We start from the raw sequence: 144179 nt of genomic DNA, 5'->3' as shown, positions 1-144179 counted from the left end.
TGGAGAAACTAGGAGAATTGAAGGAAGAAACAGACAATAAAACCATACTAGTGGGAGACTTAAACCAACCATTATCAAATTTAGATAAATCAAATAAAAAAATAAATAAGAAAGAGGTAAAAGAAGTGAATGAAATCTTAGGAAAATTAGAATTAATAGACATATGGAGAAAAATAAATAGGGATAAAAAGGAATACACCTTCTTCTCAGCACCACATGGCACATTCACAAAAATTGACCATACATTAGGTCACAGAAACATAGCACACAAATGCAAAAGAGCAGAAATAATGAATGCAGCCTTCTCAGATCACAAGGCAATAAAAATAATGATTAGTAATGGTACATGGAAAACCAAATCTAAAACCAATTGGAAATTAAACAATATGATACTCCAAAACCGTTTAGTTAAAGAAGAAATCATAGAAACAATTAATAATTTCATCGAGGAAAATGACAATGGCGAAACATCCTTTCAAACCTATTGGGATGCAGCCAAAGCGGTAATCAGAGGTAAATTTATATCCCTGAATGCTTATATTAACAAACAAGGGAGAGCAGAGATCAATCAATTGGAAATGCAAATGAAAAAACTGGAAAGCGATCAAATTAAAAACCCCCAGCAGAAAACCAAATTACAAATCCTAAAAATTAAGGGAGATATTAATAAAATCGAAAGTGATAGAACTATTGATTTAATAAATAAGACAAGAAGCTGGTACTTTGAAAAAACAAACAAAATAGACAAAGTACTGGTCAATCTAATTAAAAAAAGGAAGGAAGAAAAGCAAATTCACAGCATTAAAGATGAAAAGGGGGACAGCACCTCCGATGAAGATGAAATTAAGGCAATCATTAGAAATTACTTTGCCCAATTATATGGCAATAAATACACCAATTTAGGAGAAATGGATGAATATATACAAAAATACAAACTGCCTATACTAACAGAAGAGGAAATAGAATTCTTAAATAATCCCATATCAGAAATTGAAATCCAACAAGCCATCAAAGAACTTCCAAAGAAAAAATCCCCAGGGCCTGATGGATTCACCTGTGAATTCTATCAAACATTCAGAGAACAGTTAATCCCAATACTATACAAACTATTTGACATAATAAGCAAAGAGGGAGTTCTACCAAACTCCTTTAATGACACAAACATGGTACTGATTCCAAAACCAGGCAGGTCAAAAACAGAGAAAGAAAACTATAGGCCAATCTCCCTAATGAATATAGATGCAAAAATCTTAAATAGGATACTAGCAAAAAGACTCCAGCAAGTGATCAGAAGGATCATTCACCATGATCAAGTAGGATCCATACCAGGGATGCAGGGCTGGTTCAACATTAGGAAAACCATCCACATAATTGACCACATCAATAAGCAAACTAGCAAGAACCACATGATTATCTCAATAGATGCAGAAAAAGCCTTTGATAAAATACAACACCCATTCCTATTAAAAACACTAGAAAGCATAGGAATAGAAGGGTCATTCCTAAAAATAATAAACAGTATATATCTAAAACCAACAGCTAATATCATCTGCAATGGGGATAAACTAGATGCATTCCCAATAAGATCAGGAGTGAAACAAGGATGCCCATTATCACCTCTACTATTTGACATTGTACTAGAAACACTAGCAGTAGCAATTAGAGAAGATAAAGGAATTGAAGGCATCAAAATAGGCAAGGAGGAGACCAAGTTATCATTCTTTGCGGATGACATGATGGTCTACTTAAAGAATCCTAGAGATTCAACCAAAAAGCTAATTGAAATAATCAACAACTTTAGCAAAGTTGCAGGATACAAAATAAACCCACATAAATCATCAACTTTTCTATATATCTCCAACACAGCTCAGCAGGAAGGACTAGAAAGAGGAATCCCATTCAAAATCACCTTAGACAAAATAAAATACCTAGGAATCTACCTCCCAAGACAAACACAGGAACTATATGAACACAACTACAAAACACTCGCCACACAACTAAAATTAGACTTGAACAAATGGAAAAACATACCAAAATTAGACTTGAACAAATGGAAAAACATTAACTGCTCATGGATAGGAAGAGCCAATATAATAAAAATGATCATCCTACCCAAACTTATTTATCTATTTAGTGCCATACCCATTGAACTACCAAAATACTACTTCACTGATTTAGAAAAAAACATAACAAAGTTCATTTGGAAGAACAAAAGATCAAGGATATCCAGGGAAATAATGAAAAAAAAAACACATATGATGGAGGCCTTGCAGTCCCTGACCTAAAACTATATTACAAAGCAGCAGTCATCAAAACAATTTGGTACTGGCTAAGAAACAGAAAGGAAAATCAGTGGAATAGACTGGGGGAAAGGGACCTCAGCAAAACAGTATACAATAACCCAAAGATCCCAGCTTTTGGGACAAAAATCCACTATTCGATAAAAACTGCTGGGAAAATTGGAAGACAGTGTGGGAGAGATTAGGAATAGATCAACACCTCACACCCTACACCAAGATAAATTCAAAATGGGTGAGTGACTTAAACATAAAGAAGGAAACCATAAGTAAATTGGGTAAACACAGAATAGTATACATGTCAGACCTTTGGGAGGGGAAAGGCTTTAAAACCAAGCAAGATATAGAAAGAATCACAAAATGTAAAATAAATAATTTTGACTACATCAAACTAAAAAGCTTTTGTACAAACAAAACCAATGTAACTAAAATCAGAAGGGAAACAACAAATTGGGAAAAAATCTTCATAGAAACCTCTGACAATGGTTTAATTACTCATATTTATAATGAGCTAAATCAATTGTACAAAAAATCAAGCCATTCTCTAATTGATAAATGGGCAAGGGAAATGGATAGGCAGTTCTCAAGTAAAGAAATCAAAACTATTAACAAGCACATGAAGAAGTGTTCTAAATCTCTTATAATCAGAGAGATGCAAATCAAAACAACTCTGAAGTATCACCTCACACCTAGCAGATTGGCTAACATAACAGCAAAGGAAAGTAATGAATGCTGGAGGGGATGTGGCAAAGTTGGGACATTAATGCATTGCTGTTGGAGTTGTGAATTGAAACAGCCATTCTGGGTGGCAATTTGGAACTATGTCCAAAGGGCGATAAAAGACTGACTGCCCTTTGATCCAGCCATAGCACTGCTGGGCTTGTACCCCAAAGAGATAATAAGGAAAAAGACTTGTACAAGAATATTCATAGCTGCGCTCTTTGTGGTGGCCCAAAACTGGAAAACGAGGGGATCCCCAGCAATTGGGGAATGGCTGAACAAACTGTGGTATATGTTGGTGATGGAATACTATTGTGCTAAAAGGAATAATAAAGTGGAGGACTTCCATGGAGACTGGAACAACCTCCAGGAAGTGATGCAGAGTGAGAGGAGCAGAACCAGGAGAACATTTTACACAGAGACTAATACACTGTGGTATAATCGAACGTAATGGACTTCTCCATTAGTGGCAGTGTAATGTCCCTGAACAACTTACAGGGATCCAGGAGAAAAAAACACCATTCATAAGCAAAGGATAAACTATGGGAGTGGAAAAACCGAGAAAAAGCAACTGCCAGAATAGAGGTTGAGGGGACATGACAAAGGATGGACTCTAAATGAACACTCTAATGCAAATACTATCAACAAAGCAATGGGTTCAAATCAAGAAAACATCTAATGCCCAGTGGACTTACGCATTGGCTATGGGGGGTGGGGGGGAGGAAAAGAAAATGATCTATGTCTTTAACGAAAAATGCTTGGAAATGATCAAATAAAATATATTTTAAAAAAAATCAAGCCATTCCCCAATTGATAGATGGGCAAGGGACATGAATAGGCAATTTTCAGCTAAAGAAATCAAAACTATAAATAAGCACATGAAAAAGTGTTCTATATCCCTTATAATTACATAAATACAGATCAAAACAATTCTGAGATATCACTTCACCCCGAGGAGATTGGCTAATATAACAGCAAAGTAATAAATGTTGAAGGGGATGTGGCCAAATTGTGATATTATTGCACTGCTGGTGGAGTTGTGAATTGATACAATTGATCTAACAATTTTGTATGTGGTATGAAGCTCTGAGGCTCTGAAGACTCCTGGAAGGATGGGCCACCCAGGCTCTCTCCAGTTTTCTCCAGCTGATTCTCTGCTGTCCACAAGTGCCTTTGCCTACCTCCCTAAACTCTGAGGAGTTCTGATGGGATTAGGTTTAACTGGATTGGTCTGGATGTGCCCCGAGGCAACGGTGAGACTGGAGCTTGATGGAAGGACCCAATCACTGCCCTTTTCTCCCTGGCTTCCTACCCGCTGTCCAAGTTGGATGCTCCAAGCCCGGTGCCCCACTGCTCACAAGGAAGACCCTCCAAACCAGCACCTTTGCCCACTCAGAGGTTACTGCTGCTGTTGGGGGCTCAGCCCTCTGGGTTGTGGGGGAGGGGTCCTGGGACCTACCCTCTGCCTTCCTCTTAGCCCTGAGTATTCTCGGATTCCGGCTTTTGGGGGGGTGTACCATTTGAGTTGAGTCCAGAAGGAGGGTTCCCCGCTTCTGTCCTGTTGTTCAGATTGAATTTCGGTGCCCTTGGAGCATTCAGTCTGTATTGGTTAAGGAAGGGTCTTCCATGAGGTCTGAACTTTTGCTGCTTCCTAATCTGCCATCTTGACCCCCCTGATCTAACAATTCTGGATGGCAATTTGGAACTATGCCCAAAGGAATTTATTTATTTTTTTATTAACTAGTAAATCTTTAATTAATTAATTAATTAAGAATATTTTCCCATCATTACAAGATTCATGTTCTTTCCCTTCCCTCTCCCACCTCCCTCTCATAGCCTATGTGCAATTCCACTGGGTTAAGTCTGTGTCATTGTTCAAGACCTATTTCTTTATTATTATTTTTTTAAACCCTTACCTTCCGTCTTGGAGTCAATACTGTGCATTGGCTCCAAGGCAGAAGAGTGGTAAGGGCTAGGCAATGGGGGTCAAGTGACTTGCCCAGGGTCACACATCTAGGAAGTGGCTGAGGCCAGATTTGAACCGAGGACCTCCCGTCTCTAGGCCAGGCTCTCAATCCACTGAGCTACCCAGCTGCTCCCTTTCTTTATTATTGATATTTGCACCTGGGTGATTTAATTTAGAGTCTATATCCCCATTAACCCATGTGGTCAAGCAGTTGTTTTTCTTCTATGCTTCTATTCCCACAGTACTTCTACTTCTTTTTTTTTAAACATTATTTTATTTGTTCATTTTCATACATTATTCACTGGAAACAGAGATCATTTTCTTTTCTTCCTCCCACTCCCACCCCTCATCTAGCTGAAGTGCGATTCCACTGGGTATCACATGTGTCCTTGTTCTGAACCCATTTCCTTGTTGTTGGTATTTGCTTTAGGGTGCTCATTTAGTGTCTCTCCTCAGTCATATCCCCTCAACCCCTGTAGTCAAGCAATTGTCTTTCCTCGGTGTTTTTACTCCCGCAGTTTGTCCTCTGCTTAAGGATAGTGTTTTTTCTTATAGGTCCCTGCAGATTGTTCAGGGACATTGCATTGCCATTAATGGAGAAGTCCATTACATTCGATTGTACCGCAGTGTCTCAGTCTCTATATACAGTGTTCTCCTGGCTCTGCTCCTTCCACTCTGCATCACCTTTGTTCTAGTCTCCATGGAATTCCTCCACTTTATTATTCCTTTGAGCATAGTAGTATTCCATCACCAACATATACCACAATTTGTTCAGCCATTCCCCAATTGAAGGGCATCTCCTCATTTTCCAATTTTTGGCTACCACAAAGAGCGCAGCTATGAATATTTTTGTACAAGCCTTTTTCCTTATTATCTCTTTGAGGTACAAACCCAGCAGTGCTATGGCTGGATCAAAAGGCAGACAGTCTTTTATCACCTTTTGGGCATAGTTCCAAATTGCCCTCCAGAATGGTTGGATCAGTTCACAGCTCCACCAGCAATGAATTAGTGTCCCTACTTTGCCACATCCCCTCCAGCATTCATTACTTTCCTTTGCTGTTATGTTAGCCAATCTGCTAGGTGTGAGATGATACCTCAGAGTTGTATTTATTTGCATCTCTCTGATTATAAGAGATTTAGAACAATTTTTCATGTGCTTATTAATAGTTTTGATTTCTTTGGTTGAAAACTGCCTATCCATGTCCCTTGCCCATTTTTCAATTGGAGAATGACTTAATTTTTGTACAACTGGTTTAGCTTTTTATAAATTTGAGTAATAAGACCTTTGTTGGAGATTTTTGTTATGAAGATTGTTTCCCAATTTGTTGCTTCCCTTCTAATTTTAATTACATTGGGTTTGTTTGTATAAAAACTTTTGAATTTGATGTAGTAAAAATTATTTTACATTTTGTGACTCTTTCTAAGTCTTCCTTGGTTTCAAAATTTTTCCCTTCCCAAAGGTCTGACATGTATACTATTCTGTGTTCATCTAATTTACTTATAGTTTCCATCTTTATATTCAAGTCATTCACCCATTCTGAGTTTATCTTGGTATATGGTATGAGGTCTTGTTCCAAACCTAATCTCTCCCACACCGTCTTCCAGTTTTCCCAGCAGTTTTTATCAAAGAGTGGATTTTTGTCCCCAAAGCTGGGGTCTTTAGGTTTGTCATAGACTGTCTTGCTGAGGTCATTTACCCCAAGTGTATTCCATTGATCCTCCTTTTTGTCTCTTAGCCAGTAACAAATTGTTTTGATGACCACTGCTTTGTAGTATAGTTTGAGATCTGGGACTGCAAGGCCACCTTCCTTTGTATTTTTTTTTCATTATTTCCCTGGATATTCTTGATCCTTTGTTCTTCCAAATGAACTTCATTATGGTTTTCTCTAATTCCTTAAAAAACTTTTTTGGAAGTTCAATGGGTTTGGCACTAAATATATATATAAGTTTGTGTAGGATGGTCATTTTTATTATGTTGGCTTGTCCCACACATGAGCAATCAATGCTTTTCCAATTGTTAAATCTAGTTTTAATTGTGTGGAGAGTGTTTTGTAGTTATGTTCATATAGTTCTTGTGTTTGTCTCGGCAGATAGATTCCTAAGTATTTTATATTGTCTAGGGGGATTTTAAATGGTATTTCACTTTCTAATTCTTGCTACTAAACTGGGTTGGAGATATATAGAAATGCTGATGACTTATGCGGGTTTATTTTGTATCCTGCAACTTTGTTAAAGTTGTTGATTATTTACAAAAAGTAACCATATATCAGGGCAGAAAAATATAGTTAAATGTAGAAAAGCAGAAATGATAAATGTGTCCTTTTGAGAACACAATACATTAAAATATATATAATATGAGAGCATAAAAAAGCAATGATCTTGGAAAATTCTGAGGGACTTATGACAAAGAATTCTATCCACCTCCAGAGAAAGAACTTTTGGAGTAGGAGTGCAAATGATATAAGATTTTTCATTTGCTTATTTGGATATGTGTTTTGGGGATTTGTTTTTATACAATTATTCACTTACAAAAATGAACAATGTAGAAACATATTTCATGTGATATTACATGTGTAACCCAGAAAAAGTTAAAAAAGCCTAGATATCATATTATAAGACATTATCAAAAAAACTATACTAATATCCTTTTTTTTTTAACCCTTAACTTCCATCTTGGAGTCAATACTATGTATTGGCTGCAAGTCAGAAGAGTGGTAAGGCTTAGGCAAAGGGGGTCAAGTGACTTGCCTAGGGTCACACATCTGGGAAGTGTCTGAGGCCAGATTTGAACCTAGGACCTCCTGACTCTAGGCCTCGTTCTCAGTCTACTGAGCTATCTAGCTGCCCCATACACTAATATTCTTGAATAAGAGGGTAAAAAATACAAATTGAAAGAATTCACTTATCACCCCCTAAAACAAATCCCTAAATTATACCTTCCAGGAATATTATAGCCAAATTCAAGAGCTCCCAGGTCAAGGAGAAATTTCTGGAAGCTGCCAGATAGAAACAATTCAAATATCATGGAGCAACAGTCAGGATTACACAGGAATGAGCAGCTTCTATATTAAAGGAATAGAAAGGTTGGAATATGATATTCTGGAAGGCAAAGATACTAGGTTTACAACCAAAAAATCTTCAACTAGAATAACCGAATATATTCTTCCAGGGGAAAAAATAAGCCATTTAACAAAATTGAAGCTACCCAAGTATTTCTGATTAAAAGACCAGACCTAAACAGAGAATTTGATTTTCAAGTGAAATATTCAAGAGAAGCATAAAAAGGTAAACAAGTTAGAGAATAAAGAGTTCAATAAGGAGAAGCTGTCTATATTCCTATTTCAAAAGATGATTTTTTTAAATTCTTAAAACTTTTTATCATTATTAGGGCAGTTAAAAGGAATATACATAGAGTATATGGGAATTAATTGACTAGTATGACATGATATCCAAAAAAAATCAATGGATGAAAAAGATTACAATCTGAGAAAAGAGAGGGAATAACAGCAATAGTGAATCAATGGAATAGGTTAGGTAATCATCACACATTAATAAATGATCATAGCAATCTAGTGTTTGACAAATTCAAAGATCCCAGCTTGAACATTTGTTCATAGTACAAGCTTTCCAGGTTGTTCATGAGAATTAAATAAGAGGGTGCTTGAAAATGCTGAGAGCACTCCATGATACATAGTAGGCACTTAAAGGATTATTTTTTTCCTTTTTACCTTCCTTTTTCTCTCCATGCTTTTCTTCATTTCTTCATTTTCTTCTTTCAGTTTCCTTTTTTTCTGTTTCCTCCAATTGAATTCTAGAATATATTAATGTTTTGATTAATTGCTTTCAACTTCCACTTTTTCTGTGAAATTTTGCTACTATTAAATATAAGTTTTTGAGTTATGATAATGTTTAATTCCAGTTCCCTTTTTACTTTAGGGGTGGGGAGCCATTCTTAGGTGACAGTGAGCTGAGACCCTCACAGAGTAGTTTACATCTATCCATTTACCCAGGGCCTTAAAGTAAATTGAATTTAATCACATTTATAGATAGTTTTGCAATAACATTTGTTGGACATTACTCCTAAGTACTCTATAAAATGTTCCTAAATGTAGTTGAATTAAAGCAACAAGAAGAATGGCAGATAATCAGTCAAACCCTAACCAACTGAGAAAGACTGCACTGAAATTAAAACAATGCATCAGTTTTAGCTGTGTCTGTAAATGGCACATTTCTCAAGAATATTTAATACTTGATTAAATAGAAGAATCCAGATTTAATACTCAGTTTTGTCTCAAGACACCAATTAACTGTTAAGGTTACATTATATATTGTTTGTGATTCTTTGTGGAGATTTTCAGAAGCAATCACTGAAATGGCATTGCAGCCTAAGGCTGGAGGGAGGCAGTAGGAAATGAAGATAGCAGAGTTCAATTTTATTTTCTTCTGTATGAATGCTGGGATCTTTTAATGTGTCAGGATGAATATTCTTGAAATTAATACAGTAGGAATTCATTGTGTCACTGGAATTAAGCAGTAAGAATGGAAGAGTCTAATTTTTAAGGTTGATTTTCTTGGTTTCTCTCCATTTGGAATACAAGCCTTTTCCCTTCCATTTTTATTTGCACTTTTATTGTGCAGCCCAATGTTGGGGATATGTTGGGTCATTTTTCAGTCATGTCTGACTCTAAATGATCCCATATGGTGTTTTTTTTTTTTTTTGGCAGAGTTCTGGAGCAGTTTTGCCATTTCCTTCTCCAGCTCATTTTACATATGAGGAAACTGAGGTAAACAGAGTTAAGTGGCTTATCTGCAGTACACAGCAAATAAATATATGAAACTGGATTTGAATTTAGGCAGAGGAGCCCAAATCCAAGCCCAGAGCTTAATCCATTGTACCACAGAGCAGAGACATAATAGAGGCTTAACAATTGCTTATATAGAGTTAGGTGACAGAATAGACTGGTAGGTTTGGAGTCAGAAATAGAAAAGTTCTTCAGACACCACCTCATTATGTAGTCCTGGCTAAGTAACTTTACCTCCTCATGCTCAATTAACACATCTATAAAATAGGAATCACATTATCAGCAACCTTATAGAGATTTTGTCACAATCAACAAGATAATATAAACAAAAGTACATTTTATAAATTAAATGTTAGCTCTTACTGCTTGAACATTATTATTGAATAGAACTGGATAAATTTTTCATGGATCAATGATATTGGATTATTTACATATTATTTTGCCCAGGTTCTAACTAATAAATATGGGAAAATATTATATGAGAGACGAGAAAAGTGAGGCTTATCAGAAAGATAAACAAGAGCAGGTGGCATTCTCCAGTCTTGGGCTAGTGAATATGGCCACAGCAGGCTCTGAATCAGCAGCTCAATCACCCATGCATCAGCCCAGACCTCAGATTGCTGAGAATTGAGAACATGATGAGAACTCCATCAACAAAACCACTGAGAAATGCACAGGCACCACTTGGGACTGATCTTCCATATGTTGAGTGAATAAATGCCCCTTGGAATGGAGAAGCTTTTTCATACCAAAGGAGGTTAGATGGAAAAATATTGGCTATATATACCCTTGTGGTTTATCTTGGAACTGGCATACATGTAAAATATAGCACAAAGGATGCAGGGTCAGTCTTGCAAGCAAATATAAAATGAAAGATATAATGGATTATTTATTGGAGGAAGCTTCAAAACTAGCTGATAGAAATCTTTAGTAAATGACTGAAACAGAACAGCAGAAATTCAGATTATGGGTATATGACAATGAAGTTTCTTTACAAGTAAAGTTACTGTCTTTACTTTTGAAAGCTAAACTGCCATTAAAATTCTACTTATTAAGTTTTCACAAAAAGTAGTTATGTGCTAAAATCAAGATAAAAAATTCAGCTTCACCCTAGAGGCATATAAAGTTGCTTCCATATATGTTTTTGTATTAGACTAAAAAAAGAAAAACATCTGAACATCATAGTTAAGCATTTAAAAAGTTCCTTAAATTTGCCAAGTGAATTCAGAATTGTTTGTTATGCTATTTTTGTTTTGAAAATTAATTTATTATATTTCAGTAATTTGAATAAATGTTATTCTGATAAAATTTCAACTTCTATAGTCTTTTGTCAAAGACTGACATGACAAGGTCCATTTAAGTTGATACCAAATGTATATGAATTATATATAAAGATGTGATATGTTTATATATATACACACATATAATATATATATATATATATATATATAATGGGTACAGTTTTGAACATGCTTAGATAGATAGAAAGATAGACAGATAGACAAATAGACAGACAGATAGATAGATAGATAGATAGATAGATAGATAGATAGATAGATAGATAGATAGATTACCTCCAACTCTCTAGAGTTACCTTGACTACCCTGAGGAAAGCATAAATAAGCCACCCATGAAATTTGCCAGAGTGAGTGGGGTTCAGCAGACTGAATGCAGAAAAATTTGGGATGATATGGGAACACTGCCATAATGGTGGTGAGAATTCCTAAAAGTTTACAAGTCAATCTTCTATTCAAGGTTCATAAGGACAAAAACTCTATTTGCTTAATGTACTAAGCAATGCTATCTTGGGGACTTGGTTGAACTCACTCTACCCCTCAATAACCTGCTAGTCAAATACCTACATTCTACAAGGAATAGCTTTTTTACTCAAGCTTTATAGGTTTGGACCAAATCTCCTTAACTAACCTCTAGGGCTTTCCTGTATGATTATAATTTGCTTGCATCCAGTGGTTCAAAAACATTTCATCAATTCTTTGATTGATTACATTTAATTTGTGAGTCTGCTTGATTGATTCACTGTAGGGTTCTAACTCTTGTTCACACGTAGATTATACCTGTAATTGATCTTTTCAACTTAGAAATGTAGTTCCTCTATAATTATTGAGATAAGGAATACAACCACGATTACAAAAGTCACAATGCAAAGTTTCCAGGACACAAACAAACAAACAGAAAATCTAATTAGAAGTGAAACTATGTATAAAACCTGACCACCTGTCAATTTAATGGCATTAGTGAGCTAAAGTCAAAGGCAGGACATAATAGGTCTGCCATGGAGGCTAATAAAGCAAGATGAGGGCTATGAAAGGACAATGAAACAGATAATGAGAGAAGCAGAAGAAAGAAAGGTTTCTTGAAATGCAAGGGAGTACAAGGACAAATATATTCTACAATGTCAAAAACTTCAGATATGGAGTAGAATGAAGTCTGAGGAGAGATCTAGGACTTTACACTCAAGAAATTCTATTAAATTTGAAATTTAACATGTTAGTAGAGTTTTTGGGAGGAAAAGGAGACAAGAAGGGGCTAGGAATTGGATTTGTGTTAAGGAAGTGGAGGCAATGCATGAATGAATGAACAAGTCATGAATATGAAGAGATATACTGGTTTAAGGAACTTTATGGTCAAGAGAAGTTTCATTTAAAACTGGGCAGATAGGTCTCAGCATTATATATATATATATATATATATATATATATATATATATATATACACATACATAATTTTTACTTAATTGGACCTTGTCATTTTAATGCTTGAATGTCAAAAACTGCAGAAGCCAATATTATTTCTTACTAGCATTTTCAAATTAATTTGAAATGAATAATAGAAATAAGTCTGTCTCATAACCGAAGGAGTAGACAGAAACCCTATAGATAGGAAAATTTTAGTAGTGAATATGTTGTGAATAGTAGTGAATATGGCAAGCAGAATGTATTCTAGAATCTTAAATCATCACTAGTTGTCATTGTATGGTTCCTAGGAAACTTATTTGGCCTATATTCTTGAATAATTTGCACCCATTCTTTGCCCATCACCAAATTTAATTCTCTATTGAATCAATAAAATTGTGTTCATTCATTTTCCTTGTTATTCATTATTAAATATATTCCTTGTGTGGATGAAATTGTTGAAATATCTCCAATGCTTAATCCTTTCTGAATTTATCTCTCATCTATCTCTGATGACAAAAATTGGATATAAATTCTAGTTACCTTAAAAAATGGTCAAAAATAATACTATGACAATAAGGAGACTTCATTTTTAAACTATTTTATATCCAAAATCTTGTTTAATATAACAGTTATTTTGCTAAATTAACCTCAAATGTTAGAGCACTAATTATGAGTAAAAGATTGCTTCTTGTCTCAAATAGAATAAGATTTTTAAATTTCAGCTGTGGAACATTCAAGATATGATATCCCCATATGCATTTATTTATTTATTTATTTTTTAATTTTTATTTGGTCATTTCCAAACATTATTTATTTGAAACAAAGATCATTTTCTTTTCTTCCTTCCCCCCCTCTCCCACCACCTCTCCCATAGCCCACGCGCAATTCCACTGGTTATCACATGTGTTCTTGATTCAAACCCATTTCCATGTTGTTGGTATTTGCATTAGAGTGTTCATTTAGAGTCTCTCCTCAGTCATATCCCCTCCACCCCTGTAGTCAAGCAGTTGCTTTTCATTGGTGTTTTTACTCCCACAATTTATCTTCTGCTTATGGATAGTATTTTTTAGATCCCTGCAGATTGTTCAGGGACATTGCATTGCCACTAATGGAGAAGTCCATCACATTCGATTGTACCACAGTGTATCAGTCTCTGTGTACATTGTTCTCCTGGTTCTGCTCCTTTCGCTCTGCATCACTACCTGGAGGCTGTTCCAGTCTCCATGGAATTCCTCCACTTCATTATTCCTTTTAGCACAATAGTATTCCATCACCAACATATACCACAATTTGTTCTGCCATTCCCCAACTGATGGGCATCCCCTTGTTTTCCAATTTTTGGCCACCACAAAGAGTGCAGCTATGAATATTCTTGTACAAGTCTTTTTCCTTATTATCTCTTTGGGGTACAAGCCCAGCAGTGCTATGGCTGGATCAAAGGGCAGACAGTCTTTTATCCCCCTTTGGACATAGTTCCAAATTGCCACCCAGAATGGCTGGATCAATTCACAACTCCAACAGCAATGCATTAATGTCCCAACTTTGCCACATCCCCTCCAGCATTCATTACTTTCCTTTGCTTTCATGTTGACCTATCTGCTAGGTGTGAGGTGATACCTCAGAGTTGTTTTGATTTGGATCTCTCTGATAATAAGAGATGTAGAGCACTTTTTCATGTGCTTATTAATAGTTTTGATTTCTTTGGCTGAGAACTGCCTGTTCCTGTCCCTTGCCCATTTATCAATTGGAGAATGGCTTGATTTTTTGTACAATTGATTTAGCTCTTTGTAAATTTTAGTAATTAAACCTTTGTCAGAGGTTTTTATGAAGATTGTTTCCCAATTTGTTGCTACCCTTCTGATTTTAGTTACATTGGTTTTGTTTGTACAAAACCTTTTTAATTTGATGTAGTCAAAATTATTTATTTTACATTTTGTGACTCTTTCTAAGTCTTATTTGGATTTAAAGTCTTTCCCTTCCAAAAGGTCTGACATGTATACTATTCTGTGTTCACCTAATTTACTTATAGTTTCCTTCTTTATGTTCAAGTCATTCACCCATTCTGAATTTATCGTGGTGTAGGGTGTGAGATGTTGATCCAAACCTAATCTCTCCCACACTGTCTTCCAATTTTCCCAACAGTTTTTATCAAATAATGGATTTTTGTCCCAAAAGCTGGGGTCTTTGGGTTTGTCATAAACTGTCTTGCTGAGATCATTTACGCCAAGTCTATTCCACTGATCCTCCTTTCTGTCTCTTAGCCAGTACCAAATTGTTTTGATAACCACTGCTTTATAGTATAGTTTGAGATCTGGGACTGCAAGTCCTCCTTCCTTTGCATTTTTTTTTCATGATTTTCCTGGATATCCTTGATCTTTTGTTCTTCCAAATGAACTTAGTTATGTTTTTTTTCTAATTCAGTAAAGAAGTTTTTTGGTAGTTCAATGGGTATGACACTAAATAAGTAAATTAATTTGGGCAGGATTATCATTTTTATTATGTTAGCTCATCCCACCCATGAGCAATCAATGTTTTTCCAATTGTTTAGCTCTAGTTTTAGCTGTGTGGAAAGTGTTTTGTAGTTGTATCATATAGTTCCTGTGTTTGTTTCCGCAGATAGGTTCCTAAGTATTTTTTATTGTCTAGGGTGATTTTAAATGGTATTTCACTTTCTAATCCTTGCTCCTGAAATGGGTTAGAGATATATAGAAATGCTGATGACTTCTGTGGGTTTATTTTGTATCCTGCAACTTTGCTAAAGTTGTTGATTATTTCAAGTAACTTTTTGTTTGATTCTCTAGGATTCCTTAAGTAAACCATCATATCGTCTGCAAAGTTTCAATAAGACTAGAAGCTGGTGCTTTGAAAAAACAAATAAAATAGACAATGTACTAGTCATTCTAATTAAAAAAAGGAAAGAAATAAACCAAATTGACAGTATCCAAGATGAAAAAGGAGACCTCACCTCTAATGAAGAGGAAATTAAGACAATCATTAAAAACTACTTTGGTTGATAGCTTGGTCTCCTCATTGCCAATTTTAATACCTTCAATTTCTTTTTCTTCTCTAATTGCTACTGCTAGTGTTACTAATACAATGTTAAGTAATAGAAGTGATAATGGGTATTCTTATTTCACTCCTGATCTTATTGGGAAGGCTTCTAGTTTATCCAAATTGCAGATGATGTTTGCTGATGTTTTTAAATATATACTGCTTATTATTTTTGGGAAAGGCCCTTCTATTCCTATACTTTCTAGTGTTTTCAATAGGAATGGGTGTTGTATTTTATCAATGGCTTTTTCTGCATCTATTGAGATAATCGTGTGATTTTTGTCAGTTTGCTTGTTAATATGGTCAAATATGTGAATGGTTTTCCTAATATTGAACCATCCTTGCATTCCTGGTATGAATCCTGCCTGGTCATAGTGGATGATTTTGCTAGTATCCCATTTAAGATTTTTGCATCTATATTCTTTAGGGAGATTGGTCTATAGTTTTCTTTCTCTGTTTTTTACCTGCCTGGAGTTGGAATCAGTACCATATTTTTGTCATAGAATGAATTTGGTAGAACTCCTTCTTGGTCTATTCTGTCAAATAGTTTGTTTAATATTGGGATTAGTTGTTCTTTGAATGTTTGATGGAATTCATTTGTGAATCCATCTGGACCTGGGGATTTTTTCTTAGGGAGTTCTTTGATGGCTTGTTCAATTTCTTTTACTGGTATGGGGTTATTTTAGGTTATCTATTTCTTCCTCCATTAGTCTAGGCAATTTATATTTTTGTAAGTATTCATCCATATCATCTAGATTGCCATATTTGTTGCCATATATTTGGGCATAGTAGTTTTTAATGATTGCCTTAATTTCCTCTTCATTAGAGGTGAGGTCTCCTTTTTCATTATGGATACTGTCATTTTGGTTTATTTCTTTCCTTTTTTTAATTAGACTGACTAGTATGTTATTTATTTTATTTGTTTTTTCAAAGCGCAGCTTCTAGTCTTATTTATTAAATCAGTAGTGCTTTGACTTTCAATTTTATTAATTTCTCCTTTGAGTTTTAGGATCTCTAATTTAGTCTTCATGTGAGGATTTTTAATTTGTTCACTTTCTAATTTTTTAATTTGCATGCTCAATTCATTGTCGTCTGCCCTTCTTAATTTGTTAATATATGAAATCAAGGATATAAATTACCCCTGAGTACTGCTTTGGCTGCATCCCATAGGTTTTGAAAGGATGTCTTATCATTGCCATTTTCTTCAACGAAGTTATTAATTGTTTCTATGATTTGTTCTTTAACTAACTGGTTTTGGAGAATCACGTTGTTTAATTTCCAATTAATTTTCTATTTACCTCTCCATGTTCCCTTACTAATTATTATTTTCATTGCATTATGATCTAAGAAAGTTGCATTTATTATTTCTGCCCTTTTGCACTTGTTTGCAATGTTTTTATGCCCTAATACATGTTCAATTTTTGTGAATGTATCATGTGGTGCAGAAAAGAAGGTATATCCCTTTTTGTCCCTATTTATTTTTCTCCATGTGTCTACTAACTCTAATTTTTCTAAGATTTCATTCACTTCTCTTACCTCTTATTTATTTTTTGGTTTGATTTATCTAGTTCGGATAGAGGAAGGTTCAGGTCTCCCACTAGTATAGTTTTTCTATCTATTTCATCCTTGAGTTCCTCTAGTTTCTCCTTTAGAAATTTGGATGCTATGCCATTTGATGCATACATGTTGAATACAGATATTTCCTCACTGTCTATACTGCCTTTTATCAGGATGTAATTACCTTCCCTATCTCTTTTAACTAGATTTATTTTTACTTTGGCTTTGTTGGATATCATGATTGTGACTCTGGCCTTCTTTTTGTCAGTTGATGCCCAATAGATTTGGCTCCACCCTCTTACTTTCACCCTATGTGTATCTACCTTTCTTATGTGTGTTTCTGTAAACCTCAAATTTCCTTAGACTTATAATTGTTGAAAATTTCACCATTGGGATATTTCATACTTGGAAAATTTCTTACTGATAGTCTATTGGAATGGGAACTCCATTGGCATGGGAGGTTCCTTCTCTTCCCTTCTTAAGATTACTTTAGGACAGAAACCCTTTGCTGAACAATGGAAAGGACTTTGACCTATGCTTGAGCATAGAACAGGAATTTCTTTGAGTCTTGATTGATTTTAGAATTGATACAATGGAGATACTTGGAATAAATCTCCACCCTATTCAGTCCTAATAGGATTGAGTAAGGGCTGCAGCCTAGATCAAAATTTAATTATTCCAATCTCTACCATACTCAAGTTAACAGGATTTAGAAAGGGCTGTAACAAAAGAGTAAAGATTTAATCATTTGAAAAATATGACCTTCAACAGACATGTGCAAAAGCCAGAAACCTCTGGGCGGTCCTGGGTTAAGCGAGAGCCTCCATTGACAGGGAAATTGATGAAGAGTGATTGGTAGATGTGAGGACTGAGGGGAGGCAACTTGGATGGTGTCCTTAAAGATAGGAGGGTCTGGAGAGGGAGGGATTTGAGTTTTTGGTCGGTGTGGTTCCTGGGCTCTGGGGAAGCTTGCTCTGAAGGAAGCTGAAGGTGGGGGCCTCTGAGACTGTTTCTCCATTTTGGACACGTGAGTGAAAGGGACTGATCTCTTTTCTTTGCCCCAGCTATCTAAGGGCTTGGGCCTTTTGGCCCAGCCTAAACAGAAGGGGTATTTAAGCCCTATTCCCTTCTCTCCCCTTTCTCTCTCCATATATATCTCTAATTCCTTTCTTGCTCCTATTGTAATTAAACTCCAAAAAAGGCTGATGGCTGACTTGAGTTTTTCATTTAGGAATTACATAGCTGATTCCTTGGCGACCTTAAATTAATATATATCAGTCTTTTAAAGTGATTCCCTTGTAACATTGTGGCTGACCACACGGGAGTCTAAAGAATCCTCTCAATAAAACTTTTTCCTTGCCTTTTTACTATACTGTTTCACCACTTAGTCCTTTTTAAAAAAAAAAAAACTTGGCTTAAAGACACAGCTGCTAGAACACGTGAGTATAAAAAACTTTTTCTCTTTTCTCCTTAAGTTAAATTGGAATCAGCAGTTTTTTTTCTTTTTCTTCCCTTTAATCTTAAGGGACAGCTGGGTAGCTCAGCGGATTGAGAGCCAGCCCTAGAGGCAGAAGGTCCTGGGTTCAAATTGGACCTCAGATACTTCCCAGCTGTGTGACTCTGATAGACAGAAAACAGCTGTTTTTAAATCTCAGCAACAGGACTCTAAAGTCCTGGCTGGAAGAACTGTTTCTAAATATCCTTTCCCTTAAGGAACACCTTCCTGGATTAAAAAAAAAAAAAACCCTGTGGAAAGTTTGTTGCTTTGCCCTGCTCCCCACGTGTTTTGTGAAATTACAAAATATACATATAAAAATGAGTACTACATTCTTTGACAATTATATGGCAGCTGAAGAAGTAGGGGCATTGAGGAATGAAGGATACCTCCAAATTTTTATATTAATAGGTACTGTCATTTTTGTACTCCTCAATACTATATTTAGAGATGAAAAAATAAAAAATATTGAGGATAAAATAAAACAAAATGAGGATAAAATAAAACAAAATGAGGATAAAATAAAACAAAATGAGGATAAAATAAAACAAAATGAGGATAAAATAGAAAATATTGAGGATAAAATAGAAAATGTTGAGGATAAAATAGAAAAAAATGAGGATAAAATAGAAAATATTGAGGATAAAATAGAAAATATTGAGGATAAAATAGAAAAAATTGAGGATACAATAGAAAAAATTGAGGATACAATAGAAAAAATTGAGGATAAAATAGGAAATATTGAGAATAAAATAGAAAAACTTGAGGATAAAATAGGAAATATTGAGAATAAAATAGGAAATATTGAGGATAAAATGGGAGATATGGAAGATAAAATAGGAAAAATTGAGGAAAAAATGCAAGCCCAATTAGAAGATCTAAAATGTTTCTTACAGGATCAATGGGCAAACACCCACTCTACCAGAAACAGACCTGTTTCTGAACCTTTGAATGAGGAAATTTCCTTCCCTGAAATAGAGATGGAAAACACCTTCCCTATAGCCCAGTTAACAGACTGCTTCTCTCGTGCAGTGCAAATCTTGTCTGAATTTAATCCCCAAAACCCTTCCCCTGCAATCCCAGCTTCTCATGTTCCTTCTCCTACAGAAAACCAAATTCCAATGCAAGGGAGATCTTGTCCTCCTAGAGAAACCTGTCCTTGTCAAACTGACCCACAGGTGCAAAATTCAACTAGAGGCCTGTTTCCTCTAAGAGAAGTACCTGAAATAGGACGAAATGGGGATGTGGTGACTTTAAGACATAGGATACCGTTTACTCCCCAAGAAATAAATGAATTTACACGAAATATCCCCACATATGAACAAGATCCTTTTCTAGTAACAAAAAAGATGGGAGACATATTTTTTCAATATAATCCGTCTTACAAGGACGTTGAGAGCTTACTACAGGCTTTTTTAAGTGAACGTGAAAAAAATAAAATAATTGCTCATGTCAACAAAACCCGGGGGCGTAATGCAGCACATTGGCCATCTCAGGATCCCGAATGGGACTATAATAATCCTGAGGACTATCTACAACTATACCGTTGTAGAGAGGCCATCCTCACGGCCATGAAGGAATGTGCGGACAGTACAGATAAGTGGATGGAACTGGAAAAAATTAAGCAAAAGGAAAACGAAACACCCTCCAGATTTATGGACAGAATTATCGAGTTTGGGGACAGATACTTAGATTGGGACTTAAATAAAGAGAATAGTTTAAGACAAGTTAGAAGAATCTTTGTAAATAATTCTTGCAAAGTAATTAAAAATTATTTTAAAACACAATGCCCAAGATGGTCAGATATGGACCTTGAAGAATTGCGAAAAACAGCTATATATGTTTTTAAGGGAAACGAAGAAAAGGAGAAAGAGAATAATGATGACATGGAGGAAATGAAGAAAAAAATGAGATGTGTAATAGATAGGATAACTAAATTAGAAAGTGGGCATGATAATGAACCAACGACAATTGCCCCTCTCCAGAAATCCAATTATCAATCCATTACTTGCCACTTCTGTGAGAAGAAGGGCCACAAAATGATGGAATGTAGAACCTTTCTTAAGATGTTTGGAAGGAATACACACTTTAATAATGGTTTTAGAAATAATAACTATAGAAATTATGATAATGGTTATAGAAACCAGAATTCTAGAAATTATAATAATGACTATGGAAATAACTATAATGAATATAGAAATAAGAACTTTAGAAACCAGAATTATAGAAATAGGAATTGGGAATTTAATGACAATGCTCAAATTGAAGAAAATTTTAATGATAATACTCAACAATATATGAGAAATGGCGCTCGTCCAAAAAATACTCAAGGTGCTAATGACCCTCAGAGAGGTGTTAACTCAAGTTAACAGGATTTAGAAAGGGCTGTAACAAAAGAGTAAAGATTTAATCATTTGAAAAATATGACCTTCAACAGACATGTGCAAAAGCCAGAAACCTCTGGGCGGTCCTGGGTTAAGCGAGAGCCTCCATTGACAGGGAAATTGATGAAGAGTGATTGGTAGATGTGAGGACTGAGGGGAGGCAACTTGGATGGTGTCCTTAAAGATAGGAGGGTCTGGAGAGGGAGGGATTTGAGTTTTTGGTCGGTGTGGTTCCTGGGCTCTGGGGAAGCTTGCTCTGAAGGAAGCTGAAGGTGGGGGCCTCTGAGACTGTTTCTCCATTTTGGACACGTGAGTGAAAGGGACTGATCTCTTTTCTTTGCCCCAGCTATCTAAGGGCTTGGGCCTTTTGGCCCAGCCTAAACAGAAGGGGTATTTAAGCCCTATTCCCTTCTCTCCCCTTTCTCTCTCCATATATATCTCTAATTCCTTTCTTGCTCCTATTGTAATTAAACTCCAAAAAAGGCTGATGGCTGACTTGAGTTTTTCATTTAGGAATTACATAGCTGATTCCTTGGCGACCTTAAATTAATATATATCAGTCTTTTAAAGTGATTCCCTTGTAACATTTCTTATAGCCAGCATATGGTAGGGTTTTGGACTCTAATCCACTATGCTATTTGCTTGCATTTTATGGCTGAGTTCATTCCATTCACATTCAGAGTTATGATTACTAGCTGTGTATTTCCTAGCATTTGGATTTCTGCTCCTTTTCCTGCCTTTTCTTCTTTCACTCTTTCCTTCTACACCAATGTTTGCTTTTGAACAGTCCCCCTAATTCCCACCCTTATTTAACTTCCCTTTCTACACCCCTCCCTCTTTAACCCCCACTTTATTTTCCCTGTAGTCTTTCTAAAGTTAATCCCCCACTCCCTCCCTCTCTTGTACTGCTTCCCTCCCCACCAGACCATTTGTTACCCTTCTACTCCCCTATAGGGTGCAAATCTATTCTCTGCCCCCAATGGATTGGATTATTTTTCCCTCTTTGAGTCACTTTCAAAGCACGTAAAAGTTGAGTATTTCCTGTCTCCGACCTCTTTACCCTTCCAGTGTATTGATGTTTTCCCCCCTCCGACCACGAGCTTCTTTATGACATATAAATTTACCCCCATTTGTTTCTTTTCCCATTTCTTTTAATATTAACCTATTTTAAGCTCTAGTTATATATATATATATATATATATATATATATATATATGTATACTCATGCATATGTATTTTTGCATGCATATATCTATATACCTATTTATGTCTTGTCCTTTCATCCTATACAGTTTTTTTGCTGTTCCCTCTAAGTATATAATTTTTTGCTGCCCAGGTAATAACAACAGTTTTTAAGAGTTAGCAATGACCTCTTTTCTTATAGGGATACATATCATTTTAACTTATTGAGTCTCTTAAAAGTTTTTGTTTGTTTTTCTTTTCCCCCCTCTTTTTTAATTACCTTTTGATGATTCTCTTGAGTTGTGTGCTTGGACATCAAATTTTCTGTTCAGGTCTGGTCTTTTCTTTACGAATTCTTGGAATTCTTCTATTTTGTTGAATGACCATACTTTCCCCTGTAAGAATATAGTCAGTTTTGCTGGGTAGTTGATTCTTGGTTGTAGACCTAGTTCCCTTGCTTTCCGGAATATCGTATTCCATGCCTTTCTTTTTTTCAGTGTGGATGCAGCCAGATACTGAGTTATCCTCGCTGTGGTTCCTTGGTATCTGAATGACTTCTTTTTGGCAGCTTGTAATATCTTTTCTTTGGTCAGATAGTGCTTGAATTTGGCTATAACATTCCTGGGTGTTGTCAGTTGAGGATTAAGTACAGGAGGTGATCTGTGAATTCTATCAATCTCCACTTTTCCCTCTTGTTCAAGGATTTCGGGGCAGTTTTCCTTAATAATTTCCTGTAATATAATGTCCAGTCTTTTTCTTTTGTCATGGTCTTCTGGTAAGCCAATAATTCTTAAATTGTCTCTCCTTGAATGATTTTCTAAATCCTCTGTTTTGTGAATGAGATGCTTCATATTTTTCTCAATTTTTTCATTCTTTTGGTTTTTTTTTAATAGTGTCCTGCTGCCTTGTGAGGTCACTTGATTATAGTTATTGTATTCTGGTTCTTAAAGACTGGATTTCATCCTTAGTTTTTTGGTTGACCTTTTCCTTTTGGTTGTATTTTCTTTGGAGGTCATCTTTCATCTTCTTCACCTCATCTTTCATCTGCTTTGCCTCATCTTTCATCTCCTTCGCCTCATTTTCCAGCTGGTTTATTTTGGCTTTCAAGACACTATTTTCTGTTTCCAGATGACTTTTCTTGGTTTTTAAGTTCTTTTCCCAATTGTCTTCAGCCTGTCTTAATTATGTTTTGAATTGCATTTTGAATTCTTCCAAAGCCTGTATCCAATTCGCTGGGATTTCTGATTTTTCCTTTGCTGATCCCTCCCCCTCTGTTTCGTTTGCTCTTTGCTCATTACCTGTGCAGAAGCTGTCTATTATAATTTCTTTCTTCTTTTTCTGTTGTTTGCTCGAGTTTACCCCTTTTTTGCTCCCCGTATTTGGCTGTGCTCTTGCTCCTCTCATTTTGTTTTGGTTTTGGGGCTGTCAGTCTCCCCTCTTGGAGCTTTGTCAGATCTCTTGGTACATTCTCTAGGGGAGGAATGTTAGCTTCCATGACCTCTGGAGGCTTTTGATTGGATTGAGTTCAACTGGGTTGGGCTGTATGTGGTATGAAGCTCTGAGGCTCTGAAAATTCCTGGAAGGCTGGGCCGCCCAGGCTCTCTCCAGTTCTCTCCAAGTGCTTCTCCGTTGTCCACAAGTGATTTGCCTGCCTCCCTAAACTCTGAGGAGTTCTGATGGGATTAGGTTCAACTGGATTGGTCTGGATATGCCCTGAGGCAATGGTGAGACTGGAGCCCAATGGAGGGACCCAGCCCTGTCTCTTCCTGGCTTCCTTCCCGCTGTTACAAGGGAATCACTTTAAAAGACTGATATATATTAATTTAAGGTCGCCAAGGAATCAGCTATGTAATTCCTAAATGAAAAACTCAAGTCAGCCGTCAGCCTTTTTTGGAGTTTAATTACAATAGGAGCAAGAAAGGAATTAGAGATATATAGAGAGAGAGAAAGGGGAGAGAAGGGAATAGGGCTTAAATACCCCTTCTGTTTAGGCTGGGCCAAAAGGCCTAAGCCCTTAGATAGCTGGGGCAAAGAAAAGAGATCAGTCCCTTTCACTCACGTGTCCAAAATGGAGAAACAGTCTCAGAGGCCCCCACCTTCAGCTTCCTTCCGAGCAAGCTTCCTCCGAGCCCAGGAACCACACCGCTCCAAACTCAACCTCCCTCCAGTCTCCAGACCCTCCTATCTTTAAGGACACCATCCAAGTTGCCTCCCCTCAGTCCTCACATCTACCAATCACTCTTCATCAATTTCCCTGTCAATGGAGGCTCTCGCTTAACCCAGGACCGCCCAGAGGTTTCTGGCTTTTTGCACATGTCTGTTGAAGGTCATATTTTCCAATGATTAAATCTATACTCCTTTGCTACAGCCCTTTCTAAATCCTGTTAACTTGAGTATGGTAGAGATTGGAATAATTAAATTTTGATCTAGGCTGCAGCCCTTACTCAATCCTATTAGGACTGAATAGGGTGGAGATTTATTCCAAGTATCTCCATTGTATCAATTCTAAATCAATCAAGACTCAAAGAAATTCCTGTTCTATGCTTAAGCATAGGTCAAAGTCCTTTCCATTGTTCAGCAAAGGGTTTCTGTCCTAAAGTAATCTTAAGAAGGGAAGAGAAGGAACCTCCCATGCCAATGGAGTTCCCATTCCAATAGACTATCAGTAAGAAATTTTCCAAGTATGAAATATCCCAATGGTGAAATTTCCAACATTTATAAGTCTAAGGAATTTTGAGGTTTACAATCCCCCCTGATGATCATTGGGAGACTAGTCTCCCCATTGATCATTTAACATAATCATTTTGTAGTTCTAAATTCACTTCTAACTAAAGATATACACAATATTCAATTTTCTAGGAGAAATTAGAGTAGTGAGAGAGGAAATAGAAAAGAAAAGAAAGCAAAACCAATGTTTGCTAGGCGCATTGACAGAAAACCAAATTAGGGGCAGTCCCTTTTGGCATAAATGTTACAATAAATGTTCAATCAAAAGTTCAGTCCAATCAATCACATCCAAAGTTCATTCTTGATCTTCTTGATGAAGTGTAGGTTTTTGGCATCTTTCTGCAACAGTTCATTCTCTGGATATAAAAGTTTCAAGCTTCTTTCTTGAAGATCTTTTCTTGAACAAAATCAAAATCTTTGAAATTTTTATAAAAGTAAAATCTTAAACAAAAGTCTTGGATTTTTATAAAAATAAAATCTCAAACAAAAAAAATTCAAAAATTCTTAGATTTTAAATTAAAATACAATCCCCCCTGAAGTAAGTATTAAAAAAAAAATATCAAGTTAAGCTCAGAATGCAATGTTCAGGTATGGGGTTGTATGTGTCAATTATCAAAAAAATAGAAAAATAATCAAAAACATAAGAAAATTTCAAAATAGACCTTGTATAGGTCCAGTTTAAAGTAATTTCTATCCCACAAGTATGTAGGACAGAATGCAGTAATATTTCACTTAGCCATTTGTAGCCAAGACTACAGGAAGTTGCCATAATATAAGAAGAAAAGAATTAGAATTCTATTTTGATGGGGAAATGTCATTCCCTTGTCTGATTTTTTTTTCCTTCAGAGATATAGGGAGCCAGCATGATAGTCAAGCTTTGTACTTGTTTGAGTACTTCGAAAGGAGTGTAGATACAAGGAAGTCCTACGACTTAAACATAAGTTAAGCGTCGCAACCTTGAGTCTCACTTTAATATTTCATGTGTGCTCTATTGGCACTATTCAGGTTTATTCTGTGCTCCTTGTTTTTATCCCTTTTCCTGGAATCAGACACAAACATTAATCACAGTCCTATAATATTTTATCAATAAATGGCAGGTTCCCATAGTTTAAAGCTTTTAGGCATATATTGATATTATAGCAAGAGTATATATATTAACTTGTATTACTGCAGGGAAAAAAATAATATTAATATTAATTATGTGTACCTTCAGTACAAAAAATGAGAAAAAAATCAAATATTCTGATCAAAAAATAAAAAGAAATAAGAAAAAATAAGGAAAAAAAATCAGTAATTCAATATATTCTTGAAAAAAAAACATCCATTTGTCTATGGATTATTATCTCCAATTCATATGATAAGATAGAGTCACAATTCATATGATAGGATAGAGTCAATCAGTCTCAGCAGAAGATGCTTTCTTCACATGTGAGCAGTGAATCCAAGAGTCTCTTTCTCCAATCTTTATAGATGTTGGAGTAGTTAATAATATTTGGAATGGTCCTTCCCATGAAGGTTCAGTTGCTCCAGTTCGCTTGAAATTCTTGATATAAACTTTATCTCCTGGGTTCAGGTCATGCAGAGAAAAGTCTAATGGTCCAGCTTGTACTGCAGCTCCGGATTCATGAAGTTCACGTAGTTTGTGCTGTAACTCCTGTATATAGGAAGCAATAGTAATATCTCCCCCTAATAGCGATGTATAAGCCGGGGAGAAAGGCTTAGCCTGTATAGGCGGATGTCCAAAAAGCATCTCAAATGGTGAAATATGTAAGTCTCCTCTAGGCCTGCTTCTAAGATAAAATAGGGCCAGAGGGAGAATTTCAGGCCATTTTAAATGGGTCTCAGTGCATAATTTGCCAATCATAGTCTTAAGTTCTTTATTCATCCTCTCCACTTGGCCTGAGCTCTGGGGGTGATATGGAACATGGAATTTTGGAGTTATCCCCAAGCAAGAATATATTTGATTTAAGACAGAATCGGTAAAATGACTCCCTCTATCGGAGTCAATACGTGCTGGTAGGCCAAAACGAGGGATAATTTCTTTTAAAAGTATCTTTGCAACAAAATCTGCTGTGGCTCGGGTTGTAGGAAATGCTTCCGGCCATCTGGTTAGTTGATCTACAATTACTAGACAAAATTTATAACGTCCAGCCTTTGGCATTGTTATGAAATCTATCTGTAGATGTTCAAAAGGTGTGTAAGCCAGAGGACGTCCCCCAAAGGCTTTTCCACGATATGCATGTTGGTTATATGCCTGGCAAATAGGGCAGGCTGAACATACTTTAGAGGCTACAGTAGTTATACCAGGGGCTATCCATACTCTCTTGACAGAGTCCACGATGCCCTGGGTGCCAAAATGACCATTTTTATGAATAGATTGGCAAATTTGGTTATAGAAACTTCTAGGGAGCAGGGGTTTTCCTTCAGGTGACACCCATACTCCATTAATTTGTTTTGCTTTAAATTTTTGTTTCCATTTTTCCACTTCCTTTTCATTATAGGAGAATGATAAATTTAAATTATCAGTGGTTGTTAATGTTAAAATTAATCCAGGTCCTTCTATGGCTGCTAGTTTTGCAGCGGCATCTGCTCGGTCATTTCCTCTAGAGACAGGGTCAGAGCCACCTGTATGGGCAGAGCAATGAACTACAGCTAGGGCTTTAGGCAGTTTGAGAGCAGAAAGAACTTCATTAATAATTTCTGCATTAGCTATGGATTTTCCAGCTGAGGTTAAAAATCCTCTTTTGAGCCATAGCATCCCGACTGAGTGACAAATGCCGAAAGCATATCTAGAATCCGTATAAATTGTTGCCTTTTTATCCTTGGCAATTATACAAGCTTGTTTTAGAGCTATGAGTTCTGCTCCTTGAGCGCTAATGTTAGAAGGTAGTGAAGCTGACCATTCAGTGGCAAATTCTGAGACTACGGCAGCTCCAGTGTAACGTATGCCATCCCTCATAAAAGAGGAACCATCAGTAAATAAAATCAGATCTGCATTTTCTAAGGGAGTGTCCAAGAGATTATCTCGAGGCTTTTCTGCCATGGACACTAATGTTTCACAGTTATGTAGTGGTTCTCCTGAAGTGGGTAAATCTGGAAGCAAGGTGGCAGGGTTAAGAGTTGAACAGCGTTTCAAGGTAATATTTTCACTATTTAATAAGGTTATTTCATACCTTGTAATTCTCTGATCCGAGAATGCCTGTGTTCTATGTTTTACCAATAATGCTTCAATCTCATGTGGGCACATTATTGTTAATGGACATCCCAATACTAAATCAACGGTTTTTGTTACTAGTAAGGCTGTAGCAGCTACTCCTCTAAGGCATGGTGGTGCTCCTGCTGCTACTGGGTCTAGTTGGGCAGAATAATAAGCAATTGGGCGCTGAGAAGGTCCCAAAGTCTGAGTTAACACACCAGAGGCTACTCCTCTTCGCTCATGCACATATAAGGTAAATGGCTTGTTGTAATCTGGGATGCCTAGAGCAGGGGCAGACATGATAGCCTTTTTCAGATCTGTTAGAGCTGACAAGTGTTCAGGCTCTAATTTGAGGGGTTCAGGAACTGAATCCTTTGTTAATGCTATAAGGGGTTTAGTGATTTCCCCATAGCAAGGAATCCATTGTCTACAAAACCCTGTTGCTCCTAAAATTGCTCTCAGCTGTTTCTTAGTGGTAGGAGCACTCAATTTTTGAATGTTCTCAATTCGTTTTGGAGAAATATAACGAGCACCCGCAGTCAAGATGAATCCCAAATATTCTACTTTTTGGAGACACCATTGAACTTTATCCTTAGAGATTTTATGTCCTCTTTTGTGCAATTCCAAAAGAAGGTGTTTGCTATCTTCTTGACATGTTTCTGCATCTGTTGAAGCCAAGAGTAGATCATCTACATATTTGATTAATTTGCTATTTTTAAATGTTATATTGTCTGTGTCTTGGCTCAAAATTTGCTCAAATAAGCTCGGACTTTCGACATAACCCTGTGGCAGCCGACACCAGGTATATTGTGAGCCCTTCCAGGTGAAAGCAAAAATATGCCTGGAGTTTTCATGTATTGGTATGGAAAAGAAAGCTGAACACAAGTCTACTACTGTAAAGTATGTAGCTGTGCTAGGAATAGATGAAATAATAGTATGTATGTTAGAAACTACGGAGTGTCTCTTTATAACGTGATTATTCACTGCCCTTAGATCCTGTACGAATCTATAGATGTGTTTGCCATCGGGTCCTTTTTTTGGTTTTTTAATTGGCAGGATGGGCGTGTTGTATTCAGATTTGCAAGGGATTATTATTCCCTGTTCTATTAATGAGTTAATAACTGGTGTAATACCCTCAATTGCCTCCTTTGAGAGGGGATACTGAGGGATAGAAGGAGGTGGGCTAGATTTAGTTTTTATCTGCACAGGAACAGCAGATTTAAGTAAGCCTACATCAGAAGAAGATGTGGCCCAAAGAGACTCTGGTATATCTTTAGGTATTTCAAAAATGGAAGGTTCTTTTGCCTCCTGGTTTTCCGAGAGAAGTACAGGGAGTAATTTTAAAGATTCCTCTGGTACTTCTAATGATAATGAGCCATCTGGGGAGCAGGTTATTGTGGCTCTGAGTTTGCATAGAAGGTCCCTCCCCAGCAAATTTAAAGGGGAGTCAGGCATCAAAAGGAAGGAGTGTTGTACCTCCAGGGGTCCTACAGACACCATTCTAGGAGGAAGTCTTTTAACTCTTTGGGTTATTCCTGATACTCCCATTACATTCTCTGAGCCAATAGAATAACATTGTAAATCAGGTGTTCTCTTTAATACAGACCAGGAAGCTCCGGTGTCTAATAGACAATCATAATAAGTGTTACCCACTTTTAAGGTAACATGGGGTTCATTAGTATGGGGAGGGCAGTGGATAGGGACAACGGGTAGTAGGACATCAGGGTCTGGGAAATCAAAGGTTGTATCCTCTGATTCCTGTGCCCCAGCCCCCCCCGGGCACCATCATTGTGTTTGGGATATTCCTTGGGCACCCCCCTGAAGGGCACCTCTCTGAGGGTCATTAGTACCTCGAGTAATTTTTGGACGAGCGCCATTTCTCATATATTGTTGAGTATTATCATTAAAATTTTCTTCAATTTGAGCATTGTCATTAAATTCCCAATTCCTATTTCTATAATTCTGGTTTCTAAAGTTCTTATTTCTATATTCATTATAGTTATTTCCATAGTCATTATTATAATTTCTAGAATTCTGGTTTCTATAACCATTATCATAATTTCTATAGTTATTATTTCTAAAACCATTATTAAACTGTGTATTCCTTCCAAACATCTTAAGAAAGGTTCTACATTCCATCATTTTGTGGCCCTTCTTCTCACAGAAGTGGCAAGTAATGGATTGATAATTGGATTTCTGGAGAGGGGCAATTGTCGTTGGTTCATTATCATGCCCACTTTCTAATTTAGTTATCCTATCTATTACACATCTCATTTTTTTCTTCATTTCCTCCATGTCATCATTATTCTCTTTCTCCTTTTCTTCGTTTCCCTTAAAAACATATATAGCTGTTTTTCGCAATTCTTCAAGGTCCATATCTGACCATCTTGGGCATTGTGTTTTAAAATAATTTTTAATTACTTTGCATGAATTATTTACAAAGATTCTTCTAACTTGTCTTAAACTATTCTCTTTATTTAAGTCCCAATCTAAGTATCTGTCCCCAAACTCGATAATTCTGTCCATAAATCTGGAGGGTGTTTCGTTTTCCTTTTGCTTAATTTTTTCCAGTTCCATCCACTTATCTGTACTGTCCGCACATTCCTTCATGGCCGTGAGGATGGCCTCTCTACAACGGTATAGTTGTAGATAGTCCTCAGGATTATTATAGTCCCATTCGGGATCCTGAGATGGCCAATGTGCTGCATTACGCCCCCGGGTTTTGTTGACATGAGCAATTATTTTATTTTTTTCACGTTCACTTAAAAAAGCCTGTAGTAAGCTCTCAACGTCCTTGTAAGACGGGTTATACTGAAAAAATATGTCTCCCATCTTTTTTGTTACTAGAAAAGGATCTTGTTCATATGTGGGGATATTTCGTGTAAATTCATTTATTTCTTGGGGAGTAAACGGTATCCTATGTCTTAAAGTCACCACATCCCCATTTCGTCCTATTTCAGGTACTTCTCTTAGAGGAAACAGGCCTCTAGTTGAATTTTGCACCTGTGGGTCAGTTTGACAAGGACAGGTTTCTCTAGGAGGACAAGATCTCCCTTGCATTGGAATTTGGTTTTCTGTAGGAGAAGGAACATGAGAAGCTGGGATTGCAGGGGAAGGGTTTTGGGGATTAAATTCAGACAAGATTTGCACTGCACGAGAGAAGCAGTCTGTTAACTGGGCTATAGGGAAGGTATTTTCCATCTCTATTTCAGGGAAGGAAATTTCCTCATTCAAAGGTTCAGAAACAGGTCTGTTTCTGGTAGAGTGGGTGTTTGCCCATTGATCCTGTAAGAAACATTTTAGATCTTCTAATTGGGCTTGCATTTTATCCTCAATTTTTCCTATTTTATCTTCCATATCTCCCATTTTATCCTCAATATTTCCTATTTTATTCTCAATATTTCCTATTTTATCCTCAAGTTTTTCTATTTTATTCTCAATATTTCCTATTTTATCCTCAATTTTTTCTATTGTATCCTCAATTTTTTCTATTGTATCCTCAATTTTTTCTATTTTATCCTCAATATTTTCTATTTTTTCATCTCTAAATATAGTATTGAGGAGTACAAAAATGACAGTACCTATTAATATAAAAATTTGGAGGTATCCTTCATTCCTCAATGCCCCTACTTCTTCAGCTGCCATATAATTGTCAAAGAATGTAGTACTCATTTTTATATGTATATTTTGTAATTTCACAAAACACGTGGGGAGCAGGGCAAAGCAACAAACTTTCCACAGGGTTTTTTTTTTTTTTTAATCCAGGAAGTTGTTCCTTAAGGGAAAGGATATTTAGAAACAGTTCTTCCAGCCAGGACTTTAGAGTCCTGTTGCTGAGATTTAAAAACAGCTGTTTTCTGTCTATCAGAGTCACACAGCTGGGAAGTATCTGAGGTCCGATTTGAACCCAGGACCTTCTGCCTCTAGGGCTGGCTCCCAATCCGCTGAGCTACCCAGCTGTCCCTTAAGATTAAAGGGAAGAAAAAGAAAAAACTGCTGATTCCAATTTAACTTAAGGAGAAAAGAGAAAAAGTTTTTTATACTCACGTGTTCTAGCAGCTGTGTCTTTAAGCCAAGTTTTTTTTTTTTTTTAAAAAAAAAGGACTAAGTGGTGAAACAGTATAGTAAAAAGGCAAGGAAAAAGTTTTATTGAGAGGATTCTTTAGACTCCCGTGTGGTCAGCCACAATGTTACAAGGGAATCACTTTAAAAGACTGATATATATTAATTTAAGGTCGCCAAGGAATCAGCTATGTAATTCCTAAATGAAAAACTCAAGTCAGCCGTCAGCCTTTTTTGGAGTTTAATTACAATAGGAGCAAGAAAGGAATTAGAGATATATAGAGAGAGAGAAAGGGGAGAGAAGGGAATAGGGCTTAAATACCCCTTCTGTTTAGGCTGGGCCAAAAGGCCTAAGCCCTTAGATAGCTGGGGCAAAGAAAAGAGATCAGTCCCTTTCACTCACGTGTCCAAAATGGAGAAACAGTCTCAGAGGCCCCCACCTTCAGCTTCCTTCCGAGCAAGCTTCCTCCGAGCCCAGGAACCACACCGCTCCAAACTCAACCTCCCTCCAGTCTCCAGACCCTCCTATCTTTAAGGACACCATCCAAGTTGCCTCCCCTCAGTCCTCACATCTACCAATCACTCTTCATCAATTTCCCTGTCAATGGAGGCTCTCGCTTAACCCAGGACCGCCCAGAGGTTTCTGGCTTTTTGCACATGTCTGTTGAAGGTCATATTTTCCAATGATTAAATCTATACTCCTTTGCTACAGCCCTTTCTAAATCCTGTTAACTTGAGTATGGTAGAGATTGGAATAATTAAATTTTGATCTAGGCTGCAGCCCTTACTCAATCCTATTAGGACTGAATAGGGTGGAGATTTATTCCAAGTATCTCCATTGTATCAATTCTAAATCAATCAAGACTCAAAGAAATTCCTGTTCTATGCTTAAGCATAGGTCAAAGTCCTTTCCATTGTTCAGCAAAGGGTTTCTGTCCTAAAGTAATCTTAAGAAGGGAAGAGAAGGAACCTCCCATGCCAATGGAGTTCCCATTCCAATAGACTATCAGTAAGAAATTTTCCAAGTATGAAATATCCCAATGGTGAAATTTCCAACATTTATAAGTCTAAGGAATTTTGAGGTTTACACCGCTGTCCAAGCTGGATGCTCCGACCGCGGCTCCCCGCTGCTCACAAGGTAGACCCTCCAAACCAGCACCTTTGCCCACTCAGAGGTTCCCGCTGCTGCTGGGGGCTCAGCCCTCTGGGTTGTGGGGATCCTGGGACCTACACTCTGCCTTCCCCTCAGCCCTTAGTATTCTTGGATTCCTGCTTTTGGGGGGTGTACCTTTTGATTTGAGTCCAGAAGGAGGGTTCCCCGCTTCCGTCCTGTTGTTTAGCTTGAATTTCAGTGCCCTAGGAACATTCAGTCTGTATCGGTTAAGGAAGGGTCTTCCATGAGGTCTGAACTTTTGCTGCTTGCTAAGCCGACATCTTGACTCCGGCCCCTCCCTATATGTATTTATAGACAAATAAGAAAGCTCTAAAAGGCTTTATGGGCATTATATATTAAGAAGTTTAAGGTGGATACATTAATCTGTGAAAATCTCTTTATTTTTATTTCTCAGAATAAGCATGGTACAATATAAATATTATTGTAATTAAATAAAGGACTAACCTGGGGTCAAAGATTTTCTAATGACTAGCTTTAAAATATAAGCAAATCCTTTAAGCTGTACCTTTTTTTAATTTTTAAAAGCATGCTTATAATATCAACCCTAACTGTCTCAAGAAGTTGTTGAAATGATAAAAAATATAATAAAAATGCAAAAATTACTTTGTAAATGGGAAATATTATGAAAAGGTAAATTGTTTCTATCTGTTTGATTCTGGTTTTTATTCTTTTTTTTGGAGTAGTGGATTGTTTCAAGGTGTGTATATGCTTATTTCTCTGTCATTATCTGCATCTTTTTCTCTTTTAGTATCTTTCTCTTCTTTTTGCGCATTTGCTTCTGTTTCTCTGATTTTATATTTGTTTCCCTCCTGTCTCTTCTGTGTCTCTTCCTTAACTGATGCCAACATTAAATTGATGTCCTTTTTATTTTTTTTTTCCATTCTTTACTTAAGGTCAAATCTTTCTATATTGTTTATTTTTAATTAATTTATTGTTTTCAATTCCAAATTACCTTCTTTTATCAACCCTTCCCTCACTCATAGAAAAAGACAAGAAATAAAATACCCATTAAACTTATGTGGCTATGAAAAACATATTTCCACATTAGCTATATTCTGAAAGGGAAAAAAGTCCTAAAAAAGAAAAAAAAACTATTGATGTTCTTTTTAAATAAGATGTTATTAGATAGCATTCTATATAATTTATTAATTTCAGTTTATTAATTATTCAGCAAGAGTTTCTTAACCATTTATTATATTCTGATATTGTAGTAAGCACTAGAAATACAAATTCACAAGCAAAAGGATGGTCCATGACTCTGATAGCAAAATAGGAAATAGATAAATCATATATGTGAAAGTATATATCTAGCAATATGACATGAATGACCTCTCCTATTGAAAGTGAGATAATTCAGCTCAATCAAAAGATTCTCAGTTCTTAGTGGTGAAATTCAGTGAAGTTCCTAAAATCTCCAGATCTGAAGTTGACATAAATAACATATAAATACTTTTCTCAGCTACCACTGACCTAAGGTCATGAGAATAATTCCTGAAGATGATTCTTATTTTTGGGGAATTGATTTTCTGTTATCTCCAGAGCCAAAGTCTGTAATATAGTGGTGCTTATTTGCCCTCTGTGCACTTTGAACTCACCAGGTAGGAAGTTGTGATCCTTTCACTAAATGTAAGCAAAGAAGTCAGGAAGTTCCCCGAAGAATAGAAAGGCAGAAAGGAAGTGACTAGAGTTGTCCAGTCTTTTTGAATGTCTCTAGTCATTTAAAACAAACAAACAAACAAACAAACAAACAAACAAACAAACAAACAAGCAAACAAACAACAGCTTCCTATTCACTCCAAGCTTCTGCTATAACTACAAAAAATATCCAGACATCTTTCAGGTTTATCAGTTTCTTTTTCTAGAAAAGTCACTGGAATCACATAAATCTAAAGTTCTAGCAAAACACTGGGTTGATGGGAAGGCAACAAGGAATAATATAATGAATATTCATAAAAATATTAAGGAATTTTGGAGGATTCATCAACTGAGGCTTTTTAAAAATTAATTTATCTCATGAATTTTCAGTAACAAAAAGGAAGATAAGAAACATAAGGAAATAAGTAAACTTCCAAATACTTGGTATTTATTTTGCATTTTATAATTTATATGTGTTTTCTCCTGCATTAAAATATAAGCTTTTTGAAGATAGGACTTTTTTTTTCCCTTTTGTTTTGATTATTTCTTACTCTGCTTAGCTGAATATTCTGAACATCATAAGTTTTTAATAAATTATTGCTAATGGATTGAATGATGTAAAAGCAAATATTGATTCTTAATGCTAAAGGAATTGGCAACAAGTAAGAGATGAGCTATAAGAAGTCAGATCACCTAACTTTTTATGTAATTATCTAAAATATTTAATTAGTGAGGGAAACAGAACAACAGATTATAATGATAAATCTCTATTTTTATTGGCACAATGTACAAAAACAATAAAGTTTCTGTTTTGTATACAATTTAGAATTATTCTATGAAATTTCATAATTAAATCATACTTGTTGATGTCATTGTGTCTATAAGAACACAAAACCAGGTAGCTTAATCCATTGTGCTACAATCACTTTAGCATTAGAATACTCAGAACTTCTTAGAGGAAGATCAAATGTTTTTACCTTTAAAATATATTAATATTTGTGGATTTCCAAGGAAAAAGAAATTTGGAATTTGGGATAAAATAATTCTGTATTTTTTATGGAAGTTATAGCAGAAGGAATGGTAGTGGTAAATTTGTTATTGTATTATATTATTGTTATTGTTATGCTTTGTTGTCCTAAGATATGTTGATGTGTTACCCAAAAGCATCTATAATCTACTTTTTATTCATGTATATCTGCAAGTACATACCTTCTAATATGAAAATGAGTATCAGAATGTGCTAAATTGAGCATAAAGCCCAAGTTGGCTTAATTGGGTATGAAAATGAATTTTTGAACTAAAATTAACAGCAAACAACAAACTTCATATATTTATTCTCAGGATGGATGACTAGTATTCATATGGACTGCTACATATGATAGATTAATTATCTTATTGAAAGATCTTTAGTCTAGTCCTATGATCACTAAGTCATTTTATAGATGAGCCTTATGGCAATGAATTAGGCTGAAATAAAACCAGATATAGTAACAATAGAGGGGTAATTTTTATTCATTCATTATCCAAAACATTTCTGTACCCATCACTGTTTATGATATTGAAGTTACAAAGACATAAATCAAATAGCTCCTGTCCTGATGGAGATTATTGAGGAGAAATTTAACCTCAAGAATCTATTAGTCTATTGCTATGGGTGCTTCTTTCATTAATGCCAATAAATGGTTTTCAGGAGTTTCTGTGACTGAGAAATTCAGAACGATTGGGTACACAAGGGACTGAGACTCTTTAGACATATATAGATTGGCATCTAGAAAACAGATTTGTGGTCCATTGACAGGACTATAGAGCCTCATTCAATTAAACTGAGATAGCTTGGAAAATGGGACTTCTTTTTCAATAATTAAAATAAAGTCTGAGAATTACAATTAAGAATAAATCAGACTAAAAAAGAGATGTGGGGAAAAATTCACACCTGGCATCAGAAATACTTATACAATGATAGATTCTGACCCCCAGTCCCTGGAAGGTCCTTCTAGTGTAAATGCTCACTAAGCAAATGGCTTCACACATTGCAACCAATAAAACAAACAATACTAATAAGATTATAGAAGTCATTTATCCTACTTTCAGCAGAGTCATAGCAACTGATTTGGTACAATTTGAAATTCCATGCACTATCTCAAATGAGGAATAAGAACTCCCATATAAATGTAAAGGACTAAGTAACATCTATTTAATAGAATTGCTCTAGGTTGTAGGCAATACTGAATACAAATTGCCTATAGAAAAGACTTTTCCTGACTAAAGAAACTTCCTGGTTACTTTGTGGATTAAATTAAGCAAGTTTTTGCTGGTCTGACAAGGGCTGTGATAACACTGGAAGAAATCAATTCACCAGTATGGCTGTGTTGAACAAATCAGTCTTTTCTGAACTAGAGCAAAAGTTGACCACCAAACTAATTAAGATGTGTCAACATGGAAATCTAGAAGTCACCAGTTTATTTAGTTTGAGTATAGAAACCCCAGGTTTTGACCTTGTCACAGGAGAGGTTTCCCCCTGAGGGAAGGTCCCTCTTCACCAGACAATAGATGTCCACTTCAGGTGGGGAGGTAAACCCCATCTGAAGTCTAGTAGCTCTTTTGTCTCCAGAAGCCTTTCCCAGTATATCACACCCTCCTCCTGAGGATCAAACTAGGGACCTTCAGCTTGGGAGACTAATGCACTACCTACTGCACCAAAGCTATGAAAAAGAATTGCTTTATAGCAATACTAGAAACACAAGGATCTCATTGAAAAGAAGGGGATTGTATATAAATTAAATGACAATTGTTTGTAAATTCTCCTCTTTACCAATGATGCAGCAATTTTGGACAGAGTAAAACATCTGAAGAGATATTAAGGGGTTTTTGAACTAAGTGAAGTGAGTGTTTGACTGGGAATCAGGAAGATTTAAATTCAAATCCTACCTCAGATATTTATTAGCTGTGGGAACTTAGGTAAGTATCTTAATCAGTATCAGCCTCAGTTCCCTCATTTGTGAAATGAGTGTAGTAATATCATGAATCTCATAGTTTTGTTGTGAGGATCAACTTACATAATATTCAAAAAGGATTTTGCCAATCTTAAAACTTAATATATACATATATGTTACATGAAATTATGTATTAAATAAAAATCTATATCAGACTATTCATTGCCTCAGAGAGGACAGGTAAGGGAGAGGAGAAATCTAAAATAATAAATAAAAAAAACGGAATATTTTTTTCTACATGTAACTGAAAATAAAAAAAAAAGAAATGTATCAAAGGGATGGAGATACATATGATTCATAAATTAGTGAGGTTAGAAGAAGGACAGGAAAGTTGGGGTTATATGTCTGAGAATGGTCTGAGAATTTCTTCTACTGAGTGGAAGAACCACAGCATCAACTCAAGGGGTGGGGGTTGTGGGGGAGGGGAGGCATGATCTTTTTTTATTGTGACAAATGAAAGATTTTTATAGAGAGTAGAATATTAAGCATTACAACATTCTTGGGGAAAGTGTTACCTTCCCACAGGATAATGTTTATAAAAATGACTTCATACAAGAATGTTATCCGGGTTGCTACTACTCAACATGTAAGCATGTTGAGCTAATCTATTCTATGTAACTTAAGAAAAAGAAAGTTTGGTACTTTCAGTCATGATATTTTTTAATATTTTTAAAAAAATTTTTTTTCCATCTGTGAATATAAATCTTTTCAGGTTTTTTGGATCTCATCTTGTTCATTGTTCCTTATGGCACAATAGTATTTCTTTACAACCATTTATCAGAACTTGTTCAACCATTCTCCAAGTAACAGGCATTGCCTCAGTTTCTAGGCTTTGCTGCTGAGAAAAAAACAAACAAACAAACAAACAAACAAACTGCTAAAATATTTTTGATACGGGTAGGACCTTTTCTATCTCTCTTCTTTTGGAATACAGACAGACCAAGTAGTGGTATTGCTGGGTCAAAGAGTATATACACTTTTGTGATCCTCTGAGCCTGGTTTCATACTGCTGCCAATAATGTTGTATGAGTTCATAGTTCCAGCAACAATGTATTAGTGTCCCAATTTCCCCATAACCCTTCCAACATTTATTATTTTCCTTTTTGGCAATTTTAGCCAATCAGGTAGTTGTGAGGTGGTATTTCAGAGTTGTTTTAATTTGCTTTACTCTAATCAATAGTGTTTTGGAGCATTTTTAATATGACTAAATAGTTTTACTTTCTTCCTTTAAGAACTTACCTGTTCATAGACTTGACAAAGGGAATGTTTTGTATTTTTATAAATTTGATATAGTGCTCTATATATTTGATAGATGAATTGTTCAGCAGAGATACTTGCTACAAGATTTCCACAACCAAGTTTGTTGTTTCCCTTCTAATCTTAGTTTCATTGGTTTTATTTATATGAAACCTTTTGATTTTAAAGAATTCAAAATTATCTATTTCATTTTTTGTAATATTTTCTGTCTTCTTTGGTCATAAATTCTTCCCATATCTGTAAATCTGACAGGCAAACTTTTCTATGTTCCCCTAATTTGCTTATGGTGTCATTCTTTATTTCTAGAGCAAGTATTCACTTTCACTTTATCATAGTGTATGATGTGAGATGTTAGTTAATGTCTAGTCTACAACCAGCTGCTTTCCATTTTCCCCAACAGTTTTTCCTCATATATTGAGTTCTTCCCCAAAAGCTTGGATTTTGAGGTTTATCAAATATTAAATTGCTTTGTACATTAACTGCAATATTTTGACTGCCTAATCTATTTTATTAATATACCACTCTTTCTTAAGTAGTATGAGATTATTTTTATGATTACTACTTTATAGTGTAGTTTGAGTACTGGTACAACCAGGTCTCCTTCAATGTCTTTTCATTAATTCTCATGATAATCTGGCCCTCTTTTTCTTTCAGATGAAGTTTGTTGTTTTTTTCTAGTTCTATGAAAAAAAAATTGGATGCTTTGATTAGTATGATGTAAATTAATTTATGTAGATTGACATGTTCACTATATTGTCTGATTACCTGATCATGGTGTAAAATACTTCTGATATAATATTGTAGTCCCCTTGCTAGTATTTTATTTAAAAATTTTGCATAGATGCTCATTAGAGAGATTGGTTTATAGTCTTTGTGTTATTTCTTCCTATGTTATGTAACAACATCATATTTGTGTTATAAAAAGTGTGTGAAAATATTCCTTCTTCTCCTGGTTATCCAAATAGTTCATGTTGTATTGGAGTTGATTTTTCTTTGAATGTTTGGTGGTATTCACTTGTAAATCTATCTGGCCCTGGAATCTTTTTCTTAGTGAGTTCTTTGATGATTTGTTCAATTTATTTTTCTAAATTGGGTTATTTAAGTATTTTTTCTTCCTTTTTTTAGTCAAGTAATTTATGTTTTTGTAAATATTTATCTATTTCACTTGGATTGTCAGATTTATTGACATATAGTTCGTACAAATAACTTGTAGTCATCATTTTAATTTCTTGTTTGTGATTTGAACTTTTTATTAGTTCAAAATTGGTTTTCTTTAATTTTCAATCAAGCCAACCCAAATTCATCTTTTTAATATGTTTTTCATAATGCAACTCCTTTTCTTATTTATTAATTCAATGGTTTTCTTGCTTTCAATTTTACTAAGCTCTCCCTTGATTTTTAGAAGTTCCAATTTGGTATTTAATTGGACATTTTTATTTGATTTTTTTCTAGATTTTTAAAAATTGCATTTATACTTCATTGATGTATTCTTTTTCTAATTTATTGATATAAACAAAAAGAGATATGAAATTTTCCCTACATACCACTTTGGCTACATCCCATCTATATGTTATCTCTTCATGGGCATTGTCTTTAATGAAATTGTTGATTGTTTCTATGATTTGGTGTTTGACCTATTCATTCTTTTGAATAAGACAACATAGTTTCCCATGAACTTTTATTCTTTCTGCTGCCTTTGGTTGAGTATAGTTTTTATTGCATTGTGGTCTTAAATGTATTCATTTAGTACCTCTACTTTTCTGTATTTGAATGTGCAACTTTTATGCCCTACTATGTGCTTAATTTTTGTTAAAGTACCATATATAACTGAAAAAATGCATTCCTTTCTATTCTTATTCAATTTTTCCATAGGTTTATTATATCTAGCTTTTATGAAGATGTCTTTACCACCTTATCTTCTTTCTTATTTATTTTTGGTTGAATTTATATTCTTTAAGAGATTGATATTTCTCAATTGTAGTGTTTACAATGTTTTATCTATTTCTTCCTGTCACTAATATGGCATTTCCTTTAGGAATCTGTAACTATGCAATTTGGTATACATATATTTATTATTGATATTGTTTCCTTCTGTATTGTGCTTTTTATCATGATATAATTTTCTTCCTTTTTCTTTTGACTAGATTGATTTTTGCTTTTGCTTTTTTCTGAGATCATCATTGCTACCCCTGCTTTTTTATATTTTTTTTCCAATAGTTACAGCATTGTAGTTTCATTTGGTGTTTGGCTCCCTGTTTTAAATAAGAGGGCAAATTCTGGGATTCTGATTTTTAATGCAGTCTGCTATCATTTTTCATTTTATAGGTACATTTATCCCATTTACTTTCAGTTATGATTACTAATTTTGTGTTTTACTCTATCATTTTTCCCACCTGTTTACTCTTCTCTCTCTTCTTTTAGGTTTTTCCCAGTCCCATCTTTACTCCACTACAAATTGTCATTTATGTGTCTCTTAATGAGAGATTATTTATCCCATTTCTTCTTTTCTTTTCTCTTCTTTCTTTGTATTTCTCTTTTCCATTCCTATTTTTGTTTGGTGTGGAGGGATATCAGCCCATCTTATTTAGATACCTCCTTTCTATTTATACTCCTTTTCATTGCACTAATAGTCATATAGTCTTTAAGCATCTTAGGTACTTTTGGTATCTTATATAATTTATTCCTTTCTCAATTATCATAGCTATGTAAGTATTTCAGTTAACACTTTCCTAGGTATGAATGTACATAATTCAACTTTATTGAACCTCTTAAGTTTTCACTTAACATTTTTATGCTTCTCTCTTTTTAATTTTTTTTTCAATTTAAATTTTATTTCATCAATTTAGAACATTAAACTTTGGTTACAAGAATCACATTCTTTCCCTCCCTCCCCTCCATCTACCCTTCCTGTAGCCAACATGCAATTCTACTGGGTATTACATGTGTCCTTGATCAGAACCTATTTCCATGGTGTTGATGTTTCCACTAGGATGATCATTTAGAGTCTGTATCCCCAATCCTATCCCTCCTTGATCCATGTAATCCAGCAGTTGTTTTTCTTCTGTGTTTCTACTCCCACAGTTTTTCCTCTGAATGTGGATAGTGTTCTTTCTTGTAGATCCCTCAGAGTTGTTCCAGATCACTGTGTAGCCAGTAATGGAGAAGTCCATAATATTCGACTGTAGCACAGTGTATCAGAATCTGTGTACAATGTTCTCCTGGTTCTGTTCCTTTTACTTTGAATCAATTCCTGGAGGTCATTCCAGTTCACCTGGAATTCCTCCAGTTTATTATTCCTTTGAGCACAATAGTAATCCATCACCAACATATACCACAATTTGTTCAGCCATTTCCCAATTGAAGGGCATCTCCTCATTTTCTAGTGTTTTCAATAGGAATGATTGTTGTATTTTGTCAAAGGCTTTTTTTGCATCTTTTGAGATAATAAAGACATTTTTGTTGGTTTTCTTGTTGATATGGTCAATTATGTGGATGGCTTTCCAAATATTGAACTGTCCTTGCATTTCTGGTATGAATCCCACCTGATCATAGTGAATAAGCCTCATGATGACTTGCTGGAGTCTTTTTGATAGTATTTTATTTAAGATTTTTGCATCTATGTTCATTAAAGAGATTGGTCTATAGTTTTCTTTCTCTGTTTTTGACCTCCCTGGCTTTGGAATCAGTACCATATTTGTGTAATAAAAGGAATGTGGTAGAACTCCTTCTTTGCTTATTATGTCAAATAGCTTATATAACATTGGGATTAGTTGTTCTTTGAATATTTGATAGAATTCACTTGCATCAGGGCCTGGGGATGCCTGGGGATGGCCTTAGGGAGTTCTTTGATGGCTTGTTCAAATTCTTTTTCTGATATGGGGTTGCTTAGGTATTCTAGTTCTTCCTCTGTTAATCTAGGCAATTTATATTTTTGTAAATATTCATCTATATCATGTAGATGACCATATTTGTGGCCATATATTTGGGCAAAATAGTTTTTAATGATTGTCTTAATTTCTTCTTCATTAGAGGTGAGGTCTCCCTTTCATCTGTAATACTGTTAATTTGTTTTTCTTCTTTCCTTTTTTAAATTAGATTGACCAATATATTGTCTATTTTGTTTGTTTTTTTCAAAATACCAGCTTCTATACTTATTTATTAATTCAATAGCTCTTTCACTTTCATTAATTTATCCCTTAATTTTTAGGATCTCTAATTTAGTTTTAATTTGGATGTTTTTAATTTATTTTCTTTCAAGTTTTTTTTTTTTCAATTGCAGGTCTAATTCATTGACGCCTACTTTCCCTAATTTGTTAATATATGAACTCAAGGATATAAATTTCTCCCTGAGTAGTGTTTTGGCTGTATCCCATAGATTTTGAAAGGATGTTTCATCATTGTATTTTTCTTCAATGAAATTATTAATTGTTTCTATGACTTGTTCTCTAACGAATTTTGTAGAATCATATTATTTAATTTCCAGTTAATTTTTGAATTGTATCCATGTATCCTTACTCCATGTATCCTTACTGATTATTGTTTTTATTGCATTATTATCTGAAAAGGTTGCATTTATTATTTCTGCTTTTCTGCATTTGTTTGCAATATTTTCATGCCCTAGTACATGGTCAATCTTTGTGAATGTACCATATGCTTCTGTAAAGAAGGTGTATTCCTTTTAGTCCCATTTTATTTTTCTCCATATGTCTATTAAATCTAATTTTTCTAAGATTTCATTCACATCTCTTATTTCTTTCTTATTTGATTTATCTAGATTTGATAGTAGTAAGTTCAGGTCTCCCACTAGTACACTTTTACTATCTATTTTCTCCTTCATCTCCACTAATTTTTCCTTTAGAAATTTGGATGCTATCCTATTTGGTGCATACATGTTAATTACTGATATTTCCTCATTGTTTATACTTCCTTTTATCAGGATGTAGTTACCTTCCTTATCCCTTTTAATCATATCTGTTTTTACTTTAACTTTGTCAGATATCATGCTTGCAACTCCTGCCTTCTTTCTATTAGTTGAGTCCCAATAGATTTTACTCCAACCTTGTGTGTGTCTACCTGCCTCATATGTGTATCTTGTAGACATATGGTAAGATTTTGGTTTCTATTCCCCTCTGCTCTTTGATTTTGTTTTATGGGTGAGTTCATCCCATTCACATCCAGAGTTATGATAGCCACTTGTGTATTTCCCATCATTTTGATATCCTCTCCTAGTTCTGTCCTTTCTTCTTTTGCTATATCCTTTTAAACCAGTGCTTTACTTTTAATCAACCCCCCTAAACCCCATCCATAATATGCTTCCCTTTCTGCCCTGTCCCTTTTTGTTCCCTTCTTATTTTTTTAGGGTCTGTTAAATTATCTCCCCCCCTCTTTCCCTCCTTTTTTCTATTCCCTCCACCCTCCTCCCCTTAGTTTTCCCTTCTCACTTTCCCTGTAGCGTAAGATAGAATTCAATACCCCAATGGGTCTAGATGCTCTTCCCTCTCAGAACTGGTTTCACTGAGAGGAAGGTTTAGGTATTATCTATTAGCACTCCCTTCCTCTTCTTCTTATAAAGTATTCTTCCCCTCCCCTTCCTATGTGCCTCTTTGTGTGGTATAGTTTATCCTATTTATCTCATTTCTTCAAGTTTCTCTTGGTACCATCTTCAATTCCCCATCCCTTTTCCTTTTTTTTTTTAACATCTTATACCACTTATTATCCCAAACTGTTCCTGTGAATTATCCTTCTAATTACTATAATAATAAATACAATTTTTGAGTTACAAATAACATTTTCCCATATATTGATATAAACAATTTGATCTTATTGAAGCCCTTAAAAAAGAAAGTTTGAATTAAAAAAAAAACATTTTTCTCCTTTCCCCTCTCTTTCTCTTTTACCTTTTCATGTTTCTCTTGATTTTTGTGTTTGGATATCAAACCTTCCACTTAGTTCTGGTCTTTTCTTTACAAATACTTGGAAATCTTATATTGAATGCCCATACTTTCCCCTGGAAGTATATAGTCAGTTTTGATGGGGAGGTTGAATCCTTGGATGAAGACCCAATTCTCTTGCCTTTCTGAATATCTAGGAAATTTTGAGGTTTACACTTAACACACCTTTTAATGCCAGCCTATATATATCAAATTAGTTTTCCTAAGTTCCATTGATAATTAAAGTAAAATTTGAAATCAGTAGCATTATGAAAGTCCTTCAAATTTAACAATAGTTGATTAATATAGTAAGAACTCTACCTAAATCCTTTTGGCTTTCCACCTATGTTTGATAAAGAATATGGTAAAGGATAAAGAGGAGAATCAGAAGTAATAGTTAAGATCTGACAGTTCTGACAAGCAAAACCACTGTAGTACCTTTGTGTTCACAGCCCTCTAGAGAGGAGTTGAAAAATGCCTTAATTATATGAGGTGCTCAGGTAAGGCAGGATTCAAACCATGAAGATTTGATTATTTTTACTCTCTTTTTTCTGACTTGCACCATAAGGAGTTACATAATCTCCAGCTGGTGAAGGACAACATTGCCAGGTTCTTTGTGAAAAGGGCACAATTCACCAAATTGCATTTTGCCTGGTCTAAAATATCTTCCTTGATTGAATGTTAAATCTTATGAATAACAATAAGGCAATGTTCTCATGTGAAAATGACTCTTTGAATTCAAGAGACTTCAATTGGCTCAATCTCAATACATTGTCCACTCTCCAATGGATTACTGACCAACTATATTATTTTATTTTAGTAAATCATCTGCATTTCCAAGAACATATTCAGAAACCTATGGATCAAGAACCTTGGGTTGTTAAATATCCTGTAGTGTTTACTTTTCTCCACAATCCCAGAGGAATCCCAGGGCATTTTTTCATCAAAGTTTACAAACCATTTTATTGCCCACAGTGATCTTTGGAAAAATTGTGAGTTTATTTATCATTAGCCCCCCTCTCCCATTGCCCAAGAGCCAGATGTTACAACTATTTCCCAGAATTCCTTTATATCCTCAAGAGAGCTTGGAGGTGGTATTTAGTCTATGTGCCATTGGCCATACCTCCTAATAAGAGTATTCCCTATTTAAAGAAGTCTATTGTCCTGTTTAACTTATATTACAATTACAAATACTTAGATTATATTTTATTAAGGAAAATATACTTCACACATATAGCAAGAACAAATATGTGCCCTTTCCAATATCATTCCCCCATTATTCCCTCTCTATATTTGTGAATGAAAGGGTGATTATGTTAACAGTTTAGATCAGTTACTATATAATATAGTTTCACCAACTTCAAAGTAAGAAGCCAGATCTCATATCATGGATTCCCTTGCTTTTCAGGGCTTCCTTGTTGGATTAATTATAACATTTGATCAAGAATCTTGCTTCTAATGTCACCATATCTTATTTCTGATTTTAGTAATTCTGTTATCTATTCTTAGAATCAAAATGACAAATTAAGCAGACTAGCCCCAAACTCCAAATTCATTTCTTAAAACAGTAGGATCTAATAAAGGGGGAAAGATAGCCCTTAACCCAACTTAGTTACTTTATTTGTGCTTATGCTATGGGTAAACAAAATTTTCACACAATTTCCTGCATGACACTGGAAAGAGAATGAGGCTGTTTTAGTTTGGTGGTTTTAAAAATGCAATATGTTCCAGCTCTGCAACCAATCATAAAAAGTTACTTCTACCCACAGAATATGGAAGCCCAGAATAGCTTCTTCAAGAAGTATGTCCCTTCATCTTAAGTGATCTGGGAATATCATGTTACATTATATTTAGAACCTGAAAGGAATTAATAAAATGCAAGCTTTACCTTCATATAGGTTGTACATATCTACCTAGATATAGATAGATAACAGAAAAACAAAAGTATCCATTATACCAGGTCCTGGATTTAGAAGAGAAATATTTTGTAATTAAAAAATCAAAAGGGCCAATCCTCTTTTTTTATGGAAATCAAAGGAAGTTAATAAAAGCAAAAAGACATTTTAATTATGCCAAAAGAATAAAGACATTTGAGATATAGATTAATCAGAACTGAGTGTACAGTACAATTAAGCAATATGGAACTATAAAAATTATGAATGACGTGTTGTACTTCTGATAGAAAGGATACTACACATTACTTACCAGTCACACACTTAGCCTCTTTTTGATTAACATTGTCAAATAATCAGCACATCTTTGTGTCCTTACTTTGTACTAAACAGTAAGCTAAGAATAGAGGACAAAGAAAAAAGGTAAAAACAGTCTCTTCCCTAAAGGAATTTTTTATATTCTAATCTTGGAGACAATATGTACATACATAAAGATAGACAAATATATGATATAGACGTTTCTGAAGGGTAAAAACTTTGCAGAAGACTTGTGTTACAATAGCATCATAGTAGAATTTGTTGCACAGGTATGTTTTCCTAAAGAAGAATTTGGAAAATATTAGAAAGACCTTTCCTTTAGAGGTGATATTTCTTAATCAAATTTTTATAACAATTTCTTCTCTTCAGTCAATGTCAAATACAATGGTTCCAGGCTAAAAGACCAAAAATCACTCTAATAGTTATAACTAAAGATATTATTTTAGGTAAAGGAAATTTTTCTCTTGGTGATGTAAACAGAAATTGTTGCTTTTGTTTATTAAATTTAAATCCTATGTGGCCTCCTTGGAGAAGCCATTTCTTAACATCTCTGTCTCACCTTCATTTTTCATGACATTTTATACTTCTTTTATACTCCTATGGACTAATTAGAATTAAAGCTATTTCTACTTCCATTAGATATGTAAAATCCAGAAGGGCCACAATAGTGTCTTTATGTCAATCAAGCAAGGAAGCAAGCAAATATTAAATTCTGATTATTTGTCAAACTCTGTATTAGAAACTGGTAATAAAAAGTGAAAAGAAACTATTCTTGTTTTCAAAGAACTTAAATTGGAAAGTCAATCTATATTCACATGAGGATGCATACATATACACAAAAAACACACAGAGGCAAATATATAAAAATAGACATGTGATGTAGATAAATTATTTGAAGGGAAAGTTATTAGAAGTAAGAGGGACCAAGAAAGGCCTCTTGTAGAAAATAAAAAGAATTGTGCTATTTTAAAAAGAAAAAAATAAAGCAAATAATGAGGATACCAAAAAGTAGAAGCAAATGAAGTAATATGAATGGAAATGAGAAGAGATGGAGTATCTCCTGTTATTAACAATAAAGTGGTGAACATCATACAGTAGATTGCTCTATATTTGAAGATTATAAAGGTAGGAAGGGGTGAGATGTGAAGATTGTTAAATGAGAAGAGAAGAGTTTATATTAGATGCTAAAGAAAATAGGGAGTCAATAGATTCCATTGAATAGGGAGGAGGTGTGAACTTTAAGAAAATCAATTTGACATCTGATAGAAGATTTGAAAGACTTGAGGCCAAGAGACCAACTAGGAGTCTATTGCACAAGATGACCACAAAAAAAATCTTTAAAGACATATAAAGCAATACAAAGTGAAGTGAGAACCAAATGAACATTATACACGATAATAATAGTGTATGAGGATCAACTTTGACCGATTTAACTATTATCAACAAGGCAAGGATCCATTTTTAACTCCAAAGGACTCACAACAAAATTGGCTATCCATTCCCATAGAAAGAATTGACAGTCTGAATGTAGACCGAAGCATACCATTCTTCACTTTATTTCCTCAATTAATTTTTCTCTATTGTAAGCAATTTTATCTTGTTTCACAACATTATGAACATGGAAATATATGTTATATGATAGCATGTAAACAACTTATAATATATTAACTGACTTCTTGATGAGAGAAAAGAAGAGGGAAGGAGGGAGAGAACATGGATTGTATGATGTTAGAAAATGACAATTTAAAATTTTTATCATGAAATCTGAAAATAAAATTGAAGGAGTCTGTTGAAACAGTCCAGTTGAAATGTAAAAAGAGCCTGAATAAAGATGTGGGTAGGGAGAAAGACAAAATGTAAAATATTGTATAGACACAAAAATAATTTAAGTTTGGACAACAGATTGGATATGCGGAGTGGATATGCGGAAGGAAGAATAAGGATGACACTAAGGGTAAGAATCTGGGGGATATTGTTGCCCTTGACAACTATCATAATAATAATTTATAAGAAGTGAGAGGAAAAGATGATGTTTTCCTTTTTGAACACATTTTAAAATCAATCATAAAGCATATATTAATTGATTACTATGTTCCTAGTGAAATATAAAATGGCCTGTTCAACAGTTTTAAAAAATGCTCTGTTTTTATGGTTTTAAATCATAACCCCCCCAATATTGTATATTAGGAGTTTCTAATGGTTCTTGTTTAGAGTGTTTAAGCTTTGTCAATAATAAAAATATTGTAAGAGTAGCTATAAATTATTAAATACATTTTTCTATCAATGGAAGTTGGTGAAAGCCTTTTGTGTTTGTATGGGATAAGTCCCATACCTACTTTACTTTATATAGAAAGAATATTTCTGCTAGCCAATTTGGGGTGGGGGAAAACCTTGCACATGAGACAAAACATGAGTTATAACTGAATCTTCCACAGAGTGACAGACTGTTCCTCTAAAGAATCTAAGAGTTCAAGAAAAGAAATGTAACTTCTCTCATTATTGTCCAGATTTATCCTGGACTAAATAATTTATCAATAATGTGCATTGTTTAAGAGTAGATAAATCTCTTAAGTGAGAGGCAAAGGACAATGTGCCTTACTTCTCTTGAGGGAGGTTATAATTTTTAACATTTAGTTAATCCCAGAATGGATATTATATTCATCAGTATAAAGAATGACAGAGATGGAGGAGGTGAAGAAGAATTGTAGGATATAAAGGGATAAAAGAAAGAGAAGAAGGGAAATTAAAGGTAAGAAGAGAGAAAAATGTGGGAAGTGAGCAACATATACAGAGAGGGAAAAATTTCTTTTGGTTATATTACCTTGAGGTAACCATCTGACACAATTAATTCTGGGCATAAGTAGAGCATGAGACCCCTACATTATTCTCCTAAGAGACTTATCAAATCTGCCTAGCACTTCCAAGGTCAGGATATACAGCTAATTTCAGATTTGTTTCCCTCATGGAGGAGACATTTTGTTCCATTAATTTTAATGAAATGTAAATCACCATAAATGCCAGATTAGCAAAAGCCTTTAAACTTGCTCTAGTGAAAAACACAACATCCATTTTCAATCCTCTATATTTTTCCCATTTTCCAAAATATGTTATGAAGACTTATAAAATAGTATTAATGGGATGGTTTTTTATTGTTATAATTTCCCCTGGATTTGTTGAAATTAACCTTACATTGATTAACCATGACTAATAATCAGTATGAGCCTCCTAATTTAGTATTGCTTAAAGTTCACTTTTTCTCCCTCCCTTATCTGCCCCCAATAACAAGTTGTGTTCCCTGCTGCAGAAAATAAATAGATTTTCAATAAGCATTAATTAAGTTCCTATTGTAAGGCTTGGAATTCTAAGAAAGGCAAATGGCAGTCCTTATTCTCAAGGAACTCACAATCTAAAGGAGGAAAGACCATAGCAAATGACTACCCAAAACAAGATGTATATGGCATAATTAAGAAATAATCTCAAAAGGAGGGAACTAGAATTAAGAAAAATTGTGAATGACAGAGTAGACTTTAGGCGAGACTTGAAGGATATCAGAGCAACTAGGAGGTAGAGATGAGGGAGACCATTCTAGACATAAAATATAGCTAGTAAAAATAACCAATGTAAGGAGACAGAATTTCTTGTTTAAGCAATAGAAAAGATCCCAGTCGTTGAATGTCAGTGTACATGAGGCAGAGCCTGGAACTATATGAGTAAGTGTAGAAAGGGATTTTATGAATGGCTGAATGCCCCCCAAAAGATTTTATATTTAATACTAAAAGTAAATCCTTGCATTTTATTGAGTAAAGGTAAAATATACATATATGCGTACTTTATATTATGTAGATAATATATTTTACCTTAAGAAATGAGGTAGAGTGAAGTAGATTTTATATAAATATAATTATTTTTACAAAAATTAATTCAAATTCTAAATAAAATTAAAAATAAATTAAAATAAAAATTATTTAAAATTTTGTGCAAAATATATTTGTATTCTACTTTTTCATTGTATATATAATTTATATAGTCTTATTCTATTTTATTTACTTTGTTCACTTTCATTTAGTAAGGAACAATAAATGTAATACTTATAGAATAAAATGTATGAAAAATCTTAGTTTTGAAAAGATCAGGATACATAACTTTTTTTTCCTTTCCTAAGAGTAAAGGAAGTAAGTTCTAAGTAATTTATTTAGTCATATTTGATTCTTTGTGATCCCATTTGGGGTTTTTGGCAAAAATGCTAGATTGATATACCTTTTCTTCTCCATCTCATTTTATAGCTGAGGAAACTGAGACCACAAGGGATATGTGACTTGTTCAGAGTTAAATAGTAAATGTCTGAGACCAGATTTGAGTTCACAAAGAAGAGTCTAACTGACGCTAGACCTTGCACTCCACTATTATAATACCTAGTTGCCCCTGAATTAAGAAATGAGGGACAATGAGCACAAAGCATTGCCCCTGCTATTAGAAGGATTCTTGTTAGGCTAGACTTGTTTTTATGTGCTTTTTTATTGTTACAAGAGAAGGCATAAGGAATGGTTGAGGTATTGGTAGTATGTGCTTGTATGTTTTTTAAAAAAATATATATCTAACTATAAGAGTACAACCATAATTTATTTTTTTTAATTCTTTAGTGTAACAAAACAAGGAATAAGGATGGAAACTAGACTTCTGAATTTCAAGTTCTGCCTCAGAAGTATCTTGCAGTGTGACTAATAAATCACTTAAATTAGAGGAAGTCATTTAACCTTTTCTGGTGCAGTTACATAACCTTTTAAATAGTAATATTACACCCTACTTTTCACAATTGCAAGGATAAAAGGATATATAATCTATTCAAAATGCTTGGCAAAAATAAAGAATTATATAAATGCTAACTATAAAATCATCATTACTATAACCCATATACTTTCTCTGCTATTTATGCTCTTACAGAATAGCTTAGAGTACCAAGAAGTTAAGTGACTTGACCAGCAGTAAGCAGTTAATGTTAAAAGTGAGGCTTGAACCGAGTTCTTCTGATTTGGAGTTTTGACTGTCTTATTAATCATTATATGCTGCTTATTTAATAGTAAAACAAGCAAAAAATCAAAACAAAACAAACAGAAAAAGTCAAGGCTGCTTTTGGAAGGGGTGTGTGTGTGTGTGTGTGTGTGTGTGTGTGTGTGTGTGTGTGTGTGTGTGTGTGTGTGATTTTTGTGGAAAGACACAATGTTGACAGGTTTCCAAATGAACTTAGATATTGCTGTTTTGCTTACCCATTTGACCAAGTATGGTCACATTAATTCACATGAAGATTGATGGTTTTTGTCCCTACTGGAAAACTCAAGTTCCCAAAGCCATTTTCAGAACTTCTTAGAATTCCATTTGAGGAGGTGGAACAATATATTCTTGCATGGATATACATATATGGAAAATAATAAAATATTATATACTCAATTGTTGGATTTACATTAATCATACTCCCTAAAAACGTCATGTTGACAATTTTTTAACGAATCTAATGACAAACAAAATCCATTGTGCAATTAAAAAAAAAGCCTTCACTGGCTTCATGGTTTCTGAAGGAAAAAAAGGAGAAATAATTCTATATTCTTAAGATTTTGTTTTATTTTAATTTTATTTAGTCAATTTAGAACACTATTCCATGGTTATAAGAATCATATTTTTCCCTCCCCCCCTCCCCCCACCCTTCCTGTAGGCGACATTCAATTCCACTGGGTATTACTTGTGGCCTTGATCAGAACCTATTTCCATGTTGTTGGTGTTTGCACTAGGATGGTCATTTAGAGTCTACATCCCCAACCATATGCCCCTCAAACCATGTAATCAAGCAGTTCTTTTTCTTCCATGTTTCTACTCCCACAGTTTTTCTTCTGAATGTGGATCATATTCTTTCTCGTAGATACCTCAGAGTTGTTCCAGAACACTGCTAGCCACTAATGGAGAAGTCCATTAAATTTGATTGTACCACAATGTATTGGTCACTGTGTCCATTGTTCTCTTAGTTCTGCTCCTCTTACTCTGAATCAATTCCTGGAGGTCATTCCAGTCCACATGGAATCCTTCCAGGTTATTATTCCTTTGAGCATAATAGTAATCCATCACCAACATATACCACAATTTCTTCTGCCATTCCCCAATTGAAGGGCATCCCCTCATTTTCCAATTTTTGGCCACCACAAAGAGTGCAGCTATGACTAGTCTTGTACAAGTCTTTTTCCTTATTATCTCTTTGGGGTACAAACCCGGCAGTACTATGGCTGGATCAAAGGGCAGAAAAAGTATTTTAGTGCCCTTTGGGCATAGTTCCAAATTGCCATCCAGAATGTTTGGATCAATTCACAATTCCACCAGCAGTGCAATAATGTCCTTACTTTGCCACATCCCTTCCAGCATTCTTTTCCTTAGCTGTAATATTAGCCATATTAGTCAATCTGCTAGATGTGAGTTGATACCTCAGAGTTGTATTTATTTGCATCTCTCTGATTATAAGAGATTTAGAACACTTTTTCATGTTCTTATTAATAGTTTTGACTTCTTCAACTGAAAATTGCCTATTCATGTCCCTTGCCCATTTATCAATTGGAGAATGGCTTGATTTTTTGTACAACTGGTTTTGCTTTTTATAAATTTGAGTAATTATACCTTTGTCAGAGGTTTTTGTTATGAATGTTGTTTCCTGATTTGTTACTTCCCTTCCAATTTTGGTTTCATTGGTTTTGTTTGTACAAAAAAGTTTTGATTTGATGTAATCAAAATTATTTATTTTACATTTTGTGTTTTTTCTAACTCTTGCTTGGTTTTAAAATTTTTCCTTTCCCAAAGATCTTACATGTATACTATTCTGTGTTCACCAAATTTACTTATAATTACCTTCTTTATATTCAAGTCATTCACCCATTCTGAGTTGACTTGGTATAGGGTGTGAGATGTTGATCCAAACCTAATCTCTGCCACAATGTCTTCCAATTTTCCCAGCAGTTGATATAAAATAGTGGATTTTGGTCCCAAATGCTGGGATCTTTGGACTTTTCATAGACTGTCTTGCAGAGGTCACTTACCCCAAGTCTATTCTCCTGATCCTCCTTTCTGTTTCTTAGTTAGTACCATATTATTTTAAGGACCACTGCTTTATAGTATAATTTGAGATCTGGGACTGCAAAGCCACCTTCCTTCACATTTTTTCCCAAGATTTCCCTAGATATCCTTGATCTTTTTTTCTTCCAAATGAACTTTGTTATAGCTTTTTCTAATTCATTAAAAAAGTTTTTTTTGGTAGTTCAATGGGTATTGCACTAAATAAGTAAATTAATTTGAGTAGGATCTTCATTTTTATTATGTTACCTCATCCCACCCATAAGTAATCAATGTTTTTCCAATTGTTTAGATCTAGTTTTAATTGTGTGGAGAGCATTTTGTAGTTGTATCCATATAGTTCCTGTGTTTGTCTCAGCAGATAGATTCCTAAGTATTTTATATTGTTTAGGGTGATTTTAAATGGAATTTCTCTTCCTAATTCTTGCTGCTGAGATGTGTGGGAGATATTTAGAAATGCTGATGACTTCTGTGGGTTTATTTTGTATCCTGCAACTTTGCTGAAGTTGTTGATTATTTCGACTAGATTTTTAGTTGATTCTCTAGGATTCTTTAAGTAGACCATCATATTATCCATGAAGAGTGATAGCTTGATCTCCTCATTGTCCATTTTAATACCTTCAATTTCTTTTTCTTCTCTAATTGCTACTACTAGTGTTTCTAGTACAATGTTAAATAATAGAGGTGATAATGGGTATTCTTATTTCACTCCTGATCTTATTGGGAAGGTTTCTAGTTTATCCAAATTGTAGATGATGTTTGCTGATGGTTTTAAATACATACTGCTTATTATTTTTTGTAAAGGCCCTTCTATTCCTATACTTTCTAGTGTTTTCAATAGGAATGAGTGTTGTATTTTTTTCAAAGGCTTTTCCTGCATCTATTGAGAAAATCATGTGATTTTTGTTGGTTTGATTTTTAATATGGTGAATTATGTTAATGGTTTTCATAATATTGACCCATCCTTTCATTCCTGGTATAAATCCTACTTAGTCATAATGAATAACCCTCCTTATCACTTGCTGGAGTCTTTTTGCTAGCATCCTATTTAAGACTTTTGCATCTATGTTCATTAAGGAGATTGTTCTATAATTTTCTTTCTCTGTTTTTTTTTACCTGCCTGGAGTTGGAATCAGTACCATATTTGTGTAATAAAAGGAATTTGGTAGAATTCCTTCTTTGCTTATTCTGTCATATAGTTTGTATAATATTGGGATTAGTTTTTCTTTGAATATTTGATAGATTTTATTTATGACATCATCTGGTTCTGGGGATTTTTTCTTAGGGAGTTCTTTGATGGCTTGTTCAATTTCTTTTTCTGATATGGGTTTGTTTAGATATTCTATTTCTTTCTCTGTTACTCTAGGCACTTAATATTTTTGTAAATATGCATCCAAGTCACCCAGATTACCATATTTATTGCTGAATAATTGGGCATAATAATTGTTAATGATTGTTTTAATTTCCTCTTCATTAGAGGTGAGGCCTCACTTTTCATCTTGGATAGTGTCAATTTGGTTTTCTTCTTTCCTTTTTTAAATTAGATTTAATTAGATTGACCAATACTCTGTCCATTTTATTTGTTGTTTTTTTTCAAAGTACCAGCTTCTAGTCTCATTTATTAAATCAATAGTTCTTTGACTTTCAATTTTATTAATTTATCATTTGATTTTTAGGATCTCTAATTTAGTCTTTGTCTGAGGGTTTTTAATTTGTTCTTTTGACCTTTGTCCTCCCTAATTTGTTAATATATGAACTCAAGGATATAAATTTCCCCCTGAGTACTGCTTTGGTTGCATCCCATAGAGTTTACAAGGATGTCTCATGATTGTCATTTTCTTCAAAGAAATTATTAATTGTTCCTATGATTTGTTCTTTAACTAACTGATTTTGGAGAATCTCATTGTTTAATTTCCAATTAATTTTTTATTTGCCTCTCCATTGTAATATTTATTGGGTAAGGAAAAGGGATTTGAAAAAACACGGAATAAATGGGGAATAAGTGGGAGGTTTGTATAGGGGTAATGAGGCGTTAAGGGGAGAGAGGGTATATTGCTTGGTGAGGCAAGGGAGGGAGATGCCCCCTGCTGAGAGGAAACAGCAGGGGTCCAATAAAGACTATTTGTCCTGGAATGATTTAGCTGAAGTTCAACTCCCTCTATGACCAGAAATGATAGTCCACTTATCTGATTGCGAATTCAAATAACATAAAGTTTAATAACTAGTTGGGATTGGAGGTTTTCTCAGCTTCAGACCTAAGGCCAGGCCCCAGAGGCTGGCGGAGAGTTTGTCTCACTCCCGTCTACTCTCGTTGTTCTAATTCAGAATCCTAGCAGTACACAGAAAGCAAACAAGAACAATTCTAACCTTTAGAAGCCTGTGTCTTTGGGCTGAACCAAGAGGAGCATGCCACTCCAGACTGGGCTGAACAAGCTCCTCTCTCCTCCAATACCCAGAAGCAAGTCCCACCTGGCAGGAAGGAAGTGCTAGTCACAAGACCCAACTGCCACTCCCAGTTGGCCCTTCCCCCACACAAACTATTAGTCTAGTTTCCTTTCCACACCATGTACCCTTAGTAGTTATTATTTTCATTGCATTTTGATCTGAGAAGGATGCATTTATTATTTCTGCACATTTGTACTTGTTTGCAATGTTTTTATACCCTAGAATATGGTCAATCTTTGCGAATGTACTGTGTGCTACTGAAAAGAAGTTATATTCCTTTTTGTACCAATTTATTTTTCTCCACATATTTACTAACTCTAATTTTTCTAAGATTTCATTCACTTTTCTTACCTCTTTCTTATTTATTTCTTGGTTTTATTTATCTAGTTCTGATAGAGTAAGGTTCAGGTCTCCCTCTAGTATAGTGTTTCTTTCTATTTCATCCTTTAGCTCCACTAGTTTATGCTAGGAGCCATCAGGCCATGATGCCTTGACAGAGTCAGGAGTGATAGCTAAGAATGCCACAGCGTGGCCCTTGGCAAGATATGATTGCCCACTCCTTCCCCTTACATGACCTCTCTCATCAATTTCCCTTACATATGAAATTGGCAGGATTATTAAGTCCCCTAGTCTCAGAAGGAATAATGCAAGACCAAAATACCTGTACCCTAATTCTCTAAAACATCACCAAAAAGATCAGACCCTCAAACCCTATCCCAAAAGACTATCATGGGTTAACTTTTACTTAGGTACATAATCCCCAATGAAACCACAGCTACAGTCCAAGGCCAAAACTTTCCCACTCAAAGAAACCTATTCTCATGAAGCCAGCACACAAATCAATCATAAAGGCCCATACAAGACGTACAGGTGCTCCAAGCTTCAATATGCCTTGGCCACTCGACTTCAGAAACCAGTAACTCAGTAACTCCCTAATAAAACCCTGAGAAATGACTAGTCTAATATTAAATTTGAATTGTGTTCCCAGTACCCCTCAACTTCAATGATACAATTGTTAAATTGTCTTTTAAGAACTGTTGATTAATTATTCTATTTTATTAAAAGCAATAAGTAATTTTTCTTGATTGTATGTAAGTTCAAAACTTTTCACTGGGTAATGAGAAAATTAAGCCACCCTTATTTAACTTCCCTTTCTACTCCCCCTCCCTTCTTGTTCCCCTCTTATTTTCTATATAGTCTTTTTAAACTAACCCTCACCATCTCCCTCCCTTGTATTTCTTCCTTCCACACCAGTCCATTTGTTATCCTTCTACTTCCTTATAAGGTGCAAATCACTTCTCTGCTCCAATGTAATTGATTGTTCTTGCCTCTGAGTCAAAATTTCATTGCAGGTAACAATTGAGTATTTCCTATCTCCATCCTCTTTACTCTTCCAGTATTGATGTTCTCCTTCCCTCCCACCATATGATTCTTTGTGACATAAATTTATCCCATTTTGTTTCTTTTCCTATTTCTCTTAGCATTAACCTCTTTTTTTAAAAACTCTAATTGTATGTATATATGTATATACATATATATTCATGCATATATATACTTATATACATATTTATGTCTTAGCATTTCATCCTATATAGTTTGTCACTGTTCCCTCTAAGTATAATTTTTTCTGGCTACCAAGGTTATAGTAACAATTTTTTTTTAATTTAAACATTATTTTATTTGGTCGTTTTCATACATTGTTCATTGGAAACAAAGATCGTTTTCTTTTCCTCCCCTCCCCCCCCTTTCCCTCTCCCATAGCCGACGCATGATTCCACTGGTTATCACATGTGTTCTTGACTCGAACCCATTTCCCTGTTGTTGGAATTTGCATTATAGTGTTCATTTAGAGTCTCTCCTCAGTCTTATCTCCTCCAACCTGTAGTCAAGCAGTTGTTTTTCATTGGTGTTTTTACTCCCACAGTTTATCCTCTGCTTGTGGGTAGTATTTTTTTTTAGATCCCTGTAGATTGTTCAGGGAAATTGCATTGATACTAATGGAGAAGTCTATCACTTTCAATTGTACCACAATGTATCAGTCTCTGTGTACAATGTTTTCCTGGTTCTGCTCCTTTCGCTCTGCATCACTTCGTGGAGGTTGTTCCAGTCTCCATGGAATTCCTTCACTTTATTACCAATATCTTGTTTTCTTATAGGGATACACATCATTTTAACTTATTGGGTCCTTAAGAAAGTTTATTTGTTTTCTGTTTTGTTTGTTTTTGTTTTTTCCCCCTTTCTTAATTACCTTTTGATGATTCTCTTGAGGTCTGTTTGCTCATAAAATTTTCTGTTCAGGTCTGGTATTTTCTATACGAATGCTTGGAAGTCTTCTGTTTTATTAAATGACCATACTTTCCCTTGTAAGAATATAGTCAGTTTTGCTGGGTAGTTGATTCTAGGCTTCAGACCTAGTTCCCTTGGTTTCCAGAATATCATATTCCATGCCTTCTAGTCCTTCAGTGTAGATGCTTCCAGGTCCTGTGTTATCCTCACTTTAGTTCCATGGTATCTGAATTACTTCTTCTTAGCAGCTTGTAATATTTTTAACTTGGTCTGGTATTTTTTGAATTTTGCTACAACATTCCTTGGTGTTGTCAGTTGGGGATTAAGAACAGGAGGCGAACTGCGGATTCTTTCTATCTATACTTTCCCCTCTTGTTCTAGAATGTTGGGCGGTTCTTAAGATATTTTTTAGTATTATGTCTGCATTTAAAAATAGAGGTAAATAGCATTGAGGAAGGAAGAATTAAATGATAGTAGAGGCCTCTTGATAGCAGTTTTTATTTGTAGATTCAGATTCTTCTAGTTGTAGTGTACCTGTGACAACCAGAAGGTAAGAGCCATAAGAATGACAAGAATAGCCATTGCTAGAAAAAGTTTAAAGTAGAATAGTTCCCTGACACTGACAGTCAGAAAGGAGTATGTTGAGAGTTAAAAGGACTAACTATCATTTTATTCTAATAAATAGCTGATTAGTATCAACTGAAAACATGCTAAATATACAGGAGTAGTGACTGAATCCTGGGGTGACCTAAAAGTGTGGACCTTATTGTTGATTTGTGAAGTTTTGCTAATAGTTGAACTTACTAAGAAGTTTACGTAACTGTATTGCTGAAGATCTTTAAATGCAGTTATTAAATGTTTCCAGAGGAACATTGGATATTAATTAAAATAATAATTCAATAAAACACTTAAAATTAAATTTGTGCTATTGTAAGTTTGTTTTTAATCCTGTAATTAGAATTTCCTATGTCATACTGCCTAAACCTTGGTGTTACATGAATACTTTCAAACATAAGGGAAAGAGTTTTCTGGAGCCTATTTTAAATAGCTTAAGGGAAATTATTATTAAATGTGTATAGTGAGTATTTATGTTCTGAAATCAGCAGTCACTAGAAATAAGGGTTTGTTTTATACTTCTGTGGAATGTCTATTTTTATAAAGTTTTAAAAATGCAAATATAAAGCTTTCTGAGTATATCTCTTTTTCTGGAATTAACTTTTAAAATTTCTTCATAACACAATTTCTATATCCACATGGTAACATGTGGATATAATTTTAATAAATGTTTTATAAAATTTTGTTATCCATTTTCTTTCTTCTCTTTCCACTGTTCCCTCTTTTCAGTGTGACAGATAATATGCTATAGGTCATATATGTGTTATAATCCAAATATATTTCCATTTTTCTCATATTCTGAAAGATGACTCATGACTTACTCTAGAGAAAAACTTATGAAGGAAATAAAATGAAGAATAGTATATTTTAACTTATATTAATTCTCTATATCTTTAAGATATAGACTTGTTCTAAAGCGTCTCTCCCCCAGTTTATAGTTTCCTTTCTAATCTCAGTTGCATTGACTTTGTGAAGAATCTTTTTAATTCACTACAGTAAAATCTATTTTCTATCTCATAATGTTTGTTTCCATTTTACCTAACTTATCCATAGATCTGCCACTTTATAATAAAGTTTGACATCCAGTGTAGCTAAATCATCTTCCTTCATATTTTTCATCAATTCCTTTAATATTGATGGACTTTATTCTTCAAGATGAATTTTTATTTTATCTAGCTCTATGAAATAATTTTGGATAGTTTTATTGGTATGAAATTAATAGGTAGACTTCCGGGTTCATGTCTGCAATCTAGACGCCACACACTTGCTCTCCCCAGCACCGAACGAAATAGACTACATCAAAGGAGCATAAAAATCACCTTTGGAGGAACAGAAGGACACCCTAGTACTCCCTGTACTCCACAGAGGCGAAGGTACGTGGGGTTTGAACATTTCCACACTATAATAAGGAGGAAAAGCTTGCACAGAAAAGTGAACTGAGCCGCCCTTCCCCACCCCACCTCCCCCACTAAACCAGAGTGAGCTACCTGAGCACTCACCGGGCCAGCGAGTGAGTGGGGAACGTCTCTGTCTGGGGGGCACTCCAGGGTCCTTGGGATCTGGGGACTGCCAGGAAAAATCGTCTCAGGGAGGTTTCACAGGAGAATCCAGTGCTTCAGCGGAGCTGTACTTGGGGCGGCTGAGCTGAACATCTCTGCGGAGCTAAACACCAGGGGAAGACCACATGCTGATTATTTGGGCAGAGCTGAACACCTGGGCAGTGTAGCTGAGATCAGGGACCCAGCGCTATAAGAAACCTCGGAGGCTGGGAAGAACTAGTCTGAAGCAACCTAAATTCACAGAAAAACTGCCCATATAACCCAGATCCCAGACCAAAAAGGAAAGGGGAATAAAACCACCAAAGGGATGGCTCACATGGCCCAAAATCAAGCCTCCAGGAAGTAAGGGAAAAAAGTGACTATTGAAAACTTTTATGGTGGAAGTACCCAAGGAAAAGAGGAGAATGAGGAGGAAATCCAAAAAAATTCAGAACACGCCTCCCAAAATGGAAACTATCAACAAGCTCTGGAATATCTCAAACTGGAACTTATCCAAAAGATGGAAACCTGGAAAGAAAAATGGGAAAAAGAGATCAGCTGTCTGACAAATAAGAATGCTCAATTGGAAAAAGAACTCGAAGCATCCAATAGAAGGGCAGAAAAGGCTGAAAATCAAAACCAGTCCCTAACGACCAGAATTAAGCACCTCGAAGAAAGTGAGATGATAAAACAGCAAGAATCAATAAAGCAAACCCAAAAAATTAATGAATTAGAAGAAAACATAAAATATCTCACTGAGAAGGTCACAGATCTGGAAAACAGAGGGAGAAGAGAAAATCTTCGAATTATTGGTCTCCCAGAAAAACCAGAGATAAACAATAAACTCGATATTATTCTATAGGAGATTATAAAAGAAAATTGCCCTCACGTTCTGGAGCAAGGGGGCAAAATAGAAATAGAAAGGATTCATAGAATACCTTCTATACTAAATCCCCAAAAGACAACCCCTAGGAATGTAATTACCAAATTCAAGAGCTTCCAAGTAAAGGAGAAAATCCTACAAGAAGCCAAGAAGAAGAGCTTCAGATATAAGGGGGCTCCCATAAGGATCACACACGACTTAGCGGCTAACACACTAAGAGACCGCAAAGCATGGAACACGATATTTAGAAAGGCAAGAGAGCTGGGTCTCCAACCAAGAATCAACTACCCAGCAAAACTGACTATATACTTCCAGGGGAAAGTATGGGCTTTCAACAAAATAGAAGATTTCCAAGCATTTGCTAAGAAAAGACCAGAGCTCTGTGGAAAGTTCGATATCCAAGCACAGAAAGCAAGAGAAACATGAAAAGGTAAATATGAAAGAAAGGGAAAAGGAGATAAATCTTATCTTTTTCTTTAAGTCAAACTCTCTTCTATAAGGACTACATTTACATCAAATTATATATATATTAATATGTGGGGAAAACGTTTTGTGTAACTCTCATAAATTGTATCATCATAAGAGTAGTTAGAAGAAACATGCATAGGGAAAGATTGGGGCATTAAGAAGATTTGAGGAAAGTGGAGGCAAAGAAAGGAAAAGGGAGGGGGGGAACTGTAGATAATATAAGATTAACTTCAAGAAATAGGGGGGGAATCAATAGAATAATATTTCCCATATAAAGATACACATGGGAAGGGGAGGGAAAGAACTCTCATATGAGAAGGAGAGGAAGAGAGCATGAAGTAGAATTACTTAAACCTTACACTCAGTGAAATCAAATCTGAGAGGGAAGAAAATCTAGATCCAGTGGGATCCTGAATTCTATCTTATCCATTAGGGCAAGAAAGAAAGGAAAATCAAGGAAGGGGAGGAGAGAGGGAGTACAAAAAGGGAGGGAAGGAGAGGGGGGAGGGGAAGGGAGCATAAAAAGGGAGGGGCTAGAAAGGAAGCATCTCAAGGGAGGGGACTAGGGGGACTGACCTAAAGTAAATCACTGGTTCAAAAGAAGAAAGCTAAAGAAGAAAGGTCAGAACTAGGGGAAGATATCAAAATGCCAGCTAATCCACAAATGACAATCATAACTTTGAACGTGAATGGGATGAACTCACCCATAAAACTTAGACAAATAGCAGATTGGATTAGAACCCAAAACCCTACCATATGTTGTCTTCAAGAAACACATATGAGATGGGTTGACACTCACAATGTTAGAATTAAAGGTTGGAGTCCTTTTGGGCCTCAACTGATAGAAAGAAGGCAGGAGTTGCAATCATGATATCTGACAAAGCCAAAGCACAAATAGACCTGATCAAAAGGGATAGGGAAGGTAAATATATTCTTCTAAAAGGGAGTATAGACAATGAGGAAATATCACTAATCAACATATATGCACCAAATGGTATAGCATCCAAATTTTAATAGAGAAACTAGGAGAATTGAAGGAGGAAATAGACAGTAAAACCATATTAGTGGGAGATTTGAACCAACCACTATCAAATTTAGATAAATCAAACCAAAAAATAAACAAGAAAGAGGTAAAAGAGGTGAATGAAATCTTAGAAAAATTAGAGTTAATAGACATATGGAGAAAAATAAATAGGGACAAAAAAGAATACACCTTCTTTTCAGCATCACATGACACATTCACAAAAATAGATCATACACTAGGTCATAGAAACATGGCACTCAATTGCAGAAAAGCAGAAATAATAACTGCAGCCTTTTCAGATCACAAGGCAATTAAAATATTGATCGGCAAGGGTACATGGAGACCCAAATCAAAAATCAATTGGAAATTAAATAACATGATACTCCAAAATCGGATAGTTAGAGAAGAAATCATAGAAACAATTAATAATTTCATTGAAGAAAATGACAATGGCGAAACATCCTTTCAAACCTTATGGGATGCAGCCAAGGCAGAACTTAGAGGAAAATTCATATCCCTGAGTGCATATATTAACAAATTAGGGAGGACAGAGACCAAGGAATTGGAAATGCAAATCAAAAAACTTGAGAACAAACAAATTAAAAACCCCCAGAAGATAACCATACTAGAGATCCTAAAAATTAAGGGAGAAATTAATAAAATGGAAAGTGACAGAACTATTAAGCTAATAAACAAGACTAGAAGCTGGTACTTTGAAAAAACAGACAAAATAGACAAAGTACTGGTTAATCTAATTAAAAAAAGGAAAGAAGAAAGGCAAATTATCAGCATCAAGGATGAAAAGGGGGATCTCACCTCCATTGAAGTGGAAATTAAGGCAATCATTAAAAACTACTTTGCCCAACTATATGGCAATAAATATAACAACCTAGGTGATATGGATGAATATTTACAAAAATATAAATTGCCTAGACTAACAGAAGAAGAAATAGTTTTCTTAAATAATCCGATATCAGAAAAAGAAATCCAACAGGCCATCAAAGAACTTCCTAAGAAAAAATCCCCAGGGCCTGATGGATTCACCAGTGAATTCTATCAAACATTCAGAGAACAGTTAATCCCTATACTATACAAACTATTTGACATAATAATCAAAGAGGGAGTTCTACCAAACTCCTTTTACGACACAAACATGGTACTGATTCCAAAACCAGGCAGGTCAAAAACAGAGAAAGCAAACTATAGACCAATCTCCCTAATGAATATAGATGCAAAAATCTTAAATAGGATACTAGCAAAAAGACTCCAGCAAGTGATCAGAAGGATCATTCACCATGATCAAGTAGGATTTATACCAGGGATGCAGGGCTGGTTCAACATTAGGAAAACCATCCACATAATTGACCACATCAACAAGCAAATCAGCAAGAACCACATGATTATCTCAATAGATGCAGAAAAAGCAGTTGATAAAATACAACACCCATTCCTACTAAAAACACTAGAAAGCATAGGAATAGAAGGGTCATTCTTAAAAATAATAAACAGTATATATCTAAAACCATCAGCTAATATCATCTGCAATGGGGATAAACTAAATCCATTCCCATTAAGATCAGGAGTGAAACAAGGATGCCCATTATCACCTCTATTATTTGACATTGTATTAGAAACACTAGCAGTAGCAATTAGAGAAGAAAAAGAAATTGAAGGCATCAAAATAGGCAAGGAGGAGACCAAATTATCATTCTTTGCAGATGACATGATGGTGTACTTAAAGAATCCTAGAGATTCAACCAAAAAGCTAATCAAAATAATCAACAATTTTAGCAAAGTTGCAGGATACAAAATAAACCCACATAAGTCATCAGCATTTCTATATAATTCCAACACAGCTCAGCAGCAAGAACTAGAAAGAGAATTCCCATTCAAAATTACCCTAGACAAAATAAAATACCAAGGAATCTATCTCCTGAAACAAACACAGGATCTATATGAACACAACTACAAAACACTTTCCACACAACTAAAACTAGATTTGAAAAATTGGAAGAACATTAACTGCTCATGGGTAGGACAAGACAATATAATAAAAATGACCATGCTACCCAAACTCATCTATCTATTTAGTGCCATACGCATGGAACTTCCAAAAATTTTTTTACTGATTTAGAAAAAACCATAACAAAGTTCATTTGGAAGAACAAAAGATCAAGGATATCCAGGGAAATAATGAAAAAAAAATACAAAGGAAGGGGGTCTTGCAGTCCCAGATCTCAGACTATATTATAAAGTAGTGGTCATCAAAACAATTTGGTACTGGCTAAGAGACAGAAAGGAGGATCAGTGGAATAGACTGGGGGCAAGCAACCTCAGCAAGACAGTATATGACAAACCCAAAGATCCCAGCTTTTGGGACAAAAATCCACTATTTCATAAAAACTGCTGGGAAAACTGGAGGACAGTGTGGGAAAGATTAGGCTTAGATCAACACCTCACACCCTACACCAAGATAAATTCAAAATGGGTGAATGACTTGAACATAAAGAAGGAAACTATAAGGAAATTAGGCGAACACAGAATAGTATACATGTCAGACCTTTGGGAAGGGAAATACTTCAAAACCAAGCAAGAATTAGAAAGAGTTACAAAATGCAAAATAAATAATCTGGATTACATCAAATTAAAAAGTTTTTGTACAAACAAAACCAATGTAACCAAAATCAGAAGGGTAGCAACAAATTGGGAAACAATCTTCATAAAAACCTCTGACAAAGGTTTAATTACTCATATTTATAAAGATCTAAATCAATTGTACAAAAAATCAAGCCATTCTCCAATTGATAAATGGGCAAGGGACATGGATAGGCTGTTCTCAGATAAAGAAATCAAAACTATTAATAAACACATGAAGAAGTGTTCTAAATCTCTTATAATCAGAGAGATGCAAATCAAAACAACTCTGAGGTATCACCTCACACCTAGCAGATTGGCTAACATAACAGCAAAGGAAAGTAATGAATGCTGGAGGGGATGTGGCAAAGTAGGGACATTAATTCATTGCTGATGGAGTTGTGAACTGATCCAACCATTCTGGAGGGCAATTTGGAACTATGCCCAAATGGCAACAAAAAAATGTCTACCCTTTGATCCAGCCATAGCACTGCTGGGTCTGTACCCCAAAGAGATAATGGGCAAAAAGACTTGTACAAAAATATTCATAGCTGCGGTCTTTGTGGTGGCCAAAAACTGGAAGACGAGGGGATGCCCATCAATTGGGGAATGGCTGAGCAAATTGTGGTATATGTTGGTGATGGAATACTATTGTACTAAAAGGAATAATAAAGTAGAGGAGTTCCATGGAGACTGGAACGACCTCCAGGAAGTGATTCGGAGCGAGAGGGGCAGAATCAGGAGAACATTGTACACAGAGACTAATACACTGTGGTATAATCGAACGTAATGGACTTCTCCATTAGGGGTAATGCAATGTCCCTGAACAATCTGCAGGGATCTAAAAAAAATACTACTCTCAAGCAGAGGATAAACTGTGCGAGTAAAAACACCGATGAAAAACAACTGCTTGACTACAGGGTTGGAGTAGATAAGACTGAGGAGAGACTCTAAATGAACACTATAATGCAAATTCCAACAACAGGGAAATGGGTTCGAGTCAAGAACACATGTAATAACCAGTGGAATCATGTGTCGGCTATGGGAGAGGGAAAGGAGGGAGGAGAGGGGAGGAAAAGAAAATGATCTTTGTTTCCAGTGAATAATGTATGAAAACAACCAAATAAAATAATGTTTAAAAAAAAAGAAATTAATAGGTAAATTAATTTAGGTAGTATTTCCATTTTAATTATATTGGTTCAGTTTACTCATAAATAATTAATGTTTTTCTTTGAAGTCAAAGGCTCAGAGGATAAAGTAATCACTAGATTAGAGTACTGGTCACTGTGGGCTAATAATAAAATGACTAAGATTTATGTACAATTTTTTTATTTAAGCCTCAGTATCTTTGAATGTTGGTGTTTACTAAACATATTTAGATCACAAACCAGTCATTTTTTCTCATTTCAAATGATTTGTGACATAAATATTGTATTAACAATCTACTCAAAACAAGTGAAACCTTTTATTCTCTTTTTTCCCCATTTCAATGATATATTTTATAAATATAACAATGAAAACTAGTGGAAAGCAATAGCTTACTTTATAATAACTTCTTGGAAAACTGATACACAGTTGGTAGAAAATAGTTTTACACCTTAAAAAATCTGAGGTATTATCTTACTTCTATCCAATTTGCAAAGAAGGAAAATATCAATGTTGGTGGGGATATAAGAATACAGGAATGATAATCCGTTGCTAAGACAACTATCAGTTCATCTGAATGTTCTCAGATCAATATGGAATTGTGTAAGAAGTTACTTGTTCCTAGTCTTACAACTCAAGATCATAATTGTATATTTGTTATACCTGGAAAATGAGGAATTCTTAAAATGACATATATAGAAATATAGATAAATATTGTTAATCACAAAAATCTGGAAAAATGGTTTCCCATTTGTTGGTAATTGATACATTTTTTATTATTTCCATTTCAATGAAATGACTTCATAAGCTGAAACTCATAACTACTGAGATTTCTGAGACACAGGAAGAGTGGTATCAATTGATATAGACTGACAAAATTATAATGTAAAGAAAAAAATTACAAAATGATTCATATAATCATGGGATCTATGTTAGACAAAACCACAGAGAACATAGTATTTAAGCTATATTTGAACAATAATCTCTGGCACAAAAAACAACAACAACAAAACTATTAAATGACTTTATAGTCAATTTTTTTTTGCATTTTCTATGACATTTACTTTGTTATGTTTTGGGGGGCCTAAACTAGATAAATTTATTCCCTTTCCCTCATGACTATTTTCAAGTTCTTCAAGATAGTTATCACACCCATCTCATTGCCATTAAGTCCTCTACTTTCTAAGGTAATATTATTATCAACATCTTCAGAGTGTATTCTTAAGACACATTTTTGAGAACCTTCTATTGCTAAGACTCTTCAATTTATCATTGTTCTTGCTAAAATATAGCTCACAGAACTGAATGCAATGCTTCAAATGTGGGCACATTAGGGCAGAGTACATCAAATCAATAGTATCATCTCTGTAGTTCATGATACTATGCCTGGCTTAATATGCTAATGTGATTTAAGATCTCTTTTGTGTTTGTGCTTATGTAGGTATATTAAGGAGGCACATAAGTTGAATTTCACACTTCTGTAATATAATGATAATGCAATGCATAACAGCATCCTATTTGTTTTCAGATGAATTCCTATCTAGTCATCTATTTTATCTTGATGAGCAGATTTCTTTGAATTCATTTTTAAGATTTTATATATTTTCCTGTTAACTGTCATTTTAGAACATTGAACCCAGCATTTTATACTTTCAAGATGTTTTTTGGAGTCTAAATGATTACATGAGGAATTTATCATCTCTGAAAGGAAGGGAGGAGGAAGTATAATTATTAATATAATATATTTTAAATATATAATATATTTATATCATACATTTATAACTACATACACATATGGGTCTACATACATTCATGCATGATCATCCAACCAATAGCTCTCCCTCCTTCTCACTGCCCATCACAAATGAAACAATAGTAAATATAAATGCACACAGAAATACCCTCCTAACATTTATGTAGTTCAATGTATATATATATATATATATATATATATATATGTGTGTGTGTGTGTGTGTGTGTGTGTGTGTGTGTGTGTGTGTGTGTGTACATATGCACACAAATGTATAGACACAGACACAGGCACAAACACAAATACACTCTTCTATATCTACATACGTATACATTTACACACATATATTACACATACATTTACATATAAATATAAGCACCAAAAGAAACTCTTACACTGGCCTTATAAAAAATGTGTCTTACTCAAAATTTTCATTCCGTCCTAAATCTTGCAGCCTATAAATCATATATTTCATTTTAAGTTCTCTGGATTCAAGGTATATCATTGCATTTATAAATCCTTAAATCTTTCAAACTTTCTTTTGCCCTATAATGTGGTCCAAAACACATTTATTAAATATCTGCATCTGAAGACTGTAACAGGATTTGATGATATGAAGTCAAAAAATAAAATTGACCCAGTTTTCTTTAAGTTTTCATGCAATAGAGAAAAAAAAGTATGAGAGCAGATGTGTATACATGCATATATGTCACATAAATACATACATATGTACATGCACAAACATATATGTGGAGAGTGTGGGTGTGTATATATGTGTGTATAGCAGTTAGGAAACAATTTCTGATGACTGGAGTACATAGTACTTTCAGAGAAAGTACTAGCAATTTTGTTGATCAGGAAAAGTGTGTATTATAGATGGAATTAGAAGGGAGATAAAAATTTGAAGTGTGGAGATTTCTGCATCTAAGGAGTTCTGTATTTTAGAGAAAAGAATATCATTAAATTTCAGTGAAGCCCTTGCCAAGTTATCAAAATTAGAAAAAGAAAGTGATATATAGAGAAAAACAGGACAGTTTGAAAATCAACAATCATTTATTAATCATTCATGTTCTAGATATGGAAAGATATGAGGAAGAATAACATGAGATTATTCTATAAAGATATGTTGATGTTGAATTGCAAGAAAGTTTAAATATCAAAATAGTGTATTTATAAAAAGGATAAGATGTCATCAGTGTCATATTAAAGAAGGTTGATACTGAAAATTATGATTAAAACGTCTCTGTTAACCTTAAGGGAATATTTAGTATACAGTTTGTGAATGTATTTGTGTGAGAAGCTATATTGTAAGAAAAAAAGTTTACAAGAAAAAGCTTTTGATGGAGTAGAGGAATTTAGTGTTCTCAGTTTCCCTATTAAAAACTTAAGATCTTTCACACTAAACCATGAATGAAAATTATAGCTTAAAATGTCATTAACCCTTAAAGTATGTCAATTTTAACATTAATAAAAATTTTATCATTTACATGGATAAGGCTCCTAAATAGAATTTCATGACATCTAGTATCTAGGGAAAATCTTTTTTGAATATTAGGGTTTGTTCATTTATTAATGAGGACAAAATTCTCTTCCTACTTATTGTCATTTTTTCTCTTACTGTAAACTTGTTTTACGTTGTTATGGAATTCTAGTGACAACTTTATATGAGGACACATAAATAGTTACTTATTAACCAAATAATAAATGGGTAGATCAACTTAGAAAAAGTTCAAAGTTGTCACCCTCCTGTGAAAGTGTGACAAAACAGCCAAAATTTAGTAAAGAAATGATGATCATTAAGTAAAATTTAAAAATAGGAATTAAGTTAAGCAATAAAATTACATATCATAATTAATGTGTAAGGTCAATTTTGTATTTAAATGTAGTGTTACATGTGTGGAAAGTAAGTTATGTTAACTGATAGCACATAGAAAGAAAACCTTCTCCACCAGCATCTTTAGCTGATCTTGAAGTAAATAACACTTCATAAGCAATTTTATTTCTTTACATTCTAACTTATTATCTATAAATATATTTGAAATTTATAAAGTATATTTTTTGTATTTAAAAGCATATACAACTCCTGTGTTAAGATGGCTCCAGAGTAGAAGCAGAACTCTTCTTTTCCTCTCCTCTGATGCAGATAGGGTGCCTCAAAACGAGAAAACCAAAGTCAAAAGAGTGAAGGAGTTCCACAGTAGGGTTGGTAGCATGGAAGGTAGGCAAATTTAGGGCATTTCCATGCTGAAAGGGGGTGAAATTATTCCGAGCAATGGGCGAATGCATCACCTGACCCCCCACTTCATCTACCTTGCCAGAGTCTGAGTGACCATGGGAAAAACTTCTAAGTTCTAGGAGGGAGGCTGGATGAGGTCAACACAAACTTACCCCTACAAGAAACAGTACTTGGGACAACAGGAGGCTGAGGAAATGTGGAGATAGGGCACGCAGATGGGGTAGAGAGTGGCACAATAGACCCCACAGAGACCCAAAAATATCCTTTGGGCAAAAACCCCTCCAGTGCTTAATACACAGACTTACCTACACCCTAAAACCAGACCTCTTCACGTAATCTTTAATTTCTCAGGGTCTGGAGCTGCCCATAAGTGCAACAGGACTCAGGATCCCAGGAGGCTGAGAAAATGTGGAGATAGAATGCGGAGCTTGAGCGTAGAGGGGTGGCTCACAACAGACCCTACAGAGACCCAAAAAATAGCCTTCAGGCAAAAAACCGCTCAAGAGCTCAATACACAGATTTGCCTACACTCCACATCTAGACATCTGTGCAGCAATCTTTAAATTCTCAGAGATTGGACCTGCCCCTAAAAGCAGCTAGACACTATTGAGGACTGGAAAAATATCCTCATGGTAAGAACCTCTCTGGAGCCCAATACAAAGATTGCCCACATTCCTCACTTAAACTCCTGACCAGGAATGAAGAAGGCAATGGTTACCAACTCATAGGAACTACAATCCACAACCACACACACACACATACACAAAGAAAACCTTAATCCTTCATAATTTTTATTTTATTTTATTTGATCATTTCCAAGCATTATTCATTAAATACATAGATCATTTTCTTTACCTCCCCCCAACCCCCATAGCTGCCGCGTAAATTCACTGGGCATTACATGTTTTCTTGATTTGAACCCATTGCTATGTTGATAATATTTGCATTAGAGTGCTCATTTAGAGTGTCTCCTCTGTCATGTCCCCTCAACTGCTGTATTCAGGCAGTTGCTTTTCATCGGTGTTTCCACTCCCACAGTTTGTCCTCTGATTATGAATAGTGTTTTTTTCTCCTAGATCCCTGCAAGTTGTTCAGGGACATTGCATTACCCCTAATGGAGAAGTCCATTACGTTCGATTATACCACAGTGTATTAGTCTCTGTGTACAATGTTCTCCTGATTCTGCCCCTCTCGCTCTGAATCACTTCCTGGAGGTCGTTCCAGTCTCCATGGAACTCCTCTACTTTATTATTCCTTTTAGCACAATAGTATTCCATCACCAACATATACCACAATTTGCTCAGCCATTCCCCAATTGATGGGCATCCCCTCGTCTTCCAGTTTTTGGCCACCACAAAGACCGCAGCTATGAATATTTTTGTACAAGTCTTTTTGCCCATTATCTCTTTGGGGTACAGACCCAGCAGTGCTATGGCTGGATCAAAGGGTAGACATTCTTTTGTTGCCCTTTGGGCATAGTTCCAAATTGCCCTCCAGAATGGTTGGATCAGTTCACAACTCCATCAGCAATGAATTAATGTCCCTACTTTGCCACATCCCCTCCAGTATTCATTACTTTCCTTTGCTGTTATGTTAGCCAATCTGCTAGGTGTGAGGTGATACCTCAGAGTTGTTTTGATTTGCATCTCTCTGATTATAAGAGATTTAGAACACTTCTTCATGTGCTTATTAATAGTTTTGATTTCTTTATCTGAGAACAGCCTATCCATGTCCCTTGCCCATTTATCAATTGGAGAATGGCTTGATTTTTTGTACAATTGATTTAGATCTTTATAAATATGAGTAATTAAACCTTTGTCAGAGATTTCTATGAAGATTTTTTCCCAATTGTTGCTTACCTTCTGATTTTAGTTACATTGGTTTTCTTTGTACGAAAGCTTTTTAGTTTGATGTAGTCAAAATTATTTATTTTACATTTTGTGATTCTTTCTATGTCTTGCTTGGTTTTAAAGCCTTTCCCCTCCCAAAGATCTGACATGTATACTATTCTGTGTTTACCCAATTTACTTATGGTTTCCTTCTTTATGTTTAAGTCACTCACCCATTTTGAATTTATCTTGGTGTAGGGTGTGAGGTGTTGATCTAGTCCTAGTCTCTCCCACACTGTCTTCCAATTTTCCCAGCAGTTTTTTTCGAATAGTGGATTTTTGTCCGAAAAGCTGGGATCTTTGGGTTTGTCATATACTGTCTTGCTGAGGTTGCTTGCCCCCAGTCTATTCCACTGATCTTCCTTTCTGTTTCTTAGCCAGTACCAAATTGTTTTGATGACTGCTGCTTTGTAATATAGTTTAAGGTCAGGGACTGCAAGGCCCCCATCACATGTTTTTTTTTTTCATTATTTCCCTGGATATCCTTGATCTTTTGTTCTTCCAAATGAACTTTGTTATGGTTTTTTCTAAATCCGTGAAGAAGTATTTTGGTAGTTCAATGGGTATGGCACTAAATAGATAAATAAGTTTGGGTAGGATGGTCATTTTTATTATATTGGCTCATCCTATCCATGAGCAGTTAATGTTTTTCCAATTGCTCAAGTCTAGTTTTAGTTGTGTGGAGAGTGTTTTGTAGTTGTGTTCATATAGTTCCTGTGTTTGTCTCAGGAGGTAGATTCCTAGGTATTTTATTTTGTCTAAGGTGATTTTGAATGGGATTTCTCTTTCTAGTTCTTGCTGCTGAGCTGTGTTGCAGATATATAGAAAAGCTGATGATTTATGTGGGTTTATTTTGTATCCTGCAACTTTGCTAAAGTTGTTGATTATTTTGATTAGCTTTTTGGTTGAATCTCTAGGATTCTTTAAGTAGACCATCATGTCATCCGCAAAGAGTGATAACTTGGTCTCCTCCTTGCCTATTTTGATGCCTTCAATTTCTTTTTCTTCTCTAATTGCTACTGCTAGTGTTTCTAGTACAATGTCAAATAGTAGAGGTGGTAATTGGCATCCTTGTTTCACTCCTGATCTTATTGGGAATGTGTCTAGTTTATCCCCATTGCAGATGATATTAGCTGATGGTTTTAGATATATACAGTTTATTATTTTTAGGAATGACCCTTCTATTCCTATGCTTTCTAGTGTTTTTAATAGGAATGGGTGTTGTATTTTATCAAATGCTTTTTCTGCATCTATTGAGATAATCATGTGGTTCTTGCTGATTTGCTTGTTGATGTGGTCAATTATGTGGATGGTTTTCCTAATGTTGAACCAGCCCTGCATCCCTGGTATAAATCCTACTTGATCATGGTGAATGATCCTTCTGATCACTTGCTGGAGTCTTTTTGCTAGTATCCTATTTAAGATTTTTGCATCTATATTCATTAGGGAGATTGGTCTATAGTTTGCTTTCTCTGTTTTTGACCTGCCTGGTTTTGGAATCAGTACCATGTTTGTGTCGTAAAAGGAGTTTGGTAGAACTCCCTCTTTGATTATTATGTCAAATAGTTTGTATAGTATAGGGATTAACTGTTCTCTGAATGTTTGATAGAATTCACTGGTGAATCCATCAGGCCCTGGGGATTTTTTCGTAGTAAGTTCTTTGATGGCTTGTGGGATTTCATTTTCTGATATGGTAGTATTTAAGAATTCTATTTCCTCTTCTGTTATTCTAGGCAGTTTGTATTTTTGTATATATTCATCCACATCACCTAAATTGGTGTATTTATTGCCATATAATTGGGCAAAGTAATTTCTAATGATTGCCTTAATTTCCTCTTCATTGCAGGTGCTGTCCCCCTTTTCATCTTTAATGCTGTGAATTTGCTTTTCTTCCTTCCTTTTTTTAATTAGATTGACCAGTACTTTGTCTATTTTGTTTGTTTTTTCAAAGTACCAGCTTCTTGTCTTATTTATTAAATCAATAGTTCTATCACTTTCGATTTTATTAATTTCTCCCTTAATTTTTAGGATTTCTAGTTTGGTTTTCTGCTGAGGGGTTTTAATTTGATCGCTTTCGAGTTTTTTCATTTGAATTTCCAATTGATTGATCTCTGCTCTCCCTAGTTTGTTAATATAAGCATTCAGGGATATGAATTTACCTCTGATTACCTCTTTGGCTGCATCCCAAAAGGTTTGAAAGGATGTCTCGCCATTGTCATTTTTCTCGATGAAATTATTAATTGTTTCTATGATTTCTTCTTTAACTAAACGATTTTGGAGTATCATATTGTTTAATTTCCAATTGGTTTTAGATTTGGTTTTCCATGTACCATTACTGATCATTATTTTTATTGCCTTGTGATCTGAGAAGGCTGCATTCATTATTTCTGCTTTTCTGCATTTGTGTGCTATGTTTCTGTGACCTAATATATGGTCAATTTTTGTGAATGTGCCATGTGGTACTGAGAAGAAGGTGTATTCCTTTTTATCCCTATTTATTTTTCTCCATATGTCTATTAATTCTAATTTTTCTAAGATTTAATTCACTTCTTTTACCTCTTTCTTATTTATTTTTTGATTTGATTTATCTAAATTTGATAATTGTTGGTTTAAGTCTCCTACTAATATGGTTTTACTATCTATTTCTTCCTTCAATTCTCCTAGTTTGGTGTTTATTTCTGGCTTTTCTGGAAGTCCAATTATTCTTAAATTATCTCTTCTCCCTCTATTTTCCAGATCTGTCACCTTGTCTGTGAGATATTTTATATTCTCTTCTAATTTCTTGGTATTTTGGCTTTGCTTTATTTATTCTTGCTCTTTTACTCTATCGTTGTCTTCTAGCTGCCTGATTCTGGCCTTTAAAGCCTGATTTTCCTTTTCAGTTTGGTCACACCGGTTTTGTAGATGCGTGAATTTCTTTTGCATTATTTCCCACTTTTCCTCCCAGAGGGCTTCCATCTTTTTGGGCATTTCTGATTCAAATTCTTCATGGGTTTGTGGAGAGTTTCCATTTCCTTTGGAAGATTTTGGAACATTTTCTTGTATATCTTCTTCTATCTCCTCTGTATTTTGTATTTTGGTTCCATAGAATGTGTCCAAAGTTGCCCCTTTCTTCTTATTTTTCTTGGTATTTTGGGGCTTCTGTGCTTCTGTGGAGTTTGCCACCTCTGAATGGGGAGGATTAGCTTTTCTTATCTCTGTCTGGTGTTCAGAGGCTTTAGTCCTGGGCAGATTGTCGGTTCCATGAGCTTTCCCTGGGTTAAACTGAGTATGCCTTCAGGCAATGACTTTCACTGGAACTGGAATGGAAGGGTCGGACCAGGGAACCACACTCTCCCCCGGTTCTCTCTTTCCCTGCTGCTAAGGTTCCCCCTCGACTGGGTCAGGTTGTTTTCTGGAAGTTTCCTTCAGAATAGCTGGCCATGAGGCTGTTTTGTCAGCCCTGAGGGTTGCTGTTGTTTCAGAGGACCCTGCTCTCTCCGGGGGAAGGGGCCGCGGCTTCCAGGAGCTCTGAGGGCCTTGACTTTCACTGAGACTTGGATCGCAGGGTCAGCTGGTGAGGCTGTCTTGTCTGCCCTGAGGGTTGCTGTTGTTTCAGAAGACCCTGCTCTCTGAGGGGAGCGGGGCTGCGGCTTCCCGGAGCCTTGGACTCTGAGCTCCTACCCCTTAGGTCCGAGTGATCTCAGGTTCTGGCTTTTGAGGGGGGCCGTACCTTTTGATCCAGGTCCAGGTCTAGGAGGAGGATTCCCAGGGTCTATGCTGTTGATCGTTTTGAATTTCGGTGCCTTAGGAGCTTATAGTTTGAGATAGGTCGGGAAGGGTTTTCCGGAGTTCTGAACTTTAGCTTTCTCTAAGCTGCCATCTTGACCGGCAATCCTTCATAATTTTTATGCAAAAAAATCCAGACCAAAATGGAGACAGCAGAAGATGAAAAACAAGTAAACACACCCAAAACTTCAAAAAAAAATGGAAATTGGTCACAAATTCTTTAGGACTTCAAATCTGATATGAGAAAGATGGAAGTGATTTGGCAAGAAAAGTGGGAAAGTTCAAAAAGAAAATAACAGTTTAAAAGACAGGATCTCCCACTTGGAAACAGAAGCCCAGAAATCAAAGGAAATAATAAGCAAATTGAAGACCAAAATTGACTCTCTGGAAGCCATGAAAAGCAGGATAGATCAAACTGAAAATGAAAATCAAAAGATTTTCGTTGAAAACCAGTTATTAAAAACTAGAATTAACAAGTAGAAGCCAATGATCTCACAAGACAGCAAGAAATAATAAAGCAAAGTCTTAAGAACCACCTAAAGGAATTGATGCAGAATGAAAGGAGCAGAACCAGGAGAACATTGTACACAGAGACTGATACACTGTGGTAAAATAAAATATAATGAACTTCTCTATTAGTAGCAATGCAAGGATCCAGAACAATATGGAGGTACTTATGAGAAAGAATGCTAGCCACATTCAGAGGAAAAACTGTGGGAATAGAAACACAGAAGAAGAACAACTGCTTGATCATATGGTTTGTTTGATGGTGATATGATTGGAGATATAGACTCTAAATGATCACCCTAGTGCAAATATTAATAATATAAAAATAGGTCTTGATCCATAACACATGTAAAACCCAGTGGAATTTTCACATCAGCTATGGGAGGCGGTTTGGAGGAGAGGAGGGAAAGAACATAAATCTTGTCACCATGGAAAAATATTCTAAATTAACTAGTAAAAAATAAAAGCAGATAAAACAAAAAAAATGCATTTTTTTTTTGAATCCTGAACAGATTACTTGCATTTCCATTAAGTTAAATGGGGAAATTTGATTTGACACACAAGCAAATAGAGATAAGACCTTGGCCACTGATCAAATTAAACTGATGTGTCAAAGTACCACTGTACTTGAATCTGACCTACATGACAAAAGTACTCAAATGAGGTTAATTCATCATTATATTTGTCACAAAATAATTTTAGAAACTTTATGTATTTTTAGCTTTATATCTCATACTTCAAAGCACTGGTGGTCTAGCTGGAATCTTTTAATTTTAATATATGAAGTAACATATAAGCTTGGATCTGTTTGCATTTCTAGTGAACTTTATTTGTTGTTAATTAAAACTTTGTTGGTTCCTATTCCATAAGGGAGAACAGTTCATTTGATTCAGCAAGTATGCATGTATTGAGAGTCAATCCTATCCCAAAGTACCAGAAATGACCCAATAAACAGATGGTCTTCAATCTTTACTAAAGCTAAAAACAAATCTGAATCTAAATGTAAATCCAAATGAAGAAATGCTATCAAATTCATAAATTAGGAATCTTTTTCTATTACTTTTTAAATACTTTTCTCAAATAGAATCAACCTGCACAATCCTATACAAAATGTATATGAGAATATCAGCTGAGCTTGGGTTCTGAGAAGAAGTATGGCACAGAAAGAACGGATACTAGGTATGGAATAAGATGATCTAATTCAGATCCCAGGTCTGCTACTTGCTCGCTCTGTGACTCTGGGAAAATCATTTAACTTCTCTTGACCTCAGGTTGTCCTTCTAGAAACTGAAGGCATTAAGTTAAAGTTCCTTGGAATCTTAAATGCATGCTCCTGTGATCACTTGAATACTGTGACTGTAGTTGTTGAGCCAATTATCATATAAACATTAACAGTATAAAATATTAAGTACATAAGAAACTTAAAAATTTAGTTAATCTATTGGAAATATTAATAATATGGAAATAGGTTCTGAACAAAGATAAATGGATAAACTAGTGTAATCGTGTGTCAGCTCCTGATGTGGAGACGGAAGAAGGGAGGGAAAGAACATGAATCATAAAACCATGAAAAAATACTCTAAATTAATTCATTAAAAAAATAAAGACTATGAAACAAAAAATTTGAATATGTAAATTTAAATAAGCAATAATAAATGAATTTTAAGTTATATAATACTGAAAACATATTAGCCATACATATTATATATGTACATGTATATCTATCTATCTATATATATATGAAAGGTAATCATGCTGCTTTTCCTTGCTAAATAAAAAGAAATTAATGGAAGAAAATATTTAAAGAAATGGCATTTCAATATTACAGAAGGCAAGGAAAAATCTTATGTGCATCTGAATTCATTTTTGATGCTGCACTGGCTGTTGTGATGTGTCTTTAGGGATGTTTGTCTTCCTCAGGCAAAATTTCAGGAAAACAAAGGCATTTCTAAACAGCTGGCAGATTCTGGACTGCTGCTGACCAATATTAGGAAAAAGCTGTTGTTCCTAATCAGAACAGACACTAGTATCTTTCTCATGCAAATAATTACTTCTAACTAGCTCTGAATTATTCCATTTCAGTAAAGGGTTCTCAATAATTATATGGGATTGTTAAGAAACACCCATCTGTGAGTATGAATAAGAACATGATTTATATTCACATTACAGATTTAATAGATTAATAGGTATTTAATTTTGTCGAATGTTTGAATTAAATATTATTTTAAAATGAAGACAAAAGTCTATGTGTGCTTAGAAGACATGTTTCTGTCATGAGAACTGAGTTTAAGTTTTAATCTAAATTGTCAGCTTTTTTAACACAGACAAAATTTCCTCTGCAGTGCTATGTCTCTGATGTGCACCTACAAGTATCAGAGGATATTAATTAGCATGTTGTTAGGGCATACAGGATTTTAATGACATAACTGGAAGGTCGCCCACACATCCCTAGAAATTTATAAGCAGAGACGCAATAGCTTTAATTGATAACCAGATGGATAAGTATGAAGCTAATGTTATTTCTTCTGGGGCCAGAGTGTCAAAATGAATATCTAATTATGTTCCCAAACAACCTGCAGGAACTACAGAGCACAAATAAACCAAGTAGCACTTTAAAGGAAAAATTTAAAAAAAGTAATAAACTATGCTAATGTTAGAAAATGAGGTGGATAGAGTGAATCTTTGGAAATTGAGGAAATAGGAATAATAAAGCACAAATATTATTTTCCTTTGAAAATGAAATACGAAGTGAATTGACTTTTTCTTACAATTGAGTGTTATATTACTTTATAAATTGGAGAAGTGAATGTCAACTTTACAATGTGCACATAGACAAATTAATTTAATCAGAATTAAAACATGGCTGGGCATAAGACACTTATTTGTTATTAAGAAAAATGTTGTCCAATATGGTATGGATACTATTTTGTTCAAATGATGTATATTTCATTTGTCTCAAATTGAAACTGTCTTGTAGATTTAAAATCTATGTGCTTAAAATTATAGTAATTATTTACTGAGAAGCATTTGTAAAGGCAAGATGGTTTCCAGATAATTAAAAACACATTACTGCCCATGTGTGATATAATGGAAAAATAACCACAACAATAACACAAACTTTTGGATTTAGATGCATAGAACCAGAGATAAAATCTTGGCTCTAACTCTTACTACTTATGTGATTTTGTACAATTTTATTTTGTTTTTCTCATCTAAAATATGAGGGGTTGAATCTACATAAAGAGGAATCAAGATGGGATAGTATAGACTGGGACCAAGTTGAACTCTTATGAATATTTTCTACCAACAACATTAAAATGATACCAACAAAAAGCCAGGTAGAAATATTTTTCTACCCTAAGGCTGGTTAGGTCTCCAGAAATCTTAATATACACATATAGATAAAGGCCTGGAGCTCAGCATGAGTACCCACTTTTGTCTTAAAAGTGACCTCTATAATAGCAACAGTAGCTTTGGGAGCTCCTGATGTGAAACTAGAAAGGAGGGTCAAAAAACTTGTCAGAAAGAGAATACAGGATGCTTTCCTGGTGCTAGGTATAGCTGGTGCAAATTGAAAACTTTATTGCCCTTATGTGGTTCTAGATTAAAGTCCCACAGCAGAGAAGAGTGTTTGTAATCAGCATGAAGAGAGTGGTGGTCCTGGTCAGAGTTCTTAGATTAAGAAGTACTCTAGCACTTGAGGTTCCAGGTGTGAATTTTAAAACTATTCCACCCTAATCAGACCATTCTTTAGAAGATATGATTTAGCTATTTCCTGATCAATAATAATAGAGATACTTAGAATAACAGAATCAGGTCTTGGAAACTACATTTCTCCTCCCTTCTTAGTATAACAAGATTAGGATGGTCTGCATTAAACTCAAGATTTAATTATCTGAGAAAATGGCCTTCAACAGACATGTGCAAGAAAAAGGACAGACCCCTGGGCTGTCCTAAGTCAAGCTTGAGCCACCATTGGCACATGTGAGATGCAGGAAATGAGGTAGAGAACAGCCTCTGGAGTTCTCGTGACTTCCTGTGGAGAGGGCTAGAGTTCAGTTTGATCCTGTAGCTTGAGTTTGGAGGAGCCCCGCAGACTGCTTTCCTTCAGAACAGTCACATAAGTGATAAGGACTGACCCCTTTCTCTGCCTTGGCTTTCCAAGGCCTAAGACCCATTTTGGCTCAGCCTGAGCCAGAGTTGTTCTGAATTAAACTCCTTTCCTTCTCTCCCTCTTTCCTTCTCTCCCTCTCACTACTCCTTTTAATATTTTCTTCCTCCTGTTGTAATTAAATCACCATAAAAATTTGGCAGCAGACTTGAGTGTTTTATTATTTGGGATTTCTCTTGGAAACCATTTAAATTTAGATTTTTTCAGTCTCAAACATAATATTCACCCTTTATACAGGAGATCATGGAAACTGGTCATGGTTCTTTGGCCAAGAGGACCAGTATTACTTTTGGCTGCAGATGAGCAAAGACCTTGTTGTGTAAAGACTAGAGCACAGAACAGGAGACCAGTGACTATACCTCACCCAGGATAACACCAATTTGGAAACACCAAAAACTTCCAGACTTGCAGAACTAACTCTAAAAATAGCAGCATGAAAACTCCTGAAGCATTCTTCACAATCAGGAGAGCAGAGTCTAATTTTAACATGAAGTTAGAAGTCAAGAAGTAACCTGGGGAAAGTGAGTAAACAAGAAAAAGATGACTTGATCATAAAAAAATGTGCTATTGTCAAGTAAGAACAAGATAAACTTAGAACACAACAATGTAAAGGCAAGGTCTCAGAAACTGTTAATTGGATTCAAGGTTAGCAAGAATTCCTCCAAGAATTAAAGAAAGAGATGATTGATGGAGAAAAATTGGGAAAAGGAAGGAGAGTGATACAAAAAAAAATATGAAAGAATTAACAGCTTGGTAAAAGAAGCACAAATATATAGAAGAAAATAATACTAACCAAAAAAGTATTGACCTAATGGTAAAAGAGGTATAATTATTTACTAGAGGGAAAAAACAAAACAAAACTATTTTCAAAGTAGAATAGGTCAAATGGAAAAGAAGGTGCAAAATCTTGCTGAAGAAATAAAATCACTAAAATTAGAATTGGACAATTGGGAGTTATTACTTCATAAATCTTCAAGAAGCAATAAAATAAGGTCAAAATTAAAAAAAAATTAAAATATCTCATTGTAAAAACAACTCTCCTAGAAAATAGATTAGGGAGAGATAACTTAAGAATTACTGAACTAGCTGAAAGACATGATCAAAATTCACAACTATTTATAATGACAGGAAGTTAAAATAATTCTAATTACTCTTGGTCATATAAAGATTATTGATTTCTTGCCTAATTTTATTATTCAGGAAAATAGATCTGAGGCATAAAAAGGATAAGTAACTTGACCAACATCATACAGGCAAAGAGATGGATACAGGATATGTACTAAAGTTTCCTAACTCTGTTTGTCACTCTTGCCTTTGTAATCTTCAGCATCTTTAATTGATTTATACTCTCACTGTTTGTTGATCTTTTTTTTTTTTTGGTTGATTTTCTCTTACTGCCTACAGAACTTCTTTTCTTACCTTAAGTTTCCCACACCACCTTCTACCTCATCTTGTTCTTTTCTGAGAAAAGAGATTTCATTTTTTATGAGTATTAAAATTCCACCTCCTCCCTTATTTCTTACTTAGGCTAGCCTTTGGCAAAAAACAAAACAAAACAAAACAAAACAAACAAACAAACAAACAAAAAAACCTCTGATATTTCTCCTAACCTAGGCAAATATGTCTCTAACCCTTGATTGCATAATTTTCAATACTTTTGGAAGATTTCCCCCATAAAGACTCTCTCGCTATTTCTAATATTCAATTTCTCCCTATTCCCTGATCCCTTCCTTCCTGCAGACATGATGTCATCCATTAAAAACAAAACAAAATGTCACTTGGCTATCTATCTCAAACTATCATCCCCAAATCTGTAGTTTTTCACCAAAAAAATAAATTATTAGAAAAAAATTTATCTTTTTGTTGCCTTCTTTTTCTCTACTCTCATTAATTTCCAAATTTCTACAGATAGTGTTTCAATCTCTTCACTGAACTGAAACTTCTCACTGAAACATTTCCAATCTTTCATTTACCAAATCCAATATAATTTCTTCAATTCTCATTCTTCTCTTTAACTTTATTGATTACTCTCTCCTATTTGGTATTCTCTTCTCAGATTAATATTTTTTTTCTATTCCTATGTCTACTCATTCATTCTCATTCTTTCTTCCTAGCTTCACACACATGACACATTGAGTGAAGACATTCCAAAACACTCTATTATGTAATATTTTTATTTTATTCTCATCAATTTCTATCCTTGATGATGTCATTAGCTTCCAAGAGTTCAATTATTATCTCTTTTCAGATGACTCCCAATATATCTAACCCTAATCTCTCTCCCAGCATGAATTATAACTTCATGGAAATTTCCAGTTGTATATACTTGTAAAATATAATTTAGCTAAATAGCTTTAAATAATTTATATTCATTGTTTATACTTATTTAGAGTTTTCTGTATACTCTGTATGTGATCCTATTAGAAACTCAGTATTATATTGATAATTTGTAATCATGGTAAAATTAATATTAAAGAATAATTTGGGTTATTAATTGGCTGAATAATTAGGTATGAGAATCAATAATTAAACATTATATTGTGAAACTATAGAATAACTTTGACCACTTTTACTTCCACCCTATATGCAATAAAGGGACTAGGTAATATTCCCCCATAAGAAGAAAAGGAAACAATCCAAATTTTTAGGAGAAAGAAACCTTCAGGAAGAGAAGATTCTGATTGTCTCTCTGGTAAGGAATATTCAGCTACTCCCCCTTTTGGGAAGTAGTTGGTATAATTTGACTCTCTTGCATAAAGTACATAACAAAGTGGATTCAGTGTCTTAGACCATAGTGGGAATTTCTAGAAACCCTGACTTTATGATTAATAATTCTTAAATAAAGTCAGTATTAGTCCAGAAAATTGTTACCAGTGTTTTTCTTTTATATACCCAGGTATTTTCAAGTTTAGCCCTTATAAAACATATGTAATTCTCTCTCTCTCCCAATGATCCCCTCTCATCTCAAACTTCCACATTTATGGCAAAGATAAGCCATCCTTCCAAAACTATGGATTGCAACTTGGAGCCAGATTCAAATTTCTACTTTTGTTCTATTATCTTATAAATCTAGATAGCTTCCAAGTCATTGATTTCAAGTTGAAAAGATCTCTCATTTCATTTCCTTTCTCTCTTCACATTTCTACCAAGCTTATTCAATCTCTTTTCATCTCTTGCCTATTAAGTCTATGACCATAACTTACCAGTTAATGTCCATGGTCAGGTGTCCATTGCTTCTCTAGTCTGTATGCCACACAGATACACAAGTGATATTTCTAAACCAGTAATCTACAGTGATTACATATTGCCATTAGGACAGAATTCAACTTTCTATTTGACATTTCAAACTGAACAGTTAGATTTTCTCCTGTGTTTGCAGATTCAATCCTATTCATCCTTTAAGACCCAGTTAAATTGACTGATCCTCTCATCGTTCAGCCAAAAGTTATGTCTCAAACCTTTAATATTATAGGACTTACTACATACTACTTTGCACCATACTTATCTTGTATGCATAACTTACCTCACCTTCTAGAATACAAGTTCCTTCAAGGCAGAGAACTTTTTTTGTTGTTTGAATTTAAAAAGTTGGGTTTTTTTTTGAGGTGCTTTTCCCCATTACCTCTCTACCACTCAATGTAAAATGTTACTTGAAACAGATGACACTATTGTGTTCCCAAAATTTCTTTGACTCTATTTTTTTTATCAATAATATCAAGGTAATTAAAGCCCTTTCTTCAAAGGAATTATTATAAAGAACAAATGATACCTTCTAAAACTTACAGTGTTGTACAAATATCTGAAATTTATAATTATATATAACAAATAATTAAATGTCACATAACAGAATTAATGGGGCAATATATCTTAACAGTACTAGACTTGTAGCCAATAAGACTAAGGTTCAATTTCCACCTCTGAAGCTTTTGAGTTATGGCACAGGCAGCAATATACTCATCCTTTGTAAGCCTTAAATTAACTTCTAAGATTTATCTTTAATTCATAGCCATGTTTTACAATTGGGAGTTCCATAGGAGGAGGGATTTGGCCCAACAACAACAAAAATCACAAATTCTTGATACATTGAAATATAATGGTATTGCATTAGGTAGACATCAGACTATAAAAAATATGTGGATTTAGTCTGCAAGGAGGTTAAATAATGAAAAAAACAGGATACATAACTATAGAGCATATGAAAGAGGAATATATTGGGGAAAATATCCTATATACAGTGGAGAGAAATATTGAATAAAAATTTTCAATTATTGATCCCTCCCCTTACCCTACACTGGATAAACTCTTTAGCTAAGGAACACAATAAAATAGCTGCCACTTTAGGAGAATGGCTTAACTTATATACACATTCCTTATAGCTTGGTGCTCTTAAATTTATATTTCCAGTTTCATGAAAGTAGTCTTATCCTCTTTTCATATAATAATAAACCAAGGTTCTGGTGATATAGAAAGAATAGTATAAAATATTATTGAACCTAATGAAAAATTGTCAACCTATCTTCTGTAGGAAGAAAAGAGAATGATAGGTCTATTCATAACCTTTAAACCTCTTTATAAAATATGGTTTAAGAATTAGTTGTCATGATTTTGATATAAATGGTTGGAAAACTATATATTTACATTTCCTGTTCCTATATAAAAACTAGTCATTACTGGTTGATTCTCATTATTGCATTTTGTATGAAAACGTCAAGTTGCTTGGGATGAGGAACATGAATAAATGAAATGTTCTATTTAAAAATCAGATGATTTAATGAAATAGAGAAAACTGACTTTCCAAAGTATCTAAAATAAGCAAAGTCCTCATCTATAAAATGGGACTAATAATACCTTTAATGATTATAATCTCTTATTTTTATGAGGGTCAAATAAAATATTATATTTTAGAAATCTTACTATCTTAATAGTAACAATAATCAATGATAATGAATTGGGATTTTCATCACCACCATAACTGATAGTACACTTCAATTTCCTAAATTAGTTCATTATGGATTAAATTGAAAATTCTATTCTTCCAATCAAAGAAAGGGTAAACAAATGTGGTAATAAGTCTCCTGATAGGTGAATGACTCAAAAAGAAAACAAAAAACAATATTCCTTTTGATAGTATCAATGGAGAAATGTGTTTTCAATGACCATACATGTTTGAAATGGATTTTGTTTTTCTTGTTTTCTCAATTGTGAAAAGTGGAGTCAGGGAAGAATAAAGACATATTTAATCTGAATAAGGCAAAATATTTATAATTAATGAAAGAGAAAATGAGGGACATGTAATAACATATTGTGAAAGCAAAAATTACAAGATTTGACAACTCATTTGATATATGGGATATAAAAATTAAAATAATTGATGACAGATTTGGGTATTGGATAAATGGTGCTTTCCTTGACCTATAATTGGAAAGTCCCAAAGAATGATAGATTTTGGGAAAATATAAGGAGTGATGTTTTCAATTTGCTATGTTTAAATATAACCCTTTTGAAATGTCAAATAGAAAGTAATTGATATGGAACTAGAGCTAAGGAGAGAATTGCAGATGAAAGGACAGAACTGGGAGTCATTTGTTGAGAGAATAATTAAACCCATGAGACCTGATAAGATTACTAAGTGACAAGGATTGAAAGAAAAGAGAAATAAAGACTCTTAGGCAGATCATATTCTACATTTCAGTTTAGTGGGCATGAAATGGATCAAGATGCAGCTATATAAATGAAGAAGTAGCTATCAGAAATAAGACTCAAGCAAGATCTGTGTCAGCAAAACCCAGAAATCAAAAAGTATCCAAGGGGACAAGGTGGTTAATTATGTTAAATGCTAGGGTAAATTTTAAAATATAAAAATTGAGAAAAGTCCAATAGATGACAATTAAGAATTTTTTTAAATTTTTTGAGACAGCAAAGTTGATTGATAGATCAGAATCCAGCAGACTGCATTTATTAGAACATGAGAAAAGAGGGAATAGATGCATCAAAGTATATAGTTTCTAAGACTTTGACAGAAACAGGATAAAAGAATTAGAGAGCAGTTGATCCAGCTGACTATTAGAAGCTAATAAGCATCCTTTTTAAAATGGTATCATATGTTTTGTTTTGTGTTTTTTTTTTTGTCAAGTATGGAGGCAACCTTTTTCAATCAGAATAGAAAAAATAGAAAAGGAGAGAATTTTTTTGAGGAGTGAAGGTGATAATCTTTTGCAGTAAAATAGAGGGAATAGAAGAGAACATTTAGAGGAGTGGATGGGTCACTTTGATCAAAAACTGCAGTAAAAGAACAGATAATCCAAATACATGTCAGAGGAATGTTTGGTAAAAAGGAAGGGTGATGAGGGATACTGCCTCAAAATATTTCAATTTTCATTGAAATAGGGGCTGACACCCTCAGGTAAGGCATTTAGGAGAGAAGATGCTGTGGGATTCTTTACAACTGAACACATTATTTGGAACAATCACTGTTATGAGCAGGAAAGATGATTAGAAAAGAGTAGAAAGATTGCTTTGTTGCACTGAGGCCAAAATTAGAAATACATAACTTAAATTTGTAGTAGGTTTAGTTAAGATTGTTTGTGATTTTTTCTTATTCATTTAAGCATGGCAAGAATGAATGAATGAAAAGAAATGGACAATTTAATCTAGATTTGGGACTTGGAAATTTTGAATTCCAGAATGGGAACATCAGAAATTTGTAAAGCATATAGCTGAGCTCTACCAATAAAGTATGAGAATTGGAAAGAGAAGAGAATGTGTTGTTCTACTAGCAAAATAAAAACTGGAGGGATTGTGGATCACAGTGAGGACCCATAGATTTAGGAGTTTTAGATCAAACCAGTTTATTAAAAATAAACTGAATGGCTCTCTCTCATCACTGGTAGAGATTGATTACTTAATGTTTCATACCTGGACAAGAGATGGACAGAGATAGTGAGAAATGAGGATAGGAAAGATCCTCATTCTTCTGATTTCCAGTATTATAAAACACACCCTTCCAATTTCTCTTCAGACTTTTGATAAGAGAAGAAGAGTCACCATATAGAGCACATGTAAAGCAGCTGGCAGTCTATCCTACTTCTACTCCCAGCTTGATACACTAGAGAAGTGAGAGAATTTGGATATTATGTGGGACTGTATCTTGGTTAAGCTGAGTTATATAGCTCACAATGCCTAACCTTTATGCTTTATTACTTTGAATATATTCTCCAAAGAATGGTTGAATGTTTTCTCTGATTTCTCTTTGGCTATTAATTAGGATAAATGACTTTATTTGAAACTGGTATTTTTCCAGATTACATGTTAATACAATTTTTAATAATAATTTTCTGACTTTTTGCAATCCATGTTCTCTCCCTCCCTCCCATTCTTGCCCTCTCCTCAAGATGGCAGGTAATGTGATATAAGTTGTACATGTCTTATAGTACTATATGTATATTTCTATGTTCATCATATCCTGAAAGAAATAGATTACACTATAGAAAAATTAATGAAGGAAGTGAAAAATGGTTTGCTTCAATCTTCACTCAGACTCTTTTAGTTCCTTCTATGATGATGACTAATCTTTTGTGTGTCTCTTGGAGTTCTGAATCCTTCTGATAATAACTATTTCATTCATTTTGGATTGACCATCATGGATTATTAATGTTTTGTCTGCATCATTCTCCTGGTTCTGCTACTTATATTTTGCATCACTTCACATAGGTAATTCCAAGTATTTTCATCTTCATTATTTTTAAGGAACAATAGTATTTCATTACAATTACATATCACAATTTATTCAACCATTCTGCAGTTGATGGACATACCTTCAGTTTATAATTCTTTGCCACCACAAAAAGATCTTTTATCAATATTTTCATATAAGCAGATCCTTTTCCTTGATCTTTCTTATCTTATCTCTCTGGGATACAAACGTAATAATGATATTACACATTGCAAGATGTATATGAACAGTTTTTGTATTTCTCCTTGCCAGGAATCAGTCTTATTTGGAGAGCAGTAAGAGGAGGCACTAGAAACATCTATTCTTGCCTCCCTATGAAAGAGATTTAGAGAGACCCATGTGGACTTATAGCCTGCAAAGGTAAAGATAAAAACAGTCCTCTCATGTACCCCTTATATAAGTATATGAAGAAATGCAATGATGAAAACATCTGGTCTGAGAAAGAAATTTAAAAAAAATTTAAAAATTGGAGTGAAACACTTTTGCTTCATGACAAGTGGATAACCACAATTTTATCTATCTAAGGTAGAGAAGAGGAGTCCAATGAAACTAAATATATTAAACAACAACGAGGTGAGGACATTTCAGAGAGCATCATCATATGTGTTTAAATACTCTATTTATAGAACTGAACCTTGAGTAGAGAAGGAAACCTTTGATAAAGCAATAAGAAAGAAGAGAAAATTTCTTATGGATAAGGTGAAAGTGTTAATCATTATATGTATGGATTTTTTAAAAAAATATATATATATTTTAATAACAATTTTTCATTTGTTTTCCAAACTTATATGATTAATGTTGTCTCCCTCCCTTCTTCTCTCCCCTCTCCCAGAGTTGTCAAGCAATTCAATCTGGGTTATACTTGTATTATCACACAAAATATTTCTATATTGTTCATTTTTGTAACTGAATAATTTTATAAAAACAAAACTCCAAACCATATACCAAAATAAACAAGAGATAAAACATATGTTTTCATCTGCATTTATACTTCAACAGTTCTTTCTATAGAAGTGGATAGCATTCTTTTTCAGATATCCCTCAGAACTGTCCTGGGCCATTGTATTGCTATTAGAAGCAGTCTGTTACATTTGATTGTTCCTCAATATTTCAGTGACTATGTATAATGTTTTCCTGGTTCAGCTTATTTCACTCTTAATCAGTTCAAGTAGCCCTCCCCAGATCTCTCTGAAATCACACAATAATATTCCATCACCATCATATGCCACATTTTGTTCAGCCATTACCTAATTGATGGACATCCCTTTAGTTTTCAATTCTTTAGGACCAAAAAAGTCCAGCTATAAATATTTTTGTGCAAACCAGCCCTTTCCTATTTTAAAAATCTCTTTGTAATATAGACCTAGTAGTGGTATTGCTGGAACAAAAGGTATGCATTTTTTATACCCCTTTGGGCATAAGTACAGACTGTATTCCAGAATGGTTAAATCAACTCACAACTCTACCAGCAATGCTTTAGTGGCCCAATTTTGCCACATTCTCTTCAAAATTGATCATTTTTGTTTATGTAATATTGTCCAATCTGACAGGTGTGATTTGGTACCTCAGAGATGTTTAATTTGCATTTCTATCATCAGGAGATATTTATAACATTTTTTATTTTCTCTTTTTCTTGCTTTTTTCTTTTTTAAATTTTATTCAATTGATTAAGAACATTTTTCCATAGTTACATGATTCATGTTACTTTACTCCCCTCCTCCCACACCCTTCCCATAGTCAATGTGCAATTCCACTAGGTTTTACATGTGTCATTGATCAAGACCTATTTCCATATTCTTGATATTTGCACCAAGGTGATCATTTAGAGTCTATATGCCCAATCGTATCCCTATTGAGTCATGTAATCAATCAGTTATTTTTCTTCTGTATTTCTACTCCCACAGTTCATTCTCTGGATGTGGATAGCATTCTTTCTCATAAATTCCTAAAAAGTGTCTTGGATCATTGAATTGCTGCTAGTATAGAACTCCACTACATTTGATTGTACCACAATTTATCAGTCTCTGTACAACATTCTACTCGTCCTGCTTCTTTTATTCTGCATCAATTCCTGAATGTCATTCCAGTTCACATGGAATTTCCTCCAATTCATTATTCCTTTTAGCAAAATAATATTCCATCACCAACAAATAGCAGAATTTGTTCAGCCATTCCCCAATCAAAGGGTATTCTCTCATTTTCTAATTTTTGCCACCTCAAAGAGTACAGCTATAAATATTCTTGTACAAGTCTTTTTTCCTAATTATTTCTTTGGAGTATAAACCCAGAAATGGTATGACTGGATCAAAGGGAAGCCCAAATTTCAATTTCCTTTGGGCATAGTTCCAAAATTGCCATCCAGAATGGTTGGATCAATTCACAACTGTAACAGTTAAAATGAAACTGTTATGATTAAAATTTAGGGGAAACTGAGGCAGGTAGAAATTATTTTCTCTTTGCAAGCAGTATTGATTTTTTAGAGTTTTATTAAAGGTTGAGAATTTGAGAATATACAAGTAAGAGAAGCACGTGCTAGGTGGGCCGAGAGGCCCATTGTAACCTCACCTACATAATGAAAGAGCCCTCTGCTTGCAAGCAGAAACAGGAAAGAGCTTCAGTAGGCTGATAACTCCTTTAAATAATAATTTGTGATGTCTCTCAGGTGAGAATTTCAGTGGAATTAGAGGGCATTCTGGGAGCTAGCAAGGACTCCTGGGGATTGGAGTCCGGAGTTCAAGTCTCCATTTTTACACAACTCCACCAGCAGTGCATTAATTTTCCAATTTTGCCAAATCCTCTCTGACATTTATCACTTTCCTTTGCTGTCATATTAGCCAATCTCCTAGGTGTGTGGTGGTAACTCAGAGTTATTTTGATTTAAATTTCTCTGATTATAAGAGATTTAAGAACACTTTTCTTTTTTTGTGTGCTTTTTGATAGTTTTGATTTCTTCATCTGAAAATTGCCCCTCATGTGACTTGCCCATCTGTCAATTGGGGAAAGGCTTGATTTTTTTTGTATAATTGATTTAGTTTTTTTATAAACTTGAGTAGTTAGACCATTGTCAGAGGTTTTTGTTATAAAGATTTCCCCCCAATTTGTTGTTTCCCTTCTAAATTTGGTTGTATTGGTTTTGTTTGTACAAACCCTTTTTAATTTAACGTAATCAAAATTATTTTTTTTACATTTTATAATATTCTCTATCTCTTTCTTCATCTTAAAATCTTTACCATACATCTGATAGGTAAACTATTCTATGTTCACCTAATGTACTTATAGTTTCCTTATTTACATTTAAGTCATTCACTCATTCTGAATTTATATTGGTTTAGTGTGTGAGATGTTGATCTAAACCTAATCTCTCCTTTACTATTTTCAAGTGTTCCCAGCTCTTTTGTCAAATAATGATTTCTTGTCCCAAAAGCTGGGATCTTTGGGTTTATCAAATATTGGTTTTCTGAGATCATTTAACCCAAGTCTATTCCACTGATCTTCCCTTTTGTCTCTTAGCCAGAATCATATTGTTTTGATGACCAGTGTATTATAGTACAGTTTAAGATTTGGTACTGCTCCAATCCTTCACATTTTTTTTCATTATTTTACTTGATATTCTTGATCTTTTGTCCTTCCAAATGAACTTTGCTATACCATTTGTTGCATATATGTCGATTACTGATATTTCCTCATTGTGTATACTGTCTTTTCAGGATGTATTTACCTTTCCTATCTCTTTTAATCATATCTATTTTTACTTTGGCTTCATCAGATATCATGATTCCAACTCCTACCTTCTTTTTCTCAGCTAATGCCCAATAGAGTTTGCTCCAACTTCTTACCTTACTCTGTGTGTGTCTACCTGCTTTATGTGTATTTCGTGTAGACAGTATATGGCAGAATTTTGGTTTCTGAACCACTCTGCTATTTGCCTTCATTTTTTGGGTGAGTTCATCCCATTCCTATTCAGAGTCACGACTAAAACCTGTGTTTTCCTCATCATTTTGATTTCCTCTTCTACTTCTGCCCTTCTTTTTATCACTATTTTTCCACTCCAGTGCATTGCTTTTAATCTCTCCCCAAATCCTTGCCCTTATTTTACTTCCCATCTCAATCTTTCACTTCTTCCTCTTACAGTTTTCTGTAAGGTCTATTGAATTCCCTCCCTCCTCTCTTTCCCTCTGTTTTGTTACTTATGCCCCAATCCCCACCCCCCTTAGTTTCCCCTCTCAACTTCCCTGTAGGGTAAAATAGAATTCAATACCCTAATATATCTAGTTCTTCTTCCCTCTCAGAGTTGATTCCACTGAGAATAATGTGTGTTGCCTATTACAACTCTTGTCCTCTCCTTCTTATAAGAATATTCTTCCCTTCACCCTCCAATGTACCTCTTTTTGTATTATAATTGTTTCTGTTTTCCTCATTCCTTCAAGTTTTTCTTGGTGCCATTTTCTATTCATCCCCTTCTATTTTTTACACATCATCTCAAACCACTTAGTACCCCCAACCACTACCTATGAATAATCTGTCTAACTACTATGATAGTTAATATAGTTTTTGAAAGTTACCAATATCATTTTTCCACATAGCATTTGACATTAATAGGACCTTTACATTTTTTCTCTCTTTCTTGTTTAACTTTTCATGTTTCTCTTGAGTTTTGTATTTTGACATACAATTTTCCATTTAGTTCTGGTCTTTTCTTTACAGATACTCAAAAATCTTCTATTTTGTTAAATTCCCTTACTTTTCCCTGGATGTATAGAGTCAATTTTGATGGGTAGGTGATCCTTGGTTGTAGGCCCATTTCTCTTGCCTTTCTGAATATCATATTCCAAGCTTTGTGGTCCTTTAGTGTGGAGGCTTCCAGATTTGTGTAATCCTGATTGGTGCTCCTTGAAATCTGACTTTTCTCTTTCTGGCTTCTTGTAATATTTTCTCCTTAGCTTGGAAGCTCTTGAATTTGGCAATTGTATTCCTGGCTTTTCTCTTTTGAGGATTTAGTGTAGCAGGTGATCTATGGACTCTCTCAAAATCTATTTTGCCCTCTTGTTGCAGAACCTCAGGGCAGTTTTCTTGGATAATTTCTTATAGTATGATGTCAAGGTTTCAGTTTATTTCCAGGTTTTCAGGTAGGCCTATGATTCTCAAATTGCCTTTCCTGAACCTCTTTTCCTACTCAACTGTTTTCTCAATAAGGTAGTTCATGTTTTCTTTTAATTTGTAATTCTTTTGACTTTGCTTTATTAATTTTTGATGTCTTTTGAGATCATTTGCTTCTACTTGCCCAATTCCTGTTTTTAAAGACTGGTTTTCATGTTTGATCTTTTGATTTTCCTTTCCAGTTTGGTCTATCCTGCTTTTCATGGCTCTCGGCAGGTCAATTCTGGTCTTCAGTTTTCTTATTGTTTCATTTGATTTCTGGGCTTCTTTTTCCAAGTGGGAGATTCTCTTTTAAACTACTGTTTTCTTTTTGAACTATTTCTCACTTTCCTTGTCAGGTTTCTTCTCTTTTTCTCCCTTAGTTCATCATCTCAAATCTAATCTTCTCAAGGGCTTGGGACTAATTTCCATTTTTTTGTTTTTCATCCTCTGCTATCTCCTCTCTGTCTGGTGTTTTTCTCTGTAGAAATTATCAGAAATCAAGTTTCTTGTGTGTGTGTGTGTGTGTGTGTGTGTGTGTGTGTGTGTGTGTGTGTGTGTGTTTTCAGTAGCAAATTGTAATTTCTGGGTGTTTGTAGGGAATTTCTGTGCTAGTCCTTTCTTCCCTTCCTAGTCAGAAGTCTGATTAAGAAAGGCAGGCTCTCTTTGTATTGAGCTACAGAGCGGTTTTTGCCTTAGTTTTTCAGTCTCTGCTGAGTCTGCTGTGTATAGCCCATCTCAGCCCTATCTCCATGCTCAATCTCTGACTTCCTCAGCCTCTTAGGGTCCCAAGTTTTGCTGTTCTCTGGGGTAAGTCTGTGGTGTCCTTTTCCAGCCCCATAAGAACCTAGCAATTGCCCTGCACTTGCTCTGACTTTGTACTTGCTCTGACTCTAGCACTGTAGGTGGAGTGGGGGAGGGGTAATCCATTTGTGCTTTGGTAGGAATAATTTTTCCCCTTTTATAGTGTGGAAATGCCCAAGCACTGCCTACATTCCAGCTGCATTCTACTGATGAGTCCCTTCACTCGCCTAATTTTGTTTTTTGTACTTTTGAGGTGCTTTATATCAGAAATTAGTAAGGAGAGAAAATCCATTGCATCTACTCTGAGGCCATTTTAGCCCATAAGTCCTCCTTGTGACATATTGTTATAGTCTCTGCTTAAGATTTCGCAGCAATGTTTATCAAGGAAATTGCTCCTTTTTTTCTTTCTCTATTTTTGATCTTCCTGGCTTAGATATCAGCAACATATTTGTGTCATAAAATTTTTTGCAGCACTACTTCTTTACTTATTTTGTCAAATATTTTGCATACTATATGTATTCATTATTCTTTAAATGTTTGATAGAATCCATTTGTGACTCCCTTTGACCCTGGGGATTTTTTCTTGGGAAATTCCTTGATGGCTTGTTCACTTTCATTTTCTGAGATGAGATTACTTAATTTTTCATTTACTTTTTTATCAATCTAGGCAATTTGTATTTTTGTAAGCATTCATTCATTTCACCTAGATTATCAGATTATTGTCATACAATTGGGTGAAATGGATCCTAATAATTGCTGTAATTTCCTCTTTATTAGGGGCAAAATCACCCTTTTCCTTTTTGATACTGATAATTTGATTCTATTTTTTCTTTTTCTTTTCAAAAATTAACCAAAATGATATCTATTTTATGTTGTTGGGTTTTTTTTTGTAGAACAAACTTGTAGTATTTATTTATTGGTTCAATTTTTTTTTTACTTTCTTCAATTTTATTAATTTCTCCTTTGATTTTTTAGGATTTCCAATTTAGTCTTTATCTGGGGATTTTTAATTTGTTATTTTTCTTGTTTTTTTTTTTTGCATGCCCACTCATCTGTTTGAAAGGGCTCAGTTCTAGGAGCTCCTGGGCCTTACTGTGGCTGGTGGCATGGTATCAGATGTCAAGGGGTGGATCTGAGATGTTCTTTTGTTGGTGTAGCCTGAGTCCCAGGATCCCAAAGTTAGACTATGTGCAATCATGGAATCTGATGCTCTAGGTAGATAGTGATCTTCCATTATTCCTCTGTGTGCAGTTTTTCTTTTGGTCCCCCCTTGTCTTGTGGAAATCCATTCTCTCTGCCTACCTTTCAGGTTCTATTCAGTGGGAGAGCCCTTCACTCTATCTTTCTGTTCATTATTAACTCCTTTTTTTGTGGCATTTTTAAAAGATTGATTTGGAAGGATTGTCCAAGTGTTCTCAACTTTTTACTGCTACTAATCCTCTACCTTGGATCTAACTTCTGTATGGATTGATAAATTTGATTAACCTTCCCCTCAAATGAAGAGTTGTCCTGAGTAATTGTAATAGGATGAAAGTTGAGAAATTGTGTTCAATAGGCATGATATAGATTGTATGAGTCAATTCTCATTTGTATGTGGTAGAGCTAAAAAGTAATTCAACCTTTTTCACTTCTAGTCCCATATTCCACTACTATACTATAGAAAAGTGATGAGTTTCTTTTGACTTGCATCTTTGTCTTTATGTTTGCATAAAGCCCAACAATTTTTCAATAAGTTAATATTTTTGGTTTATTTGCCATGTTTGTGGGTGAGAGAAGGAAATCAATAGCACTTAACACAGATATATTACATTTTTAGCCAAACTTTGTGCCAATCCAGCTTTTTCCTTATGATGGTTTACACTCTCAAAATGAGAATATTTTTGTTATAAGTAAATTTTAACATAGCCCTTGGGCAATAAGTGGATTAATACTTTGATTGCCCTCTATTCCCTTTGTTTTTTTCATTATAGTTTTTAAAAATGTGGCATTGGTAAACACTATTAAATGTTAATAAAGATTGAAACAACCATCCCTCAATCATTTTTAGTGTTTACATTAACAGAGAATCTCAGATGCAGCATAGTATGATGTAAAGAGCTTCAGACCATAAGTTCATGGTAATTGGATTAATATTTTAACCATGGTACATATTTGAGCAAGTCACTTAACCTTCACCTAAGCCTCAATTATTATCATCTATAAAAGGAGCAAGTGGGCAATCTTGAGAGAGTCTCTAGATCCCTTCAAGACTTTGATCTAAGATTATATGACCTGTCAAGGTGTACTGGCTGATAGAAATAGTCATGGTAAAATAAATATCTTCTAAAAGGTTTTCATTCTATAGACAATTCTATTTAATTATTATTATTATTATCAGTTTTCTCTAAAGCAATAGGTGTCAGTCTTTCTGTTCTCAATCCACTTTATTATTCTTAAGTTTGAAATGCCAGAAATGCTTTGTTATTTTTCTCTTAGAATAATGCATAGAGAAGTTTTTATGTACCAGGTTCTAAATAGTAATCACAGACTGAAATGGAAATATTTCTGGGAGGATTCTATGATCCATAATATTGGGATTCACAATCCTCAGTAGACTGTTTTCAGTAGCTTGGTATGTATTATTTTAATGGAATGCCAAAATTTCTAGTATATTTTCCTTCTTTTCATTATAACCCTTTGGAGGTTTTAAAATATTTTAATGTTTTAAGAAATTAAATTCCTCATTGGAAACCTGTCTCTGAAAGCATTCTCACACTATACCCAGTCTGAAAACAATTCCTGTAAACATATATAAGGGAAATGCTGATCAGAGGAAGCTTAATGGAAGTGGCCTACTTTCTGGAGCCATTTGTTTCAATGAGAGCCCGAGCGTGAAATCCGTGCACAACACAGACAGCTATTATGCAGTTAATTATGCACAAAGTAAACATGTACAATTGCAAACAGCAAAATGCCACCTAATAATGGATAACTCCAGATTTATGGTATGCACACCCAATGTAAAAAGGCCCCTACTCATGAATCTAAAATGAAGGGAACATTACCTAAATGATCTGGAATGAAGGATTTAATACAAGGCTCTACTGTTTTTGCTACTTATTTCTTGTCAGCATATTTTTCATTTTGCTGTAATTTATTGTACATAAACACTATGCAAATGTAGTGGTCATACTAAAAATATGATGGGTTTCTGATGGCTGGATAAGTATTACATTACAAATTACTTGTTAAAATAATCACATTTATACTAGTAATTGTTAGCATATGATAGTGCCCTCATTCCATTCAATTTGTGGTAGAATATGAAACAAATATATTATGAATAACCTAATAAATATAGTTCCGGTTTTGTCTTTGATCTATTTTTGAAGGACTTCTTCAAATTATTATTTTGTTCAAATGAGGATCCTTTGTTCATTCCTTTATTCCTTCCTTGCTTTCTTCCTTTCTTTACTTGTTTTCTTCTTATGTAATGGTAACTCCTGAACATCACATTTTACTTTCATGGAAGTATAGGTTCAATGAAGCAATTTAATCTGACACCAACTCTTATTTAAAAATTAAGATGGAAACTTATCCTGCCCAACTATGAAAGAAGTATTCTTCTTCCTATCATATCTAACATTTTTTTAACCAGAGTATCAAAATACCTTTAGATTTTGCCTTAATTCATCATATCACAAGAAATATAGATGCATCCTTTTGGTTTTTTGGTGTTAATAATAAATCTCTGTGTGTGTGTGTGTGTGTGTGTGTGTGTGTGTGTGTGTTTGAGAGAGAGGGAGGGGGAGAGAGAGAGAGAGAGAGAGAGAGAGAGAGAGAGAGAGAGAGAGAGAGAGAGAGAGAGAGAGAGAGAGAGAGAGAGACTGGAATGGAGAGACAGTTACCCCTGGCTGATAAAATGTAGAGGGATTAATGAAATGATTGGTAATAGAATGTCATCATCCAAAGACAGTACTGAGTTTAATTCAGTAAGTTAAGAAGCACCCTGGTGTGGTATTGAATTCAGAAACCCAAGAGTTAATTCACTATGGAAATATGAGTCACTACTTCCTAGAAAATAGCTAAGATACTGGAAAGATTGGGTTCAACATTTTTTTAGAAAGATTTCTCACTGCAGCTGTGAAAATATCAACAGTTCCCCTTGCATATCATCATCATTTCATGGGGAGGAAAAGTAGTAATAGAAATTCTGTCATCTTATTTTAAATTATTTTTCTTTATTCCAAAGTATGATAATGGCATGGAACACTAATAAATGAGAGGTCAAAATCTGAAATGGGTTACTCTATTTGTGCTGTTCCAATTTCTATGCAAAGCATATGGCTTTTCTCTCTTCCCTGTTTGGATAATTATTCCCTTGCCATTTCCCATTGCTATCATTATCGGTTTTCTCTTCATGTAATTTTCTTTCTTTTTGGAGGAGGAGGGGATACTGTTAGGTACTCTTAAAACATTCCTTAACTTGATTGCATTGCCTATCTGTTTATTTGAAAAATCAATAACAATTTTCAAAAAATAAGGAATGATATCAAAGAGAATGAGAAAATCAGAAAGTATGTACCAGAATCTTAATGAAAAAATGACTACATTGTCCATAATCTAGGGTCTATTATAGGAAACAAATCTACATAATTAATACTAATAGATAAAATAATTTCTTACATATTACAAAATAGTAAAATAAAGAAGGTTGGGGAGTCTTTTACTATTAAAATTTAGCTTCTGAAGTTATCAATCACAGTGCAACTCAAGTAAGAATGTGTCTTAAGAGAACCACTTCAAATTCCCTAGATTTTGGAGAACAACACACAATTCACCCATATCATTATTCAGTGGCAATTATGTTTTTTTCCTTTAAAAAATGGTTAAAGCTAAAAGTTGTTAAATTTATTGTTTGGCTATTTGTGAATAGAGATAAGGGAAGTTTTACTTATTTCACTTTTCTCCTGTTTGGTGCTTTATAGTTTATCGTAGATAAAACAATTTCAGATTTGGCAATTAGTGTTTTTATACTCTTGCATTTTAGAAGTGATTTTCAATAATCTTTTGATTTTACATTATCTAGTTTCAATTTTTAAAAATCATTTCAATATATTCTTCAGATCAATTATCTTAAATTTGCTTTGCAGAAATTTTTAAACCTTTTGTCAGTACATTTGTATGAACTCTCTCCTTTACTGTCACAATTTTAAATCAATAGAATGATTTTTAGTTTTGGATTCAGAATATAAATTTATGGAAGTTTGGCCTAACTTAATGAGTGAGTAAGCAAATTTGTAAGGATCTTTAGTCTAGTACACTTTGTGAACAATAAATCTATGCTGAATCACATCCAGAGCTGTGTAGAATGTTTTATGCTTCAATCACAGTGGAAGGGAAAGGATTCTAATCCAATTCATTGTTTTATATAAAACAAAAAAACAAACAAACAAACAAACAAGAAGTTTGCTGGAGTTTAAATAATTCTTGCAGTTCATAGATTTATCCTCCAGATCATAGACTTTTGATGATATTATATACACAAAATACACATTTTTCAATAAATATTTCCTACTTCATGAAATTGATATACAGGTATTATGATAAAGTCAGCAGGTAGGTTACAAGAGGTTGCATTTTTTCTCCCATCCATCTCCATTATATGTCATCTGGCATTCAGGATAAATGAACAGATTCACCCCACAACGTTACTATAAAATATGTGGAATAGAGAATTATAAACAATGCTTTCTCATCCCTTCCCTACCTATTCTATTACATACATAGGAAAATATTTTTTTTTTGCTGAATTGATAGTGAATAGAGAAACTACTGTTTATATACCTTTCTCTTTTTATCTAATCACTACAGTGAAGAAAAACAAAAGTGAAACACAACAGGATATTAGTGTCTAATTTCCTAAACCAGAAGAAAAAAACATAAAGAACAGAAGAAAAGAAAAGGACAAGTATTATGTGACTAAGTTTGATTAAGAGCATAGCTTAAAAAGGAGATATCAAATCTCAATTAAACACAACCTAAATGATAAATTTTATCAGTCCGTGAATCTAAGGCCAAAAGGACTATGAATATACTGAAAGGAAGAAATACAGCAATAGCATTCCCCTGGGCTTCTGAGCTCCTCTGACTTTAATAGTGTAAGTAATTGCTGAAACTATGACTAGAGAAATTCTGGATATTATATAGATATAGAGAGTCACTTCTATCAACTCAGAATAGAGGAAGTTGAAATGAGGGAAATCTAGGGAATATAAACCCAGTATTAATAATGAACAAACATTAACACTATCATCTCCTCTCCTTTTTATTCTTATCGATAAACAATTCTAAGAATAACCAGATCCTAATCCTGACTTAACCAGGGTAAAATGCTCTAAGTGTGTATTATATAATAAATATTTTTATAAAAAGGCAGAATAGATAACTCTATAAATTATATAATATGAACAATGTTGGAAGTTCTTCAAAATATTTTCCATAATTATGCTGGAAATTCCAAAATGAGCATTTTTAAAAAAATTATGGTAATCCTCATAAAGTTTATGAAAATGATGCTTGAGAAAGGTAAGGTACTTAAGGTGTGTAAGATTCCTAAATTAACTTAGTATATTTAATAACTTTATCACTATTAAAACAATGAGAGTATACATAGAAAGAAGGAAGGAAGCCCAATAAAGTGGGCTGATATTCCTCCTCCATCCACCCAAAAAATAAAGAGATGAGAAAGAGGAGTACATGGGGAGAAGAGAAAAGGAGAGGTAAAGGGATACAATACATCTCTTCAAAAGATTCATAAATGGCAAAAAGAGTGGACAATATGGGGGAGTGGTGAAACTTACTCTCATCAGAACTGACTCAATAAGAGTTACACCCACACATAGTCAGCTATAGATCCTTAACTTATCATATAAAGAAGTAGGAGAGTTGGGAGATTAAGAAGTATAAAAAGAAGAGTGAATGGGGATAAAGTTGTCAAAATCAAAACATATGATCAGGGAAAAAGGCAAAAATGAGAGAGAGAGAGAGAGATGGTGATAGAGAGCAAGAATTAGCAGAGGGAAAACAAGATGGAGGGAACATTTTTAATAATCATAATTCTGAATATGAATGGGATGAACTTGCCCATAAAATGGAAAAGGATAACAGAGTAGATTAAAAACTAGAATCACACAATATGCTGTCTATAAAAAACACATTTAAAACGGGGAGACACACACAGTAAAAATAAGAGCCTAGAGCAGAAAGTACTATTTCAACTAAAGTAAAATAACAATAATAATAATAATAAAGATGTAGCAATCATGACCTCAGAAAAAGCAAAAGTAAAAATTGATCTTATCAGAAAACAAAAAGAAGTTAGAGCGTGATAAAAGGCACTACAAATAATGGAATGATATAAATATTAAACATATGAACAAACAATGACATAGAATACAGATTTCTGAAGGAAAAGTTACAAGAGTTTTAGGAAGAAATAGAAAAATGTTACTAGAAGAGACCCTCAACTTTCTCCTCTTGGAAGACAATAAATTCAACCAAAAATAAACAAAAAATAATTTAAGGTAAAGACAACTTTAGAAATGATGGGTATGTTATACCTCTGGAAAAAAATAAAACTGAATGGAAATAAAAAGGAATGAAGGTTTTTCACAGCAGTACATGGCACCTACACAAAAACTAATGACATAATAGATCATAAAACCCTCAGATACAAATGTAAAATATTAGAAATATTAAGTGCATACATTTGAGATCATTACTCAATATAAAAATTGCACTTAACAAAAGGCATCAGAAAGAAAAACCTAAAAATTAATTGTAAAATTATCCTGTAGAATCAATGAATTAAAGAAAAAATCCTAGCAATATTCAATAATTTCAATAAAGAAAATGACAAAGATGAGATAATATATCATAATTTATGAGATACAGACAAAGTGGTACTTAGGGGGAAATTCATATCTATAAATGCTTCCATCATTAAAATAGAGAAAGAGCAGATCAGTGAATTAGTCATACAACCATAACAACAACTAAAAATAAAACTTGGAAAAGATAAAATTTCAAATCCCCATTTCAACATTAAATTAGAAATTCTAATAATTAGGGAAGAGATAAATAAAATTGAATTTAAAAGAACTTTTGAACTAATTAATTAGATAAGGAGTTAATTTTATTAAAAATATAAAATAGATAACTATTTGGTTAAATAGATTTTAAAAAGAAACAAACAAGCAAAAGAGATGAAGTCATTACAAATGAAGAAATTAAAGCAATGAATAGAAGTTTTTGCCCCAATTATATACCAATAAATCAGACTATCTAAGTAAAATATACGAATAATATGAAATGCAAATAACCCTGGTTAACAAAAGATGAAATAGAATACTTAAATATTCCTATCACATAAGAATAAATTGAACAAATGTTTAAAGAATTCCCCAAGAAAAAGGTGCCAGGCCCAGGTGGGTTCAAAAGTGAGTTCTACAAAATCCTGAAAGAACAGCTACCTACAAATACTACATAAACTATTAAAAAAATAGAGGAAAACAGAATTCTTCAAACTTTTTAATGATATAAATATAGTATTTATACATAAACCAACAAGAGATAAAAGAAATAAAAAAATTATAAACTGATTTCCCGAATGAACATTGAAGCAAAAACTTTAAATAAGATACTAGCAAGCCACATGATTATCTCAGTAGATGCAAAAAAAAAAAGCATTTGACAAAATACAACTTTCATTCCTTATGAAGATATTTGAAAACAATGGAATAAATTGAACCTTTCTTTAAGTAATAAATAACATCTATCTAAATCTATCAGCGAGTTCTATCAGTAATAAGGATAAACTAAATCCATTACCAACTAGATCATGGGTAAAGAAAGGATGCCCATTATCACCAGTAACACCATAGTACTAGAAAAACTTGTTATAGCAATAAGGGCAGGAAGGAAATTGAAAGAATTAGAATAGACTATGAGGAGACAAAGTTATCACTGTTTGCAGATGATAGGATTGTATATCTATAGCAGCACTGGCAAAGTATATATGCAGAGATGACACTCAGAGAGCTGCTGCCCCCCCCCTTTAGCACTGAGGAAATTTTTCCATGGCTCACCCCTCTATCCATCCTCACAAAGTGAGCACTTCCTCCCTCTACTCTTTGGGATAATATGTGTGGAGGGATAGGCCTCATAGGCAGCTTGAAATTAGTCTGGGGATATGAACTTGAAAATTTTTGCCACTGCTGATCTAGAGAATCAACCAAAAAACTAATATAAATAAATATAAATTTAATAAAAGTTTCAGGATACAAAATAACCCCCCAAAATCATTAACATTTTAATTCACTACCAACAAAGTCCAAGAGAAAAAGATAATAAAATAAATTTCATTCAACATAATTCTAGACAACATAAAATATCTTGGGGTATATTGATCAAAATAAACCTAGCAAAGTCTGATCAAGATGGTGGCATAGAGGAAGCAAAAATTCAGACATCTGTAAACCCTTCCTCACTAATAAAAAACACTGTTTACAGGGGACTGAAAATCAAATCTAACAAAAGGACAGAGCTAGGGAACCCTCCTCCTAGAGCCAACTTAAAAGGTATGCCCCCAAAACAGCCTGAACTCTAGAACAGGTGGTTTTAAGGGGAAGGAAGAAGGAAGGTCCCAGGACCCCTCCCCACCTACAACACTGAGCTTCCAGTGGTGGCTGGAATCACTGGGCAGGCAAGGGCTCTAGTCTGGAGGGAGTACCTCAAAGGTAAAGCTGTGCCAGGCTCAGTGCTTAGAACACAGGTGGTATAGGGGCAGTGGATGGAGAAGTATAGAGCTGGCAGCTCAATCTCAGCTGAAACACTCCATTTGCCCACCCCCTTCTGGAGTTTTTGGCCTCAGGGCACAGAAAGCTTTGCAGATTAATACCTCCACAATGGCTGAATCTCATGAATAAGGGCAGAGAAGAAGCCTTCAGAGATCAGAGAAGCTGAAGATACAACACCCCTCACCCACAGATATATATAAGAGCCTTGCTGACTGAGCTGCAAGGGGCAAAGGCAGCAATAAACTACAGGCAACAACCTTTACCACAGGGCAGGAAGCCCAGCTCCTTCTCAGCTTCTGCTATCAGCTGGGGAAGATCAGACTACCTGACCAAACAGTAGAAGAGAAAGAAGCTCCTTCAGGACAGAATAGACCATAGATCCAGCACAAAATGAGAGAAGAAAGACTACATGCAACTACAAGGGGGAAAGAAGAGGAGATTATGAGTAAACAACAGAAAAAGAAAAAAGAAATTAAAATTAACAGCTTTTATCCAGGCAATGAACAAAGAGCAAATGAAACAGAGGAGGATCAAGGATCACCAAGCAAAAACACAGAAACTCCAGCGAATTGGACACAGGTTTTGGAAGAACTCAAAAAAAAAAAAACAATTCAAAAAACAAGAGAGGATGAAGCCAACTGAGAAAAGAACTTAAAAAGCATAGTAAATCATCTGGAAACAGAAAATAGTGACTTGAAAGCCAAATTTAATCAGTTTGAAAATGAAGCAATGGAGATAAAAGATGAGGCAAAAAAGATGAAAAATTACCTCCAAAGAAAATCATACCAGAATGAGAAGGGTGTCCAAAAAGCCAGGGATGAAATTCAGTCTTTAAAAACTAGAATACAACAACTAGAAGCAAGAGACTTTACAAGAAAATTTGATGCCCAAACACAGATCTTAAAAGAATCATCAAAATGTAATTTAAAAAGAGGGAAAAAAGAAAAACAAACAAACAAAAACAAAAAATATTTTGTTAAGAGACCCAATAAGTTAAAATGATATGTATTCCTATAAAAGAGGTCATTGGTAACTCTTAAAAATTGTTATAATCACATGGATAGCTAGAATAAGTACACTTAGATGGAACAGTGACTAACTGTATAGGATGAAATGACAAGACATAAATAGGTATATATATATATATATATGCATAAATACATATATGTGTATATATAAGTATGTATATACATAGGGAAGTAGAAGGGTAACAAACAGACTGGTGGGGAGGGAAGCAGTACAAGATAGGTAGAGAATGTGGGGGTAGTTTAAAAGGATTGTAAAGAAAATAAGGGGGGAATAGGAAGGGAGTGGGTAGAAAGGGAAATAAAAGGGTGGGAATTAGGGAATTAGGGAAACTGATTAAAAACAAATCATTGATGTAGCAGGAAATAGTGAAAGAAGAAAAAGCAGGACTAGGAGTAGAAATCAAAATTCTGGGAAATACACAGCTAGTAATCATAACTCTGATTGTGAATGGAATGAACTCACCCATAAAACACGAGTGAATAGCAGAGTGGATGAGAATTCAAAACCCTACCACCTGCTGTCTACAAGAAACACACATGAGGAAGGTAGATACGCATAGGGTAAAAGTAAGAGGAGGGAGCCAAATCTATTGGGCATCAACTGATAAAAAGAAGGCAGGAGTTGCAATCATGATATCTGACAAAGACAAATAAAAATAAATCTAGTTAAAAGAGATAGTGAAGGTAATTATAGTAGCAGTCTCTCCGTAACCGAGTATGAGGATACACTTGTGTGTGAAGAAGATTTAAGTGGAAAAGTCGATGCACAGAGACAGTCCCACTCTCTCGGCGTTGGAAGCCTGGGTCCAGTGGCATGAAAAGTCGTTACACCTGGAGACTATATCAGCTGCATTGGATGGCCATGTTGTCCTTTGTGCCCCAACATGCCCTAAGCACTCCACAGTGCTTTGCTGCATAGCCATCTCAGCTGTTGAACCTTCTTATTGGTTCCTTCTGTCTGTTCCACCGAAGCAGTCTTCACATGCTGGGTAAGCAAAACCCTAGTTTACCAGGGGTTGATGACCCAATGGCTACCCTCACAAGGTTTAGCCAGCCTGTCGAAGCTGTTGCCTGGGATGTGGCTGCTGTCGCATACTAGCAGCTACTAGTAGCCACAAGTGAGAGCTGGGTGTCAGGTGAGGGTCAGAGGTTGGAGAGCTGCCCTAGAAGGGCACGACAAGCCCTCCATACCAGAGATACTACCCCTCCCTGAGCACCCCATACACATCCTGATAAAAGGCAGTATAGACTATGAGGAAATATTACTACTACCAAATGGCATAGCATCCTAATTTCTAAAGGAGAGTGGAGCTCAAAGATGAAATAGATAGAAAAACTATACTAGTGGGATACCTGAACCTTCCTCTAACAGAACCAGATAAATCAAACCAAAAAATAAAAAAAGAAAGAGGTAAGAGAAGTGAATGAAATCTTAGAAAAAAATAGAGTTAGGAAAAACATCTTAGAAAAAAATAGGATATGTAGAGAAAAATAAATAGGGACAAAAAGGAATACACTTTCTTTTCAGCAGCACATGGTACATTAAAAAAATTGACCATTAATTAGGGCATAAAAACATTGCAAACAAGTGAAAAAGAGCAGAAATGATTAATGCAACCTTCTCAGAACACAATGCAATGAAAATAATAATTAATAAGGGTACATGGAGAGGCAAAAAAAGTTAATTAGAAATTAAACAATAGGATTCTCCAAAATCGATTTGGTAAAGAGCAAATCATAGAAACAATTAATAATTTCTTTGAAGAAAATTAATGATGAGACAACTTTTCAAAACCTATGGGATGCAGCCAAAGCAGTACTCAGGGGGAAATTTATATCCTTGAGTTCATATATTAACAATTTAGAAAGGGCATATGTCAGTGAATTGGGCATGCAGATTAAAAAACCAGAAATTGAACAAATTAAAAATCCTCAGATGATGACAAAATTAGAGATACTAAAAAATCAAAGGAGAAATTAATAAAATTGAAAGTCAAAGAACTATTGATTTAATAAATAAGATTATAAACTGTTACTTTGAAAAAATAAAAAAAGTAGACAAAGTACTGGTCAATCTAATTTAAAAAATGAAAGAAAAAAACCAAATTGACAATATCCAAGATGAAAAGGGAGACCTCACCTCTAATGAAGAGGAAAGTAAGGCAATCAATAAAAACTATTATGCCCAATTATATGTCAACAAATATGGCAATCTAGGTGATACGAATGAATATTTATATAAATATGAATTGCCTAGACTAACAGAGGAAGAAATAGATTACCTAAAACACACCATATCAGAAAAAGAAATTGAACAAACCATCAAAGAACCCCCTGAGAAAAAATCCCGGGGGCCAGTTGGATTCACAAGTGAATTCTATCAAAGATTCAAAGAAGAGCTAATCCCAATATTATACAAACTATTTGACAGAATAAGCAAAGAAGAAGTTCTACCAAATTCCTTTCATGGCATAAATATGGTACTGATTCCAAATCCAGGCAGGTCAAAAACAGAGAAAGAAAAATACAGACCAATCTTCTTAATGAATATAGATTCAATAATCTTAAATGGGATACTAGCAAAAACACTCCAGCAAATGATCATGATAGTTATTCACTATGACCAGGTACAATTCATACCAGGAATGCAAGGATGGCTCAATATTAGGAAAACGATCCACATAAGTGACCATATTGACAAGTAAAACAGCAAAAATTATATGATTATCTCAATAGATGCAGAAAAAGCCTTTGAAAAAATACAACACCCATTACTATTGCAAACACTAGAAAGCATAGGAATAGTATGGTCGTTCCTAAAAATAATAAGCAGTATATATCTAAAACCATCAGCAAACATCATCTACAATGGGGACAAACTAAAAGCATTCCCAATAAAATCAGGAGTGAAACAAGGATGCCCATTATCACCTCTATTATTTAACATTGTATTAGAAACACTAGCAGTAGCAATTAGAGAAGAAAAAGAATTTGAAGGTATTAAAATTGGCAATGAGGAGACCAAGCTATCACTCTTTGCAGATGATATGATGGTAGACTTAAAAAATCCCAGGGAATAAACCAAAAAACTAGTGGAAATAATCAACAACTTTAGCAAAGTAGCAGGATACAAAATAAACCCACATAAGTCATCAGCATTTCTACATATCTTCAACACAACACAGCAGCAGGAAATAGAAAGAGAAAGTCCATTTGAAATCTCCCTAGACAATATAAAATAGTGAGAAATCTATCTGCCGAACTATAGCTACAAAATGTTCTCCACACAATTGAGACTAGATCTAAACAAATGGAAAAACATTGATTGCTCATGGGTAGGATGAGCTAACATAAAAAAATGATGATCCTACCCAAATTAATTAAATTATTCAGTGTCATACCCATTGAACTTTTTTACCCAAAAAACTTTTTTATTGAATTAGAATAAAAACATAACAAAGTTCATTTGGAAGAACAAAACATCAAGGATATCCAGTTAAATCATAAAAAAAAAATGAGAAGGAAGGAGGACTTGCAGTCGCAGATCTCAAACTGTACTATAAAGCAGTGGCCATCAAAAGAATTTGATGCTGGCTAAGAGACAGAAAGGAAGACCAGTGGAATAGACTTAGGGTAAGTGACCTTAGCAAGACAGTCTATGATAAGCCCAAAGATCCCAGTTTTGGGGACCAAAATCCACTATTTGATAAAAACTACTGGGAAAATTGGAAGACAGTGTGGGAGAGATTAGGTTTGGATCAACATCTCACACCCTACACCAAGGAAAACTCAAAATGGGTGAATGACCTGAATATAAAGTAGGAAACTATAAGCAAATTAAGCGAATATAGAATAGTATACTTGTCAGATCTTTGGGAAAGGAAAGACTTTAAAACCAAGCAAGAGCTAGAAAAAAATCACAAAATGTAAAATCAATGATTTTGATTACATCAAATTAAAAAGGTTTTGTACAAACAAAACGAATGCATCCAAAATTAGAAGGGAAGCAACCAGTTGGGACCCAATCAATCATTAAAAAAACCTCTGACAGAGGTCTAATTACTCAGATTTATAAAGAGCTAAACCAATTGTACAAAAAATCAAACCATTCTCCAATTGATAAATGGGAAAGGGACATGAATAGGCAATTTTCAGTTAAAGAAATCAAAACTATTAATAAGTCCTTCAAAAAGTGTTCTAAATCTCTTATAATCAGAGAGATGTAAATCAAAACAATGCTGAGGTATCACCTCACACCTAGCAGATTGACTAACATGAGAGCACAGGAAAGTAATTAATGCTGGAGGGGATGTGGCTAAGTCGGAGCATTAATTCATTGCTGATGGAGTTGTATATTGATCCAAATATTCTGGAGGGCAATTTGGAACTATGCCCAAAGGGCACTAAAAGACTGTCTGCTCTTTGATCCAGTCATAGCACTGCTGGGTTTGTACCCCAAAGAGATAATAAGGAAAAAGACATGTACAGAAATATTCATAGCAGCTCTCTTTGTGGTGGCAAATAATTGGAAAATGAGGGGATGCCCTTCAATTGGGGAATGAATGGCTGAACAAATTGTGGTATATGATGTTGATGGAATACTATTGTGCTCAAAGGAATAATTAACTGGAGAAATTCCATGGTAACTGGAATGTCCTCCAGTATTTGATGCAGAGTAAAAGGAGCAGAACCAGGAGAACATTGTACACAAAGACTGATACACTGTGATACAATCTAATGTAATGGACTTCTCCATTAGTGGCAATGCCGTGATCCGAACAACTTAGAGTGATCTACAAGAAAAAAAAAAAACACTATCCACATTCAGAAGAAAAACAGTGGAAGTAGAAACACAGAATAAAAAACAACTGCTTGAATACATGGATTGCGGGTATATGGTTGGGGATGTAGACTCTAAATGAACATCCTAATTCAAACACCAACAACATGGAAATAGGTTTTGATCAAGGACACATCTAATATCCAATGGAATTGTGCATTGGCTATGGGAAGGGTGGGGGGAGGGGAGGGATGGAAACAATATAATTCTTGTAACCAAGGAATAATGTTTTAAATTCACTAAATAAATTAACTTAAATTAAAAGAGAAAGAAAGAAAGAAAAACTCCTATAGAATTATCGAAAAAGCTAGTGGAAATAATGAACAACCTTAGCAAAGTAGCAGGATACAAAATAAATCCACATAAATCTTTAGCATTTCTATATACTTCCAACTCATCCCAGCATCAAGAGTTAGAAAGAAAATTCCCTTTTCAATCACCATAGACAATATAAAATACTTAGGAATTTATCTGCCAAGACAAACACAGAAACTATTTCAACACAACTACGTAATACTCTCCACACAATTAAACCTAGTTAAACCTAAATAAAACTATTTGAACACAACTACAAAATACTCTCCATGCAATTAAACCTAGATCTAAGTAATTGGCAAAACCTTAATTGGTCATGGATAGCATGAAGTAACATAATAAAAATGACAATCCTACCAAAACTAATTTTCTTATTTGGTGCCATACCCATCACACTACCAAAAAACTTTCTTACAGAATTAGAAAAGTCAATAAAAAAGTTCATTTGGAAGAACAAGTGATCAAGAATATCAAGTGAAATGATGAAAAAAAATGTGAAGGAAGGTGGCTTAGTAGTACCAGATCTTAAACTATATTATAAAACTGTATTATAGTGATCATCAAAACCATATGGTACTGGCTAAGAGACAGAAGGGAGGATCAGTGGAATAGACTTGGTGTAAGTGAAGTGACCTCAGTATAACAGTCTATATTAAACTGAAAAATTCCAGCTTTTGGGACAAAAATCCACTATTTGTTAAAAAATGCTGGGAAAATTGGAAAACAGCATAGGAGAGATTAGATTTAGATCAACATCTCACACCCTACACCAAGATAAACTCAAAATGGGTGAACAACATGAACATAAAGAAGGAAACAATGAGTAAATTAGGTGAACACAGAATAGTATACTCGTCAGATCTTTAGGAAAGGAAAGATTTGAAGACCAAGCAAGAGTTACAAAAAATTACAAATTGCAAAATAAATAATTTGATTACATTAAATTTAAAAGGTTTTATACAAGCAAAATCAATGCAAACAAAATTTGAAGGGAAACAACAAATTGGAAAACAATCTTCATAACAAAAACCCTTGACAAAGGTCCAATCATTCAAATTTATGTTACTAAGTGAATTATACAAAAAAAAATCAAACCATTCCCCAATTGATAAGTGGGCAAGGGACACGAATAGGCTTTCTTCATATAAAGAAATCAAAACTATAAATCAGCACATAAAAAAATGTTCTAGATATCTTATAATCAGAGAAATGAAAATCAAAACAACTCTGATGTATCACCTCATGCCTAATAAATTGACTAACATGACAGCAAAGGAAAGTAATGAATGTTGGAGGGGATATGGCAAAAAAGACTGCCTGCCCTTTGATTCAGCCATAGCACATTAACTATAGGAATTTCAGGTGAACTGGAATGACCTCCAGGAATTGATGCAGTGAAAGGAGCAGAACCAGGAGAACATTGTACACAGAGACCAATAAACTGTGGTAAAATCAAATGTAATGGATTTCTCTTCTATTAGCAATGCAATGATCCAGAACTATTCTTAGGGACATATGAGAAAGAACATTATCCACATCCAGAGGAAGAATTGTGGGAGTAGAAACACAGAAGAAAAACAGCTGCTTGATCACATTGGTTAATGGGGCTATGACTGGGAAAGTAGACTCTAAACAATCACCCTAGTGCAAATATTAATAATATGGAAATGGATCTTGATCAATGGCAAATGTTAAACCCAGTGGAATTCTGTGTCAGAAACAGGAAGCAGTTGGGGTGGGGGGGATGAGTCTTGTAACCATGGAAAAATATTCTAAATCACCTAACGAAATAAAATAAAATACAAAGGTTACCACATTAAAAAAAAAGATTTGAGAGGGACAACAAAAAAGTCTGTATAGTAGGAATATAAAGATACTGAAAGGTCTTGTAACTGTTCACTCAGGAAAATGAGAGTATTACTGGCACATAAAAATTTTTATCAAATCATATTTTATATTAAGACAATTCAAATCTGATAATCAAAACTTATCTTCACATTGCAAAGTGACATGCTAATACCAAGGCTATATTTTGTGGGAGAAAAACTATTAAAATGCATGTATTAACTTCTATAACTTTAAATTTTCCTTCAAGCTAATTAAAATGATTTTCATATGCTTAATAAATTAGATATCTATTTATCTCATTATGCATCAAACATTACAAATTAATAAATATTGAATCTCAGCCAGCATTATTATATATGACGTAAGCTCATAAGACTTAGAGTTAAAAAAGGACAATAGATGTAATCTTGTTCAGCGGTGTCAAACATGGAGTACTAGATCATATAAGGCCATATCATTCTCAAGTAACTTTAGACCAAGATTAAAATATAAGTGGGTGATATTTAACAAATTAAAAAATAATACAATAAAATATAGATATCAATATGTGTTTTCTAAGTAAATATGTACTAACAGAGATTCTTATGTATGATTAGTTTGCCCTGTTTTTTTTTAATTTCACAATAATGATCTAATCCAAAATCAACAAGTTAAAGAGGAAAAATGTGAAGAGCAAAGAGATAAGTGACTCCTTACAGTTGCACATTAACAAATCCAATATTCTCACTTCTAAGTGTAAGAACATTTTTATTTAAAACTACATGGTCTCTCCTTCCTTTGTTGGAAACTTTTGTAAATTTCTCAGGTTGTAAGAAAAAAAATTGAAATCAAATCTATTTACTAGTCATATTACTCTTCCTTAAATGAATAATTTATTTAGAAATATTTCAAATATTTATTTAATATTTTCACTCATTTCTATGTTAATGTCCTTATGCTATTTGCCTAATGTGACATGGAACTACTTCCCCACAATAAAGGGCATTCTTATTAAAGAATTTTTTGTTTGTTTGTAATTTCTTTGGCTGCTTCAAAATTTCTTTTTCTTTGCATGTTATCTAGTTATAATATGACATTTAACATTAAAAAATTCTTATTAAGGAAAAAAATTGTCTTTAAACAGTACTAGAAATTTCATCATCTTACCTTAGTGTTTCACCTTCCTTTTTAAATGACAATATTTCTTTCCCAAAGAAAAATATGTTCTACCCCTTTTAATTATTTTCAGTTTTTGTTAAAATAATCTTTAAAACCTTATTATTTACATCAGATAAAATTTTGAATGTTGATTATTCTTCCATTAGAATTGATTTCCAGGTAGAAAAATGTATCCAAAAGTGGTGGGTAAGCCACATATGTAAATATGTATATCTTTCACAACTGTTAATTTTAAAAATCATGACATAAGGTCTGGAGGGCACTCATGCTCAAAGTAGACATTCCACTTTGTTGCTAAGGCACTAAAGCTTTAAGGAAGATAGTAAGGCTTCAGTGGACTGTATGTTACTTCTAACAATGAATGAAATGGTCATTTTAAGATGTCCTTAAACAAACACCATCATAGATATAGTTAATGAACCTTACAAACAAGAAATTCTGAATGTTGACCAGCAGTTTAATATTAAATTAGCATAGTAATTTAAATTGAACAAAATACATTTCAATAATTTAAAATCAACAGAAATTATGCACTGTGTTGAATTCACACCATTTATCTTAAAGGTTTCAAATTGAAGAATTTAAGGAACAAAGTTGGAATGATGCAATTTTATCTTCTCACTCTATGACCATTTGGGGGTCCTCAAATTTTATTCTTTGAAGATAAAATACATTCTAAGCTCTTCTTCCCCTCTACCTAATTTAAGCATGACATTATTTTGCATTTGTCATTTTTCTCCAATACATATATACTAATGAATGAATTGCATGAAGGGTGTGTCTATATACACCCAATATACATATACAAATACAAACTATATACAAATATATGTATATACATTTACATATATTTATATATTTTGTACAAAAAGGCCTTGCACATCAACTTGGCTTTCTTAGTATATAGTTTGGCTGAACTCTTTTGTGTGATTATGGATTTCATTTAGAAGACCCCACAGTGTTTGATAATTTGATTCATTAGCACAATGTCAAACAAAAGTAAAGAAAAGGAAACAATTTATTTTTCAAATAGAATGCGAGGAAACATTTTCTTCCTTATGTGCTCACCTCCTGTACTTCTTTTTTGCAGGCAAGAGTCGTCCTAGAACAAAATATCACAGTTTCTCGAAGATCAGAAGGTAAATATGAATATGAATGGAGAGAAAATCAGGGAAAGGCAGAAAAACAGGTTTATGATACAACTTTTCATAATCACAGATTATACTAGCAGTAACTTCCCTTCCCCCTTATCAAAAGGAAATATGAATGTTTATTGTGTATTTATTAATTAGAAATCTTTGGTAACTATAGTATGACTAAAATGTTTTAAAATATAGGAAAACATACATGAATAATAAAGCTATGTCTATAATGGAATATTGCCTCAGAAATAAAATTGAAAGTACCATTTCCTTGAGTGTGTGTGCAAATAAGATGGAAAACATAAGGATTAAATAAAAACTAGTCTGTGAGAAAAAGGTTTCTGATTGTTATGTTACTGTTGTCCTTTTTATGAATCTAAAGCTAGATACTAACCACTGTGACTCTGTAGGAAACATTCCAAACCAGATTTTTCTGCCTGTCCATCAGGAATGTCCCAGGTAACCAGGGTGTTCAGGAGTTGAGCTCAGTGGAGAATTTGGACTTTGAAATTGGTGAAACTGTTTCATATAGGAAATTAATTGACCCTTGAACATAATCACCCTTCCTCCCCCCCCCTCCAAAAGGGGGTAGGATAAGGAAGGGATTATTCCCTCACATATTGGTGAAAGGGCATAGCATATTTGTTGATGCTCTATTTTTGAAGTAAATATTCCTTTCTAAAAGTTAATTTGACTGTTAAGAGGTAATGGAATGCAAATCATCCCTAAAATTGAGGGAACATAATTAGTGGGGACAGAAGTCAATGGCAGAGCAATCAGGCATTCTTTGCTCCCAAATGTAAAAAAGCTGGACTTCAGAAAGTCTAGGGCAGGGTAAGTATGTTATATAAGTAATGAAATATGTGCTAAGCATTAATAGAAAGCTTCTTCATCTAATTCTATACCTTCTCTTACCTGTACATAAAAATTTTGACAGACATCACTGATGTCTTCTGTTTTAATTATTTTATTTCTATATACTAATACAGACTTTGTATTTATCAAAGACTTAAGACCTAGGGACATATAAGTAGCTGGTTGAGTTCAAGGAGGCAAATTGGTAGTGTATTTAGTGCTACTCTTGGAGGCAAGAAATTCTACATTAAAATTTGCCTGATGCTTATGATTCTGGCTTGGATTCTAAGCTTCTCTGGTATTCAATATCCTCATCTGTAAAATTTAGGACCTATATCACTGGACTAGTGTGGGTATCAACAGTAATCATGTATTTAAAACATTTTTCACATCTTAAAAAAAAAAAAACCTGACCTTGTAAAAGAGTCTAAGGCATCAGCATCCTGAAGTTTAGGGTGTTTAGAATAATTTTTTTAAAAGGAGCAATGAAACCATTTTGAATATAAAACCATGCACAGCATGTAGTGTGGGTTTGAAGCTCTGATTTACTGTATGAAACACAAATGAAACTCAAATTAGAAAAATGTTAATAAGTATTGAAATATTTTTTTTAATTAGAGGATGAGAAATATATTCCTAGAGCAGACAAAATTTATTATGTTAGCACCTTATGGAAAAAATGATATCTGTTAATATATTATTTATTTTTTATCTATTGAGTTATATATGTATATATATATGTATATACATACATATATATATATACACATGTTTCCCTTTATTTCTTCCATTTAATTGTTTAAACCTAGATCTAAATTCTAAACCTTGTCCAATTACTGACCCCTTAATTCTTCCTCCTTATATTACATTTCTAAAGACAGAACCCTATTCCATGGAAAAATTTTTAAATCTCCGAGCATTTCCCCTTACAATGCAAAGTTTATATCCTTTTGAGAGTAATTTTAGGATAAGAAACTTGCTATCTCTCCGAATCCAGAAAGCGAACTGTTTGGAGAAGGTGCCATGAAGATGCCTGCAGAAACTACACACTGCACCAGATGCACTTTGGGGTGTGGTAATTTGAACTGTGGTGAGTTGAACGCATTTATTTTGAATGTACCCTCTTAAGCCAAAGGGGACTGATCCCTAATTGGTTTTCTGTCAATGTAGCAATCATTGGTTTTGTTCTTTTTCTCTTTTATCTCTCTTATCCTGAACTTATTGTAATTTCCCCTTAGAAAGTGTGATATTGTATGTACCTCTAGTTGAAGATCTTTTAAATTGGTTATATGTACTGATTCCATGAGGAAAGAAGGCATGTAAATCTGGGAGATTGCTACTTGCTCATTTTCCACTGGAATCACAGGGGCAGTAATTAGAATTTTGTATCCCAGGACTCTGTTTCCCAGAATCCCACTTTTGTCCTCATTATATCTTTGTTTTGGAGATAAAGTTTCTATAATCCTGCTCTCCTCTCTCTCCTCATTCTAAGGCAGTTAGGAAAACTTCTCTTCATTCAGGCTTTTACTTTTGTCTTTTTATTTCCTCTACTTCAAGTGATTATTAATAAATCTCATAAAATATAATAGTTGGATATTCATTTTAGTCTTATACCTTCAACTACTTTCTATGTCAGCAAGACTTACAAAGAGAAGTATATAATCTTTCTGAAATCTAATTCCATCAACAAACTCCCTTCTGATCACAATATATAGTGGAGTTCCTTTGATTGAATATAATACAGGAATATCAGTTTCAAGAGTCTCTATCAATTTTTATCCCATGGCTATGTCTGTTTATATCATCCAACTTCAACTGCGCTTTCACTGTAGCAAGATGTTTCTTTTATGTATCCCTAATTGGTTTCCTGTTTCATCTCCCTTAGACATTTCCAAAGTGCTCTCCTCTTCTCTCCTTAAGTTTCCCTTGTCTCCATAAATTTCTTACATCTCCCCTTTGCCACTAGGATTTACTGAAAACAGCTGAAGCTAACCACTGTGAGCTTCATTTCCTCTCTTTTTCTTCATCTCAAAATCCTTTAAAACCAACTCTCACTTCCTAATCCTTTTTTTCTGTCTTGCTAAGACTGACTCTTCTTATATGTTCTTTCTTCCATCCTCTCTTACCTTCTTCAGAAGAAAGCATCCTCAACTATTCCAACTCTCATTATTTTAGTAAGTGTCTCTATCTTACTATATTATCAGTGGTGTGATCTTTTTGAATGTTTTGCCTTGGCCTGTTTGTCCCACTCAGAGAAACCCTTCACTTCCCAACACTAACATGCATACTAGGGTCCCACATATTGTGAGCCAGTGTGGACATCTGTTCTGTTTTAGTTCTATTTCAGCCAAGAAATCATAAACATCAGAGACCCAACATACTCAAAATCTTTAGCAGCAAAGATTATAATTGTGTCCCATTTCCTGACTCCCATCTTCCTCCTACCTTTTTATTTTCCTTTCTTACTCTCTTCAAGCATTTCTTATATATAACATGTTCATATTTTATATAATATATTTAAATTTAGTTTTTTTTTCTTTCTGTCCAAACTAAATGTATGTATTCAGCAAATCACTTTAAATCTCAGTCTCACTGATATTTCATTATATTGTTCCACCCCTCCCATCTAGGGAATGTAACCTTTTTGGAGACCAGGAATTCTTTTCTATTTTTTATGTCTAACTTCTAGACATAGGCACATAGTAAATACAATAAATAAACGAGTCAATGATGACTAATAAGGATACCAAATATATTTAGATGAAAGAGAAGTATAAGATGGTAGGGGATAGAGTGAAATCTTCTAAAATGGGTAAAAAAAGATTAATTATATATCTCTATTTCCTTGGTTTTGAGTATGAGGACAACCACAGCAGCAAACCCAGAACACATATGACTATAAAATACACATATATATATATGTATATATATATTTACATATATATATGTATGTATGTATACCCACCCAGGTATATTTACTTCTCTCTCTCTCTCTCCTGGCCTCTGCCACAAAGCATTAAGAGAGTGACATATTTGTTTTTCCTTTGGAGAGAGAAAAACATAGAGACAGAGATAAAGTAACAGAATATGTGATTGAGAAGGAAAAATGGTGCTCTGGGCTAGAAATTAATTATCTTGGAATCTTAAGATCCATGGATATGGGAAACCTCTACAAGCCCATTGACTTTCTAAACATTGGTAAATAAATAAGAAAAGAACTTGCAATGTCCTTTCCTTAAAGATATGAAGAAGAAAAAAAGAAAAAAAAGATTATTAGTCATAACACTTGAAGAATAGGAGAAAGAAACTTTTTCAGTGTTCAACAAACTTTTTTTAAAAAGAATACAATATTGTATGAAGAGTTAGGAGATGCACAAATGAATGAATCATGGGCCCAATCATATATTGAGAGAAAAAAGTCCTTGGTAAATAATTATATTACAAAACAGAACATGATTTCAGAAGCAAGGTCAAAGTGCTATGATACAAAGTGATATTTATAGAACATTTTAAATTTATAAAATGCCTTATTTTTTATTTGTCTTTCTAAAATCATGTAAGTTTTTTGGAGGAGATAAGTATGATCAGAGAAAAGATAATAAAAGAAGGAAAACTTAATAAGTAAAATCCCTCTATTAATATAAGTCAGCATCTACTTTGTAATTTAGAATCCTATAATGTTGCTCAAGGACACTGTGAGGTTAAGGGATTTACCTAGGATCACAAAATAAATCAACAAACATTTTATTTATTGTATACTATGTATTCGGCATTGCACAAAGCAATAAGAATATAATGAAATAAAAGCCACTTCTATTTCTCCCTCAAAATCTTACCACATAAAGGGAGAGATTATCTGTGAAAAGGTATATGGACACACAGTATGTAGAAGTAATTTATAGATGAATACCTTTAAGAGGAAGTCACAGATAGTTGGTGGATCTTTATAAGAAAGGTTTTCTGTATGAAATACCTTTTGAATTGAGTATTGAAGGAAGCTTGGGTGTTTTTTTTTTTAATGGAGAAGAGAATTCTGGGCAAGAGTAACAGTCACATAATATACATTTTTGTTTTCCAGTCATTCAGCCATCTCCAACTCTTCATAATCCAAATGACCATACTGTTATTGGTGGGTATTTTGGGGCAAAGAAACTAGAGTGGTTTTCCATTTCCTTTTCCAGTAGATTAAGAGAAACAGATGTTAAGACTTCAAATATAATGATTATTTTATAGAACTCACACCAGCTAATTCTCAAAGCAGCAATTTACTTGATAATAACTTTTAAAATAATTTTATTTGGGTATATTTGGGCTTTAATAAATGTGGTTCAAATAAAATAGATTGCAATGGAAAAAGATTGGTTTCCCTAAATTTTCATGTGAAGGTTTAGAAAGAAAATACTTTTAAGGATATGCAACTTCAATTGAGCTCAAAAGTGTGCTATGCTATTTGTATAGTTCAAGAAGAACAGTAGGTTCCACATACTCTATAACACATACATACACACACAATTCCAAAGTATACTAAAGTATCATCAAAATGACAACATTAAAAAAGTATTTGATGAACCTGTTCCAACCTCCAACAAAAAGTCTAACCCTGGTCTGAAACAAAATAAGATCTTCATGAGATACAACATTGAACAATTCATTGGTAAATGGCAATTTCAAAGGTTGTAGGAAAGGTGCCAAAATAGGACACACTCCAAAAAAGGATGGTTGACAAAATAGGTGTATTGTAAGAGTTTACGAAAGGAAGCCTGCTCAGCTAAATAAAGTAGACAAAGATTAGAAGTCAAAGAGAAGAAATTGAGCAGGAAGGGTGCTAAATGACACAAGGGCCAATATGATTAGACAACAGATTGCACAGAGAACACGAATATGTAAGAATCCTGGAGATAGAAGGAATTTAAAGGACAGATATTGAAGTTTATATAGCATATTAATGGTAATGATCTGTGCTTTGGGGAAATTATGTTAGCAGATGTAAGGAGTATTCAACTGGGCAGACATTTCCGGCAGGGAAACCAAATACAAGACTATTTTAATTACCCAAGTGCAAAGTAATGAAGACCTGAATAAGGATAGTGGCTGTGAGTGGAGAGAAGAGGAAGAATAAAAGAAATGTTGTGGAGATACTGTTTCATGATTTGACAAGCTATTGGATTACATGCCATGAGTGAGAGCTAGGACTTAGGTTTAGAAGCTAGAGAAATTGGAAGGAAAAAAGTATTTTCAATTATAATGTAGAAATTCAGAAGAGTAGCTAGTTTGAGGGGAAAGATACAGAATTTTCACTTGACTGTGCTTTTATGGGCTCTTTATTTCCCACCAGACTACATTCCTGGACTTCCCCATCATGCCCCAGGAACCTCTCCATCCTTTGCTGAAGTCCTAGTCATCAGTCCTAGAAGCCACATCTCTAAGTTATTTCTGTCATTTTGGCCCCTTCCTTCTAATTGGAAGGTGCAGAATTCCTCCTAGAACTTCCTTTTAGGAATATCTCCCAGGAAAACAACATCTTCATTTTCCATCAGACTTCATTTTTCTCAACTTTATGATCTGCCTCTGACCCTTATATCCAGACTTTGCCCCTCCCATACTTTTTAATTTCTTTTTTGTATTTTCTTTTTCATTTGGAATATACATTCCTTGAGGGAAGGAATTGTCTTTTTTGTGCTTGCATTTTTATTCCTAGGTCTGAGCACAGTGCCTTACATTGAGTAAATAATAAATATATGTTTCCTGACAAATTATGATGAGTTTGATATGTTTTTGGTGTAATTGATATGGTATTTGAATTTTAGCAAAATACTCAGAGTTATATTCACATACAGATCTGCTTTTAGGATACTTTGGCTATACTGATAATTAAGCAGATGACATTTATAAAGAAAAAAAGAAAAATAATTAGTAATGAGCCAGATAGTTGGGAGGAGAAAGAAGAGAGGGTAGTATCATGAAAATCCAGTAGGAGAGAATATCATGGAGGAGAATGCTAAAGAGAGTTCTTGAACTTGAAAGTTCTTTTCATTATTCCATGCTACCTCTCAGGTAACATATTTTAGGTATATAATCTCCATTTTATAGTAAAATAATTTTTTAAATGAAGTTCAGATATTGTGTTTTTCTAGCTAGATGTTTTTTATAAATAGTAATTGTTCAAATTCAGATTTCAAACCAGGTATTCTTGATTCCAATTTCATTAATCTCTATAAAGTCTATGAATTTTCAAGACCAAAAGAAGGAATGACTACATGTGATTATTGTAAGAGAAGAGTAAGAGAAGCCTTAAACAAGTAGGTATCATTTCAAATTGAAATATTGATTTGATTTTAAAAGGTTGAAAATTGAGGAGGGTAACTAAGGAAAAGATGTGATATGAAAAAAGAAATGTGGGTACAAATCTCAAATTTATTGAAGAAATGAATAGATTCTAGTTCAGTTTAGTTGAAATTACATTAATCAATACTGAATATTAGAGCAAAGTTATTTGACAATGAGCTAGGTGAAATAGAAAAAAGGGGAAGCTTGGCATCATGTCAGATTGAACAAACTATAAATAACTGGGGCTAATATTATTCCCTTTGTCCCTCAGTCTTTTCTTTTTCTTCTTAACGATAGAGGGAAAGGACAAAAGATGAAAAATTGTAATAACATACAATGATTGGAAAAATAAACTGAAATTTGCCAGCCATGAATATAAATAGAATTAACTCACCTATAAAACAGAACAGGGTGGGATAATGGATAAGACATCAAACCTTAACAAATTCATTGCAATAAAATAAATTATGAAAACAAACTGTTAATAAAGAGGGATTAGAGTGAAATTCCTTATCTTTTAGATAAATAAATGATGGTAATTATCACCTCAAATATAAAAATAGTAAAATTAAAGCACAGATTAGATATTGATTGCATATCTACAAAGTATGTATATGCATATTTATATATGTGTTTGTGTGTTTTTATGTGAAAAGTTAACCTAAAGGTATAAAAATTTTATATCTATTTTATTTGTGGTGGCAAAAAAATTAGAACTGAAAAGTGTTCATTAAATGGGGAATTGCTAAATAAGTTGTGGTTTATAGTTGTTTTTGACCACTATAGCTCCGTAGGAAATCGTGAGTGGGACAATTTCAGAAAATATGGAAAGACTTACATGAACTAATGCAAAGTGAAGTGAACAGAACAAGGAGAACAATGTATATTGAAGTGAAATATTATATGCTGATCAACTGTGAAGGACTTTATTATCAGTCATGCTAAGACAATACCAAAGGACTCATGATGCAAAGGTCTTTTCACAGCCATAAAAACTAACAAATAGTACAAAGGAAAGAGTACAAATGCAGATCAAGCCTTATTTTATTTTAGTTTTTTCTTATATTTGTAATATTATGTATTCTTTTACATGAGGAATAGAGAAATTTGCAATGAATAACAATACTGGAATAACCTAAACCAGATTTTTTGCCACTTGGGGAGGGAAGATGTAGAGAGAGGGAAAGAATTTGTATTGCAAAATATCAGGAAGCAATTGTTTAAAAAATTTTCTGTTTAATTGAAAGAATGAGTTCTTAAAATAATGTATTTAATTTGATAGAGTAAGGAAAAAAAAACCTACTGTAAGCATTTTAGGAAACCTCAAAGATATGATAGATGTTTTGAAATTTCTGAATGGAATTCATGAGGAGAATGATTTTTTCAATTTTTCCTTGAACATTTATAAAAACTTTGCTAAAATGAGTATGAATTTATATGTGATTAAAACATTTTTAGAAAAAATATACTTAATGAAGTTATCCTAGGAAAATTTTTTTAAATTTCTATTCTATGAATATGTCTCTGATAATGGTATGATATCTAGATTTAAAAGTAATCTAAATATGAAAAAGAAAAGGCATTTCACAATAGCTAAATACTCAAAGGATGTGAGCATGTTAATAACCACATTTAAGATTATTCAAGGGGGACTTCCGGTCAAGATGGCAGCTTAAAGAAAGCTAAAGTTTAGATCTCCTGAAACCCTTCCTTACCGATCTCAAACCAAATGCTCCTAGGGCACTGAAATTCAAAACGATCAACAGCATAGACACCAGGAGTCCTCCTCCTGGACCTGGACCTGGATCAAAAGGTACGGCCCTGACTTCCGGTCAAGATGGCGGCTTAGAGAAAGCTAAAGTTCAGATCTCCGGAAAACCCTTCCCGACCGATCTCAAACTATAAGCTCCTAAGGCGCCGAAATTCAAAACGATCAACAGCATAGACCCTGGGAATCCTCCTCCTGGACCTGGACCTGGATCAAAAGGTATGGCCCCCCTCAAAAGCCAGAACCCGAGATCACTTGGACCTAAGGGGTAGGAGAGCAGAGTCCAAGGCTCAGAGAAGCCGCGAATGAAGGGTTCATGATTTATTTCATATCATGAGTCAACCTTAGGTATCATCTCTTTATGAATATTTTAGCTAAACCTCTCATTCTGTGAGAGACAATGCAGCTATCCCCTCAAATAATATAGGGCTTATGGTAAACTCATCTATATTAATACATTAATCTGATTTCCACCCTGAGCATTCTTCATATCCTCACTTTTTTTCTATATCATAAACTATTTCATCTAATCTATCTGAACCATCTCTAAAAACTTGAAGATATCTAACATCTTTCATAGAGAAAGTGTAATTATCCTCTCATCTTGACTCAACAGAAATAATAGCCTTTTATATGACAATTGGATACTTCTATGCTAATCTCAAAAAAATTCAGAAAGAGATTTCAAAAGATTTTCTCCAGCTCCACTCTTTTAAAAGTCTAATTTCAAATTAATTTTCACATAAATTTTACTATTTTTTGTCTTTTTGTAAGAGCCTACCTTCAGAATGATTCCAAACTGAACAGCAGATAATACTACAAGACTAAGTCAGATTCCACATACCTGGAAGAACACTAAAATGCAGTGGAAAATAAACTGTTTTTGTCCTTTCTCTTGAATTAGTAGATGTGCTTATATTTTAGTAAAGAATTTAGGGGCAACTGGATGACTCAGGGGATTGAGAGCCAGGCCTAGGGATGGGAGGTCTTAGGTTCAAATTTGGCCTCAGATATGTGACCCTGGGCAAGTCACTTAACTCCCATTGCCTAGCCCTTACCACTCTTCTGCCTTAGAACCAATGCACAATAATGATTCTAAGTTAGAAGGTAAGGGTTTTAAGCAAACAACCAAACACAATCTAGCTGGAGCTTCCACATGTAAGTTTTAATGGAGAATTTTAAGCATCAAAGTTTAGCATATTCTAAAGATAATCTTTTTCTACATTGAGGAGACAGGGATACCTATATAGAGACCCCATGTAAATCAGTAAGATCTGAAATTAAGTCTTGACTGGTATATAATGACTACCTGATACTAGGCAAATCACTGAATTTCTCACTACTTCTAGAAAATTCATCTGTTTTTTTTTTTTTTACTGCTGGATAGAATACTAGAGTTATACTGGTAAGTTTAGTTTCTCAGCAGGAATTCTCTATGTTGAAGAGATCATAAGACTGGAAGGTCTACCCTGTCCACATCACCACACCCATAGACAAACACTTGTGATATTAAATGGAATTAAGATTAATTAAGAATTAAGATAAATTCAAAAGGAGGATATGGCACAGACCTAGAGTGAGTGGTGCTGGTGAGTCTGATGCAGGTAGATTGCTTATGGTCTGAAATTCTGAGCTTCAATAGGGCTAAAACTGTTTAGTTGTCATTATTAATTTTAATGGAAAAAAAGATAAAGTAAGAATAAATTTTACAAAGAAGAAATCATTCAAACAATCTATAGTTACACTTATCTAAGTTGTAGGCAGAAGTCTAAGTAAATGGGTTCAAATCAAGAAAACATGTAATGCCCAGTGGATTTACACTTTGGCTATGGGGGGTGGGGAGGAGGAAAAGAAAATGATCTATGTCTTTAATGAATAATGCTTGGAAATGATCAAATAAAATATAATAAAAAAAAAGGTACGCCCCCCCCCAAAAGCCAGAACCCGAGACCCCTCGGACCTAAGGGGTAGGCAGAAGGAAGGTCCTAGGACCCATCCCCCCCAACCCAGAGTGCTGAGTCCAAGTCCGAGGCAGCAGAGGCAACCTCAGAGCCCCACAGCTTGCTATTCTGAAGGCCGCTTCCTGAAAACAACCTAACCCAGTGGAGGGGGCACCCAGATAGCAAGGAAAAAGAGAGGGACAGGGGAGCTTGTAACCCCCAGGGAGGAGCCCTCAGAGCTCCAGGAAGCCATGGCCCCTTCCCCTCAGAGAGCAGGGGCTTCTGAAACAACAGCAACCCTCAGGACTGGCAAAAGGGCCTCAGGAGCCGGCTATTCTGAAGGCTGCTTCCTGAAAACAACCTGACCCAGTCACGGGGGCACCCAGACAGCAGAGAAACAGAGAAATGGGGGGATATTGTAACCCCCTGGCTGGATCCCTCCATCCAAGTCTCAAGTCCCTGCCTCAGGGCACACTCAATTCAACCCAGGGAAAGCTAATCTTTTCATCAGGAGCCCTTGCCCAGAGCTCCAAGAAGCCGCGGCCCCTCCCCCTCAGAGAGCAGGGTCTTCAGAAACAACAGTAACCCACAGGGCTGACAAAAGGACACCAGGGCCGGCTATTCTGAAGGCCACACTCTGAAAACAACCTGACCCAGTCGAGGGGGCACCCAGACAACAGGGAAACAGAGAGACAGGGGAGCTCGTAACTCCCTGGCTGGAACCTTCCATCCGAATCTCAGTTCAACCCAGGGAAAGCTAATCTTATTATCAGGAGCCCTTGTCCTGAGCCCAGGGAAGCCGAGGCCCCTCCCCCTCAGAGAGCAGGGTCTTCAGAAACAACAGCAACCCTCAGGACTGGCAAAAGGGCCTCGGGAGCTGGCTATTCTGAAGGCCACATCCTGAAAACAACCTAACCCAGTCGAGGGGGCACCCAGACAGCAGGGAAACAGAGAGAGAGATGGGAGATTGTAACCCTCTGGCTGGATCCTTCCATCGGAGTCTCAGGAAAAAAGTCCCTGCCTCAAGGCATACTAAATTCAACCCAGGGAAAGCTAATCTCATTAGGAGCCCTTGGAGCTCCTGGAAGCCGTGGCCCCTCCCCCCACAGAGTGCAAGTGCTGGCCAGCTAAGGCACAGGAACAAGGGCCAAGCCAGGCTTAGAGTGTGGAAGTAAGGCAACGGAGAAGCATCAGGAGGGTGCCAAGGAGAGGAGGGCAGTAACAGGGACACACCAGCAATTCCTGGCTTCCTGGGAACACAGAACAACAACTGCATAGAACAGACAATCTGCCTAGGGCTAAAACCTCTGAACACCAGACAGAGATAAGAAAAGCTAATCCCCCCCCCCCAATCAGATAGAGATGGCAAACTCCACAGAAGCACAAAAGTCCAAAAATTAAAAAAAAAACAAAACAAGAAGAAGGGGGCGACTTTGGACACATTTTATAGAGCAAAAATACAAGACACAGAGGAGATAGAAGAGGAAACACAAGAAAATGCTCCGAAACCTTCCAAAGGAAATGGAAACTCTCCACAAACCCATGAAGAATTTGAATCTGAAATGATCAAAAAGATGGAAGCCTTCTGGGAGGAAAAGTGGGAAATAATGCAAAAGAAATTTATGCATCTACAAAACCAGTTTGACCAAAGTGAAAAGGAAAACCAGGTTTTAAAGCAAGAACTAATAAAGCAAAGCCAAAAGACCAAGAAATTAGAAGAGAACATAAAATATCTCACTGACAAAATGGCAGATTTGGAAAATAGAGGGAGAAGAGATAATTTAAGAATAATTGGACTTCCAGAAAATCCAAAAATAAACAGCAAACTCGACATCGTAATACAAGAGATAATCAAAGAAAATTGCCCAGAGATTCAAGAAAAAGGGGGGTAATATAGCCAATGACAGAGCTCACAGAACACCCTCTACACTAAACCCCCAAAAGACAACTCACAGGAATGTAATTGCCAAATTCCAAAACTCTCAAACAAAAGAAAAAAATCCTGCAAGAAGCCAGAAAAAGACAATTTAGATCTAAAGGAATGCCAATCAGGGTCACACAAGACCTTGCAAGTTCCACTCTGAATGATCATAAGGCATGGAACATGATCTTCAGAAAGGCAAGAGAGCTGGGTCTTCAACCAAGAATCAGCAATACAGCAAAACTGACTATATACTTCCAAGGGAAAATATGGGCATTCAACAAAATAGAAGATTTCCAACTTTTTGCAATGAAAAGACCAGAGCTCTGTAGAAAGTTCGATACCGATAATCAAAGAGCATGGAATACCTGAAAAGGTAAATATGAAGGAAAGGAAAAAGGAGAAAAATGTTACCTTCTTCTTTTACTCAAACTCTCTTCTATAAGGACTACATTTATATCAGTCTATGTATACTAACATGTGGGGACAATGTAATGTGTAAATAGTTGGAAAAGAAAGACCAAATAGAATAATCATTCTCACACAAAGATTCACATGGGAAGGGGAGGGGAAGAAAACTCCTATAAGCAGGAGAGGAAGAGAGTTTTTACTTAAACCTTACTCTAAGGGAAATCAACTCTGAGGGGGAAAAACATCCAGATCCATTGGGATCTTGAATTCTATCCTACCCAACAAGGGTAGGGAGAAGGGAAAACCAAGGGGAGGAAGGGGAGAGGGAAAACAAAAGGGGAGGGAAAGAGAGGGGGGAGGGAGAGGGAACAAAAGGGGAGGGACTAAAAAGGGAAACATATCAAGGGAGGGGATAAGGGGGACTGACTCAAAGTAAATCACTGTACTAAAAGGTAGAGCCGAAGGAAAAAAGGTTAGAATTAGGGAAGGTTATCAAAATGCCAGGGAGTCCACAAATGACAGTCATAACCTTGAACTTGAATGGGATGAACTCACCCATAAAACGTAGACAAATAGCAGAATAGATTAGAATCCAAAACCCTACCATATGTTGTCTTCAAGAAACACAAATGAGGTGGGTAGACACCCACAAGGTCAGAATTAAAGGATGGAGTAAGACCTTCTGGGCCTCAACTGACAGAAAGAAGGCAGGAGTGGTAATCATGATATCTGACAAAGCCAAAGCAAAAATAGACCTGATCAAAAGGGATAGGGAAGGTAATTATATTTTGTTAAATGGGACTTTAGATAATGAGGAAATATCACTAATCAACATGTATGTACCAAATAATATAGCACCCAAATTTCTAATGGAGAAACTAGGAGAATTGAAGGAAGAAATAGACAGAAAAACCATATTAGTGGGAGACTTTAACCAACCATTATGAAATTTAGATAAATCAAACCAAAACATAAATGAGAAAGAGGTGAAAGAAGTGAATGAAATCTTGAGAAAAATTAGAATTAATAGACATATGGAGAAAAATAAATAGGGATAACCTCTTTTTCTACCTCGGATCATAGATTTTCTTGAAAAAATAGGTATACCCAATTGTCTTTTTTTTTTTTACAAACAAGGAAGAGTTCTTTTTCTGAAATTCATAGCAAATTCAAAAAAAAAATGTATGTAGAATTTGAACAATAGATGTCTTGAGGTTGAGGGAGAATCTATTGATCTTTGCCAGTTTATAATATAGTCAACAGCTATGAGGTATGCAGTGTTAAAACAACAACAAAAATAATAGCACAACTGTTTGATTAAAAAGAAATAAATGACATGAAAAAAATCTATCACAAAAAAAAGCTCAACTAATGGCTTTCTGCACTTGGGCTGTGCATGATGCTGATAACCAGGCCTAAGTTGAGAGCCTTTCCTCATTTCCATAGTTATAGAACACCAAGTTTCTACATCTGCCCACTCAGGTTCCATCACAACTTCTTGGGCTAGGGCAGTGTTGGAAGATCGTCATTTCTGGCCAGTTGGATATTCTTGCTTTAAAATCTCAATATCTATGAATTGAATAGATTGCCTACCATCTCTTGTTTTAAAAACATCAACCTTAATTAGTTTAGTTTCAATCTCCCCATCAGTAACTAGTGGTGGGTCAGCATGTACTTCTCTCACTTAGCTAGTGTCTTTTTATTTGCAACAAGTACTGTGATGGCATGGGGGTACATGTGGCTGCATTACTGTTTCAGTTTGCACATTAGAGAGAGGCTTACGATCTACCCATCTGCCCCCTGCACAGCATGATCTTCTGTGTTAAATATGAATTAGTGGTGCATTAGGTATTGGAGATGAAGAAACCAATCTTTGAGAAAGGTTTTCTCCATCTTGTTCCAGTAATGGTCTCTCTGCTTTATCATTACTTGGTTTGGTAACATTAGCCTTAAGTTGCTTTAGTTTCTCATCTTTGACCCAGGGTTTATTTTGCATCTCTAGCTGTTTGGCAGCCATACAACATTCACATTCTTTGTCCCACTTCATGGTGCTCTCTGTCACCATGACTTGCAGTCTTGCTACCAGTCTGCATTTGTCAGAAAATTGGTGCTAAAGTTTTTGGTTCTGGCTTTCAAGTTCCTGTTGTAGATTATGCTTATTCCTCATAGCTTGTAGTAGTTTTCTGTAAAATTTCAATCTTATATTCAAAAGCTTTAGTTTTCTTTTCCAGTCATTCTATTTCTGCTTTCTGTCCTAAGATCACTTTTTCCTTTTCATTTGGTTTTCCATTAATATCATTTTCCTTATTTAAAACTGCATTATCAAATTCTTCCAGCATAGCTCTATAATCAACCACTTATTTATTACATTCTTCTGTCATCATTTGTTGAACATTATGGCATTTCTCTAATACTTCAATCAACCTTGGAAGTGTTTGTTCATCAACAACTAGAATTTCACATAATGGTAAAAGGGGAAAACTCTGTAGAAGTATCTGTAACTGATTTTTAGTCACCAACTGAACCCCCTTGAAGTTCAAGTCAGGGTGTAAGTTCCCCCTAAAAGCCTGATTTCTGTAATGTGGGCCTGGAGTTAAACTACATATCACCTTATCTACTAGTCTTTCTTCTTCAGCTTCTTGATTCATTTCATTTCTGCAAATTGTATCACTTGCAAGCTTTTTCTTATAATCTTCAGCCTTTGGGTTCATGAACATGATCATATACACTTTGCCTTCCCATCAAAACAGTTCTTGAACAGATAGGTTAATTTTGAGTCTTGATATGGAACCATTTGTTAGTCCCATACATTTGTTTTTTTAAGGACTTCCATGAATGTTCTTAGTGTCATTAGTGACTGATTAATATTACCAGCTTCACAGAGTCTGTTGCCTTCTGCTTTTGTCAAATTAATTCTTTCACTTCCAGCAAGATCAATTAATGACAACTGGATTAAAGTGATTTGTTCTTCTTCCTTCAAGATATTATCTCTATCTGCATCTAATGGAGCCTGAGCTAGTTTAATGATCAACACGCTACTTGACCTACTAGATCCATGATTCAATTGAGTATTTTTATGTGCCAATGGTGGCTCTAGCTTAACCCAGGACCGCCCAGAGGTCTGTGGCTTTGCACATGTCTGTTGAAGGTCATATTCTCAAATAATTAAATCTTGATCCTTTGCTGCAGCCCTTCCTAAATCCTGTTAGGACTGAGTGGGGTGGAAATTGTATTTTCCAAGACCTGGTTCTGTCATTCCAAGTATCTCTATTGTATCAATTCTAAAATCAATCATGACTCAAAGAACTTCCTATTCTATGCTTAAGCATAGGTCAAAGCCCTTTCCATTGTTCAGCAAAAGGTTTCTGTCCTAAAGTAATCTTAAGAAGGGAGGAGGAGGAACCTCCCATGCCAATGGGGTTCACATTCTAATAGAGTTCCCACTATCAATAGGAAATTTTTCAAGTATGAAATTTCCCAATGGTGAAATTTCCAACATTTATAAAATTTATAAGAAATTTTAAGGTTTACAAGTCTGGCTTATCAACAACGAGAGCCTGATTATATCCTTGAGCTGGCCTTTTAAAGCAGTTTTCTTGACATCACTTCCTGTTGCTCCCCAACTTTACTGGAACCAATCACAATCTTTCAATTTGCCTAGCACTGCTCAAGGGGAGCAGTGACCTTTGCAGGTGTCAGCTTACCTAGTAAATGACTTGCAAAAGCTCTTACTTAGTGTCAAGTAGGGGTAGTTTAGTTTTTGAAGACACTGTGAGCTAGATCAATCAAGAAAGACAATATTCAAAGTAGCATTTAAGATGAATTTTGAAGAAAAGTAGGAATTCTAATAAAAGAAATGTGAGGAAGTAGGGAATTTTAGACATAGGGTTCTACTGAGCAAAAAAGGCCAATTTGGTGTTTAGAGTACATGAAGGAGTAGAATGGATGACAAGACTGGAAAAATTGATTAGAGTCAGTTAATAGAGGGCATTAGATGTAAACAAGGAAGTTTTAGTTGATTCTTGGAATCACAAGAATATAGTAAAGTTTATTGAGCAGAATGGAGACTTAGGTATTAGGTCAAATGGTGTTATAATGGAAGGTGAATGGAAGAAGGAAGAGTCTTGAGACAGGGAAATCAAATAGGAGGTTATTTTCCCAAATGGTTCCCTCAGAAATGAGAGTAGAGAGTCACTTTGATTTAGTAAGATTTTTTTTTGTTCCTCATTACTAGTTTTCTTACTGTCAAGAGTTTAGCGTACTAGTAATGGCATCTGGACTAAGAGTATGTTTTTGGTAGAGCCTGAGAATGTTATCTAATTAGAGAAAAAGAACATGGCTGTGTTTCCTGTGTTATGTATCTGTAGTGCTCCTTAAATGAAAAAATAAAGTTTTAAAGAGACAAAAAACGGAACATGGATGATTCTGAATACTGAAAGAGTGAAAGTAATGTTCTGATTACTATGGATTTCAGTGACTTGGGAGCCCCTGAATTAGTATTTGTTAGAATGTGGAACAAATGGGCAATGAAGTTTGCATGTTCTTTTCATATTTTGACTCTAGGAACTATATGGCATTCAGAAATAGTGACCTCCAATATGGTATTATTAATATGCTTACAGTGATGAAGCAATATCAATAATAATAATAGTTTTAGATAAATAGACACATAGATACACAGATACACGGGTATGTATATGTGTGAATTTATATGTGTTGGTTGTCTCTTGAACCAAGGATGATGATTGTCTTTGTGCGTTTTTGTGCACAAAGACACTTGTGCATGAAGATTTAAGTGAAAAAGTCGATGCACAGAGACAGTCCCACTCTCTCGGCGTTGGAAGCCTGGGTCCATTGGCACGAAAAGTCATTACACCTGGAGACTTCCTCAGCTGCATTGGATGGCCGTGTTGTCTTTTGTGCTCCATCATGCCCTAAGCACTCCACAGTGCCTTGCTGTATCACCATCTCAGCCATTGAACCTTCTTGTTGGTTTCTTCCGTCTGTTCAGTCGAAGCAGTCTTCACATGCTGGGTGAGCAAAGCTCTAGTTCACCAGGGGTCGACATCGACCCGATGGCTACCTTCACAAGGTTTAGCCGGCCTGTCGAATTCGTTGCCCCGGGTGTGGCCGCTGCCGCATGCTAGCAGCTACTGGGAGCCACAAGTGAGAGCTGGGTGTCAGGTGAGGGTCAGTGGCTGGAGAGCTGCCCTAGAAGGGCACGACAATCCCTCCATACCAAAGGTATTACTCCTCCCTGAGCACCCCATACACCCCACCTAGCTGCCTCTAAAAAACATGGAGGATATAGGGTTGATTTCTGTTGTGATATTTATGAAAAAAAAAAAACAGGAATCAAAATAAAATCCAAATAATAGAAGACTTGCTAAGACATGCCACGGGATAGAATAACACTAATTAAAAATAATCAATTAAGTCTCTGCCATTTCTGACAAAGGCTTTGACAATCACTTATAGTATACTTCTAGGATCATTGCAATATCCTAGAATATGATAGTCTGATGTAGTCAAATGACCATTTCTTTTTCCATTTAAAATATCCTATCCATCACTGTCTAGAAGAAAATAGGTTGACTCATGCCTAAATAAATGATAAACAGTAAAATTTCCTCATAATATATGCATCTATTTGAATAATATTTAAATATTTATTAAAAGGAGGCATATTTATAGGGTTCTACTAGATTTTCATACTCCCATAGAAATATGACTGATTTGAAAATCACAAAGACCTGTGTATGAAGTCAACAACTACTACTTGCTTACCAACATATAAGTCAAATAACTTCTCTGAATTTCAAGATCTTCATTCATCAAAGTAGTAATTATGACAATGGTAATGACTTTCATATATTACTTTAAGTTAATTAAAGCATATATATATATATATACATATATATATACTTATGTACATATATGTATATATATATATATATTTCCATAATCTGGCCTTTCTCATCTATAAAATATAGCTAGGTTGGATAATGTACTCCATCCTCTCCTCAGCTCTATAGTCATATAATATATTCATATATGGTATAATTCACAATTGGAAACACTCCCATTTTCCCAGGAGAAAAACATTTTCATAAACAATACATGAATTCTGCCTCTTGAAGACTCTCTTCATAAAGGGAGCTGGAGAATTAGTGTTTGCAGTCACCAAGTACAGAGAAAAAAAAAAATATATATATATATACATACACACACAGACCCACATGTTTTTATATCATATGATATATATGTTGAATGATAAATCATGATATATATAATACACATATATACTATATATACATATACACACAAAAATTGGTATATTTATTCTTTAACTTTTAGCATATTTAAAATAAATTTAAGTTTTTAAAACCAAAAAATAAACAAGAAATAAAATAAGTAGGTGAAGAGTATTTTAGAAAAGTTAGGCTTGATAGACCTCTGAAAAAAAACTGAATGGAAATAGAAAGAAATATACTTTTCTCAATTATATATGGCATCTTCACAAAAGTTGATCATATAAAAGGACACAAAATCTCACAACTAAATGCATAAAAGCATAAATATTAAATGATCTTTTTCTAGACTATAATGCTAAAAGAATTACAGTAAACAAAGGGTTGGAGAAAAAAAAGATTTAAAATAAATTGGGAAATAAATTATTTTGAAATAAAGTGAATGAGTAGGTCAAAAAACAAATGATAAAAAAACAGTCAACAATTTCATTAAAGTGAATGATCTCAAAGAGACAGCATATCAAAAATTTTGAGATGCCACCAAGCAATAATTAGGGGACAGTTTAAATGTCTAAATATTTACATCAATAAAGCAGAAAAAGAGTAAATCAATAAATTGGATATGCAACTAAAAAGCAGAAATTTAAATGAATTTAAATTCCCTAATGAAGTAGCAAATTAGAAATCCTTAAAATTAAATGAGAGATTAATAAGGGAGTAAATATTGGAAAGTTATATTTACATGTAACCTGGAAAAATATTATGTATTAAATTCACAATGCTATGTTGTGGCATTATTCTTGTCTTATTCTTCCCAGTAGATTGCTTTCAGGGTAGCAGGGTGATCAAGTGGATATTGTACTGTATCTGGCATCAGAAAGGCTGGAATTAAAATCTGGCTTCAGATACTTAGTAACTATATGATCCTGGGAAAAATATGAACCCAGTTTTCCTCAGTTTCTTCATCTCTAAAATGAGCTGGAGTAGGGAATTGAAACCCCTCCAGTATCTTTATCAAGAAAACCCCAATTGGGGACATGAGGAGTTGAATATAACTGAAACAACCATACAACAAAATGTCACTTTCAGCCTTGTAGATTTTTACTTTTTACTTTCTGAGACTTTCTAATAATAACGTCATTGCACACCTTTAAATTTACTGGTATAGATAATGATTGTTGTTTGGTCAATATTTCCAGAAGTACTGCAAAATTTTCTCATGTACCATAATTAAAAGAAGTGATGTTGTAAGAAAAATAATAAATGTTCATTCATTGTCCCTGTGGTGTTATTCTAAAAGTGACATCTGTTACAATAACATGGAAATCAGTGAAGTAAAATAGGAAATTGTGTTTGAGAAATAACTATAAGCAGATTATTTAATTACTCTGAGTAATTAAACATACATATTTTATACATTAAGAAAAAAGTAAATAACAAGGACTTCAAAGGTCAAAGAAAAAAAGGGGATATCAAGTTGATTTCAATTTTAATTGGTTTTTAAAGTCATAACTTTTAGTAATATGTCATTTTAAAAAAGTTTCCAGGCTGATAGCTTGTAATATGGTAGGTGGCATCTAGCTGTGCCAGTCATATGTAATGGAAATTAGCAGAATACATGATAAGTGGAAACCTACTGTAAGAAGGAAAATGTAAGGGGATTAAAATTAAAAGGCTAGACTAGATTATTTAGGGGTAGGGTCAACAGGAATTTAATCAATTCCAAAATTATTTTTTAATAATTTATTTATAAAATATAGAAAGAGTGAAAGTAAGAAAATCAGAGAGAGGATAGGGTAAGATATCTAACCTACACACTAAGTATTTTGCTCCAACCCCTGGCTCAACCCAGGCAGGGCTAATTAGTCCTTAGCCAGAGGGGCCTCAGCTTTGAGATGAGTACTTGAGGATGAATAAAGAAAAGGCTTCCATCACGAAGCCTTTCTCAAGAGTGGAGGCATCTCCTGAAGCTAGCCCCTTCAGAAAATGCAGGAAAGGAGTCAGCCTTTTTTCACTCACCCATGTGGTAGTTCTAAGGGAAAAAAGCCAAGAGCAGTTTGAGGTCCCATGCTGGATCTCCTTCAAGATCATGTTCAAGGCAAAAGACCTCTTCACAGGAAGTTCTTGGCATTTTTAAAGACCATTCTTTTTCATCACTTCCTGTTACTTCTTTCCATTTATGTGTACCAATTACAGCTAAAGCTTTGCTTAGGACTGCCCAGAAGGCAGTCAGTCAACTCTGATTTGTCACCCACTATTGCACATGTGGGTCCCAGACCTTCCCCAATCAAGTGTAAGTGAGGTGTATAAGCTTCTGGTGATTAAATCTAAAAATGGGCAGGGGAGAGTTAGTCCCTTTTTTACACTACCTTCTTGGGAACTTTGGTTCACAAGTGATTTTAGTTTCTGTCTAGTGTTTTAGGATAAGGATATTCTATTGTGAATTTAGTTATAACTACTGCCTTGTAATAATTGAAAACAGATGTAAAAAAATTTCATTCTTTTATCATCTTATACTATTTGCCTAATGCAACAGTAAACCAAAAGATTTTGACTTATACTAGCCAGTTATTATTAACATTATTATTGTTGTTGGCTGATGTTTATGTGTCACTATAAAATCCAAGGGAAACATTATATGTAGCACCATTAAATAAAGTGATGGACAAGGTGAACAGTGATAACTGCTGAATATTTTAAGAAATAAAATAAAATAAATTTCCAACATTTTAAAAATGGTTCAATGTAATTATTTTTTGGCAGGTACACATATTATAGGTTCCAAGAAACAGGAGACCTAACCATCCTGGGCATTGGCAAGTACAATGAATTTCAATTCCTTATTCTCTCCTTTTCCTGGTATACACATAAAATGAGGAGAATGTGTGTGGAAAGGAACAAAATACAAGACCCTGTAGTGTTCCAATGGGTGCCTCTAACACTCATCCCATCCTGACCAGGAGGAAGATTGCTGGGATCCATAATGAAGTGGGATTCTGTATATACCAGGCTTTGAGGAAAGTAGTTTCCATTCAAACATCCAATTGTCAAATAAAAAAGCATAGGAAAATAAACTCAATTCCACAAATTGGATATTGTAAATTTTGTAGAAGCATCTATATTTTGCCATTCTTTAAAGGAAGAGCCAAAGTGATTCAAATTTCATAATTTTGCATACTGTTATGTTGATTGCTAAAAGCATAAGTATTTTTTCTATCAAGGAATCTATAATTGGTAACTCCCAGTTTTAATAATGTTGTAAATGTAATTATATGTTTATTATTTTGCCTATGAATTCTTTGACTGATGAAAATATGAAACAATATATTACTTAAGGTTAAATATTTCAGTTGGAAAGGTGATATTTTATACTTATGCCAGGAATTTTAAAAGTTGATTTGAAACTAGGTGGCAGGGTGGATAGAAAATTGGATGGGGTGTCAAGGCGATCTGTGTCTGAGTCTTGCATCAGACACTTATTAGCTAAGTGACCCCGGAAAGTAACATAACCATTTTAAGCCTTGGTTTCTTCATCTATATAATGGGGATGATAATATAATCTATCTCAGCATAATTGTCAAAAAAGAATAAATGTGATAACTGTAAATTATAATATAAATGGTAAATGGTAGATGTTTTTGATTTCCAATTATGCAATTTAATCTTTAATGAAATTGTAATAATAAAATATTTTATTAATTAAAAACTAAATTAAAAAATCTGTCAGTGGAAATGGCTATAACCAAAAAATATATAAATTTTCTTTTTCTTTCAGCATGGCTAATATTTGAAATCTATGGGAGATGATACCTGCCCATTCTCAGGATTTATCTTTAATAATTGTCAAGATTGTTTGTAAGATGACAGAGTAAGAAGTGTTTTAAGCTCACCAAAAATTCTTAAGATTCTCCTATATTTCCTTATGCACTTGTGACATAAAGAAATCTGAGGACACAAATAATTTTTCATTTGATCATAGTAATGGAAAACATACTGAGACATAGTTCATTTTATTTTCGTTATCCCACTCATGAAATTAACAGTATTGTCTCCACATTATCTATTGCACCAGTTGCTTAAGTTCTCTTAATAATTTCAATGACCTTTTTATGTAAAAGAAAGAAATTACAATTAAGTCAGAAGTTTTTAATGAATTCTGTTGCTATATTACATAATTAATTACCAGAATTCTTCAAATAGAGAGAATGACTAGGGAACAACTAGGTGACTCAATAGATAGATAGCCAAGCCTGGAGATGGAAGGTCCTGAGTTCAAATATAACCTCTGGAACTTCTAACTTTATGACCCTGGGCAAATCACTTAACCCAAATTGCCTTGCTCTCACCATTCTTCTGCTTTGGAGCCAATACTTAGCAGAGGTTCTAAGATAGAAAGTAAAGGTTTAAAAAAAAACAGAGAAAACATTGACTGAGCAATTCTTAGGGATACTAAAGAGATACCACAGATAGAGACTTAGTTATATCACCTCTAAAATGCCATCCAACTCTAAGATGTTTCAAGTATAGGTAGCTCTAACTATAGACTGGCAGTGCAGGTAGATATTTACAAATTTGTGAAATCTATGTTCTGAATTTTCAGTATAATAAGTAGAACATAAAAGATGGTAGTTGTGAAATAGCTGTGATTTAAGTGATTCATGTAAAAGTGATTAGATTTCAATTCGTGGAGGCAGACTGAACATTATGGCTCAATTTAAGTCTAAAATATCAAGAATTAATAGTTAGAATTAACTAAAATGAAATATCAATACAACTTAAATTAATTGTTTTCATCATTGAAATTCTCAGAGGTACTTAGGAAACCTGAGTCCTCATTTCTTCTTGACTAAGTGGATAGTTCCTTCACAATCATAATTGCATTATGTAAAACTAGGTATCAGTTTTAAAATTACAAGAATACTGAAATATAAGATGCTGTTAACAAAATCTTCATTTTGAAGTTTTCTGGGAAAGTAATGAAAGTGATTAAGCATGGATATGGGATATTAAGATCACTTTAACAAATACATACAATGAACATTTGTTAAATTCTTACTAATTATATGGAAACATTAAATTTCTGGGCAATATAGAGAAGAAAATCAATATAGTCCTTTCTTGAAGGAGTTTATAGTTATTAGAGGATATAAGATGTAGACATAAATAGAATACAAAGTAGAGTTATAGAAGAAATAGAATAAAAGAATGACTCAACCATCATTTACAAAGAGTCTGCTATTATAGACATTGTGCCAAGTACTGGACATATAAAGAAAGTGTAATAATCCCTGGTTTCGAGGAGCTGACAATCTAAGTTGACTGTATTTCTAAGAGGGGGGAAATCACACAATCAATTATTAACTACATTTCAGTAGTAGTTGTCACATGTGCCAGTCTATGATGGCTACACAATAGATTTCTCTTTATTTTCTTGAAAATTTGGAGTTACTTTTTCTTTGTGTGGGTTTTTATATTCAAATATGATTACACATAAATGATAAGAACAATTTGCTAAGAGATTGGTTATAGACATTAAAAAGAACCTGTCATTGAATTAATCATAAAATAATATAGATAATTGCTACATATGAGCCAGAACAGAATACAAAAATCTATAGAAAGTGTTCTATCTGAAACATTTCTTAGAATGAAACTCTCCTTCAGTGTAAATGTGATTCACTTTATTATTATAAGATTTACTATTTATTATACTGTTGCACATCAAAAAATTCTTCAATGCTTCATTAAATTTGCTATATATCTAAGATAGCTATTGCCACTATCACCACTGATTATTATCCATCCATTACTTTTCCTATATAGAAAGTTTACTCAAAATTATAGACATTTTTCTTTCATGATGTAATAAGGGTGTCTAGGGAATACATGGACCATCCATATAACTCATCCACCATTTTTAAATCTGTGGTACAATTATACCTGTTCTAGGGCATGTCTTCATCAGTAATGTATTGAAAAATATTTATTTAAACTATTTATATTTTCCTAACTTTTGTGTGACCTACAATTATAATTTGGGGGTGGAGAGACATTGTGCATTTCCATTATTTATAGTAATAAATAATCACCAGAAAAAAAATCTTATTCTAAAACATTGTTTAAAAAAAGTTTAGGGTCATTAAATACACCATATAATTTTCCACAAGTAATTCTATTTCTTAATTTTGCTTCCAGTTAAATATGTTTTTATATCTATTCACAGAATGTGCAACTTTATTGAAAGATACTAAACTTTAAATTAGTCTATGCCAGTGATATTAAATGCAGATAGAAAAAGGAGTCAGTTAACTATACATAAGGATTACTACTGCTATTATTTTGTGTTGTAGATGCAAAAAGAGGCAAAAGACAATTCGTGCCATAAAGGAGCTCACAGTCCTATGAAGAACACATGAAAACAACATAAAAAAAGGTATATACAGGATAAAAAATAGATAATTAATGTAAGGTAGAATGTGGGATTAAGAGAGATTAGAAAAGGTTTCTTGGGAAAAGTGAGATTTTGCACATGGTACAATGAATAATATTAATAACAATGGACCTACAGCACTTTAAAATTATAAAATTTTATGAATCTGTCAAACAAAGGAAATGAGTTATATTTGGTGTTATACAGTACTAACATTTTCCAATTCTTTAAAAAACTTGACATTTCTTATCCAGATTATTTGATTAACTATGACTCCCCATTTCCTGATCATGACACATAAGAAAGTTTACTTTTCCATGTATATTCAAGAGAATAAATGAGTGAATGTAAATAAGTACTATCTGGAGTAGAGACTTGGAAAAATTAAATTTTAATTTAGAAAAAATGTCTTAGAGAAATGAGATGACTCTGAGGTTGAATAGAAACACTTTTATTTTATTTTTTTTACCATTTGAATAAACTCTATTAAAAATGAACCTGGAGGCATCCTGTACTTTCTATTTGCAGGTCAAGTAGTTCACATTACTTTCTGAACCTAATGCCCATAAGATTCTCAATGAAATTAATGGGCTTATTCATGTCAATCTAAATATATTACTATGAGAGTAACTTCAGGAATGCATGATGAACAAAGAACTCTCCTCATATTCTGTTCATATCTTTATTTTTTGTGAAGGTGATTAATACTGAGAGCTCCTAGAGAAATTAAAATTGTAAGAAATATGCCTAATGGTTTGCATTCTTATGTGAACGTCTACAAGGTTTTCTTCTTTTATTATGTCTATGTCTGGTGTGTCTGTGTGTGGGTATATATATATATATAATATATATATATATATTATATATATTATATATATATAAATCTAACTAAAAATATATATAAATATATATATATATATATATATATATATATATATATATAAATCTAACTCAGACACAGATTCTTTGACTACTTTAAGGAAAGTGCATCTGTTGCATTGGGATTTTATACATGTGCATTTTATGATTCCTGAAGGATGTCAGCATGTCAAGAAATAGTGAAAAGAACCATAGAATAACTCCTCAAAATCCTAAAATTACTAGTAATAAATGATTGCTACCTTTGGTCTCAAGAATCACTTTCCAGCAACTGCTTTACATTCTCTAAGTAACGTATTTGAGGTGAGATATATGGGGTAGGGGTTGGGGAATGAATTTCTGAAGTCTAAAGATGAATGTCTATTAAGAAAATGATTTTGCTTCCTTCTCAGGACTCCATTAGGAATAGTAAAAATTCAACTGACATAGAAAAGAGGGAGGCAGATGGTTGAGCAAAAAAATCTGTGGGGAAGATAAAATAAGCTAAGTCCTTTGGAACACAGTTTGGTAAAATGAATATGTTGTATAATTCCCCAAAAGTGGCATAGCAGCAACAGATTTGATATATATTTCCTTGGCTTAAGTTGTGGGAAAATAGACTTTTCATCTGTTTTTGAGACAACTGCTCTTTTATTTATATTTAAATGATGTGTGTATGTATGTTTTTGGTTTTTTTTAATGGTGTAGGAAAGTTCTGAATGATGAGAGTGATGTCATAAGGTAATATATTGGCACCATGAAAATTTTTCATGTTCAAAGACTTTTTACAAAAATATCTCTAGTGATAAGGAGGCCACGTAAACATACATATATATTTTCAATTCATTGTTGCCAATGTTATACTGAATGGATGGTCTTATTTATTAAATGTTTAATATAGCTCTTTGAAGGAAATTGTTATCATTTATTTTGCTCATAGGTGTCAATTTTACTTAGTATAATGCCTGTCACATGTTATTGTTCAGTTGTTCAGAAATATTAGATTTAATTATTTGTTTAATTATTAATTATTTAAATATATATTGGATTAATTATTTAATTAATTGATAATAAATTATTTAATTGATTAATTAGATTAGATTAATTATTTAAATAAATATTAGATTAAAATTGTAACTGGAAAGATTTAAATAAATATTAGATATATTTAAAATTGTAACTGGAAAAGAAAAAAAAAACCCTAATATGCCATGCTGGTTTATTGACCATACTAAAAGTTAGCTAAGGAAAGTAAAGTTACCATTAATAATGTTCTGACATATGCAAATAATAATAGAAGTCTTGAATACAGCATCTTCTAAACTTTTCAGGGAGCATTCAGATAAAAATATTGCATGCTCAATGAAAGACATATGTTTGTAAAGAGCTGTGTATATAGAGACTATTAAAATAAAATATTTTAGAATTATGAGGAAAGTTATTAAAAGAAGTCTATGTTCCAAACTTCCAAAACTCCAAATTATTAAAAAAAATTATTCACTTTGGAATATATAATTAATAAATATGTTTGCTTAAAATAATATGAAATAATATATTTAGTCTAAATTTGAAATTCAAATTTTGATTAAGGAAATATCTGGAAGTTTTTCATGGTAACAGAAGCAAATTAACAAGAAGGTGTCTTAGTATATATCTCTCTGGACCTGGAACCAGGAAACCTGAGTTCTACTCCACCCTCTGACACGAATTTTGTGACCTTGGACAACCTCTCTTTGCCTTAATCCTCTAGAGAAGGAAATGACTAACAACTGAAGCAT

At 34.3% G+C, this 144179-nt stretch overlaps 1 pseudogene; it reads right to left on the bottom strand.

Moving 5' to 3' along the window:
• Window positions 1-71810: 71810 nt before the first annotated feature.
• On the bottom strand, window positions 71811-134004 carry LOC100027941 (kinesin-like protein KIF23; annotated as a pseudogene).
• Window positions 134005-144179: the final 10175 nt, after the last annotated feature.

The sequence above is a fragment of the Monodelphis domestica genome, chromosome 2, assembly GCF_027887165.1.
Source record: "Monodelphis domestica isolate mMonDom1 chromosome 2, mMonDom1.pri, whole genome shotgun sequence".
NCBI lineage: Eukaryota > Metazoa > Chordata > Mammalia > Didelphimorphia > Didelphidae > Monodelphis > Monodelphis domestica.
Note: the sequence above shows the minus strand (reverse complement) of the source record. Positions and strands in the feature narration are given on the sequence as shown.